Source organism: Ambystoma mexicanum, chromosome 12 (genome assembly GCF_040938575.1).
Source record: "Ambystoma mexicanum isolate Mex_15411 chromosome 12, UKY_AmexF1_1, whole genome shotgun sequence".
In the NCBI taxonomy this organism is placed as follows: domain Eukaryota; kingdom Metazoa; phylum Chordata; class Amphibia; order Caudata; family Ambystomatidae; genus Ambystoma; species Ambystoma mexicanum.
In genome coordinates, this window is record NC_090936.1 from 552,724,759 (window position 1) to 552,868,937 (window position 144,179).

The following is a 144,179-nucleotide window of genomic DNA, read 5'->3' on the forward strand; positions in this document are numbered from 1 at the left end:
AAATGTGCTGTGTGCACTTTCTTAGTCCTTAGGGTTTACTAGCACATACTACCTGTTGCACAAACTTATGTTACTTTTTATTTTAGCCCAAGCTTGTTAGTGTGTAATGCGATAGTCCATCTCTTCTTTTGTATACTTTCTAAAGAGTACAACTGCGCTTGAGACCAGCCTTTGGACATAGCTAAATTCTTTCAAGCTGAAACGACTGTATAATAGTCACATATCATCACACGTAGGTTCATAATACCCCTTAGCCAGCTGACGCAGCTGTACCTAAGCCTGCCTACCATTTCACCCCTAGGGGACCTCGTTTTCCAACAAGGATCATCAAGTGCGAGTGCTCTGTCTACCATGCACACGTGAGCAGCATTCCCAAACATATATGTGCTCAGGTACACTATGGTACTGAGAGACTTAGCTACACAGCGGATGGCAGCAGTCATACGTGCTTGGTTCAAGCGACATCTCTGATACTCACCTTTGGCATTTCTTTGTATAAACGACTGTCTGTATTTAAGCCAGTGCAATGATGCAACTGTACATTTCATGGAGCACGCGTCTGATGCACGACTATTGCTAAAACATGTTGGTTCAGTAGAAAAAAGAAAATTGCTGTACTGCAGGTATAATGCAGTATTTAAGGTAATTTAAACTTGGTGTAGCTACCTAAACTCTAGATCAGTCCACTCTTTTCAACCAATGTTGTTTTACCAGATGTTTACTTTGGGCTAATGGCAGTCGAAACAGTATTTTATATCAGTAAATACAGTCCACATAAAGAAACTCTTCTTTGTTTTCAAACAAAATGCTGCATATTGCATGTTTATGCGACAAATGGTAACACGATTATCGTCATTTACACAGAGAACATGTTTTAAGTGTGATTGTGACTTATGGCTTCCTCCCACACCTGAAGACAATTCCAGAAGCAAACTTGTGTAAATGACCTGCTTTGATCACACCCGGAGGATTACGTGGTTTGCAGGTGGCACTGTGCCTACACATGCATCCTGTTTTTGCAATGCACACGGATCCACCATTCTCAGGCACATATGCAGGGATTATAATCAGATCGCGAGAGCCATGAAATGTTGCTTCAAGTCTCATCACGGATGCTCTCCTTTAGCTTTTAAAAATTCCAATTTCATTGTTCGGCCATTGAAAGTGATGTAGTGATGGATTTAGGACAGGGAAAACATGTAGCCCTATATATGTAAAAAGACACTATCCCATAATATATAACCTAACCAGGCATGCTCAGGCTGCTATAGCATTTGCAGTGTAGGGTGTAGATCATTATCAGAAGTCTGAACTTATGCAGTGTACTCTGTCCATGACCTCTAGCCTCTGTGCCCATTTATAAAAAAGGTAGCACTATGGAACCTAACAACTATAGGCCTATTGCGCTTACTGATGCCTCATATAAGGTATTTACACAGCTAGTCCTCTTTGACTTACAGAAAATTCTAGCTGAAAATAACATTCTGCCCAAATCCCAAATTGGTTTTAGAAAATGTATGGGGTGCTCACTCAACGCCATGATTGTGTCTATTTTACAGCGTCAGACTAAAGAGGAACGCACAGGAGCAATCTATATGGCAGGCATTAGATCTGTGTGCAGCATTTGATACTGTTATCAGAGAAACACTTTGGAGTAAAATGACTCTTCTGAGCATTCCAATCCACCTCACTGCACTTATAGCACTCCTTCATAGTCAGACGAACTATAGGGTCCGAGTCAACAGCAGGGGTACCCTTTCTGATCCGATCACTACTGCAATTGGGCTCAATCAGGGTTGCTCGCTTGCAGCCGTTTTGTTTAATTTATATCTTATTGATCTAGAGTGGAATTGGAGAGATATAATTAAATATCCAGCAAGAATTAATCATCTAAAAATTAATGCGATCAGTTTCGCTGATGACAGACTCCTTATTGATAGAACCCCATTTGGCCTCCAGAACAAACTTATCAGTACCTATGAATATGCCCAAACTAATAACTTGAAGATAAATGAAACTAAATCACAGATCATTATCTTCACAGATGGGAAATTGAGGACCAACACATTTAACTGGTCGATTGGCTCAGTCAACCAACAAGAGGTAATGGAAATAAACTACTTAGGTTATTGCCTCACAGACCAACATTCTATTAAATGGTGGAAGGATATGCTAGAAGTAAAATGCAGACCACTCATGTCGCAGATGAGTCTTATCCATAAAAAATACTGCAACTTTTCTCTGATTCCGTTGGTTCAGTTTTATTTATTAAAAATCGAACCATTTATTCTTTACAGTCTTGATATCTGTACATTTGAGATCAATGATTTTCTTGACACTATGCAAGGTAAACTTTGGGAAAAAAAACATTGGGGCTAGCTTGGTCTATCCCCAATGATATTATTTGGCATGAATTTGGCCGTTTACCATTATCAGTAAAGAGAAATTGGAGAATGCTTAACAATTATACCAAAATGTTATCTCTGCCAAAAAACTCTTTATATGAGGATTTATCGATTATGATATCTGCTAGATCCTCCAAGGCCCTTAACGAATATGTCAAGAAAATGGAAACGATTCTAGATCTTATTAATGTTACCAAGGCTGAGCTTATAGCATGTCTTCCTTCCAACAAAAGAAAATGTCAACGTTTTTTCTGGTGCTTAAAGTCTGACAGGATTGGAAATTACAAATCGTATTATGAATATGCCTTATTCAGAAGGAAACTGGGTGATTTACCGAGTTATATCCTAAATTTTCCGGGTCTAAAAGAAAGAAATTTATATATACGATTTAGGCTCAACCAATTCACCACATTCGAACGTATTAAGTATTGGCCAATACATAAATCAAAACTTTTGGCATAAGCGGTTCAGTGTCGGTTTTGTAGTATTACTAACACTGAAGAGTCTTTAAAACATCTAGTAATCTTCTGCTTAAAATTTGAAGTACTTAGAATGCATGAATTTGGAAAGTATTGGTATTCTGGAACATATAATGCCAGAATGTTGTTATGGAATAGATGCATGTGGGGTAAGAGCATTGGTTTGATTTTAAGGTTAAGCAAATTCCTAGAGGTAATCAATAAGCATTTATTGGAATTCTGACCATAATGGATGCACGCCAAGATTGTAAATTTATAGCTAATACACACCTACAGCTGGGATGTTCTCTGGTTTGGTAATTATGTTAGCAGATGTCCCCAAATGTCTATTTTCTACTCTATGTATCAGTTCAAAGATGACTAAATGAGTATTGTTTTATATATCTTATAGGTTTTCTATCTGCAAGAATTTTTAGCGAGATAAATTGAACATTTTGATACAAATGTTTAGATGATTGTAAAAATATTTTATTTAAGAAATTAGTGAAAAATATGTATTGTTTAAATTGTAAAGGTTATTTGATTAACTAAAAACAATTAAAAAAACATTGTATTTGACTTTTGGTTTTGTACAACTCATCGCATCTGTTTGAAAATGCATTGGCACGTTGTTATCCATTGCTTTGGAAAACACCACTCCCCCATAGCCTAGCAAAATCATGAATTGCCATCTCTTTCAACAGGAAGTCACTGTTCAAAAGTGTGCAATAAGATGATTTATTGGCATGTTGCTTTTGAATATTGATTTTAATGACTTCCAATGCTATGGCGTAATACCAGTGCCCCCTTTCCTGTTTCTCTTATACTATGTATTTTTATATTATACATTTGTTGATGTGGCAATTAATCTGCCTGCATATGTTTCAATAGCTCTCTAGCAGCAACATGGCCAGACAGTGATCTGCTGCCCATAGCTCACAGTAGCATCCCAACTCTGAGCGCAGTCATCGAGCAAAGCCACCAAACAGTAGTTTCGTTAGCCATTGACCTCCCCCCAACCTGGATGTCACCCCCGAAAACAAATGCATGCAAGGTTATAATCTCGAGGTGGACTCTGCATGATTTCCACTGCTTATCACCTGCTCTGAAGGTCACTTTGGGGCTACCTGACAGCACAATACTGAGCCCCATATTTTGTGTTCTGAGAACAGCAGAAATACTGGGAGTTGTTTACCTGGAAGTTGTGAACACCTCCTTATGAAGGTGATAAATGGGTTCAAAGCTGGAATAACAGTGTGGGGAATTGTATTCTCATAGATAATACTCTGAGGTTTCTAACCGCGGACCCGGGGAATCAAACCTGCGTTGCTCTGCATCATCGTGCTTCCACGGCAAGCGTGTTGCCCCTGAGCTATCCTCCCGTAACATCCTATCCACCCACATGCCACTTTCTGGCATGTGGGCTCTTGTTCTGTGTCGGAGTGGGAGATCACATGATTATAATGGGTATTAATGCTCTTGGGTTATTCTGCTGTAATGCACAGACCATTTTATCATATTTAGCATTTCTTATTTCCAGTAATATTTTCATACATAATGGGCTCTTGAGTGTTGAAGAGGAGATACATTGGCAGTCACCACTGAAAGGCGCTGCAAAGCTCTGAACACGACCATTGAGCATGCGTGTTGCTAATGTTCGACTCTCAACTCGACAGGCTTGGTTCATCTGCAAGCTGCTAATCTTCAGATTCAGGCCACCATAGTACAATTCATGGACCCACATGTAGAATGATGCCATCTCAGAAGCATCCACAATGTGTGGGACATTGCAAAATGATGAGAATTAGAATGATAGACCTCACTTTCCATCAGTGCCTATTGTAGCATGTACTATTCCGACTCAAGCCTATGAGAACTGGCAATCGGATCATCAGATGGTCCCACCTCCTTTCTTAGTCCTGATTGAGTTTCTTCCCCCACAGACAACACAAGTTACTTTCCTTTCATTCTGTACAATCTTTGTAAAAAGACAAACAGTTTAACAAAATGTATGTATGAGGCTGAAGATTATAGTACCTCACTGCCTTAGAGGTACTAACACACCTTTCATGGATGCTCACTTTTCACATTTGTGGATCCACGCCTCTACACTGCCTTTGCACAGATTACTATGCACGTCTAAATGTATATAAAATGCAACAGAGTGGTGCATGTCAGTATGTGTCAAGCACCAGAATAGGGAGAGCGTTCTCTGCCTAAACTGAAGGACAGTGGATGAGGTGAGATGGTGGGCCTGATTAAACCTTCACCGTGAGCAGTGCAATTTGAGTCTAGCATCATATTGTGGAGATAGTGAAGATTTCCAGTTACATTTCTTTTATATTTATACTTAATAGGGAACAACAAATACATGTGAACGGGTGGCCTGCTGATGTGCAGGGTATCCTAGAGCATGAAATGGCACATTGCATCTCACAGTAGATTAAACATATACATGTCAAGCATCCCAACTCTTTGCTTGCTAAATATGTGCTTGCCTACATGATGTCAGTATGATGGCATCCCTGGTGGGTTTGGAAGATTAGAAAATCTGCTTAGTGTTTGAAGTAGAGTTTTATCGAATACAAGGCATGGAGCAATCATAAAAAGTATGCGCAAACAGTAAAGAGTTCAAACTTTGTTTTGGCAGAATATTTACATACAAGAAAACACACAGCATTTAAAGCAGATGACAATCTTCAAAGTTGGTTCGCTAGATCAGAAGAGTTTTTATGTTCCCTCTTTGTGCTTGAAGCACCCTTTGTGAATATATCGGATAGTCAGCCCTTCATGCAGTTGAATACCAGCACATTCTTCAGATATCTTGGGGGGTTAAGCAAACCTTCTCCTTCCCTGAGCAAACAACCAACCCTATCACCCTGGTTATGTTAACTCCCTCGGTTGTTTCCTTCTGGACAATTATGGTGTCAGCACCTGCCTGCACTGCTCCAACCTGGAAAAAGAAATAGGTATTTTTCATATATCTATTTGTATTTATTTATTTATTTGCATTTTTAAAGCGATCATGCAGCCCGAGGGAATTGAGGCACTGTTACAGGGCTATGTCTTAGTTGCATATTAATAACGTGCTTAATACCCAGAGGTTTCTAAGCGCGGACCTCAGGATCAAACCTGGGTTGCTTCATGTCGTCTTGTTTCCAAGGCGAGCACGTTGCCATTGAGCTATCTTCCCAGGATAGATGAGTGAGCAGCATGTGAAGGACATCCCCTGTGAGAAATGGAAACATACATTTACTGCTTTGGAAGATGAACCAACCTGCTCTACTGATATTTCATCTTTGTCTCTGTTTCCAGTGCTAGAGATCCCGCACTTAACTATTGAGTTTCTATTTTTAGCATTTGCAGGCCCACTTGTTCTGGAGGTAGAATTTATTTTTCTATTTTAAGGGTCATTGTTGATTGCATGCTCAAACATTCTTGCCCGAATTGAAGTGATTCAAGTTACCTTAAATTTAGATCGAGTATGGCAAACTCACTTTACTTCAGAGCTGTCATTTTGCAGCTGGTGAACTGTGAAACCACAGTAGTTTAGCACTGATGACCTCAATGAATCCCAGACTCTTGAACAAAGCCTTAGATGATGTGTTGTCTTCTTCCACATGGCAGTAAACAGGAAAGCCACCCTGTCTCAGTTCGTCTGACAAGGAAGAGATGATACACTTTGCGTAGCCCTTTCCTCTGTGTTGAGGCAGGGTGTATGCCATCCTTATCGCCCCGTACTGATCCGTCAAGGCCCAGGAAATGGGAGTTCTGCAATCATTGGTCATGAGGCAGCGGCTGGGCGAATTCTCGATGCAGGTTTTTACATATTGTTGGCTACTATCGCTACCGCCAAATGCCCACGTTTTGTCAACAAGCTCAGTGTGAGAGACAGAAAGCGATGGCATTTCTGCCATTTTGGGACCGCTGCAATGCAAAAAGTGACACTATTATTTACAATACTTTCGAGCGTACAATAATATTACAATGGCTAATGGTTACATAAAATGTGTATTCGAGATGCAATCTAATCTATTAAAAAGCATCTGGATTGCATTTACTCAAGCCTGAACAAATCAAACATGGTTGGTCGATTTATATTAAAATGTCAAGGATATTCAATCTAGGGAGAAGAGGACAACTCAAGTAAACAATATTTTAGTATTGGAAAAAAATGAGCTCCTGATTATCACATTGGTGGCATAACATCATATGAAACTGAGAACATCATATAATTGACCTGCGTGTAAACTTTGATTCAGTCACATTTTCTTTGCTGTGCTTCACTACTTCGTCTTTTCATTGGCTGGATGAATTGGTCATTAGTCTTCCATAATCATTACCAAGGACTTAAATACTGGAATTGTGTCTCACTCATGTTACTTTAATTAACTCCCTTGAGAGAGGGAAACTCAGTGCGAGTTTCGCTCTCTCAATCTTGGTAGGTGAGAGGTACAACATCTCATCTGCTTCTTACTTCACCATCTTCGTCCAATGCCAGGAATCGCCCTCAACCGCCAATGCTTCTTTTCATCTATGGTCTGTGGCATGTGCATGCTTCAGATTAACAGGTTGCATCATTACTCTCTTATTACAACATCTGTTTAACTGTACTCTACTCTAAAGCATGCAGAAACAAGTGCACAAGCATTCACCAAAACAAATTATATTCCCCATCTAATGGTGTGACCAGAGGGCGCAGGCTGCATATCACAGACAACGTCCACTCTTTAGCTTTGTCTCTAATTCAGCATTTCCAGTGAGCAGAGCATACACAGCCCATCTAAAATGATGCTTATAATCATGTACTCAGCCTTACAAATGCAAGTACTGAACATTCCAGAGTAGACAATAAAGACATGTTCTGGTTCTTATATTCTGATCCATGACACCTCTTTCCTCTAAATGTGTGCACTCCTTAAAAGCATGCTCATTTAAAGTCCAAGAACCTACATGTGAAAGATCTAGGTATCCATTTACTGTTACACTGGGTCACCATATACTAGATATCTATAACCCCACCCAGACAAAATTAATATTTCTGAATTATAATTATACAATGTCCTAATGTGTTTCTAGTCTTAGTGGGGAGCCACCCCCGGTAAGGATAAGGCGATGAGCCCACTCTGCAGGACCCTTCCAGGGGTCTGGGCAAGTCGGACCTCATTGGGAGTCAGTTCCCTCTCAGGGACCGGACTCCCAGTGCAGTGAGGAGCTAGTGGTTGCGTAGCCGGAGAGAGTCATCTAGCTGGAGGCTACAGAGTTGATATGCTGACCAAGAGGGAGGCTCTGAGCCTGAAAGGAGCCTAAATGGGAAGCAAACCGTCTTTTCTGGGGGTGTGACTAAGAAAGCTCCGTGATGGGCTGGAGACCCAGCTTCCAACGCCAAGGCCATAAACCAGCAAGTTGTCTGAGACTCCGAGCTCCATATGGCACCTGCCGGTCCAGGTGGGATGAGCATGCACGGGGAGGTGAATGCTCCTGCATTGAGAAAGCCAGTGAAGGCAACAAGCTGTGGGGTCTGAGACTGCCGAAACCATTCCGTGTGCGGAACACTGGGAAATTGAAATGAGCACAAGACCCAGGCAATCTGGAATAAGAGTGTTGCTAACTTTGCATATCAAGGCTGGAAAAGTCACTCTGAGCCTGAAAACTGGAAAGCATGGAACAGGCAAGCAGCCCCACGTAAAGAGAGTGAACGAGGTACAAGCAATATCTATAAAGGATGGGGAACGCCATGATCAGTTTCAGAAAGTGAGATATTTATATGAAAACACGTCTTGTGGACCAGGTAGTCAAAGGAATACATGTGATTTGTATCCAGGCTGGGGAAGCCAACAAACGTATCAAAGTGTTTGAATTAAGAGGTGGCAAACCTATCACAAAGCCAAAGGACTTTGGGGAGTCCCAGTAACACAAGAGGTGAAACAAAGAACAATACATGCAAAACTAATCATAGAGGGATTTTTACTACTGGTCAATGTTAAATGGATACTGGAGGAATTTAGCCAGTGGTAAATAACGCATGAGATAAAACAAGAGGAATGATTTTTGGTTCCCCAAAAAGGGGGAAAACAAGAACGGTATTCAAAATATAAATGTTCTAATTGACAAACTGTACATAAGGACTAGATAGCATGCAGGGACATCCTAAAAGAATAATTAAGATGGGGATAAGTGTGCACCAATAGCTGGGCCAGGCAGCAACACAAGGTAAGGTTGTTATGCAATCCTTCTTTTCTTTTTACAACGAGCACTCTTCATTTTATTTTATGAGGTAGGAGATTTCCCTCAAAGTGATAGGGCCAGTTAAACAAGTTTACTTTTATTTGAATAAAAATACAGATATCATGACCCATTGTTGTCCGAGTCCTCCTTCTGGTTCGCCACAAGATACGCCAGCACAACCTATGATAACCACAGTTCTCTGTGAAAGAATCAATGTCTCTCTAGAAGTGTACATTGACTCCTAATCATGATAGCCTTTAAAATTAATGAAGTACAGCAGAATCTTTCTCTAGTACATGGTTAATTAACAGTTGTCCATGGAGACTAGAGATCAAATCTAACAGAAAGAACTGAAGACACCTCATGGGAAGCAGCACAGAGCGTGTTGCGATCTTGGCGGGAGCTTTATGTGAGGAGCCATACCTTGTCATTGTGTGGCCTGGAATAACCTTAGATGATGTGTGATGTGGATGTGAGGAACACAGTCGATCACACAGCGTAAAGAACAGTATGAGGTGCTGCAAAGTGTTCCAGGTTTGCTGGACACGAGGAGTGTCTCCTCATCATTGTGTGGTATGAACTGCCCTAGAATGGCATAGGTGTGAGTTGAAAAATCACCTGCAAAGTGCTTTTCAAAGTGCTGCAAAGTGTTGTGTACATGGCATTCTGAGCTGGCAGGTGCAGTAGTGGGGATTAAAGAAAATAAGGGCCACTGTTCGCTTATATTTCAGACCTCACACTACAATGTGTTGGTTGCTTGGCACGATTGCTGATCGGATACAGGTTGAATATAATATGAGGATTAAAATGGGCTCCGCAACTAAGTCAGCGCACTTGAGATTATGTTCTAAAAAGGATCACCTAGTAAGGGCAGAGTTTTCATTCATTGTCCCTTCAGTCATAAGTTAGCACATACCCCTTCAGTCATACGTTTGAACATAATCACATCAGTGATGTAAAGTACTCTCTTCAAAAAAATGCAAGATATCTTCTTAGTACATCTAAAACAGAGTCCCTTGGGGCAGCAGACCTCAATGAGTCGACTATACCATCTCTGTTATTGCACTCACTGTGATCTCTCTTGCAACCTGTTGATTCATCTATACTGCAACTTGTTGAACTTTAGAAAGAGCGAGGAAAAGGGGGGCAAAAATTGTTCAATTGGATATGAATACCGATGAAGCATGGGCCATATACATCCCTGTTGTCTTTTCTGCTCCAGCTTGACATGACATGAAAGTAGTGTTCATAATCTTTTGTCTTTGAAATCCAGCCTGGAGGTCAGTATGCAGGTAAGTCGGGAACCAGGCAGAATACCGGTGTTGTAAAAAAAGGAGCCTATTTTAATTGCAGTATTTAAAGGTAAGAAGATACCATCAGGGGACTCCCTTACGACCAGTTCATCCATCTCTCTTGTTCTGACTGCCACTCTTGGAACACTCTCACCCACACAGCTGACATTACACACTCCAACCTTCAACATTTATTCAACTCACGCTAACATTCTGCATTCCCTCTGCAAATCAAGGCTAAAATATAACACATATCCCCAATTTTAATATGAACATCAAGGAAGTGCAGTTCCTCACCAAATCGAGTCATCTTCGCAACACCTAACTTCCAAACTCTTGCATCACCTCTAAGACTCCAACCAACTCCCGGGCAAAAGAAGCTAAGATACAAGAATCCCCAACCACTTTTAAAAGATCTGTTTAACACCTGATTAACACCTAACCACATATTGCTGATAATATTTTGAATGTAATAAAATCAGCAACATCAATGTAAGAAAATGTTTTTTTTAAATCACATAGACTCATCATCTGGATGTTGAGATTAAGCGACACACCTAGATAATCTGTTTATGTGATAGTTTAAGAAGGGTGAATGCCTTAGAAAAAAGGGATCATGACCGACAAACAAAATCTGCCTGATAGTGAATTTATCACACAACCATTTTATGTATGCACAGTTAATTTCCATGACAAATGCACGTGACACTGTGTCAGATGTCACAAGGAACAGCCAAAACCTAAAAACAAAGGGAGAGTGAAGAAGAAATCAAAAGAAGTTATCACCTCAAATGCATCAAATGCATCCGTGGTTTCCAATCATTTGCATTCTTATCAGTTTATTATTGAGGCAGGAAAGAAGGAATAATTAAAATATGTTAAATCGTGGTGGTGGTGGTGGGGTTGATTAATGCCCCAGGGGGAGAAAGCAGAAATGTTGTTTGTTCGGTTTTTACATCTATTATAGGTTCACCTTCCACATCGGCGAAAGAAGAGCAGATAAGAAATGTAGAGAAACTGTATGATGTGACACAATAAAGCTGACCCTGATAGTGACCCACAGAATGGAAGATACCTATTGCGTACAGGTTGGTGGGCTTCATAAGTTTGACTTTTTAACATTGTAATATCTTTATTTCATAGACTCTGTTCCATCCGGATACAAGTGCTTTTAGTGCAACTGGGGCTAAAATCATAATTCCTGTTCACCATGATAAAAAAAAAATGTTTATTATGCAAAAACAACATTTGCTGGACTTGACTGGATGTATGAAATATTTAACACGTTGTATAAATCTGGTCAGTGCTGCATTGGATTGTTCGAACATATATCATTTTAGAAGGCATTAACTTGTGGGAGCAAGGCACCAATTATGCACTTATTGGTGAATGAGTTAGAATGAGGGAGTATTTCAAAGTTTTGCTAGAATAAGGGGAATTACCAATCTATTGCTCAAAGTTTGTAAGTAAAAAATGGAGAGAGAAATTATGACATTTCATTTAATGCCCCTGAATGTAATAATGCAGGATAATTCCAAGATTCCATGCCATTGGCACATTGGTGGTTTTATATAAATTCCCCAATTAAAACATTGAGGCATCCGTTTTTTTAAAGCATGGCTCTAGATTACACGAGAGATGATCCCTTTTAATGAATGTGTTTATAAACCTGCCATACTTAAATCAGAGCAATTTTGAAAAAATCTCATGTTGAACAAACACGTATTTATCATCCGAACTACGTTGAACTTTTATGACAGATTGTGCACTGCAGAGTTATTTTTTATGGAGGAAAGTTTTATTTTAGATTACATTATGCTTTTCATTGTGTCTTGTGATTAGATGGATATGTAATGGTTTTATATGTCAAGGTATGTTTTACTGTATGTTTTAATTGCCTTCATGTACAAAGTTATCTAATGCGAGGTTGTATGTATACCCTAGCACTGTAAAATATAATGAAATACACATATCTGAAACAAAGGATTTTCACACCATTATTAAAGAAATTCTGAAACCTTAGAAGCTGCAACACTTTCAAGTTCTCAGAAATATGATAACAGCATTTACACAGGTGTTGATTAAACGCATGACAGAAGCAATAGTTTGGCCAACATTAACGTATGGTTCTTATTTTAACACATCCTCTGCCACGATTCTGCTAATAACAATATATAGACATTAACTGGTTGGAATATCTCACATATTAAAACAGGATACTTCTGCATTTACCTGTGTCTCTGTTTAATACTGAAATATACTTTCAGCACACCTTAATCTACCATCACCAATGTCTCAATCCAGTAGTGAATAAACACTAGTGAATAAACACTAATACTTTCAGTGTCCAACTTTTTAAATTCAACTTGGTGTGAAATGTCATGAAAGATCACCAGAAAAAACCTGAGACCACATTAAGTCACAAAGATTCTTCCCAGGAAATGTTAGAGATCCTACACTGAAATGCCTAAATGAGATATCAAGTGAGTTCAACCTATGACCTCAGATAAGTGTTGTCTGCTATGAATGGATACTTCTGCACTTGTCAGCAGAATTCTTCCCATTCATTCACAAAACCTTGCTTGAATTAACGAATATCATGGGAGGACCTCACCTCCAACAACTAGTTTTAAATTTCCCTTTGAAACACAAGCAATCATGTTTGGATAACCCATCTGCCATATACATTCTTCTCTCTAGCCCACAAGAACCAACAAGCTTTGCTTGTCAGAATGTGATGTGAAGTTTCACTTGTATGTCAAAAACACTGTGATGTGTGGATACATTTCTAAGAAAACTACTTAGCCAGTCTGACTCTAGACCCTAGATCCAAAAATCCTCACAACAGAAGAACAATACCAGACTTAGTGTACATACGAAAAGATAACAAAGGGGTGTGTGTACAAGGCTCTTAAAATATCATATTGTGAACCATCAAGCCATCTGTCAAAGGAAGATATCTTAAACAGTACCACAGAGTAGAATCCTTGTAATTTAATATTTCAGACATCATCTCACTTTCAGCTTCCATGTCAAACCATTCAAGAAAATCATGTTGGATATATCGTACGCCCATATTTCAACTCTTCTCAACCTTCTCAAACTAGTTATGTTGGCAAAGCTTATGCGTTTTCTCACTTGCACTATTGGAACATTTCCTATATAGGGCTATCTAAAAACAAAATCAAAAACCTCCAAATGGCTCAAACCTTTTCCACCTAAATAGAATATTGTCTTAATAATCTGATCACATTTGTACCACTTCTATTTTGGGCAAACGATACTGGATTGCTATTAGATTCAGTGGTATTTAATGCTTTAACTGTATTTATATCCATACATGTCTTCACAATGTCACTGATTGTGCCAAAGAGGTACACCACACAGTACAATCTTCTGGCTTGTTAGAAGTGTTTTATTCCATAAACCAGAAACACAAATAGTGAATCTGGTTCTGGGTGAATTAATGATGTAAGGGGTACATATGAGTGCTGTTGTGCACTGGAACAACTAAAAATGCTTCCATTCAGCAAAGGGACAATGTTCCTCCAGGCCTTCTCCACTCTTCTTCTAAGCGGGTCAAAATGGCACTGAATCATTGCAAGGTTGAGTCTCGCTGACATAATCAGTCAGCCAGTCAACAAGTTTATTCGGATTAAAAATAAATCCATCAAACACATAGCAAAAACAACACACAGAAGCAAATACAATCAATAGACCATATCAAGAAGTGGTACAACAAAGAGTCACTTAGGGGAAAAAAGGGGTGAAACAAAAGACCCCATCACCCTCTATATAACTCCCCTTGCCTGGGCCTGACCCCCTAAAAGCCTGTCAGATCGCAGCCCAGGGAAGTGAGGTTAGCTCCAGACAGGGAGTAGGTCCTCTGGATTAGCTTCAAGGGGTACTCAGTGCCTAAATGCAGAAGTGGACTGATTAGAATTCTGCTCCTAGGTGTCCCTTCCACCCCCACACCCCATTGTCCCAAGACCCAGTTCGCCAGTCTCCAGTCCCAGAAGGTCAATTCCACTATATCCCCCGAACTCTTGCCCCGACTGGCCAATCTTCGACATCCCGCCCAGGTTTCCCTGTCACAAAAGAACATCCTCTCACAGACCTTAGCCAATGTAGGCTTTTGTTTACAAGAGCTTCCCTGGACTCCTGCATGTTCCTTTCCATTTTTGGTATCGCGTGAAGGTACACAAAGGCTCGACCAGTCCGACCTTGGGCGGGGGGCTGGAGTGGACCGCCTCTGTGCCATGAACCACCGGGGCTCTTCCCCACAATTTTAGGGCAAATGGAACCCACTTGGCTAGGCCCATAGTCCGCCACCCCAATGTGCTGGCTGTGCTTATTGCCCCCTGCACTGGGATTTTTTCCAGGTGCCGGTTGTGCATACCCAGACATCAGGCTAGGGCTAGAAGGTATTGGGGCTACAAACTCGGGACTCAAAAGGGCTTGGATCTGAGGATGTGCCATAGGTATATCAATTTGATCCTTACAAGCAGCTGGAATATGAAAGGGCTCCGCCTCCCTCTGCTCCCTCGCCTGAAAGGCTATAAGGGCTGCAAGCAAGTTTCTAATGGCAACCAGCTCAGCCAAGACGTGGTTACACTTACACCCCCCAAGTGACAGATCAGCCTCCGGTGGGGGGTTAATAACCAACCCTACATCCGGGAGGGTTTCGGATTTATGGTGCTTAGACACACTAGGTGGAGATGGGATGGGCTAGCCAGTGGGCTCGCTGTAGACACCGGCTCACTCCCGCGGCTTCTGTTACACCAGGAAAGATTGCGCACAAGGACATCAGTAGATGGACTGCCCTCGGCAAACGAGCAGTCCAAGGCCAAGCTAGATGCGGTCTTTCCTGGACCAGCACCATTTATAGAGGCAGATGGAGAAGTGAGAACCGCAATGTTTCTTTCCGGGGTAGAGCTCGCTGAGGGGGCGCTGCTGACAAGTTCTCCCATTCCTGCAATGCCCCCCTCATGGCGCACCGGCATCTCCGTTCCAGGACAGAGAATTATATGGACGGGGAGCACCTTAGGGGGACTAAGACTCGGGGTTGAGACGGGAAGACAAAGTTCTTCTGAAAAGGGTGGGCGGAACCTTCCTCCTTTGGAGTCTGTGATGGCTTGGGCCACCTGGGTTTTTGCAATGTGGCCCTCTCCATTGCGCAGATCCTCTTTCAAACTGCCCCAGTTGGTGGATATTAAACCTTTCCTGGTCCCTTGTTCGTGAGCATGCTGCTCCCCCGTGGCAGTTGTGCCCAACAGCCCCCTTCTGTCCTCACTTGGGGGAGCAGGGGGAAACATGTAGAGGCCTCACCCCCAGGTACTAAGTCAGTGTTCTGGGCGTTCACGATGAGGGTTTCAACTGGCGCACCCTTTTGATCCTGGGGACGTATCCTCTTTACGACCAGTACCTTTCGCATGGGTTTGTGCCCACTCTCTTGGAGAGAAGGCTTGAAACACACCTTGGAACAAGGTGAAGGCAGGGGGAAAGGTGAACGTGCTGGTGACATGGGGGGGGTTCCTTGGTGGACTGTGGGCTTTCATAGTTTTCAGATTCTTTAGTAAAGGCATTATGGGCTCGACAGAGTCAACAGGGCCGAGAGCGGGAGCCCGGACAAACAGTCCCTCAAGCGAACCCTCGCCTGCACTTACTTCTCTTTTCCCGCTACTCCTCTCCTCTCTCTGGCGGATCCAGGACAGGCCTCCCACTACAGCGCCGAACACCTGCGGCGCCACACACTGCGCCCTTGCCCCGCCGTGGGCTTCACTGCTGCGGGGCTCCGGTTCTGCAGGTAAGTCCCAGGGGGCGTGGCCAAAGCAGGAAGCTGCTGGAGGGGTCTCTGTGGCGCCAAACACTGCGCCCTTGCCCTGCCGCGGGCTACACTGCTGCGGGGCTCCGGTGCTGCAGATAAGTTCCAGGGGGCGTGGCCAAAGCAGGAAGCTGCTGGAGGGGTCTGTGCAGCGCCAAACACTGCAGTCAATTGCAAAGTACAAACCAGATCAGTTTGGGATCTCAATGGCCATATCGCATTGCTGGTTAAACACCCTGCTCTTTATCTTCAGTTTGTGGGTTTGTTGGTTTACCAACGCCTCTCATGTAGGATCTGTGGCAAATTCCATCCATGTATAGGTTGACTCCATTCTCTAGGATCCTTTCATTAGCTTGAGAAATGTGGGTCTTGCCTAGCAGTTTACTTCCCTCTGGTACTAGGCTATTTGGGAGGCTCTGGAACCATAGACAGCCATCCTCTTCTCAGCCCCGGGATCCTTTGCCATCTGACTACTCCTTCTGTAGCCTCCCTGCCCTTAGTTAGGTTCCACTGTCTCATGCCTCCTCTCACCTATGATGTGTAGCCTTAACAGACCTGGCCTCCTTGTATTTCCCTAGTCTAGTCTCTATCTGGCAGGTGTGGTCAGTAGTTCTCCCATTTGGTAGGTGTTGTCACTTTATCCCCCCCTATAGCCTTCTTCTGATGCCTCCCCTCGGCACCATTCTTCCAACATCCAAATATGCCTCTCCAGATGGTTCCAGTGTAGACTTCCTACTCCTCGATACTCTCTCCTTCCAACTGCCAAGTCCATCCTCGATATGGGTCCTGGTCCTCCTCCTATCTACTCAATACAATTTCTCTCCAGCTTCTAAGTCTCTCATTTTGATGGCATGAACTGATTATACTCTCTCCTCAATACTCTCTCCCTTCAACCTCCAAGTCTCTCCTCCAGATGGTATTGTCTCCTCCACTTCCCCAAATAAACTTTCTATCCAACCTCCAAATCATTCCTCTCCCTGTCTCTCTCGTTACCTCTCCCTCTCTCTCTTCCTCCCTCTCTCTCTCTTTCTTTGCACTCTATCATTACTCCTGAAGTCATCCCAAGCATCCACTGGAAGCTGTGGTTAATTATGACCTTTTAATTGGGTACATGCGATGCTGAAATCAAAGTTAATTCAAAAATATCAAAAGCTCCAACATTTTTTTGCCGGGAGCAATGTTACACTTTGGCTCAAATTAAGTTTGGAAATGTGTCCACTAATTTACCTAGTCTGCCAGTGTTTATCTGATTAGAGAGCCAGTCCTACTCCGTGTCCAAATTCATGTCCAGATTATTGTTTCTCCTCTGCTTCCCATATCTGCCTCCTACCGAGTACAACAAAACTATAACTACTAATATGGATGCACACAGACTTTGGAGGTTAATGTTTTAGGAACACCCTCCCCCACTCTGTAATGGTATCGCTTGCAGGATGTTTGGCAATGGAACTGGGGTAATCATGGGAGCTACCACCTGCTTCTTGGTGAAGATGAGAAAGTATATATAGGACCCTCTGGTTACCTTCTCCATCACCAGTCTCTGTTTAAATAATTCCTCCAAGAACTGTTAAGACAGGTTTGGTCAGTTGGATCAGTGGGACTATGGCAGATCCAGTCTTAAGGGGACAATGTATGGGATAAACAGAAGGCCATCGGCCAGAATGTCAGAAAAGGGGGGAACAGTGCGTACCTAAATCTATGTAGAACTTAACAGACATTCCTTGCTACCTTAGATAGGAGCATGAGAATTCCATAGCCACTGTATATTAGAGAGGAAGTTACAACACTCCACTTGCATACATTAAACATCCATGGAGTTAAGGGATTACCTGACCGGTCAGGAGGAAGACCCATGATCTCAGAGAGGAAGTTACTGTTACACATGTTAAGAGACATGATTCTGATAGTGAGAGACTACACCCTGTTGGAGTGTTGGCAGAAATGATCTCTTTCAAATGAACAAGAAATCCTTTGAAGAACAAGGTATGTTTCCAAATTCATATACCTATTCGATTGCTGCTACAGATCTCTGCAAGCTAAACTATGTAAAATTGACCACATGGTTTCCGTAGAGAGAGTGTGCGCTAGATGTGCTGCTTCACATATCTACCTGTGAGCCGACACCTCGGGAGCATGCACAAGTTGATGAAGGTAACACTCACCCACATCATGGAACCAGGAATGTGAGGTTCTGCAGAGTAACCCTAACTGCAGTTTCCAACAAGATGAGTAAGAGATGGCAGCACCCCCTGATGCAGCCATGGGCTGTGACCCCCTATATAGCATGTGCACTAATCCAATACTGCTGAAGGCGTAGTTATGCAACGTGCAGATCAGTCACAGAGCTCACACACAACACAACCCTAGTTGAAGTACATTATACAATTACAGTGTTAGTGGGTGGACATGCTAGGAAATAAAAAAAGGGGCAAAGGTGTAGTAGACGTGTGAATCAGGAGTTGGAGTTATGAGGACATAGATAATGAGTGGCAGTGTGGATAGGAAACTACAGGCCATGGGTAAGTGGCAGGGAGTGTGAAGGGCAGGAAGGAGGTGCTGGAGAGAGAGCGGAGCAGGATGAAGGAGACAGAGAGTACACATTGCAGAAAGGTGGATAAGGATAAGGATGGAACAGTTATAAGGAAGAGGCAAAGTACCTTTGAGAATAAGGAGGGAGGGAAGAAAGAGAGGCAAGCTATACATTGGTAAGGACATCAGATAACAAGGAGGAAGATGCAGGTGAAGGATTTATAAGAGGATGCAGAGAGAATATCTAAGAAAGATGGAGGAGCAGAGGTGAATGAATGGAAGAATAATCACAAGGAGGGGGTAGCAAAAATGTTAAAGAGAATGAGAGGAGGGGAAAGGTGCTGACTGCAAGGAATAACAAGGTGAGTATAAGAGGAGAAACACCAGTGGACGAGGTGGATAACAACAGAGCTTGAAAAATCCTTGAGGATGATTATTTTTGGATGAAACAGGGGATGGAGAGAAGAAAAAGAACCGACATAAGGAATTTCAAAGATCTGAGAAGATGCCATAGACACGGGGAGGTTGTCTAAAGGGCTAGTTGAGACACTAGTGCTTGGATAGTCTGAGGCAGGGCCTGTAACTAGCATTAGAAGAGTTAAGCCTGAAAAATCAAGAGCCTACCAAAATAATTACTTGGTCCCTCAAGAGTCTGACACCTGGCCCACATTTCGATGGCATAAAGCTCCAAAGGAGGAGGCACTGGTGTGACTTCAAGAGAGGTGTGACATCATGAACATGTACAAACATACAGTTCTAACTTCAAGAACAAAGAAAGGAATGCTGGGACACATAACCTCAAAAGGTAGTGAGTGAATCTTTAGCTACAAGGTGTCAAGGTCTTAAAGTAAGAGGAAAGGACATTTGTTTTTGTTCTTTGAATTCCCACAAAATGTTCTCAGGTCAGCCTAATTCTTTACCACTTCCCTTAACTGAAAATGATGCTTGAACTTCAGACCTTGGCTTCAAGTTGTCCATGACATATGGTGTCAGAAGTGGAATCACAGAGATTGACCAAATAGTGGTTTACCCATTCCGTTGGCCTTTTAGATAGTATGGCTCTCGATCGGAGATCCTACACATTATTTCGATTTAATTGGGGATAATAAGGAAGGGGAACAATAGTGGTTCCAACCAGTCAGCAGCGATTGTCCCAAGTGTCTATCTTCATTCAAGTGGTTGGCCATGCTATTCACTGTGACTTCTGAGGAGGAGGAAGTCAAATTTCTGGAAAGTGAAGGGACTACCCCTGTAAGCCTTAACCACCAGCCTTCCACACAGACATTGAAGATGGTCCAGGGAGGGCTTTCAATTGAGCCACAGTCCCACTGGTCTGTGAGATACAACAGCTGGATAAAGCCAGCTCTACAAGGTCGAATACCTGCATGCTCCACAGGTGGCAAGCCCATGTGCAGCAACAGGAACCAGAAACACAGAAGTACCCAAATAGATGCCACCAAAGCCAACTTTGCCCCCGACAGATTCTGTGGATGCCATAGATGAAAGGTCTTTGGCAAGGCCGAGAGGTAGCAGATTTAGATACCAACCACTCCAGGAATAGAGCATGTAGTCCAATCCAATAATCTCACAGACAGTTCACCAGAACATGTGAAATGCAACCTATTATGACAACTCCCTCGAATGAGTGGTCAGGACCAAGTCAGAGTATGATACAAGACCCTTTAAATATGTCTTCACAGCAAATCTTGTGGAATCTGGTCTGAAGACAGCAAAACATAAATATGCAGCACAATGATACCTTCCGCCCAACACTCTTTTGCTGATAACCTCTAAAAGAGAAGACAGAGTGGCTTCCTTTTCAAACTTTCAATGACTTGCAGAGATTGCTAATGAGGGAGAAATAACACAGATGATGGTTTATCACCCTGCTAGTAACAGGAGAGTTAAAAGCCACCTATCAGCCTATGAATTGGGACATAGGAACCATGGGGAAGCCTTCTCTCAAAACTGAGTACCACCAACAGAGCATCCAGGGTCTCTGTGCTGTCTCCATGTCACCTTTAATACCAAATTCACAACACTCTTGGCAAGTTGATCAATTACCTAATGTTGGAGGAGCTTAAGGACTCTCTTGTCCAAAAGCAGTTTTGTAATCCATTGCCTCTTTCCCGTCAGAGGCCTGTCTGGAAGCTGCACCAGCTGAGCCTGGAGCAGGCAGTGCAAACTGACAACAGCTACCAGAGGTAGTACCAGTCCTGGCCAAGCCCCTTCAGAATCCTGGTGAAGAAAGGGGTTACCATCAACCTGAATAAAGAACACATTGCAGCTCCTCCATCAATGTAAGCTCTTGAACAACCAGCAGCTAGATGAGGTCTGCATCCATTTCATTTGTAAGGCCAGTGGAAGAAGCATTACAGCAACCCATACCGGGAGGCATGGCACATTGACAGAGCCTGTCTGTAAAAGCCTGTAAAGGAAGGTATTTTTATGTTGCTGTGCCCATGGAAGACAAATTCGACTTCTAGTCTGAACCCAAAGCCCTGGAGAATGAATCCATTGAGCAAGTTAATTTTCTCTCCATGATCCACAACTTTGCAATGCTGTGCCTTCTCCATTTGCTCAGCTCCCACTTCTTTTCAATGTTCTCTCTAAACTCATATACGCTCCTCCTCTTCGAATCAATGAGATAGTTACTTCGGGTTGCTTTCCTTTTTTCTTCTTATGTAAAGTTGTTCTTTTTTGTAACCTTTGTGCAACACTTAGGCATAAGCACTTTATAAATTTAAATAAATAAAATAATCTAGATCCTCAAGCAAGGGGCAGCAGAAAGAAGTACTTCGTCTTGTTAATGGTAGACGGATAAATAGTGATGGCACTTCAAGACTCAGGAAGCGGACACACCACAATCCAGAGAAGACCTATTCTTCCCTGATCAACTGTACACAGAAGCATGGTACCAATATTGCATGAGTGGAGACCCTGAACCATGAGTGATGGTTTACTTATTAGGTGTCTGAGGACTAGGTTCCTATATAGACGCTTTGATGTGTTCATGTTCTTTTATTTCCCATGAAACAGCCTCATCTTAACCGGATACCTGAGCTTTCCTGTTGTTTAATAAAGACACTTAAAAATCAAACTTTGACATTAAGTTGTCTGTTGATCCTACAGTTATGAAACCCATCTGTGATAAGATCACATTACATGGTCCCCCTTTGGAAGCAATAGGGACTATGGCGTCCATTGATATTCATCGACCTTGTGAAGACTTACGCAGAGTTTAAATGGTAGGGAATCCCCAGAGCCACTCTACATTCCGTAGACCACTTTCAAGGGATGCCTCCCAGCCTACTGACTGTTTGGGAAAGAGTGTCTGATCAGGGTTCCATTTGTGACACTACAAATGACATGATTTGTCCACTTTCCCTCAAACCAGATATCATCAGGGCTTAATACCGCATATCTGAACTACAGTTAGGTACACCTTCCCACAAAAACCATGTTTTGCGCAAATAGCCCTGTGCTCTGGTGTAATTCTCCAAGGACTTCCAAATAAAGACACCTGAGCAGCGAGTGATTGTACAAACAATCCCAGTTCCCCTCAGGGGGCTCACACTCACTGCAAAAATGACCAAGGAATAGAAAGAGCAAAGTGGGAGCAAACCAGACTGAAAAAAGTGAATGAATGCTAAGCTGCAGCGCTAGGCTCTTGATCAGAAATGTCTGCCTGATACCAGATATGATATTATATATGATATGATATGGCATTCATAACGCGCCTATATACAAGTGTTTCAAGGCGCGTCGAGCCAAGGGAGGGGGACAAAGGGAAGACAGAGACAACACTCTTACTAGGCCAAGTGAAATTGAGATTGCGCAAGTGCAGCAGAGAGGGGTGGGGAAAAGTGCAAGGGGAAAGGGGGGGGCAGTGAAGTCCATGGGATCAAACAATAACAAGACGTGCGGCCAACGGGTGGCAAGTGCAAGGGTAACTGCAGACAGATAGCAGATAGCAGATTCAAGTCAATCATAAAAGCATAATTAGTTTCTTTTGCAAACAGGAAATAATTGAGTAAAACTGAGGAAATAAATGAGGCAATGCCTAACAGTCAAGAGAACTAATAGGGAATAAAGGCAAACGCAATCACAGGTGTTGGTATCCTATGCAAAAGGGGAAGGGGGGCAACACATTTTTGGTAGGAGAAGCCCAAGAATCAAGGTGGAGAATATACTCCTGGGGCTGTGACAACAAGAAGAAAACTCGCCACTAACTACATGAGACTGCATTTTAAGCTAAGAAGCAACCGGGTGCTACATCCCGGAGACTGCCTTTAAGAATGGAGAAACCGAAAAGCACAGCATGTGTTTCATATGAGGTTGTTGTAATATTTTTAGTTAGCTGTCCTGATACCTTTAGTGTTATTGTATGCTTCAAAAGACTATTCCGGAACAGAGGGAAATATAAGGGACAGCCATATTTTGCTGGTAAGTTCCTACAGCACTTTGATTTCTCCATTCTAACAGCTTTAGTGTAAAAAGATTCCCCCTTGGCTATAGTTCATACACTAGGCTCTATAGGCTTTCACCCTACTCATCCTACTACTTCTGCATCAAGCTGGTAAACTACATTTCTGTCTCCTGTGTTCCATTGATCCTGCAACACACCTCTGACTCAAAAATCATGCTAGAATCAGCAGTTTTTCATTTCAATGGCCCAATCATTTGTATAGTGTTTTGTGTCAGCATGTAGCCCGTCTCCTTTCTTTTTTGCAATAATGAGATTGTTTAAAGAACCTATTCCAAATCATATATGCTACAATATTATCAATGTACAAACAATATGGGAATAAGAGTAAAATGACACAAGTGTAAAGGGGAAGAGCAGATAAAATTTGGTTGGTAAGTTATATATGTTTATTTTAAACGTATTTTGTATTCATGGTTGTACTGAGACAACCTTACACAATGTTAGAACAATAATTAGAGTGAATCCAATTAAAACAATACTTCATATGCAATAAAACTATAATAATTGATGGACAGCACATGTACTAGGTTCCCTGATCTTACGCATTCACTTCATATTTGAGCTTCTTTTAGCTAAGTTTAGAACCTTTGCTTCCTGTAAAAATGTGAAAACCGCAATTGTGCATAGAGTTTCCTCTCCACTCGAAATTCTGGTAAAGAAATGTTCAGTGTCCAGAACTGCTGAATTGTATATAGATAGATGGACAGTTCTAACTCTCGTAAGTGCTGTGCAAAAAAGAATAATATGTTTCCTAGTTTGGACTGCAAATGGATCCTGACTTAGATTACATGCTACAAATGCTTCATGTTTTTCTCTGACTTGGTGAATCTCTCCAGTCGGGAGGAGATTGAGGCGATATCACAGTAACTGGTCTGCATAAAATTAGTTTGGAAATTCCGTTAGATAATTTGGAAGTCGCCCTAGAGACTTACCAAGTGGACACGGACTGTAATATACTTGGAATTGTCGCATGGTTGACATTGTAGTTATCCCGTCTGCTTTGATCATGATCTTTTTCACATCACTGGTACAATTCATTAGATCATCTCTTGATAAATCCAAACTAGAAAGAATGTTTTTCACTCTTTGCTTTGATTTATTTGCTGCCTTATGTCCTCTAAGATAATCGTGTCATCGGTGTTTCCCAAAATAGTTTCTCACATCTCCAGTGTGGGTGGGGAAGAGATATTTCTATCATCAGCTACTGAGTCTGGTGCATTCCTCAATAAATCAAAAATGGAAGGATATGAGATTTTATTTCTGTCGACAATACTTCCTTTGTGTGGAGAACTATTTTTTGTTTTTCTTGTTTTGGCTTGGCTCATAGTAGGAATTACGGAATTCACTATACCCTTAACACAGCTATTTTCTGTTGCTTTGTTAATGCGAGGGCCGCAGCGGTGCTATTTTGGTTGTTTGGTTGCTTTCATGCTGATGGATATGTTAAGGTTACTAAAAGCTAGAGATCCTAGCAAATAAGTGCTCACACGCTGACACCACAGATAACTCCCAGCTAATTGGGACACATTTCCACAATCCCGCTTCACAGTAAAATATTAATAATTAATCAAAGTCGAAGGTCAACAAGGATTAGTACAGACCACAATGAACAAATGAGGGATTTACTGATTCTAAAAGCGTATTTTGAATTTGATATCGAGTCGCTTATCAGTGAACCACCATCCACAGACCCCGGGCCCCACAAGACCAGGATACCACGAGACCAGGGAACAGCAAACAGCGTTTCCACAAAGCACTTGACAAATGCATGCGCCCAGGTCTTTAAATACTTTCGGGTTTGTTTGGGGCGGAGCAACCTAATAAAATAAAACAAAATATTTAACAAATTGGCTAATGTATTAGGATATTTGCTTTCATTCAGTCATTAAAGTCATTATAGTCATGAAGGCACTGCTGGTTGTAAACGGAGACAGGGGAAGTGTAAAGTTCCTTAAGTACTTTCTAACGTGTGATTTCCTCAAAACGCCTTCCAACTTTAAGATGAAAGGGTGGGGGTTCCAGCTCCAGCTCCAGACGGCGAACAGCACTTCCACAAAGCACTTGACAAATGTGTGCTTCTCCCATATATAAGTTATATATGGGAGTAAGGTTTTGTTGTGTAGCCAAACCTCGATGTGGCAGAACTAAATGTACCCAAGTAAGCTTAGTCTGTTTCTGAGTGCATACACATTTGGAAGTTATGTAAAGGGAGACACAGACATCAATGGTAATGTGCCCATGACAAACAATGCCAATTAGGGAAGTTAAACTTAAAACCCAGGCACCCAGGTTCAATTCCTGATAACAGTGCTACTAGCTCAAACAGATATGACCCTATGCTGGATTTCGAATATTCTTCAATACTCAAGTCCACGATCCATACTGATTAAACAGCTGGCACATTAAATACAAACTATACAGTTTCTTATTCAAACAACATACCATTTGTGTGATACTGGTGACCCATGGCTCACCTTAGATTTGGTATGGACACACAAGTTTCTTTTTCCTGAATGAAGGTTATCAGTGTTGCCATCTCAGCCCTTGCCTGTCTAATCTGTGCAGCATTCACTAGCATGGCTTGCAACGAGCACTGCAGCCCTGAGGATTGGAGAAAAAGAGAGAAGAGAGACAGAAGATGCAGTTACGGCCTGGAAAAATATATACATACGGAGAAGGCTGTGGTAGGTAAGTATTACAAAGATGACCATTAGGAGGGGGAATGGATACACCCAGAAGTATAAACAAATGTTTTTTTTTCTTTAAGAAAGATGTGTGTGACTACAGAGAAATTGTGTAGACTTATTTTAGAAGTGGCTGACAAGAGTACAGAAGGGAATACGATGGTGGCCATTTTGAAGATGATTGTTAAAAGGAGGAATGGTCAAGATTATAAAAAGGTGCATTAGAAGCGGAGTTTGATACAGATTTCACAAAGAGATTTTTTTCATGAGCTGGTAGAAGTACAGATGATTATTTCCAGCCCAATCTCGACAATCCCAAACTTGTAAAAACACTAAATACTAATACCTTACTTCCCATTTACACATTATTTGAAAGATCATAGAAGCAGCATCAGATTTAAACTACATGAGGAGATCATCCAACACAATCTCCTACATGAGTAGAAGTGTGGTTTACGACCCTGACCTAGGACCATGACTGCCAACATTCAGGTCATTGACAATGCACAAAGGTGAACCCACACCCTTGTTATGGTATCACTCGCCAGTTCATTGTAGAGAGTCAACCCAAAAGCACTGCTCACACACTCTGGACTCACATGGGATTTATTTCTTAAACCATTCTCTGGTTTGCCTACTAGCTCACCAATCAACAAGAGCACATCCTGATGTGCGCCTGGAAATTCCAACAAACATGTTTAACATCTACAATGAGCCACTGTGGCACATTGTGCTGACCTCAAAATCAAAATCTATTAGAATTGGTATGACACACACGTCCTTTTGAAAATCTGAGTGTGTGAATGGTGCTGACAGTCAGAAAAACCACCCTCCATCATTGAAGCCTGTATGTTTTAAGTCTCTCTCAACTCAGTTCAACAAAGACAGTTTATCTTCCTTATGGTTACAGCCAAATGGTCCCAAGTCCAGACTGAATAGCAGAGATGGAACTTGTTGGCTTCTCCCCAAAACCCTCTCCAGTTCATAGCCCCTTTTCTTCAACAACAATAAAATTATCATCTGGTGCAACAGTTCCATATGTTGGCCCTTCTTTGGTTACCTCTGCAGGAGCACATGACCTTAAATATGGCATGCTTCACTTACGACGTATTGACGTCAAAGACAGCATGACGCTTATTCAGAAAACCGTTATATCCGGTGGAAAAAGCAACACCAACAGCCAGGACAACTAAAGATTGTAATGTAATAATAATAATTTGGCATTTTATATAGCGCTACTAACCCTCAGGTATCTGAGCGCTGCCTATTATTACCCACGGTGTGTGATGCTCATTTATCGACCTCAGAAGGATGAAAGGCTGAGTTTGGCCCTGCCGGGATTCAAACCTGCGTTAGCAAGCTCTGCACGGATGTCAAAGCGAGCGCTCTACTCGCTGTGCCACTTGACGGTAAGAAAAACAGTTTAGGCAAAACCAAAAATCAAGCAGTCTCCTGTTATACTCTGTGGTGAATCTGGACTATTCATCCCTTATCTCCAGATGGGGAGCTACCCCCTTTGAGGCTATGGAGGTGAGCCTGCTCAGTAAGCCCCCCTTGGCGTCTGGGCAAGTGGGACCTCACTGGGAGTGACTACCTTCTTAGGGACAAGGACTCCCATTCCTGTGCAGAACGCCCAGTCCATAACACATTTCCACCTACATGGGAATCTGAAAGACTGTTGTTAACCCTGTTTTGGATTCAATGAATAGTGACATTTCTTCAATCTCTTTGCTTTCAGGTAATGCTGGATTTTGCCTGAACTCCACAGTCAAAGCGGAAAGACACACCATTTTTGTATTTGATGACGTACATAGAAAACCACAAAGAACTTTCAATCAGGGAGCAAGAATCCTATGCAGAGGCAGGCCTCTGATGGAGAAACGTCCTGGAGGAGAAGAGCCATGCTAGGTTGCAAAGCCAGCAGTAGCATGGAAAGTGATTGAGATGCTCACAAGGTGTCAGAGGGCCGGCGTCTTGACTGGCAAAGAAGCCTGGGTCAAGAAGAAGTTGGGGACTGTAAAGCAACCTTCTCACCTGGTGGGGCAACCACCTTCAAACCGTGCTGGGCCTGGGGCCTACTAACCAATGCTTAGACCAGACTGCTTTGGAGAGCCCCAAAGCCCCAACTCTGCATGAGGACTTTAATAGCTTCCAAGCCAAGTAGTGGAAGGGAAGCAAATGCTCCCAAAGAGTTATCAGCATTGAGAGCGGTGAACCGAGACAAGTTTAAGCATGCCTATTAGAGAGCCAGAGGGCTTCAGAGAGCCACACACATCTGATAAACATTAACATTTGAGGATGTTTAAGCCACAAGGGTTGCGGGAATCAAGAAAACCCAAACAAGCAGATGCTCTACTGAGACAAAGATAAAGCAAACCTGTCAGGGGGCTAGGGGACATTGGTAAGTCCAAGAGCCACGAAATATAGTGAACAGAACTGGAGATTGAGAGAGTCTGGAGGGTTCCAGTGCTTACATATAAAACAAGAACATTGTACAAAACCAAGATGACATTGGTGTAATTATATTAGGAAAACCTGTACTTCTTGGAGAGAGAGAAAGTGTAAAGAACTGAAATATGACTTTCAGAACTCCTAGAGAGGTTGTGAACTTGTGTTTTGCGACATTGAGGAACTTTAAAACCTATGAAAAAGAGAACCAAGTTGGTGGGCCAGGCAGAAGCCAATGACATGGCTGTTGCTCCGGCCTCCTTCTTTTTGTTCAGTTTCCTAAGTGGTAGGGCCAGTTAGCTGTATAGGATTTGGACTCTGGGCTATTTCTTTGCACTTTGAAAAGCACCTTTATTTTTAGGTAGGGAAGAAGGCAGGGGGTCAGAAGGAGAAGCTGTAGGATAATTGTGAATTAAGAGAGCAGAATTAGCGAGGTCTGTGAGGGGAGAGAATGATGAAAAAGTGTAGGGTAATGGAAAAAGAGGGGCATATGAAGTATAGGAAGTGAAGCAAGATGAAGATTAGTTACTTTAGAGGTAAGGTAGTTTGCAAAGTCAGAAGACCAAAGAGACGAACATGCAAAAGGATATGGAGCTTTTGAAGAAAGAATATTGTGTAGAAGCTGATGAAGATGACAAGGGTGATGAGATAGAGAAATTGTAAGTTCAGAAAAATAGGATTTCTTAGCAGTGAGTAAGACATAGTCAAAAGAAGAATGCACCATTGAAAGCGTAGCAAGGTGGAAGGCAGAGTGAGTATTGTTCCAAAGCCGCTTAGCTTTGCGCAGATGACGAAGAAGGGATAACAATCTAGGAGTGAGCCAAGGCTCTGACATTTTATGAGTAGAAGAGAAGGAATGTAGAGGGAAAGTACAGTCAAGAACAGATTGTACAGAAGAATGTAAAGTAGTAGCAGCTGAGTCAGAGGGAAGACAGGAAAAAAGCAAAATGGGAGGCAGACAAGAACTTAACAATGAAAGAAAGGAAGAGGAATCAAAGGACGAAAGATTATGACATGAAAAAGTAGTCGGAGAGGGGACAGAATGGATAGAGATAGAAAGGGAAAAAGAGAGAAGTAAATGATCAGAAGCATACAAGGGAGAAGACGAGGCAGACGAAAGAGGATAAAAAGAAGAAAAGATTAAGTCAAGGCAAGAAGCATAAGGAAGTAAATGAAGATGATAACAATCAGCAAGAGAAAGCAGAAGAGGGAATGAAGAAGTAGTGGTGCGAAAATTAAAATCCCTGAGAAGGAAAAAAGTGGAAGAAGATCGGAGGAGATGTGATGTTCAAGAAAATCAGTAGGTGGGCCAGGGGTACGATAAACAACAAAAACAGAAACAGCAAAAGGATTAGAAAAGGAAGAGAAATGGTATTCAAAAGAGGGAAAACTCAGAAGATCAGTGCGGGAAGATATATGAGTCCATGAGAAATTGAAGAGGATTCTAGCACTACCCCATGACTAAAAGGGCATGCGGATGGGAAAAGGAAGCAGAAGCAGTATGAAGAAAAGCAGGAGTTGTTGGAATTGAAATAATATTATGCCTCCTATCGCAGTAATTGAATGTCTATTGGCCTACGCCAAGTTGTCTAAAATATCATGTGAATAGACTCCACAGCAAGGTCTTGACCTTAACGAAAAGTAATGTAAGTCGCCATCTTGGATTTAGCCGCCATTTTAGGTTCTCTTGTAATGTGGAAGTCACCCTGAACATCAAAATGGAGGCTGAATGACGGGGTCGCGAACTGAGACCTTGTCCTATTACTGACCTATGTGTAAATGAACAACTGTATCAGCGGAACTGATCAAAATGCATACATTATAGGATTGACCTGGCAAGGAACCTTAGGCCTGATCCCAAGAATGGTTAACCCGCGAGGGGGTTGGCCAAGGGCTGGATAAAGGATATAAAAACCCAAGTATTCCGAATGTACGGTCTCTCTACTATTGCATCGAACCTTCGTTGAAGTTCGTTACGTTACTCTGAGAGCCGAATAACTATCCGTTTGTCAATTGACTTTGGTAACTGTTCTAGCTTTTTAATAAAGCACTTGTATGTCCTTTGTAACCTGTGTTGGTGTGTTTCTTTTGGGCTTCCCAGCCTCATATCAATTTTTATGTTTTCACAGTTGGCGCCCGAATAGGGACCCTCAAGATTGATGCCGGATCATTGAAGGTTGACGCAGACTATCGAACCGGGATCGGACGGTGTGATTTTGCGGGCCCGACCAAAGAAGACGCGATACCTCCGCAGCGCTGCACCATCCGATCCTTGGACGATAGTCGTGTGGTCTGACACGGCATCTTGACGAGGGTCCATTTTTGAGGTGGGCCGATTTGTCGAAACCACCAAACACAAGGTAAAATTCGTTAGGTAAGTTCTTTGATAAACCGTACGGTCCTCCTTAGGTTTGGTCAGGTGCAGTCGTGACCCGGCTCTTAATTCACCCCTGACAATTTGAATTTGGCGTATTGTATCTGCAGACACAATTATTGACCAGGTAACACCAATTTTTTGTGAAATGCCTGGGAAATTGTCTAGCTGCTTTAGGGCTCTGTTCCGCAGCGATCGATAATCTTTGGAATTTAGCCGCCCGGCACCACAGGAGGGGTCGCCGGCATGTACTATGTACTGTAAGTATGGCATTGGTAGTATAGTATTTGATGATATTTGGCACAGACAGACCAGAATTTCAGTGGCCAATCAATGGCAGTTTTGAGATCTCCCGTATTGAATACCTAGAATCGGTCTTGCTAAAAAAGAAGGCTAGACCTGCAGCCTTTGATGTTTTACAGAATTGGAAAAAAGAAGCGTTACAGCAGCTTAAAAGTAGGGATAAACATGCACGCCGTCATAAAACAAATGCCGAAAAAGCGTTGTTAAATGATAAAGAAAAACATTCAGAATCAGTTAAAAATATGGATAGGGCTTTTTCACTTGGAATCCAGAAAATGTACCCCTCTAAAGATTTTCCTGTTTCCGAAGAATTTATTGAAAAATTGTTAAACGAACGCAGGCCTGGTGCCTCTGCGCCACCTCTGTATGATCCTTTCTTGGGCGCTCTGCCCATTCCTTCTGTTGTTCCTGCTGTTATTCCTGTTCTCCCTGTACAACCTATTGTTCCTATTCCTCTAGTTGTTGTTCCTCCACCTATCGCACCGCCCCTTCCTCCTGCGCCGATAGTTGCACCTTTATTAAATTTACCTGCACCTCCGCTCCCGAGTGGTCCCGTATTGACTGAAGTTGATCAAGGTGCAGGATCAAAGATCGTCACTCGTAATACTGTTTCTGCAGATAAGAAACAGGAATTGTTTGCATGGGCTAAGCACTGTATGGAGAAAGGTGATCAAGTTAATGTTTTTTCCACATTATCTAATTTGAACAGTTTTCCCGAGAAAAATGTTTTTATCGAAGGTTTGGGGACTCATTTATGTGTGATGTGGGGTAGATTACAAAATTCGGATCTTCCACAAGGGGTGAGAGATCTAAATGCTTTGGCACTTTCGAGGGACACAGAGCAGAAAGTATATGGTCATGTTGAAAAATTGTTTGAGTATAGGAAGGACTTTGAAAAGTCACGAGATGAGGATGACGAAGACGATAGTATGTATGTACAGAAACGGTTCCTTCCGTGTCGTAGATCGGCACCTGAGGAAGTACGAATTTGTACCAAAGATGCGATTCGATGGATCTCGGATTCATCGATTCCGCCAGATGAAGTATATGACACGTATACTCAGTATACAGTAGAAATGCAAAGAAAGGTAATTCAGGTAATGGTACAGTACCTGCAAGAAGAATGTGTAAGAAAGAAGGTTAGTTGCCCCATAGAATTGTTGGGGATTTGTAAAAGGGCTTTTTCGCCCGAACTTCTTCGGCCGCCTTAGCGCTCGACCTGGCTCTGTTGCTTAGTAAGCGGATGGCGGTACCTATATCTCAGTTGCCTATGAGAGAGGTTCCTCCGACCTTTGTCCCAAAAGTTGAGATTCCCGCCAACGCTGGGACTGGTGCCCCCGCTGTGGATATCCCTGCACATTATGTATCACAATTCATTCACGTCCCGTTTTCACGACAGGAAGTGAACACTATTAGACAATCAGTTCCCGATTTCAGGAAAAACCTGACGGGGTTTTACAAAGAGATAGAGTCCGTCTTGCAGTCCTCTGTGTTCACCTTAAGTGATATTGAATTGCTATTCCCTGTACTCCTACCCGTAGCTGTATGGAAGCAGGTTCGGACAATAGACGATGTGCCAGGGTTGGGAGATACGTGGGCTAATATGATTAGGATTGATGGGGAAAGACCAGCAGGTGAGAAACCACCACAGGTAATACTTACTTTGCCTGATAGAATTGTCACGAAATTAAAAACTATAATTCCAGAGAAAAGAATTATTTGGGACAAGCTTACGGCCTGTGTTCAAGGGAAGACTGAAGGCGCCACCAAATTCTTTAACAGATTCGAGCAGGTATTTTCTGACTTCAGTGGGCAGGATTTGGGTACAGAGTCTGGGAAAAGGTTGTTTGTGGACAAATTTGTACGTGGATTGTTGCCCGACATCCAGTCACAGATTATGTCCTCTGAGAGCGCTTGGCAGGCAAAATCTCAATCTGAGGTTTTGCACATGGCTCAGTATTATGAGAAACCGCGTTAATAATGAGAAGGAGAAAATAGAAAAGAGGAAAGGAGATTTGAAAACCAAAGTATTATTACAACAAATTGTTAGAAACCCCAGAGGAGGCACGACACAGACTAGAGGTCAGTATCTCCCAAAAGGAAATGCTCCTTTGGGTTCTGTGAATATTAATCAATGTGCTTATTGCCGCCAGGAAGGTCATTGGCGAGCACAGTGCCCCGTCCTTCGACAAAGATCAAACAGTGCATTTGGGAGTATGGGTAGACGACCCAGGGGCCGCCCTGGAGCAGGGGGCCCTGATAGAGGTCAGTTTTTGCAAGATCCTCAGCAACCTTTTTCACGGGAAAAGCAGACCTCGAGTGTGGACTCGAGGAACATATTTGATCACCCTTCTGCTGCCTACCTTTCTGAAGAGCTTCCTTCCGACGATACTCTATTTTATTAGGACTGCCCGAAGCAGGGTTTGGAACCTTCACCTATTCCCGTTAATCAGAAAGGCCCCTACGTTGAATTATTAGTAGGGAATAGGAAACACCAGTTTTTGATAGACACTGGAGCACAGAAGTGCTCCATTGATCATTCTCGGGTTCCAAACATTCCACTGTCAGGGCAAACAAATGTTTCCGTAGGGTTTTCTGGTATACCAATTGTCTGTCCAGTTTCTTCACCGGTGTCTGTTTCTTTGGGTCCCTTTACGGACCATTGCCCTTTTCTTCTCACTTCGAACTGTGGAGAGAATTTGCTGGGGTTGAATTTGTTAAAGAAATTGAATGCAGTAATTCATTGTTCCTCTGATGGAGTACGGCTGACGGTTTCACCACAGCAACTTCCTAATTCTCAGTTTCTGATTCGACCTTTACCTCCTGAGTTTAGCATTGTCCCGGAATGTTTATGGGCGGTTGACGACAATGATGTCGGGGTACTGCAGATTCAGCCCGTTAAAATAGTTTTGAAACATGGAGTTAAACTACAACGCATTCCGCAGTATAAAATATCAGTTGAGGGCGAGTGTGCTTTGAAATGCATTGTCTCCGATTTTGTGCATCGTGGGGTGATCGAGGAGATTACAGGTAGTTTGTGTAACAGTCCGATCTTGCCTGTATATAAGAAAGGCGACAATGCAATCCCATACCGGTTCATAATTGATCTTCGTGCTATTAACAGAGTTGTCGCCCCACAATTTCCAATCGTGCCTGATGTGACGACGATATTGACAATGATCCCTGCTACGGCTACGCACTTCAGCGTTGTGGATTTAAAAAATGCTTTCTTTAGCATTCCTATACATAAGGAAAGTAGATATTTGTTTGCGTTTACCTTGGGGGGACGCTCATTTACATTTACTAGGGCACCTCAAGGGTATACTCAAAGTCCAAGCATTTATAGTAGAGTTTTGAAAGAGCAGCTCGACGCCCTTGAATTGCCACCTACTTGTACACTGCTTCAATATGTTGATGATTTGCTTTTGGCTGCAGACTCTGAAAATGCTTGTAAAGAAGGCACTATACTGTTGCTTGTTCATCTAGCCAAAAATGGTCATAAAGCTTCGCTCAAAAAATTTCAATATTGTTGTCAGGAGGTCGCCTATTTAGGGTACCTCCTGTCAAAGGAGATTGAGAAGATTGACACCTGAAAGAATAAAACACATTTCTGGCATGTCTGTTCCAAATACACAGAAGGAAGTCAGAGCCTTAATAGGTATGGCTTCTTACTGTAGGTTGTGGATCCCAAACTTTTCGCTAGTGATAAAACCGATGTTGGCTTTGACGAAGAAGGGCATTTCTCTGCCAGTGCCATGGAAATCGGAACATCAACGATCATTTGAGCTTCTCAAAACCGCGTTATGCTCTGCACCGGTTCTGGGTACTCCAAATTATGACAAGGCCTTTGTGTTGTTTGTGCATGAATGTGATGGATGTGCTTTGGCTGTGTTAACACAGGAACACGGAGGGAAGAATAGGCCGTGCGGCTACTACTCCTCCGCCCTTGATCCTGTCGCATGTGCTTTGCCAAGATGTTTGCGAGCTGTCGCTGCTGCTGCCGCGTCTGTAAAACAGAGTGAGGGAATGGTCCTAGGCCATGATTTGATTTTGATGGTACCTCACTCTGTAGATATCCTATTGAACAAAACCCAAACGCAACACCTCACCTCTGCACGGTTAACAAGGTATGAATTAATTCTGTTTGCCCCGCACATTCAAATTAAGAGGTGTTGTGTTCTTAATCCGGCTGAACTCTTACCTTTCCCGCAAAACACTGTTTGCGGTGATGAAGAATTACATGACTGTCTGTATACCACTGAACAAGAAACAAAGGGAAGGATAGATCTTATAGATACTCCTTTGGACAATGCAGACGGGGAACTGTTTTGTGATGGCTCCTGCTTCAAACTTTCAGATGGTACATCTACAGCTGCTTAAGCAGTTACTACATTGAGTAAAGTTGTAGAAACTAAGAGAATTTTGCATAACTCCGCGCAGGCCGCAGAGATTATAGCATTGACCCGAGCTTGTGAACTCTCCGAAGGGCATATAGTAAATATATATACTGATAGCCAGTACGCCTTTGGGGTGGCTCACAACTTTGGGAGGCTCTGGTCGGAAAGAGGGTTCCTGACCTCACATGGGACCAAGATTCAGCATGGCCCCTTGATAGTGCAATTGCTCTCGGCACTCTCGCTCCCTAGGCAGTTAGCGATCATGAAATGTGCAGCACATCGTAAGGTCATAGATGATGTGGGAAAAGGGAACGCCTTTGCGGACCTGATAGCCAGGCAAACGGCCACAGACCTTAGCACAGACATGTACGCGCTAAGAAAAACAAAAGATGCCTATGTAATGGATGAAGGTATTGGGTCTGTGCGGGATATTCAAACTGATGCTACAGTAGAAGAATCTAAAAGGTGGGCCGAAGGAATGGGGAAACTAGATGATTATGGGTGTTGGGTGGATACATCTGAAGGAAAATGGTTGCTCCCTGATTCATATGTACTGGCAATGGTTACGATGGCACACGGTCCTACACATGTGTGTGCTCAGCAGATCACGAAAATGTTAGAACAAGTTTGGGTGAATAACAAGATTCTGGAGACTGCAAAACGTCATGTTCGGAACTGCATGATCTGCTTACAGCACAATGTGGGTAAGGGGACAGTAACTCCAAGGGGAAGCTTTGGGCCCCCTTCTGTTCCCTTCAAGGTCATTCACTTTGATTTTATTGAGATGGAACGGTGTAACAATCTAAAATATGTTCTTGTAATTATTTGTGCCTTTAGTAAATGGGTCGAGGCTTTCCCCATTAAAGATGCTACCGCCATGACCACTGCAAAGATTATGGTAAAATAATTCTTTCCTCGATTTGGGCTCCCAAGGGTAATTTGGTCGGACAATGGTCCTCATTTTGTTGCAGCAGTAATTTTGCAGATATGCATAGCATTACATATTGAGAAACGATTTCACTCAGCTAGACATCCTCAAAGTGCTGGGTTGGTGGAAAGACATAATGGTATCTTAAAGAATAAGCTTGCATAAACATGTGCCGATACCAAGCTGAAATGGACAGATGCCTTACCTATTGTATTATTGGCTATGCGCACCACACCTCAAACTAAGACTGGGCTTTCTCCATTTGAGGTAGTGATGGGGAGACCTGCTAATATTTGGGGTCTCCCATAACCTAAAGCCCTGAGAGAGGTGGAAAATGTATTGCTTGTAGACTACTGTAACCAGTTAACTTAAAACCTGTATTTCATTTATCACCAGGTCTATTCAGCTTTACCTGTACGGTCCACGGGCCCAGGACACGATATACAGCCTGGAAGTTGGGTCCTAGTGAAGGCCTACAAAAGGTCTTCCTGTCTCGCTCCTCGTTGGAAGGGACCCTACCAGGTGCTGCTGGTCACCCAGACAGCAGTGCGGGTGGCTGGGAAGAAACACTGGATCCACGCGACGCATGTCAAGAACCTTCCTCACCCGACGCCACACGTTACAGAAGAAGCAGATCCCCTCGCTGATGCTTCAGTCCCTGATCTTGGAGTAGCAAACAGCGCTGTGAGTGCGTCGGAGAATTTCTCTGAGCCCGTGGAGCTTGGGGAACAGTCCATTTCGTCTCCGCACTCTTTTGAAAAATCACTTCCGGAAAACACTGTTTCAAGTTCTGCGACTTCCGTCGCCTCCGATACGTCGCTTCCCTCAGGAAGTGACGACACCTTATTTTCGGATCAAACAATCTTGGGTACCACCAGGTACCACCTTCGACGAAGAAAATAGAACTACGGCACGGGTTTTTCCGTGCATTTGGGAAAGAGAAGTGATTGAAAGTTTTCTTTTGTATAAGAAAGTTTCTGTTGAACAACAGGAAGAAAAAGGGATTCTGCTGGCAAGGGTTGGGAAGGACTAAGAAATTGCGCGACCGTAGCGTCGCCAGCAACGAACATTGGGGTCATCGATTGAGGAACTACAATGCCTGCAACCTCCACTGCTGCTCCCCGCACTGGACTTGTGAATAAGGGGGTGACCAACTTGGACAATGAACAATGTGCCTGGGCCCCGAAAACGTATTACTGTGTTTTGATAATGATAATTGTTATTTTTGCAACTACTGCTGTAGGACTTTGGTACTTTGAAGAAATCTATCCTCTAAAACCTCTACTACCGACCGAGATTGTACCAACTGCTTTGACACCCTCTGTACTCCTCCACCCTCTGTCCCCTATAGACTCCCAACATAGACAAAAGTATCATAATAACACTCTAATGATAGTAATGAATGCAACGCATGCCATTTTTAATAAGAGTAATTGTTGGATTTGCACTCATTTACCGCAACATGGGAACAAGGGACTAGGATGGTATATTCACCCTTTACCTTTAACGACTGCTTGCTATGCCTCTCTTAGAGCACTATTCTTTGGCCGTTGGAATGACAGCATCTCAGCGAACTTTGATGGAACTAATTTGAATGATTTCGAGAAACGTGAATTAACTCCCCTGGGATGCTCGCTTTTTGCAAATAGAAGTAAACCTAATGTCGCTTCTATTAGGCCGTCTGATGAACTGTCTCTTCCTTTTCAAACTTTAATTTCCTTTAAAATGGCTCCGATAGGCAATAAGGACGCCGTGCCTCCTTCTTACTCTATAAATCATAGCCCTGATTCGGTCCCCTTTTGTGTACAAAGAAATGGCACTCGGCCAATGGGAGATTTTGAAGGTTGTATGAACACTGTACATTTGACTGGAGAAAACAGGCCTCTGTATGTAGGGGGGCCTATTTATTTTGTTTGTGGTAGTTTAGCATTTCCCTGGTTGCCCAAGGATTGGCAGGGAACCTGTTATTTAGGAATCCTGTTCCCCAGGGTATTTGTAGCTAGTACATTGGAGGTTTCTAAGGCTCGCCCACGGCGGGACAAGAATGGAGATACCCCTGGGCAAGTATTGGGAGATATAGCAAAATCAGTTGTGCCCTTTTGGGGACAAATAACAAACTCTGAGAACATTAGGGGATTAGCAAGGGTACTGGAGAGAACGATCAACCGGACCACGGACATACTCTACAATATGACACTAGAACAAAAAGCAATAAGATTGGTAGCACTCCAAAATCGGATGGCATTAGATGTAATTTTGGCAGAACGAGGTAGAGTATGCAAATTGGTGGGGTCCGCTTGCTGTGTTTTCGTACCAGATTCCTCGCCGACAATTTTTAAAGCAATACAGAACTTGCATATCCTTAGTTCTGAAGTACATATCCCTGTAGGAGATTGGAATCTTAGCACCTGGTTCTGGGATTCTTTACGATCTTGGGGTTGGAAGGTGCTTTCTGTTATTCTGGTTATTTCGGGGATCCTGCTATTTCTTTGTTGCTGTTTTCAATGTCTTCCGAGTATATGTGGAATGCTAGGGGGATGTTGTGCCCAAGCAGTGAGGACAATAGGGCATAGAATGTATGCCCCAGATACAGCATCCAAAGAGTTTGTGTTACAAGAGGTTCTGATGAATGACCTAATGGCTATAGATATTACAGACAATGATTCGGGATGTACGGATGACAATACATGGAGTTATTTGCAAAAGTATTAGAAATGATATTAGCACTTGGCATAGGCCAAAAGGAGGGTTTGTTGGAATTGAAATAATATTATGCCTCCTATCACAGTAATTGAATGTGCATTGGCCTACGCCAAGTTGTCTAAAATATCATGTCAATAGACTCCGCGGCAAGGTCTTGACCTTAACGAAAAGTAATGTAAGTCGCCATCTTGGATTTAGCCGCCATTTTAGGTTCTCTTGTAATGTGGAAGTCACCCTGAACATCAAAATGGAGGCTGAATGACATTCTGAGTGAGATTCTGGCCGTTGTGACCTCCGCACACACGAATAATTAATATACCTGCAGGCCACTTGTCGGGGTCACGAACTGAGACCTTGTCCTATTACTGACCTATGTGTAAATGAACAACTGTATCAGCGGAACTGATCAAAATGCATACATTATAGGATTGACCTGGCAAGGAACCCTAGGCCTGATCCCAAGAATGGTTAACCCGCAAGGGGGTTGGCCAAGGGCTGGATAAAGGATATAAAAACCCAAGTATTCCGAATGTACGGTCTCTCTACTAATGCATCGAACCTTCGTTGAAGTTCGTTACGTTACTCTGAGAGCCGAATAGCTATCCGTTTGTCAATTGACTTTGGTAACTGTTGTAGCTTTTTAATAAAGCACTTGTATGTCCTTTGTAACCTGTGTTGTTGTGTTTCTTTTGGGCTTCCCAGCCTCATATCAATTTTTATGTTTTCACAGAGTTACAGAATTATCAGGGGTGATCCAGGTTTCTGTTAAACAGAGAAAGTGAACATTGGAATGAAAAAAGAGATCAAGAATAGAATGTGATTTATTACCAATAGAATGAACATTTAGAAGACCAAAGTGGAATTGCAGAAGAGCATCAGGGGAAATGGGGGGAAGACAAATTAGATAGATTACATGGATCAGGAGGGGGCGACTCTGAAGAAGTTTAATTGGTTATCCTAGATGGGATAATGCAAGACATAAAAGCAAAAAGAAGAAAAGAAAGAAGAAAAGAAGGCAGGTAAATGACTGATCGGCACATGATTTGCCACAAACAGAAATAAATAATGTAAGCCAAAGTCTTTCAAAAAAAGGGGCTCCCATAAAAATAATGGGGTTTACCCTGGCTACGAATGTCCAAAGGGGGCTCCTTAGGTTAGCAGTCATGAAGGAAACGTGGCTGCACCAGTCACCAAACACAGGAAGTGGGATGGGATGTACAACCCGCTGCAATGGCAATAGGATGGCGATGAAATGTCCACACTGAAGTCAAATTCGAGGTCCAGTAATGATGATACAAAATCAGTGGTAAATGGTAATGAGAGGACAGCACAAATGTCAATACAAGGAGATAGTACAAAGTAAAAAGTCAAAAAGATGGAACCAAGAAGACAATTGCAGATGGTGATTCCAATGTCCTAGGCAATGTCCAAGCGCTGACAGCAAGGGTAGTGGGCACACTTTCACAAAGGTTGTAAAATTCTACAGGCCACAGCATGGAAGCTACCTCCAAAGCGGCAGGTGAAAGGGCTCAGACTACCACCCCCGTAGTTAACTCAATAAAGGAGGGGAGGGTCGTATCAACCAGGAAGCCTGGGTGTACGAGGAGGTCAAAATAAAGTGCTCACAGTCACCCCTGGTGACCCTCCTTGCTGGAAAAGCCTCAGCCAATACCCAAGCTAACATACGCATAGGGTCCCAAAAAGAGAATACATCTGTTTGAACCATGAATCACCTGAATTTTCACTATTTTCAGTGATTCATATTCTTCCGAATTCATAAGAGATTGGGGTGACAGATTCAGGTCAAGGTTAAGGTCATGGCAATTTTCTTCTCGTGAAATGTTATTGTAAAGAGTGGGTTGAAGAGGCAAGACCATTATCTGCCAGAACAGACGTATTGGAAAAGGTCAGATCCTTTTCTGCTTGGGATGTGTGGTAGGTCACAAGAAGGAGACAGAATCAATGTGTTCATGACAGGATTGTCAATGAACAAATAGACATCTTCCGCATAACTGAAACCTGGCTCAAGGACCCTATCGGCCCCACCTGCGACATCGCAGTCCCGGAAGGCTACTCCATCTTCTACTCAAACAGAGAAGAAGGCCAGGGGGGTGGTGTAGCAGCCATCGCAAGAGACTCTATACATATGTTTCCCAGCAGCATAGCATGTACAGGCTGTGAAATACTGCACCTCAAACACACCCCTACGGCTAACAGTAGTTTAAACTTGATTGTCCTATACAGGCCCCCAACGTCCACCCCAGAATTCAACGATGAAATAACGCATCAACTCAATATGCTTAAAGGACCCAACACAGCCACACTAGTCATGGGCGACTTTAACCGCTGGTTTGGCGATACAAAAGACAAAGAAGCTAGTAAACTTCAAAGATCCCTAAACAACATTGACTTTGAGATCAACAACCAAGAGCCCACAATGGACAACGGCCATCTTCTTGACTGGGTCGTCTCTAACAATCTCGAAACCCGAGAGTTTAAGACTGAACCCTGCATTTGGTCAGACCATCATAGCATATCCTTCCACATCACCCTGCCTCTTCCCAAACCCAAAACCCCTAACTGCCCGACCCTCTCGACACACCGTAACTACAAAAACATTGATAGGAACCACCTCATACAATGCCTAGCTGAGGTGGATAAAAACCAAACCGAGAATGACTGCTGCGAAACAACGTTAGCAAATCTACTTAGTCACCTCGAGAATCTCACGGACCAAATTGCCCCCCTTCAAACTAAATCAACTAGACCCACCCAAAAAAAACCACAATGGTTCTCCAAAGAACTTGCAGAACAAAAGAAGGACAAACGAAACAGAGAAAATGTATGGCTAAAAAATCCTTCATCAGCCAATAAAGCCCGCTGGAAGGAAAGCGAAATAATATATAAACATATGATAACCGAGGCCAAAAAAAACTTCTATAACGAATAGATTTCTACAGCCACCAATTCCACCAGCAAACTATTCAATATCCTTAAATCCATAGAAAAACCCAAAGCCATTACCCCTCCTTTCCTACCCTCTCAAGAAGAATGCGATGCCACCCAGATCGCCTTCTTCAACAAAATTTCAAAAGCCAGGGACGCCATCATGAATTCCCTGACCAACAAAAAAACGACAGTTACTCTGCCAGCTGAGACTGCAACAGCAGGTATTGGAACTTTCAAGTTCACAGAGATCAACAACAGCGAAATGATCAAAGTACTGGCGACCATGAAACCCACGACCTGTGCAGAGAATATCATTCCACCTAAGATAATATTGGACAACATAGACATTTTCGCCCCCATCCTGACAAAGATCATTAATGCCTCTTTTAGAGACCAGGAAGTCCCTAATGCCATCAAAAAAGTCACAGTAACCCCTCTGGTAAAAAAAACCAATCTCGACCAACGCGATCCGAATAATCTCAGACCCATAACAAACTGCAACTTCATCCTCAAAATCATGGATAAGATTGCCACCATGCAGCTCCAGGCACACGTAGAGGAACCTAATTCCCTCCACCCACAGCAGTCTGGTTTTCGCCCCGCACACAGTACCGAGACGGCCATGTTAGATCTGCAGACCAAAATGCTCGGTATTATTGACAAGGGTAAGACAGGCCTCCTCGTTCTACTCGACCTCAGCGCCGCATTTGATCTCCTCGACCATAACCTACTCCAGAATGCGCTAAAAAAGACCACCAACTGCTCTGATGAAGCCATCAGATGGATAATGTCCTTTCTAAAAAACAGAATATCCAGAGTGCACTGGGGGGACAAGTTCTCCCTCGAAAAAGAAATCCTCTGTGGAGTTCCCCAAGGGGGCAGTATGTCACCCCTACTGTTCAATCTTTACTTAAAATACCTATGCCTTGTTCTAGACCACATAAACACCTATTTCACTAACTATGCTGACGACACACAGCTTGTATTCGAACTAAGTGGCAATTATCAGAAAGATAGCGAGTAACTTACCACGATATACAACCACGTGGAGCAATGGATGGACTCCAATTGGATGTGCCTAAACGGAAAAAAAAACGGAACTCATGTTTTTCGGCTCATCCTCTGCTCGTGCTAAGCTACCCTCATCCTACACATCCTTCCACATTAAAGATACCCCCATTCCGGTCCTAAGCAAGGTTAAAACCCTAGGTATGCTGCTAGAAGCATCGTTGGGTGCGGACGCCCAAGTACAGTTCATCAAAAAAAACTGTGCCTACCACCTCCGTCTAATAAAAGCCATCTGACCTTTCATATCCGAGGAAAATTGTGCGACCATAGCAAGAGCCACCATCTTATCGCGCCTTGACTATGGCAACGCTCTAGTCCTGGGTGCCTCCAAGCAATGCCTACAAAGCTACCAAATTGTACAGAACAACGCGGTAAGAATTGTCAAGCTCAAAACTAAAACATAACATATCAGCAACTCCAGAAGGGAGCTTCATTGGCTGAAAATCGAAGATAGGGTGCATTTCAAAACCTTAACCATCGTTCACAGATGCATCTACGGAAAGGCACCAACCTACTTAAAAACTGGGATCAAACCATACGTTCCTAATAGAACACTGAGATCATCCCAACTTGTTAAAATTGCTACGTCACCTCACAAACTCAAAAGTGGCTTAGGTAGAGCCTTTCCAACCCTTGCAGCCAACCTTTGGAACAACCTACCAGACCACCTTAGACTGGAAACCAACTACTCGCGTTTTCACAAACAGGTAAAAACCCATATCTTCAAATAAATGGCCATCACGGCATATACCTCAGTTAGCTTAATTCTATGTGACTGTCCCGTCTGCTCTGTCTAATCACTATCTGTTCCGTCCATTCTCGTGTCCTTGTTTCTGCGCCCCGAGGCTCGTGAGCTACCGGCGCAATATAAATATTAAATAAAAATAAATAAAATAAAAAAAAATGCTGAAATTTATGCAATCAAATTTATATAAATAATAAAGGAAAATATCTATTTATTCCTAATAGTATGGTGTTTGACCTACCAAATGCAAATCTAACTAGGGCGGTCATCGTTAGTGAGATTGTCCAAAGTAAGAAACTGTCCTCTGTCCCAAACTACTGTATTATGTCCCTAAGACTGTTCAAAATGGCTCAAAGAAAAGAGTGGGCCAGGAGAATGACTCCCTCCTAATGGAGAGGCTTTTATAGGCTCAGCAAGTGTTTCCTTGGATGGCTTTTGGTGATTTTTTGAACAAGTTCCTTTAATTCTTCAAAGGGACTATTGCCCATCCTGAGCTTTCCCTGTGCTACTACTGGCACAGTTCCTTGTTCAAGTCTCAGATTTTGTAGCCAATAACCCTGGTCTTGGCTAACCTCCAAACCGATAAATGTCTCCCTGTTCCTTGTCATCTTATGAAAGTCTTCAGATCTTCCCCAATACTCTGGGTTTATTTCCACATAAAATTTCATCTGTGGACAAGTGACCCCTGTCCACTTCTCTCTCTCTCTCTCTCTCTCTCTCTCTCTCTCTCAGCGTTTCTTGTATTTTATACCTTGCAACACTGTACTCTTGATAATTTCCTTTTTCTTCCCAACATTAACTGGCACTGGAATGAGTTTGGTCACTCCCTTGGTAGCCTTGTTATCTTTACAACATTCACTTGTACTGGGATGAGTATGAGTGGTCCCTTTGTAAACTCTGTTATGTTCATACCATCCATGTGTACTGGGTCGGGTATGATTGGTTCCTTGAATCTCTGTTAAGCTCACAACATTCACAACATTCACTCGTACTCGGCCGAGCATGATTGGTGCCCTGGTATTCTTCATTAATCTTCCAACATTCATTGTTAGTGGACGAGTATGATTGGTCCCTTAGTGATCTTTATTCAATTTTTGCAACTTCTCCACCCGGGTCTCCTGCCATTCCCATTACCTCTGTCATACAGGATAGGCATCATGGGTTCTTCGCACAGGGACAGGTTTGCACGTCTGACATAAACTGCATGGACTTCCTATTCTTCCTTCTTCCTTACGTGACTCTGTGGAGCCATTCCTGGTACAGTATCTGTTTTGTTCACAGACCGCTCTGTCCATGATGTCTGGGTCACACAACCACCTCCAGGCCTTCCAAGGTTGTTCAGTTTTGGTTTGTGCTTCCCAAAGTCTTCTCTCTTCCTCTGTCTGGGCCGCCCACACCACAACAGGCAGCTTTGCGTTTGCCAACTGCCTCCTCAGCTCGGATTCGAACCTACTGGGCTCTGGAAACGAGATCTCTTTCCATTGGTCCTTCCTTCATTTTTATGAGGAAGTGTTGGTCCCGCCTCAGTGAAATCCCACTGTCCGTTGTCTCTTTCCATGGAGTATTTGTCACGCTTTGCCCTATCTTCGTCTCAGTGTGGTTGGTTTCCAACCACTGATTACTCTTCATCGTTCTCCCATTTTTCTTCTTCTTCAAAGCATGAATGGTTGGTGAAGGTTGATTGCTGATAACATTACAGTAGCAAATAGTGAATGGTTTGGAGGGAATGCTTTGATTCTTTGATGTTATAGTTACCTCCTCCGGGAGAGTTTATAGGGAGTTCCTGGATGGAACGGGAGTCCTTGTCCCCAAGAGGAGAGTCTTTCCCTGTAAGGTCCCGCTGACCACCACCCCTAGGGGGATTGTTGCATAGTGGGCTGACCTCCCTAGCCTCACAGGGAAGGGCTGCCCTGTGGGGAGAATTGACGAGATCCTTTGAATTGTCACAGGTGTCCAAAGAATTGAATAATGACTTGAATCACGATTTTGCTTTAATATAGAATCCAAAAGGTTCTCTTTATTTTCAGCTGACAAACATAATCTTTAAAAAAAAAAACACTTAGGGACTCATTACAAGCTTGTCAGTAATGGTAAAGCATGCAGTATTTTGAAACACTGCATGCTTTGCTGCCCTACCAAACTACACGTTTAATTACTGAAACTCGACATTTCTGCCTTCTTTTGTGCATAGTGTATTTCACCATACAGAATCTGATACTATGTTACTGTATGAGACATTAATGTTGCCATAAATGGGGAGTATCTGAAGGAAGTGCATGCATTAACAGTATTTGGGTGTTGCGGTATTTCAAAGAAAATACAGTGTCCTTTGCAATACAAAGCATGTACTTACAGCTGAGCTACAGTGTTTTCTGACCATATGCAGTAGGTTGCAGCTGGATCAGTGCAAGAATAGTTGTTGTCACTTATGCATTTTTGGGCACTGCCCTGCAATGCATTAGTCATTGATGCAGAGGTTTAGAAGGTTTTAACATAATTTTCATATTTAATGTGGCAGAATGCTAGAGTATGAAACCTCCTGCGCGTTTTGATGTTTGTAATGCATAGGGAAGGCCGTTTCTCTTCAGTAAAGTGTGCTCTAATAAACAGACACACTTTTCAGACGTCGTCTGTTGCTAAAAGGTAATGTTACTGCTTTCACCTGATCTGATACCAGGCTCGGTAAGCATTCAACATGATCACTGTCATTCTTATAGTATCTATGCGGCTGCTGTCCGAAGACAAACCAGCAGCGGTCAGCTTCATTTGCCACTTTTCAGTTAAAAAGTTAAGATGCAAATTCAAATGGGCAAACGAAAATTGAAAGCCATGTTTCAAGTTTACTCGCTTCATAAGCCTACATTCAGAACGGCTAATTACACAAATATATTGATGGCCACCTTTAACTATACCCCCGCTACAAGTTAGATTTTGAGAAATGTTGGATATTAATTCATTCATTTGGCGAAGGCCTACATTTTATTGGTGGTCATGTCGCTAGAAACTGGATGGTGGACTGGAATATATATGTAAAGCAATGTTCTGCCGAAGGATAATATTATCAAGTGTAGGAATTTGAATGTACAGCCAATTTAATTTTCATTTGTAAAAATGACCATTTTTACTTCTTCCACTCATTAGTTGGAGCAGATAAACGGGGAATCCACGTGAAAGCATTCCTCTGTTCTCAGGCAGAAAGAACATGGTTCATCACCACCCAGGAATCTTCTTTGTTAACTCAAGGGAGATTTTAACACTTCACCCACACGTGCGGAGGCTCACTTCTAAGAGCATGGCTGAACCATAGGCCTATGAATCGAAGACTGCTACCACGATGTGGGGTGGGGATTGGGGGTGGGAGGGACGGAAATGAATATGGTTTCTAGAAAATAAACCATTTGTTCTGCTTCCAATGAGATTATCCCACCCAACCGCTCGGGCACGGTAGTTTTTAAGGATTGGGCTGAACAATACACCGAGCATTGAAGTCAACTTTCCTCTTGGTGACCAAAACCCCTGGGGGCGATAGTCAAAATTAAATAACTAAAAACAGATATTCAGTGATTCCAGGAAGGAGGAAAAGGGTGAAACAAAGACAAGTAGGGAGAGATGACTTAGGAAAACTTGGGTCCATCATATTTATTTTACCGTTAATGCTTTTCTTTAAAATCATGTGACTCTGGCATCTGTATAATACAGTAAGAATGGGCTGGCATCTCCTTAATAAAAAGTCTGGATTGCATGAAAATACCCCAAAATCCTGCTAAGATGTCACTATAAATTGAATTGGATCACACAATGCTACTGATTCTCACTGTAGTCGCTTACATCTTAAATTTCCCATCAATAGTTGTGAAGATATTGTAACGCTCACCTGGTATCAATGGGGACGTCACTCAGCCTGTTCTGATCTCTTACGACCTCAAACCCTTCCCTGGAGTCTACTCGACTGGAGACTGTGCCTTGTTTTCTTGGAAAGTGTACTCTCCGTCCTGCTTTCAGTGCAAGGGTGCGTTGATTGATGCAGGCTCGTTGCTGCCTAGTTACTTCACTGGCAAGAGTCTGACAGGTAAGTATAATGAGTCTTTTGAACAGTTCCCTAACTTCGTTCCTTTCCTTCCTTAGGTGATGGCCGGCGTCCAGGGATGACGACATGCTGCTGAGATGAGTAGCGCTGTATGTGAGTGAGAGCGTGATGCACGATGCAACCTTTTCATATTTGTATTGAACTGAGTTCTTTTTCTGTGTCTTTTAGGTGCCGCAACGTTTTCAGCGTGGATTCCGGTTATGAAGAAGAAATGCGGTGAGTAAGTGCCGTATGCGGTGCCTCTAGATGTTTTCACACTAACCTGCAGTGTCTTTTCCCTCTTGCAGATGGATGAGAAGTTCCGGAGAGAGAGTTCCCCCAGAGCGGCTGGGATTCAGGTAAGCGTTTGAAGCTCGTACAGTCTTTGAAAATAAGCGAAGATTTTCTGAATGCTTACTAATGCCTTTTTTTCTGTTCTTTTCCCTTTTCCTTAGGAAGCGGTGTGCCGGGATGGGAATGACACAGCCGAAGATCCCCGCAGAACAGAAGGAGCGATGAATGATGGGCAGAAGCACCGCAAGGTAAGGCTGTTCCTAACGGTGTTCTTGTTCTTGCAGGAGCTGAGCGCAGAAGAAAGATGCAGGCCTACTGGAGCCCGATCCGAACACGGTCAGTGTCACGCTGCAGGTGCAGAAAACACAAAGCATTTTTCTCAGCCTGGGCGTGGCTTAAATAGTTTCTGGGTATCCCAGTTGTCTCTGGGCTGAACCACACCCAAAAGACTAGACTGCACATGCATTTCTGGGAAACGAAATATGTGGGAGCATCCATCTTGTCCCCATCAATGGACTAGAAGTCCAATCCCCAATGTTATCCTATGGAAGTGAGTGGGTCTGGTGCCACAAACGCCAAGTCTGACTCCAAGTGGGTCTTTGGAGGGTTAGAGAGGCTCTTGAGGGCCATGTAGGTCATTGTGGCCTTGCTCCAGACTGACATCTTGCAGGGCTGGGGACATGAGAGGCAGGAATCATGACAACACTCCCCCCAAGGCCCCTCTCAAAGTGGCTCTTCTGTCTGGTCCTGGTTTGTTTGGATGGTTTTGATGAAATCGTCTAAGCAAGCGAGGTGCATGGATGTTCTCACAAGGCTCCCATGTCATACCCCTTCCAGTCTACTAAGTAGTATAATTTGGATCTGACGTACTTTGAATCCAGGATTTCCTTGACTTTGAATTCTGGCTCCCTGGTGACTACTACTGGCTGCGGTGGCGTTGCTACCTGGGTCCCAGGTTGAAAAGGCTTAAGAAGAGACATGTGGAACACAAGATGAATCTGCATGTTTGACGGCAAAGCTAGTCTGACCGCCACAGGATTTATCAGGGAGGTGACAGTGAATGGACCCAGGTATCTTGGACGGAAAGTTCGGGTTCCTTTAATGGACAAATGTTTAGACGCCAGCCAGACTTTGTCTCCCACTTGGTAGTTGGGGGCCTTTGCTCTGTGTTGATCAGCAAACTTCTTTTGGCGATTCTTAGCTTGAAGTAGTTGTTCATCTTCCCTTTCAAAGGTCTGAGAAATGGTCGTGTGCAAGGTTTGGACTGCTGGCATTTCCAGGGTTGTAGGAACATGCAACTCAGAAGTACGTGGGTGCCTGCCATACATGTTATAAAAGGGTGTCTGCCCAGTGCTGGTGTGTAGGGAATTATTATAAGCATATTCAGCTATCCATAATAAGTCGAACCAGCTGTGTAACATGCAACGCATATACTGCTCGAGTGTCTGATTTGTCCTCTCAGTTTGACCATCCGTTTGGGGATGGTGACTGGTGGATAGCCAGATGTCGATCTGGGCCATAGAGCAGCATTTTCTCCAGAAGTTAGATACGAATTGAGTACCTCGGTCTGAGACCAAAACTGAAGGAAACCCATGGAGCCGTACGATGCCTTCAAGAAATACCTTTGCCAGAGTGGAAGCATTTGGGAGCCCCTTAAGAGGAATGAAATGTGCCATTTTTGAAAATAGGTCCATGACCACAAGAATAGTATTAAACCCTTGACTGGGTGGTAAGTCAGTAATAAAATCGAGGGACGTGTGCCAGGGTGCTGGTGGGATTTCCAGTGGTTGTAAAAGCCCAGCCGGTTTCTGCTTGGATGACTTGTTTTGAGCACACACTCCACAAGATAGGATGAATTGGATAATGTATTTACGCCACGAGGGCCACCAATACTTTTGTTTTACCTTGGCTAGGGTTTTAGCGATTCCGGGGTGGCCCTCGATCAAGGAATCATGATAACCGGACATGACTTGTTCTCGTAGTTCTTGGTTTGGTAAGAATAAACGATTCCTGAAGTAGGGCAACTGATCTTTTATCATGTAATGTTCTCCTTGTGCACTCCACGCTTGTAATTGCTCTGGACTCATCAGGTTTTGGATTTCTTCATGTAATTCTTTCTGAGTTATGGTTGCTGTGATTCCTAGGAGCTTGTCCTAGGATGATTTCTATTGGGTCAGGGGTCTGATACCCTTGCTCTTCCACCCCCATACGGGAAAGGGAATCGGCCTTCCTGTTTTTCACCCCTGGTCGAAATGTAATCACGTAGTCCTATTCAACAAAAAAAAGAGCCCAACGTAGTTGTCATGAGGATTGGGCCTTTGCCGTTTTTAGGTACTGGAGGTTCCGGTGGTCAGTTATTACGGTGATTGTGTGTCTGGCGCCCAAGAGGTAGTGCCGCCATGCCTTAAAGGCTGACTTAATGGCCAGGAGTTCTTTGTCTGTGATAGGGTAATTGAGTTCAGGGGGTGTGAATTTACGCGACCAGAAGGCAACAGGGTGTAACTGGCCCGTTTCAGGGGTCCTTTTGTGAGAGGACATCTCCCTTAGCCATGCTTGAGGAGTCCGTTTCCAACAGATATGGGAGATCAGGGCGCGGGTGGCATAAGATTGGGGCAGATGTGAATCTTGCTTTGAGTTCATGGAAAGCTTCCTCAGCTTCTGTTGTCTACTGGAACTTTTTGTTGCTTTTCCTTAGCAATGACGTGATGGGATGCACAATTTGCGAAAATCTTGGGATGAACCGGCGGTAGAAGTTTGCAAAAACCAGCATACTTTGAACCCCCTTGAATGAATTTGGGGATGGCCAGTTCAGGATAGCATCTACCTTATGTACATCCATTCGGATTCCATTTGGGCTGAGAATAAAGCCCAGCAATTCCACCTCGGAGATGTGGAATGAGCACTTTTCGAGCTTGGCGTAGAGCTGGTGTTGACGGAGTTTCTCCAGTACGGATCGGACGTGTTTAACGTGGTCCTGCTTTGATGCGGAATATACTAGAATATCATCGATGTACACTAGAACACAGACATCAATCAATTCCCGTAGGACATTATTCATGAAGTATTGAAATGCTGCAGGTGTGCTGCAAAGGCCAAAGGGCATTACTTGATATTCGTACAAGCCGTATTTGGTGCGAAAAGCAGTTTCCCATTTGTCCCCCTGTTTTATGCAAACAAGGTGATATGCCCCCCTCAGGTCTAGTTTTGTGTAGATTTGGGCATCTTTGACTTGATCAAGCAATTCAGGGATCAGTGGCAGGGGGCAGCGTTTTTTTACGGTAATCTGGTTCAGTGCACGATAGTCGATGCACGTTCTCAAGTCCCCCTCCTTTTTTGGTACGAAGAATAGAGGACTGGCTGCTGGAGACTTTGAGGGACGGATGAACCCGTTGGCCAGGGAAAAGTCAAGATAGGCCTTCAGGTGCTGGTTTTCTGGTTCCGTGAGTGCGTAAATTCGCCCACAAGGGATTTGTGCGCCGGGTATCAGGTCGATTTGGCAATCATCTATGCGGTGGCAGGGTATTAGCCTGTTATTTCTGAAAGACATCTTGAAAGTCCTTGTATTCACTTTGTAGGGTGCCGATTGTCACAGTCGCAAGCGTGGAGGTTCTGGTGTCTATTGGTTGTTTCTCTTGGCAATAACATGGGTGGGCGCAAGTCTCAGGAAAGGCCAATTCTTTTGCTCGCCAATCGATTTGAGGATTGTGAGCTACCAACCATGACATTCCCAAAATCAACCGGAACTGTGGTGCCTTAATGAAGTCGAAAACGATAGATTCTTGGTGTCCATCCTGGCACAGAAGGGTTAAAGCTGCAGTGCATTGGGATACTGGACCAGAAGCTATTTCTGTGCCGTTAATAGTGGTAACAGTGTCGGTGGTTGATTTAGGGCGTAACAGAAGCCCCATCTTTGCCGCAAGATCCTGGTTGATGTAATTCCCAACGGCTCCACTGTCAATGTACGCTCTTACTGCGTGCATTCAAAATGGTTGTTGGTGATTGATCAAGACCACAGATAGTGTAAAATGGGAGGTCTGTAGTTCACTTTCTTCGCTCGACAAGTGGACCCCTACACTTGCCGGGCTGGGGAGTTTTCCGATTCCTTGATGGTATCTTCCTTGTCTGTGGCTCCTACCGTCCTCCTCGGTGGCTTCACAGGGCACTCTTTAAGGAAATGACCTGACCTTCCACAGTACAGACATAACTGCTGCTGTCTCCTTTTATCCCTTTCCACTTTAGTCAAGGGGGATTTGACCCCCCCTCGATTTGCATTGGTTCTCCTGAACCTTCCGTTGTGCGGGCAATATTGTCCTTTGAATGCACATACATAGGGCGAGGGTCCGGTCTGGTTCGATCTGCTCTTCGGTCCTGCAACCTATGATCCAGTTGAACAACAAGGCCAATAAATTCTGAGCACTCATTCGGGGGGTTCACTACTTGTGCGAGAACATCCTTGAGCTCCCCCTGCAACTCCTGATGAATAACGTGGTTCTCTTCTCCACTGGCCATTCTGCTTCAACTACGAGTCTATTGAATGTGGCTATGTATGTTAATATGTCTTGATTCCCTTGGCGTAGGGACAGAAGTTCGTTGTCTAATGCCTGCTCATGAGTACGACGGGCGAACAGCTTTTCCATCTCCTGCTGAAAGCCCCTGAAGTCATGCGCAAAGGATCGTGTTGGGCCACAAAGGGTACAGACCAGTCTGTGGCGCTAACACTCAGGTAAAATAGCACAAAAGCAACCCGTGATTGGTAATTCGGAAAGGCCCCTGGTCTACAAAGGAAGTGCAGGCGGCACTGATTCCTGAACGTTGCAAACCTCTTGTGATCCCCCGTAAATCGTTCGGGCGGGGCCAAGGGAACTGCCCCAGGAAGGGTTATCTGAACGGGATTGGCTGATGGTGCTGGCATCAAGGGCACGCTTCCCGGCAATGGTGCATGCCCTGCTTGTGACTGGAGAAGTTGCTGGCTTAAATCATCAATGCGTTCTTTGGCTACTATCAGCTCTCTCCTCAGGGTGTTAGTCTCCTGCGTGGCTGCATGTACTTCGGAACGTAGCTGCCCCAACATGTGGGCTAACTGGTCAGTTTCTGACGTTCCCATGATGCCCAGGTGGATTTTGATGTGAGGCTTTGTGTTCTGTAACGCTCACCTGGTATCCACGGGGACATCACTCAGCCTGTTCTGATCTCTTATGACCTCAAACCCTTCCCTGGAGTCTACTCGACTGGAGACTGGGCCTTGTTCTTTTGGAAAGTGTGCTCTCTGTCCTGCTTTCAGCGCTGGGGCACGTTGATTGATGCGGGCTCGTTGCTGCCTAGTTACTTCATTGGCAAGAGTCCGACAGGTAAGTATAATGAGTCTTTTGAACAGTTCTCTAACTTCGTTTCTTTCCATCCTTAGATGATGGCCAGCGTCCGGGGATGGCGACGTGCTGCTGAGATGAGTAGGGCTGAAGGTGAGTGAGAGCGCGATGTGCGATGAGACCCTTTCGTATTTGTATTGAACTGAGCTCATTTTCTGTGTCTTTTAGGTGCCGCGACGTTTTCAGCGTGGATGCCGGTTATAAAGAAGAAATGCGGTGAGTAAGCGCGGTATGCGGCGCCTCTAGATGTTTCCACGCTAACCTGGAGTGTCTTTTCCCTTTTGCAGATGGATAAGAAGCTCCGGAGACAGAGTTCCCCCAGAGCGGCTGGGATTCAGGTAAGCGTTTGAAGCTCGTATCGTCTTTAAAAATAAGCAAAGATTTGCTGAATGCTTACTAATGCCTTTTTTCTGTTCTTTTCCCTTTTCCTTAGGAAGCGGCGTGCCAGGATGGGATTGACACTGCCGAAGATGCCCGCAGAACAGAAGGATTGATTAATGATGGGCAGAAGCGCCGCAAGGTAAGGCTGTTCCTAACGGTGTTCTTGTTCTTGCAGGAGCTGAGCGCAGAAGAAAGATGCAGGCCTACTGGAGACCGATCTGAACACAGTCAGTGTCGCGCTGCAGGTGCAGAAAACACAAAGCATGTTTCTCAGCCTGGGCGTGGCTTAAATCTCTACACCCGGCCGGATGTGCAGGGCGGCCGGGTGTAGAGATCGGCCTGGTGTGGAGGGCGGCCGGGTGTAGTGAGTGAAGACATGAGTGGAGAGAGGAGACGTGTGTGGAGAGAAGACGTGTGTGGAATGAAGACGTGTGTGGAATGAAGACGTGTATGGCGAGAGGACGTGTTGTGGCGAGAGGACGCGTTGTGACGAGAGGACGTGTGTGGCGAGAAGACGTGTGTGGCGAGAGGACGTGTGTGGCGAGAGGACGTGTGTGGCGAGAGGACGTGTGTGGCGACAGGACGTGTGTGGCAAGAGGACGTGTGTGGCGAGAGGACATGTGTGGCGAGAGGACATGTGTGGCGAGAGGACATGGGTGGCGAGAGGACGTGGGTGGCGAGAGGACGTGGGTGGCGAGAGGACGTGGGTGGCGAGAAGACATGTGGTGGCAAAAGGACGTGTTGTGGCGAGAGGACGTGTTGTGGCGAGAGGACGTATGTGGCGAGAGGACGTATGTGGCGAGAGGACGTGTGTGGCGTGAGGACGTGTGTGGCGAAACGACATGTGTAGCGAGAGGACTTGTATGGCGAGAGGACGGGTGGAGGGCCGACGAATGTGCATGGATCCTTTAAAAAGATCATACCTCATATCACACCCCACGCTTACTCTCTCCTTACACCACCACCCAACTAGAACACAGAGATACTATGACACCATTCGGTATAACTGTTCTCATATCAACATCTGACGCTGCTCACTCCTCATCACTCTATGTAAGCACTGCTGGTCTCGCACCCCCAGCCAGGCGTTCTCCTCAGGCCTTACGCTGCCACTCTCGGTCTGGATAATTTCCTGCCAGATTCGAACACATACTCCAGACCTCTCAGCCACCACACCTACCGCTATGAAGCAGCTTCCACAGGAATTCTCGCACCAGCTGCACACATACCAGATGCGCACTCGCACCTATTGGACCCTCTCTCCTCCCTCTACTGACAAGAACTTCGGTTCCCAAGGGCGTTCAACCTACCAGCGCCTTCAGACCATACCAATGGTATATAAGGCGCTATATAAATGCAAAATAACATAACATAACATAACATAACATTAAATAGTCTCTGGGTATCCCAGGTGTCTCTGGGCTGAACCACACACAAAAGACTAGACTGCACATGCAGTTCTGGGAACCGAAATATGTGGGGGCATCCATCTTGTCCACATCAATGCACTACAAGTCCACCCCCCAATGTTATCATATGGGAGTGAGTGAGTCTGGTGCCACAAGTGCCAAGTCTTACTCCAAGTGGATCTTTGGAGAGATGGAGAGCCCTTGAGGGCCATGTCGGTGATCGTGGCCTGGCTCCAGCCTGGCATCTTGCAGGGCTGGGGACATGAGGGGCAGGAATCATGACAGATATTGATTCAAGAAAGAAGAAAGAACATTTCCTTCAGTGGTCTATTGGGGGCAGAAAGTGTACCTATAGTGTGTTATTTGATTGAATGTAATGCTTTCCATTAAATGATATGAGGTTGTAATTATCCTTTGTGCTACAATAGCAAGTAGTTCATGTTAAGCAGACACAAAAAAGTAAAAAAACGAAATTCACCAGTCCCTGCTATTTAAGGAATACATCCTATGAAAAGCAACCACTACTGGTGACAAACAACGCTGTTATAAGATATGTATTACAATATTTGACTTCTATGCATGCAAGCAATATAAAGAGTGTCTTTGGGCCTCATTACGAGTCAGGCGTTAAGGGGTTAACGGCGCCGTAAACTCCGCCGACCCTTAACGCCTGATTCTGAGGTCCCTTTGCGCCATGGTGAGTTTAACGCCTGCTTTTTGCAGGCGTTAAAATCCATGGCGCTAAGGGACCATGGTGCTAATTACGCCACCGTAATTTACGGTGGCGTAATTAGCGCCTTCCCCACTCCCATTATGCCCTATGGGGCAAAAATGGGAATTGGGAAGGGTAAATGGGAAATGGGGATTTACCGCCCCACTCACCTTGGAATGGGGTGGTAAGGGTACGTCCCAGGCTGTAACTTACCGCCTGGGTCGTAATGAGGCCCTTTGTGTGTTATTATGCATGTACATAGGTGAATGTGTAACAGACCACTTCAGATACAGGCTTTGCAGTATGCAAATGTGTGTTTTTGGAATGGATATATTTTCAAGATTTCATTTCAGCTCTAAAGGCAGACCCGAGGTGTTCAGCTGAGGGACAATCATTTGCTGTAGATGGATTCCCAGAACACACATGTTAAAAATGAATTATGATGCTCTTTTTCTAAAAACCAAAAACAGACTGTTATAAATAGTTGTGCTTGGTGTCATGTTTAAAAATACACAAATTAGCTTAAAACAATGCATTGTTTTACATTGTCATCTACTTACTTGGGCTGTAAACTATAGAATTAATAGCTGACTATGGGCCTCATTTCAAGTCTGGGGGTCCGGAATAAAGGATGCCAGTAGCAATGTAGCAATGTAGGGGTAATGGTAGTCACAATTCACTGAAGCACCGGCACCGTTAGCAACAATGCCAGTACTTCCATCTCCCCACTCCCATAGAGTCCTATTAAATCCCAGGCTGCATGGCTTGTAATGTCGCGGTGGCTGCAGAAACAGTGTTACAGGTTTGGCGGAAACCGGACAGTGGCACCAGCGGGTTACCACCAACCTTGTACTGAGTCCCTATGTCTGAAAAACTTGGCCCAAAAATAATCTATTGTTTTTAGTTGACCAGAGGTCACAGAGTATAACAGGCCCAACATTTAAAAGCATTCCCTGAGTCCAAATGGCATTTAAAAGCAAGCCCTGACGGAACAGACAACCATTCATACCAGCACACAGAAGAGGTACAAAATAGGGAATTGTTTACAAATTGACAACAATAGGTTTTAAAGGGCATTTGAATTTGTTTAAAATGCAGAACCACATAAAATGCCGATCAATGTCCTCTTACAAAAATATATATTCTTTATTGTGCTGTATTACGACCTTATTTTTATGTATTATTAGCGTAATTTAGTTTACAAAAATAAACTTTAATACAGTTGAAGGGATGAATAAACATCAATTGACATTTAAAACATACATCATTTAACTAAAACACATTTCTATAAACTGCATATCAATGAATGAATTCCTGCATAAACTTATCAAGCTTTTAAAGATTTTAAAACATGCACACTTTTAAAATACTTAAGACCCCTTATTTTCCAATTTCTAAGTATTTTTTTCACCAATTCAAATTCCATATTTGATACAATAATTGATCTGCCAGCCAATATTTATGACCAAAATTCATTAGTTATGATATTATCTAAATAGTGAATACATTTGGTGTAATGCAACTTATACTAGTAATTAAGCAAAAGACATGAAGTAAATAAGTGACGTGTGGATACTAATGACTTAAAACAAATTCTGCAATACCTCTCCGTTCAGGGAATTCTCATCCATGCACAATTTATCAATAATTAAGGCAGGCAGTTTAATCTGAGCTGCATGACAAATTGGTACAGATTTATATTTTGGACAACATGTATGTAGTGTGCTGGGACAGTAGCTTAAAGAACTGTTTCCAATAGTCATGTAGAATTCTTGGAGAAGATAAATGGGTAACCTTCTTTGTCCAATCCCAATCCTATGCCTTTTTACAAAGTGTTTTTGTTGGTCCAATAGTTCCATGTATAGTCCAGTTTATTTGATTGTGAATATTTTTTACAATACTTCACATATTTAGATAACACCTTGGGTAAGCAGTACTCATCTTTAGATAGTAATGACTCAAAAACTCCTAAAATTGTGTTTTTACTGCTTGTCAACATTTTCATCAATCATAGACTACATTGAATTTGTTGGCTAGCAGGTAGGGACAGTAAACCGAATTTGAGCCTAATGGCCTCCATCAGTGTGTCTTTTATTTAAGCCTAAGACTCTACTCCACAAGTTTACCTCAAGGGTTTTTAACCACTCAATTTCCTTTCCATTAAATGTTTCTAAGCCGTAGGTTATGCAATGCACTACGCAGGTTCAATATAGTTTTATTAAGCCTTCCATAGAGGTTCATCCTACTGTTTAAATGAAATTCTTGTTTTGCATGAACATATTGCTTACCTTGTTATATGCATAATTTCTCAACATTGTGGCTCATTTGGCGACACTCAATTATGCACCCAAATAAACAAAGTAGTCCAGTTGTTGTATCATCTGCTCCTCAAATTTCAAGATGAATCAACGAGAGCAAACACTCATTGCGGTGCACTTACTTTTCATTTTGGTCAGATGTATTTGGAGATAGTTTGATTTAGAGTATTCTGCCAGCGCATTACGTTTCCTTTGGAGGCATGTAGGGGCTCTATCGAATAAACCAATATCATCTGCTTAACCGAGCCAAACTAAATGGTTAGCCTCAATTTTAGGGGGCTTAGTTAAAACACACTTCAAATTGTCCTGGTCTGAAATGTAGAGATTGAACGGTTGAGGTGCTAATACACACTCCTGCTGCAATCCATGATTTGTTCTTATGCAATCCTATAGTTTACCTGAGTTATTTTACCACATTCTTACATGAATAGTGCCATATAATTGCATATCAAATTATAGTAAGCTTTTGGCATTCCCCAAATATCACATTTTTTCCACAAGTGTTCCTCATTAATTGTATCAAAAGTGGCTTTATAATCAATGAAGCCAATTCTAACTTACCCTCCTTGCTATTCTTTAGATGATGTATTAAGTATTTTAGGGCCCAGATATTGTGAATTGCTCCATGACCTGATCAATATCCTGTTTGTTGTGGTGATAATATTTGTTTGTCCACCCATTTTATAATGTCACACAGGATGAGGCTACAGAAGATTTTACTAATTATGTCCATTGGAGCCAGCAGTCTATAACTACAGGGGTCAAATCTCAAACCTTTTGTGTAAATGTGGATTATGTTTGATAGCTTCTAGGCTTCCGGGATCATACCAGTTGTATGAACTTTCTCAAACTTGCATTGAATAAAATCAGCCCATTGCATCGGGTTACTCTTTTTAACTTTATTAGATAGCCTGTCAGGTTGTGGTGCTTCAGAAGTTCACAAATCTGTGATGCATTTCATTCACCTGATCAAATGCATAATGGCAGTTAATATCAACCCTAACTTCACAATGCTAATTCACTTTTTCCAGAACACAATAGACATCATCACTACGCTACTTTCACTGGGATTCCATTGTTGGATTAATTACGTGTTTATTGCAATGATTTTCATATGTATTTATTAAGCCCATAAATGTGAGGTTTTCATTACTGTGAAGAATAGTATACATTAGTTGTCATTGTACAGTATGTAATGAGCTTTTATGGCAACACAGCCAATTTTTGTATTTAGTTTTAAAATTGATTATGACTTGATACTCATCGTAATTATCCTCATTGAAATTGCAGGAAGTTGTGCATATATTTCTTCTGAGTTCAGTTTTATTATTAGCAATCAAATATTTCATTTTTTGCATTTGCACACCTAATTAACGCATTTGTACAATATTTTACTCAAGGCGTGTACTATGTGGGTTAATCTCACAATAATCATGTTTCAAATAATTTCCTTATAATAACTTATTATACGTAAGGGGTCAGATACAATGGGATTGTCGATTCTTCAGATACTACTGTGTGCTCATTTTATTATGTTGCCTACTAAGTTAAGGTTGGATTGACCTTCCAGATTTGTTTATGGTCTAGATGGATCATTTCTACACTGACTAGTCGCATTTTTCCATGTAAACATCCTATTTTTCTCTCACATGTATATATTATGCAACATAGAAAGTCCAAAATTATCAGCAAAGCTTAGCCACTAGGTTCCTTGCACCACCGTATTATTGAAATGATGGCCATTAGAGATATTCTTGAATTGTCTTATTTGTGGGTCCTGTGTAATATTGCAATATGCAGTGAAATCGGCACACAATACAAATATCCCCTTCAGCATTGTCCCACTGCCATTTATTAATGTTAGTCAAATTAGACATAATTCACTTGGTTCGCTTATCCGAAGATGGGTCATACATTTTAACAATAAGGAATTGTATTAATGAGTGGGGTTTTATCCCCTCTTCAGATTTAGCAGTTATTACCCTGCATAAAAAAGATGTCATGCTTACAATTAGTTGTATATTCTTATAGTGTGAAATGGGATTTGATGCCAATTAGTAATCCTCCCTGTTAGGAAAGATTTCTCTAAGTGTAATTTTCCCTTCATATTATGGACCCCCCAAACTTTTTGCTTTTGTTTCACTGACCTAACCTGACTGTTGCCAGTGGAGCACAGCCTATAGCTGCACTCCCCTGGGCTTTTGCTAATTTGTTATGGGGAAACGGACACGTCCTTCAGACTGTCAGTACTAGGAAACTATGTTTCCCTTAGTCTTTGACTATGTCGCCATTTCCTGGTATCTTTTTATCTGTGCACCAAGTATCTTACTGTACCGCACACAGGGGTCTTTTCATTTTATGTCCCTAGACACTCTCTAAGGATTTTGTGATGTGAGACAAGTATGCCTAAGAAGAACATTGGCATCAGTTTACTTTACTTGCATTTCTACTTCTTTTTATTGTACAATACCACATTTTTTGTACTATACCACATAACCCTCCACCTGAGCAGGAGCTCACTGGTGGTGTCTGCACTGCAGTAGCAGCACTGAGAGTGCTGTCCCCGTGAGGACGGAAAGGTAAGCTACTGGGCATAAATACAGAGTGCCAGTAACCCCTTTCCTATCACCCCCGATCCGCCAGCGGCACGATTCAATTTGGACCCGATTATTGGCAAAATATTCCTATGTGCATTTCTGTATGTGTTGTGATCCACAGACTCATTCATTTTGTGTTTGCAAGGCGATTCCATTTCTACAACAAAGCACGTGCCTGTTAGAAAATGGCCACCATTTTGCACCGTGTCTAGCCATTCAGCGTTTCTACCCCAGCCAACTGCCTGGAGTCCTGGGATTGGCTGTTTCTCAATTCTTTAGCCAATCAGCCTGCGCCGGCAGGCCAGTGCCGCCCTTCGAAGCAAGGCCCCGAAAAAAGGATCCTGTCCTGAGCCCTCATCCTCATCATAACCCTCCACCTGAGCCGGAACTCACTGGTGGCGTCTGTGCTGCAGGAGCAGCACCGAGAGCGCCGTCCCCATGAGGACGCAAAGGTAAGCTACTGGGCATAAATGCTGAGTGCCAGTAAGCCCTTTCCTTTCACCCCATGATCCGCCAGCGGGACGATTCAATTTGGACCCGATTATTGGCAAAATATTCTTATGTGCATTTCTGCACGTGTTGTGATCCACAGACTTATCCATTTTGTGTTTACAAGGCGATTCCATTTCTACAACAAAGCGCATGTCTGTTAGAAAATGACCACTGCTTTGCTCCGTGTATAGCCATTCAGAGGTACGACCCCAGCCAACTGCCTGGAGTGCTCGGATTGCCTGCTTCTCAATTCTTTAGCCAATCAGCCTGTGCCGGCAGGCAAGCGCTGACCCTTCAAAGCAAGGCCCTGAAAAAAGGCTCCTGTCCTGAGCCTGTCCAGAGTCGACAGAGGCCAGGGCCAGGAACTCTGCATGTTTACCCCCACACAGTTGTGGCTCCTACACTTGGTCATGGTTTACCCACTTACGCTGCTCCTACTACTTGGTAAGCGTCTTACATGTGCACGATCATATGCGTGATTATTATATGTGACTCTTATATGCCACTTACGTCATCTATGAAGACCTAGCACTTATGCCGACCTCTGCCCTCTGGTTTGCTAACCCTGTTCCTACCCTTCCTCTTCTGGACAGCATCCTCGCTGAGCAGCCTACTGTACACAGCGCGTTGTCACGGCATGGTCTCTTTTGTGTATAATCTACTTATGTCTACCGATGTTTGCTATGCTTGCTACCTTACGTAATGATATTTGCTCGATCCAATATTGTACTGCTCCTTTTTTACTGGCAAGCACTACTACTGCACAATTGTATGCGTTTCGCACTCACAGCCAGGTGTGTTCTGGTCCATTATGTGTAGTCTTATTGGCGACCTAATTGATCAGTATCCCGCGGCTCACGCTCCCTTTCCTCCATCTGTCTCGCACAACCTCGGAGCCTAAACACTGTTGAGTGCAGTCCCACTCTCCTCAGCACACATGTGGAATTTAGCATCCATTCTGAGCCTCCAAACTCTAATACTATGTGTATGCCAGACTACAACTACTGTTATGTATGCTGCTATGTATGCTAGATTATATATTCTGTTATGTATGCTACATGAACAAACCCAGCTGTCTACTGCTACCTTGCTGATACGTATGCCGGCCGATAACTACTATTATGTATGCTGTCTTGCATGCCAACCTATAACGACTTCTCAGGCCTACCAGCAAATTATTATCACACCTTTAGTCACTATCTCTCTATTTAGACCTGTTTTGCTCTTGTGCTTTAGTAGACACCCAAGCACCCTTGGTCTAACACAATTGCACTGACACTTTGTAATTGACGCAACTTGCATGAATTGCGTATCGCGCTTATTAGACACCAACTGTGCTGCCATACTGTATCGACGGCACCTCACTATGTTCATGCGCTACTTATTACACCACTCTCCCCTGCTATTCTACAAGATCATTTCCTTGGTCTGGACATTCACCTACAGCCACAGCAGCCCTCCATCCCAGCCCACCTCACTGGAGTTACTTAATCTCACTATGTCGAATCCAGCCAGCTACCCTACTTATTATTGGCCACTAGACCAGAGAGCACCCACTCCCTCTCCCGTCTTTACCCATGGTCAGCAACACAGCAGTAGCACCTCGCCGACATCCACATCACTATCCACCAACCCCTATTTGAACTCGCTCGCCCTATAACTAGAACATTTTGCCGCCAAACCTACCCCCAATCAACCCTGTGCTCTGCACCTAAGGAACCTTAGACTTGGCTCCAGATTCACTCACGCAGCTTGCTATTCACACAACTTCAACACCACATCGAAATCACCATTATCCAGTCAGCTATCCTCTGGTACCAAAGATACCTCCCCTTCAATCACTCCTAACCTCACTTCTCACATCCCCAAAGAAACCCTGATTAAGGGCGCTTTGGTCAAAGCTAGGTGCCTCTCTGCCCACGTGCTGGACATCACTGATTTTATCACAACTCAAGATCTAGACTTCCTTGCCATAACAGAGAATTGGTTACATGCAGCCTCTGGACCATTACTCTCCCTTGCCATTCCCATCGGCTATACTATCTTCAGATGTGACCACCACACTAATCATTCGAAAGGTGGAGGTGTTGCCTTTATTCTCAAAAGCTCCATTGGCCTTAGAATCATCGCTAATCAACAGATCACTTCAGCAGAGTTACTGTCAGTCAAACTACCCATCTCACCTAACCAAACTGCTACCCTGCATCTCATCTACAGGCCACCAGGACCTATCACCACCTTCGCCAATGACATAATGTCTATTTTAGTAGATAAAACTAAATCTAAATCTGAAATTATCCTACTAGGTGACCTCAACCTTGGTTTCCAAGAACCCAACGACCCTAAAGCACTAAACATTGCCAACACACTAACTGGCCTAGGCTTCTCCCATCACATTCAGGAACCTACACATATCAAGGGGAGAATACTTGATTGGTTGGTCGACTTAAACTGCAGCATTAATCTACAGTCTAACTTGCCCTGCGCTTGGTCAGACCACCATACAATCACCTTCAACATCAAAGCCAACGACTTATGCTCCAGACAGGACCTTGCTCCCTCAAATCCAAACCGCGTGGACACCTCAACTCGTGGTTCACACCACACCTGAGAGCACTACATAAAGAAGCTGGTTGGAAAGGTCATCCCTCTGACGCCACCAAGGACAGCCGTACCATAGCTTCCCTTAATTATAAAGATGTCATCTTCCAAGCAAAAAAGGATACCTATAAAAAGCATATTCTGCAAGCAGAATCCAATACCAGAGAGCTTTTCAAGATACTGAAAGAACTTGAATCTCCTGCAACCCTCCCTGACACCTGTAGCAAAGACAGCACATGGTGCTTGAATATAAAAAAAGCCCTCCTTGACAAAATCACTACACCCCAATCCAAAATCGATGCCAAAAAAAGCAGCCTACAGGTTGACTCACAGCTCATTTCCCCAACCGGCAAAACTATCCCCACCCTTCACACCCATACACCTTTCATATTCTCACCACTTACTATCTCTGAGGTTGAAACCATCATGAACAAGCTCAAACCCTCCAACTGCCAGGGTGACACGTGCCCAGTTCCCATTATCAAGGAGGCTACACAGGAATTAGCCCCGTTTATCACTGCCTTCATAAACTCCTCTTTCAAAGCAGGCATCATCCCAGATAATCTTAAGGATGCTTGGGTCATCCCCCTACTCAAAAAACCCCCCTTAGACCCGAGCATACCCACTAACTACAGGCCCATCACCACTGTTCCTTTTTTGCTTAATATACTGGACTGAGCTGCCTATCTGCAGATCCAGTACTACCTGTAATCTAAAAAACTCCTCGGCCAGAGACAATTGGGTTTACGGCCTAGGCACGAAACTGAAACTGCCCTTATCGATTTAAAAACCCAAATCGAGGATTTGAAAGACAACGGGAAGCTAGCCCTTCTACTCTCACTAGATTTATTGGCTGCTTTCAATTTGGTCAACCACCAAATCCTCTGCTGGCACCTCAAACCAGCTGCCCATTTCTCTGACTCTGCTACCTCCTGGAACAGATCCTTCCTGGATAACAGATCCTTGCAGGTCTTCTCCCCCTCTGCCTCCGCTGAACCTTCACTGGTCCTTTGCACTGTCCCTCAAGGATCCTGTGTTTCACTGACTCTCTACAACGTGTTTACGAAACTGCTCTTTGATATTCTTGACTATCTGTGTGTCCCCTACACTAACTATGCCGATGACACCCAGATACTCATCCCGATCACCGGAGACCACAGAGTTGACACAAAATCCTTAAATGATGTTTACCAGGTCATACAGGCGTGGATGGCACAACATGAGCTCTGTCTCAATGATGATAAGATGGAGCACCTCATCCTGGGTTCTCATCATCGAGTGAACAGACTAGATCCATCCTTCAAATCATTCACAATTGATGGTAATACCATCAAGGTATCCAATGATACTAAAATCTTTGGCATCTATCTTGACTCTACCTTATCACTCTCCAGACAAACTAATGCTGTAATCTCAGCATCCGTCTACATGTGCAAACTTATGACAGCCACCCGACCTTTCCTTACTACTGCTAACTGCACAATCCTTGCCAGAACACTTATTATGTCAAAACCTGACTACTGTAATGTCCTCTACCTAGGGATAAACCAACAAAATCTAAATAAGATACAGGTCACACAGAACAACACCATCAGAGCAGCTCTAAATATTCCCAGGAATCAGCACATCTCTGACACCAGGCGCAACCTATATTGGCTCTCAGTAACCCAAAGAGTTTCCCATAAAACACTCGCCCTTACCCACACATGCCTGGCCAATCAGGCTCCCATCTACTTGGCCAGCTGATTCACAACCCACACCTCAATGTGCCCAAGGAGAGAAGCCCAAGCTCATTGTCTCTCCCTTCCTAGGTTCAAGCTTCAGAAAGCAGGTAGGGCTAGTTTCCCGGTCCTAGCCACTGAACTGTAGAGCACACTGTGCAACTCCCTCAGATCGGAACCTTCCTTCCACTCCTTCAAGAGCAAAGCCAAAATGTGGCTCATTGCTCAAGACAAATGACCTTGCAGCTTTGCTGCTGCCATTGTCCGGCATGCACCCTGAATGTAAATATTATGTATATAGCATGTATGTAATTTTGATTGTATATATATCCTGTATTGTGTCACACTTTCTTTCATTGTATAATATGTCACTGTAACCGAAGATATGTGCCCAGATGCCTTCGGGCCAGGCGCGCTATACAAATAAACTAAATACAAAAAACAAAATACAAATGTATCGCATTTGGTACCTGACGGTGGCCAGTGCCGGAAATCGCCATGCCACAAAGTCTTTTGTTCTGTCCTTTGGCCATCTTATCCGCAGCCTTCACCCAGGTTGAGCTGACTCAGCACTTCATTATTTGGGCATGCAGCCTCCCGCGATAACTGCATTTTTTGCGGGCTCCTGCATGTCATGTGTCCTAGTGACCAGGAAGAGGACTAGGACTGTCCGGTCCCAGTCTACACTACTGGTGCTAGGATGTGTGGTATACCTGAATGACTGAGACTACCATGGACCATGATTGGATCACTCCTGGCATGCATGCAAGAGAGCAGACATTTCATTGGTTATCCCAGATTTAAGCGTGACCCTAATCTTGTATAAGAGAAGGGGCTCTGCATCCATTCCAGGTCGATCAACTGAAGTTCACGCCGAACTACAGAAGGAGCCAGGTATCATGAAATGCTGAAGCAGACCCGTGTAACCGCCGGAGGTGCACTGGAAGGTTTGGCTCCCTGAGGCCGTTGCTGTCCCATCGAACCCCTGCTTTTGTCATCAATCCTGAAGGCCTGCAAGGGGGCTTGAACCCTTTGGAGTAATGGGAGCAAGTAATGTCGGCACCTCTTGGCAACCTGCCAAAACAGCCTTCTTGGAAGTGTTCCTGGGCCATCCAGTAAACTGACAAGCTCTACCCTCGGGTATCACCTAAGAGTGCCGCCTTTCCCGATTTGCGACTTGAGACTTGAGGAATCGTTAGCCTTTGGTCTTCGGCCCTCTCCCGCCAAATTTTGTAGTCCTAGCTCCTCTTGGTCATGACCAAAGAGAGGGCGCCACGCTGCAAGCCTTTGGGATTCCTACGTCACTATGTTGTGGTGGCATTGCTGTAGGTGCATTGCCTAATTGCCCTCCTGTGTACTGAAACTTGCTGCATTGGACATTTCTTCCTCCCTTCTTCATGAGCTGAGAAAAGGCCACTGTCCCATCACAGACAATCGTCCTGTCCTGCAGCCACTGCAAGCTCGATCATCGAGAAACTGCAGAGCTCGAACCTACAAGTGACTCGACTATGCTGGCAAAGTTTGGTATGACCTGTGCCGAGGGGCGATGAGTACTTGCTTCTTTTAACAGTGGCCCCAGGCACAGCTGATATATTTTTACCCACGAGAATCCATTAAAAGATCCTCACTTTGCTGGGCTAGCCTGCGCTCCCTAGCTATTCCTGAATGTCAAAAATCGCTCTACCTGCAAGGGTAGATCCTACTCGAATAAAGGGACCTTATTCTTCATCACTTCAAGCCCCTTCCTGAACTGCTACAGCCCCATGAAAAGGTACCGTTTATTGTTCACGACTAAATGTTGTAAACGCACTACTGTACTTTTGCTTAAGTTAGTGTTTGGATTCTGAAGATCACCCAATGCAATATTTGTGTTAACCCTCCCTTCTCTTACAGGTTGTGGATGTGTTTTCCCCCATCTTGCAAATGGAACTGTATATATGTAATCTAGTGATACGCTTGTGTGGTAAATGTGTTCTTATTATTGTAGTTATTCGTGTTTGCTTGTAAGGCCTATAATAAAGTATATGTATTTTCGATATACACCTGTCTAAGAGTAATCTGTGTCTCATTACTGTGTGTGCTCCTTGTAGTCTTCCGATCACTCTCACCCCGTCTGAGACTTAGGGCCTCATTACACGGATGGCGGTAAGGATTTACCGGTACCAGTAAAATACTGGTACCGGTAAATCCTTACCACCTTACTACGAGGTCCCATTGCGGGTTGGAGGATTTAACGCCTGCTTTTTGCAGGCGTTAAAATCCAACCCGCTAAGGGACCTCAGAGCTAATTAAGGCACCGCAAAATTGCGGTGCCGTAATTAGCGCCTTCCCCATTCCCATAGAGCCCTATGGGGCAGAAATGGGAATGGGGAAGGGCAATGGCGGAAAGGGGCTTTACCACCCCTCCAACCTTGGAATGGGGCGGTAAATCCCCTTTCCGCTAAGGCGGTGCCTGTATTTTACCGGCATGAGCCATGGCGCTAATAGCGCCATGGCTCACCGCCTACCGTGTAATGAGGCCCTTAGTCTTGACTGCCAGCAAGCTACCTTGATTTGTCTGGCTTATCCAGAAGGGTCGCCTGTTCCACTAAACTAGGGTGGCCTCCTAAACCTCTGTCCACCAGGTCAGAGTTTAGAAATCCATCTTAACACCTTTGGATGGCCCCTGAAACCCTTTTTACCCACTCTTTTTATTATACCATAGCCATCCCAGGGAATATTATGCGTAGCCCATGTTTCCTGCAGGCATTAACATCATATTCTGCCAATAAAATGACCCTCTCTCTCCTTTCACTATAATAGAAATATCCTCTAGTATTCCAAGAGAGGAGGATAAACATTTCAGATTTACTGTTAGGAATGGACCTTGCTGTTAAACTGCCAGGCAGCTGGGAGCCAGTTCCACGTTGCTACAAAACCATCTTGGGAACACCTATCCTGGTTTTGACCACTTGGTATCATTTACTACCATTTGCATTGCATATCACTTGTATGGTGTTTTGAGAATCCTATTTTGATATGTTTATACGTTTTCTTGAATATTTAACCAGTTTCTAGGAAAGAGAGGTTATATGACATAATATAATCAGTAGAATATGAGGACCAGAAGAGTATATAAGACCAATTTTCCATCAAAGTCCTATTGTCTGGTAAAGTAACAACATCAATGTCCTTGGAAGACAACACATGTAGTTGCAGAATTGTATGGAGTATATTAATTATAAATGATCAATTTAAAGGATCTGTATTTAAATTAGGAAACAATTCGACAAGGCCCTGATTCACAGAGCGTTTTCCAATGGGGTTTTGCCATTATAAAACGCTTCTGTGAATAAGGCCCCAAGTGTTTGTAACAACGGATCACAATAAGAGGTACTAGACAAGCAAATTTGTCTATCCACATTTTGTTGGTCATTTGGGGATTACCTAACTCAAGATATTATAAGGGTTAGGACTTCATCTTGATTTCCTCCTGATAATGACGAGAGTCTTCCCCAGAGTAAAGAGAGAAATCCCCTTGGTCAAGTTCTACAAACAAGCCTTGTATTGTCAGTACCTCATGAGTCAGGGCTTGATGGGATTCGTCCATAGTATTCATGATCGGGGTAGGCCGACCAATCATTTGTCCAACATTGCAGTGGTCTTATTTGCTTTTCTTGACCTTTTTTATTTTCCTTTTGAGACATCTTGTTATGCAGTTTGAAATGTTCATCAGTCTCTACTAGAATAAGTTCATTACCTAACTTTTCACTGATTACTGATGTTGATATTTTACTGTTTTTTGTCACCTTATTATATTTCCCTGTTTTAGTTTTATTTCAATTTCTTGCACCGACAATCTGTCTTATCTCCCTTTTGGGTGTGAACAGGACTGCAGGCTGTAATTGCAGTGTGATTTAATTAGACATATTGTCCTCTACGTTACTCATTATTGGTGGGCACGTTGATTCATCAATAAAATTGTCTTGTTGATTTTGTTTTGTAGCAATCTGCATTATGGTTTTATTTAATGTTGACAGTGACTGAGCTTCTACAGCTATCATATGTGATTATAACATTGCTGAGTGGGAGTAATGTGTTCCCTGTAGACACATCAATATTCTCAAATATACATTCTAGTACAGTATAATGTTTTTTTGGGTTCTGTGTACAGCTGTACAGGTGACCAATATAGATTTCATACATATTTGAACATGGTTTAATTGACCATGTTGGTAGATGTAGGGGTGACTCTGGTATTATTACAAGAATTGTGTATTAAATGTTTTCCAGATTATGAGTTCCTGATAGATATGACTATAGTATTTTGGAAATATTTCCCAACTTTGTCCCTAATCATGGTGTTCCTGTCACTATTAACTTCTCTCTGGAAATCTATGACTTATTGCTTTTTGCTCCAAATGATCAGTCGTTAATGATGGTTTATACATGCAAGGTGCAATAAATGCTGTATTTTTGCCTTGTGTGCCAAGAGTCAGATTCCCTTTTTGTTTTTTCGATGGCATATCCAAGTTTAATGCTGAAACAGAGTCATAGCTGTTAGACTCATGAGGTTTCTCTAACCATGCTTCTTACTTTACTTTACTTTACTTTGTCTCTTATAATGCGCCAACACACCTGAAGGCCTCGGGGTACACACACAAAAAAAAAATGCAGACGGGATACAGATACAGCAGACAAATTATAGTCAAGGAAGTAGTTAATTTGACTAATCTACTCCTCTATTAAAGGACAATGTTTTAATCGAATTCCTAAAGATAACCAGGCATGGGATATCTCTATGAGAAAGAAGAAGCTCATTCCATATATGCGGGGCTCAGAAGTTAAACCTGATTCCACCATATTTCTTCAAATATGTCAGCCAGTTAGTTAAGTTCATTAGACTGAAGAGTCCTCTTAATTGGAGCGAGATTCAAGCACTTGGAAAGATAAGTGGGTGCCAGTCTGTCTATGCATTTATAAGTTAGGGTGCAGGCCTCATGAAATATTCTCTGTTTTACAGGCAGCCAGTGTAAATTATGCCAGGTTGCAGTGACATGCTGCTGTTTTCCAAGGCCCGCAACAGCACAAAATGCCTCAATCATGATAGTCTGCAATTTGTTATGTCAGTAGCAGTGGTGCCAAACAGCAGGATATTACAGTAATCACTTTTAGTATTGATTAAAGCTGATGTAATGAACGCTCTGTTCTCCATAGCGAGATAAAGGTGTACTTACAATAGCAGGTTATTTAGGTATGCACATGATGAGCAAAGATAATTGATATGCTTATTAAATGACAGTTTAGAATCAAAGTAAACTCCCAATGTCTTTACATGGAGAGATATTTTGACAGGGCATCCAGCTATAGAGAAAAACAAAACATATCATGGGTCAGGTTTCCCAAGCATGTGAGATGATTCTAAGATCAGTAGCTCCATTGTACCTACCATCATCAAGAGCAAGATAATCGCTAGCTATTCAATTCAAGATTGGATGGCAGAATAGATATTATTGATGGCAATAGAGACCTGGCTTTAGTCACCGGACAATTCCAACAATACCTGGGTGTCATCTTCATAGTTATTATAGGAGATCCCCATGCCATCAAGCAGATCAAACAACAGTTTGGTATATATATTAAAAAGCATAGGGGCAAGGCAGGAGCCTTGGGGGACACCACAGGTAACTTTGATAGAAGCAGCCTGAAATTCCCCAACTGCTACTTTAGCTTTCCGTGGAGCCAGGAAAGATGTACCCAGTCTGCAGCAGGTTTGGAGCATCTGCATTTGTCCATAGGTTTCTCAATAAGCAGGGAGTGGTCTACCGAATCAAATGCTGCAGACAAGTCCAACAGCATCACTAATGCAGTATGTCCCTGGTCAATGATATTTACAATGTTTGATTTCAAATTAAGAAGAACAGTTTCTATCCCATATCTGGCTGGAAAACTGCATTGACATGCCCCAATCAAATTGTGATATTCCAGAAAGTCTTTAAATTGAAGAAATGCTGCCCTGTGCAATATTTTCAACAAAAAAGGAACATCAGAAATTGCATGGTAGTTCCTTGCTATCAAAGGGTCCAAGTTATCTTTTTTTAAAAGCAGCGTAATCCACGCCTCCTTAATATAAGCATTGTCTAAGGATTCAGCAAAAAAAAAAATGTGATTCTTGTAATCCAGGGGATACAGAATAGAGTCCTCGATAATACAGACAGGACATGTATCCCCTAAGCACGAGGAAGTTTCATACCCCCAGGATCAGAAGCACTTCTTATTCCGTCACTTCATGAAAGGCAAATAAACCTTGCCCTAAAGAGGGCGATGGCACAGCAGTTGCACAAGAATAAGCAGGTTGCAAAGGAGTGAGATTGAGGAATGCTTGTCAGGATGTAATATTCTGCTGATGAACAGACATTTCACTAACAAAGTCATTTTCATTTTTCTGACACCAGGCCTTACTCATCTCAATCTCCGACCTGGTTTTCTTTCTCTCGAGTTCACAGAGACTTATAAAAAGCTCAGGTGAATTCGATTTGGCTTCACCAATTCTGCTATTATAGTTGGCTTGTTTAGCAGACAGAATGGCCACAGAATTGTAATAGTCCAGGAGTGAAACAGGGCACAAATTTGTTCTCCATGTATGTTCTTTTGCCCTTTTTATTTTCCTAATGGCAATCAAATCATTTTTAAACCATGTATTTTTTTTGTATCCCTATTCATACGTTTAAACTGTACCTGTCAAGGTTATCAATAGCTTCAGTAATTGCATGCTGATATGGAACAACCATCTCTTCAACATGCAATGTTGAATCTAAGGTCACAGGTGGAGGAGCGATAATATTTGGGTTAATGATCTCTGACCTTTCGTTTTCACTTCTTGCTTTTTAACATCTCTTTAGTGCTCACTTGAACAGCGATTACACATACTCTTGAAAAATACCACCCTCTGTGTTTTCCTCATCCTACTCATGCCATACTTGACTTCAAACAGCGGGGCAAGAAAAGATGCCAGCACCTACTGCATAGTCTGCTTTCTCATAACAATGCCTGGATCCCATTAGCAGACCAAGGGATGATTCATGGCCAGTTACCCTGCCTATGCATTTCCAGCCATTTCCTGTTCATGCCTTATGTTAAATAGTACTAATTCCAACATATACATCAGTGGCAGCAATTGACATAGTACACAGGCTAACCCACTTGGTGGTCTATTGAAAAGGCTACAGTAAAAAATAAGTATTGTCGAACATTTTCCATGGCATAGTTGTTAAATAGGCACCACCTCTCCCTCGTTTATTCAGTACACAGTCACTGTGTTATACCTTTACAGCAGAGAGTACAACTTTTTGTGGGTTAAACTTAACACAATGTACTTGGTACTTTGCCACTCCATCTAGTATATTTATCTATTGTGCCTAGACCTCCACCTTAATAATGCACATTTGCTTAACACAACCTAATTGCAGTTGTGTATATGTCTGCTTTGATGTTCTCCTCCACTTGCAGTAGTCTTGTGTCCCTAAGATTGCCTTGGCATATTCCTCTGTCTAATATACTTGTCCACCTATAAAATGCATGCTTGCCTAAGACTAATTAGTTTCACTGCCTCATCTGCAAAATTAACATTTTCCTAATACTGTTATGGCGTACCCTTCAACCTGCAAAAAAGACTGCTTTGGCATACTCCTCTATCTGCAAAATTCATGTGCTCCTTAGACTGCTAAGGCATACCCTCCCCCTACAAAAACCATGTTTGCCTAACACTGATTTGACATAATATTCCACCTACAAAATGTAGGTCTGACTATGACCGCTTTGGTGTATTCCCCTGCTTAGAAATGTCATGTGTGCCTAAGATTCCTTACTTGGATTACCTCACCTACAACATTCATGTGTGCCTAAGTCTGCTCTAACACACAGACCAACCTATATAATTGGTCACTGTCTCCAGAGCTCTTGTTCTCTCTAGGCTGGATTACTGAAACAGACTCTTTCTAAATCTGCCTACCTCTGCTCTACGCCCTCTGCAACTCATCCAAAACAGGACTGCAAGACTTGCCCTTGGCCTCAAGCCCAGGGATCGTATCTCTCCAGGACTTACATCTCTGCACTGGCTCCCAGTGGCTGCAGCGATTAAGTACAAAACTCTCTGCATTGTCCACAAGGCCTTCTGGTGCCTGGGGCCTCAATACCTTCAACTCTCTCTTCCTAAATATCTTCCTGCTTAAGATCTTTGCTCATCTGCCTCCAACTTTCCCAGGGTCAGTCGCTTCTCCAAACAACAAGTTGGTGGAAGATCTCTTTCTTTGGCTGGGGCCTCCCTCTGGAACAGCCTCCCTGCCGCTCTGAAAATTGAGGAGAACCATCTCTGGTTCCAGAGGCACCTCAAGACCTTCCTCTTTGATTCTGCTTTCTCTCCTCCTCTCCCCTGCTGAACTCCTGGCTGAAACTGAAACTGCACTGGTCACCTGGCTACCCTCTGTTCTTAGGCCCAGGCCCCCGCCCAGCCAGTTGCACACCTGCACTGCCCCCCTGGCAACCCTTGCACTCTGGGGCTGTTCTGTATCCCTTCAGCCGCCTAACAGCACTTGACACTTGAAGTCAGCACTTACCCTTGCTCCTGCCACCAGCTGGCTGCACCTCTTATTTATTGTTCTTATTTATTGTTTTTATTTATCTACTGTTTATCCTTTTTACTGAACATCCCCACCCCCTTTTCCCCTAGCACATTTCCCCCCCCACCCAGTGCACTTGTGCAATCTCAATTTCACCTGGCCTAGTAAGATCGATGTCTCTGTCTTCCCTCTGTTCTCTTCCCTTGCCTTGTCGCGCCTTGAAACACTTGTGTATAGGCGCATTGTATATGCCATATCATATCATATCATATCATATCATATCATATCATAATTCAGATGTACCTAAGATTGTTGTGGCTTACTCCTCCAGCCACAATACATGTGTCCAATACTTTCTTGGCATACTCCTGTATACAATTCATTTCTTCGTAAGACTGCTGTGGGGATACTCCCCAACGTACAAAATTACTGTGTGCATAAGACTGCATGAGCAACAACCCTCCTACAAAATGTATATCTGCCAAAGTCTACTATGGCCTACTCCTTCACCTGCAACATTCATGGGTGTCTAATACTGTTTTGCAGATTCTCATTCGACAAAATTCTTGTGTACCGCAGAGTGCTATGAAGAGTGTGGTAGCATACCATCACATACACAATTCATATCTTCATAACACTGCTGTGGCATGCACACCACCTACAATATTTACATCTGCCTAAGACTACTGTGGCCTACCCCCTCACCAGAAATATCCATGCAGATCCAAAGCTGCTGTTGCATACTCAGAAGACGCAAATGTATGCGCCTAAAACTGTTGTGGCATACTTCTCTGTCTACAAAGTACACATTGGCATATAATTAATTGTGTGTATCCTTTCACTTACTAAATTCATGTGTGCCTAAGACTGCTTTGGCATACTGCTCCACCTACAAAATTCAAGTGTGTATACACATTTCTTATTACACTATATCATCGATGAATTATACATGTGCAAAAGATTGCTTTGGTGTTCTCCGCCGCCAACAAAATGATCTTGTCCCTAAAACTGCTTTGGCAAACTCCTCCATCTAATACATTCATGTGTACATAAGAGTGTTTTACCATACTAATCTGACCACAAAATTCACGTGTTCCTTCTACTGCTGTAGCATACTGCTTCACCTACCAAATTTACATCTGCCTAATTTTACCTAAGAGTGGTACCGAAGACCTCTTTGTTATATGTCTCTACCTGTGAGATTAATGTTTTCTTAAGACTACTTTGGCATACATTTCTGCCTTGAAACTTAAAGTGTGCATAAACATCCTTTGATATTCTCCCAGCCTATACAATTCACCTATGTCTAAGAGTGTTCTGGTATACTACTGACTACTGAGCCTGCAACATTCTTGTGTGCACAGCATTGATTTGATGTACAATTCCACCTCTAAAATTCAAATGTGCCCAAGGCTTCTTTGGCATACTCCACTGCCTATAACATTCATTTCAGTGTCAGATTTCTTTGGCATACTGATCTGCCTATAAACTTCACATTTGCATAAGACTTCTTTACCATAATATCCACCTACAAGATTTGCATGTGCTTAAGTCTTCTTTGCCATATTAATCCTCTACAAAATCTAAGTCTGCCTAAGACTGCTTTGTCATACCCCACACCCAAACATTTCATATCTGCCTAAGACTGCTTTGCTGTGCTTTCCCACCTATAAATCTCTCATATCCCTAAGCTTGATGTGGTATGCCTAAGGCTACATTGGCTACTATCCCACCGATGAAATTCATGCATGTCTAAGACTGCTTTTGTGTACCCTCTATATGCACACTGTACATCTGCCTAAGTCTTCTTTGGAGTATTTTTCCACTGAAAATATTCACGTGTACGTAAGACTGCTTTTACATACACCGCCACCACCTACGAAAATCATGTCTGCCATAGACTGCCTTGGTGCATGCCCAGAACTAGACATTTCAAGTGCAATAAATACTGATTTTGCCTCCACCTCCAAAATTGCCATGTGTTTACGGTATTACCCAAATTGTTCGTTTATAATTGTTCGAATGAACAATTGACCGATTTTAAAGGGTCACAATTGACCTTTTCACAATTGACCGTGTAAATATATATATATAGGTTTTGGGGGGGTTTGCGTTGGATGGCGGGTTGCGGGGGGTTTTCCCCCCGCATATATGTTACAATTGACCTTCACAATTCGGTCAATTATGAAAAGGTCAATTGTAATTTGAGCAATTGTAAAACGAACAATTCGTATACAACCGTGTTTACCAATGCTCTGGTAGAATCCCTCCCTATTAAGTGTCATGTTGAGTTTGTGAATGCACTTACTGTGCAGAACCATTGAATGTGCCATCTTCTTTTGTGTGCTGTGGTGGAAATTGGGGTTAATGGGCATCTATGTACTTGTTGGGCCTGATTCACAGAAGAGTTGTATAATGGCAAAATCCCATTGGAAAATGTTCTGTGAATCAGGCCCACTGTGTCTCCTAATACTGTTGCTGTATGGACTCCCTGACCATGCCAGCTGACACCATGGATGCACTCTGTCTCGCTCATTGGGACTCTGATGCTAAATGGGGAGATTTCTCTCTTTGTCAGGGACAGCAGAGAGGGGTTAACGCATGATTTATGTAAATGTGCTATCTACAAAGACAGCTAACTTTCCCCACAAACTCTCGACATCTCCTACAAACTCTCTGAAAACAAGCAATCTCTCTTGATCTGCAGTGGTTTACAGCAGCCGGCTATTATGCTGCCATCTATGTGTGTGACTACTATAGATTGGCAGAACCATCCTTATCCTTGTTTAAATATATTGAAGTTTGCAGTTCCAAAATTACAATTAGCGAACAACAGAAATGAGAGATTATGCAAAGTATTCATGAAGTTCTCAGTTACACCACCAGTTGAAATGTACTTAGCACTTTGCACCAGTGGGCAAAGCTCTAATGCACCTTTGGACACTTTACAACAAAAGCCTCGTTTGATTCCTGCAAGCGTCATATAGTCGGTCTAGCATCACTTTAAACAATCGATACCCAAGGGGAAATCTTTTGAAGACTAAGGGCCTAATTTACAAAAGGAGTTACAATGGCGCGATACCATTGAAAAACACTTTGCAAATAAGGCCTTGTGTATTATGTTTATGTTTATGAATTTGTAATGAGCACCCAGTACCCAAAGGCTTAAGGGCGCAGGCAGAAAAGCAAACATGACGAAGAAAGACATAGCCTAAAAAACCTGAGGGCTAACGACAAAAAAACGCAGATAGAGTAGAAAGGTGCAGAAGAAACTAATGGAATAGTAGAGAGCCCTCAATTCTTTCTTGAAAATTTCTGTAGATTCAATAGTGTCACGTCTCCCAGTACACACCCTGCTAGGCATTCTACAGTTACACCAATCGGCCCGCACCTACCTGGCACAGCAGTCACCTTCCATCAGGGCGCTCGGAACTCACGAGCTCGCACACAGAAGCGGCAACATTCCGCCAGAAAAAGGAGAGCGCTGGTTGGCATTACGGGAGTTTTCCGACCCTCCCTTCATTGCCAGCTGCCATGGAAACTCCTGCATGTTCTACGCCGCCGCCTGGGTACACGGAGATTCAGGCGTCAAATGATGTGACTTTCACAACAGCCTCGTTCATCATCTTGTATCACGTGACTTTCCGCACGCTTCCGTGATGTGCATCACGTGACTGCATCTAGCAGTTAAAGGCATCGGAAGCCACGGAAGCAGTGCTACACAGCTGCTTCTCGTAAGGACTGTTTGGCGTTTTGTTTATCATTGGATTACTAGGTACTACGACCACTGACTGCTGCATGGATTGCTTCTTCTTCTCCCTGCATCTGTCACCATTGCTTTAGACCTTTGCTGTTGTTTCTACTGGCTTTCGACCTCAGATCTGCTAACCGGGCTGCATATCGGATCATCCTTTGCATGAAACTTTTGGCTCTTGAAATCCACTGGGTTTTTACCTTGTTTTGTACTCTGAACTGCTACGAATTACTTCTTGTGCAATTCATCTTGGCCCAGGTGTTAATCTGTTACCCAAGCCTCACTGGACACCCGGCTCACTGACTCTGCTGTTGGTCCCCTGCTGTTTATCATCCCATTAAGGCTCTTGATTACATTACACTTAGGTAAGCCTTGCTACGACTTGTTCATATATTGCATACTGTTCACATTGCACCTTGTTGAAGTATCACTCATTGCCTTACAGTGGTCAGGGGGTCCTTCCGGCGTTCCTGGTTCCAGATTGACGGCTCACTACACCTGTGGCCTCAAAGATTGCACAGGCAGTGATTGTTTTTTCTGCCTGTGTGGTACTTGGGGACAGAGGTATTTATTAATCTGCACGACCATCAAGATCAGAACAAATAGTTCTGATATCTGGTGACAGGGCATTCCAGGCTGCCGGGTCTGCAATATTAAACGCTCCATTGCGGGTTTTGGCTAGCTTGCATCGCGTAATATTAAAATGTTTGTGTTATTAGATCTTAAAGATCTAATATATTGTTTTGTTTCATTTGCTTCCATTAGAAAAGATGGCATTTGCCCTTTAAGGTACTATGGGTGATGAGAATCATCCTGAACGCACTCTTGCCTGCAATGGCAACCACAGTAGGCTCCGTCTTGCCTCTGAAATCTGGTCCCTGTGTCCAAGTCCTTTCACCGCTCTTACCGCTCTGTTTTGAATAACCTGGAGCTGGTGAAGGTCAGTTTGTGCAATGCCTTCAAAGAAGCAACAACCGTAGGGCCAATTTAGAGTCAATGATGGTTCTAGCTAAGGTCTCCGCATTCTTCTCAGATATAAATGGAGAAGATGCCTTAGCAGCTTAAAGAAATATGAAGAAGATGAGACCAGACTGTTTACCTGAGCCTTCATGGTCTGTTTTTTGTCCAGAGAGATGCCTACGGTCTTAACTTTCGTCTTGACCTCAATCAAACAATTATCTATACTAAACACTTTATATAATGGATCAAGTTTGGCCAACCTTGTGTCGGCACCAACCAGCAAAAGCTCAGTTTTTGCACAGTTCAGAGCCATGCCATTCATAACCATCCATCTTTGGATAGCTTGATATACCCTATTGATGTTTACTTCATCTTTGTTATGTGAGCCTTTGATAGAGATGACACATTGAGTGTCATCTGCATAATTAACAAAGAAAATCCCTTGTTGTTCAAGCATGTGAAAGAACAGAATCATGAAGATATTATACAAACAAGGAGACACACACGCTCCTTGTGGGACTCCGAATAACAGGGCGATGGGTTTAGCTTCTGTTGTCTCACTTGTTACTCTCATCTGTCTTCCGTTCAGAAAGGAGTTAACCCAAAGAGTGGCTTGGGCTGAAAAATTGGCATATTGTTTTAACCTGGTGGACAAACCAGGTCAAACGCTGCTGAAAGATCTAATATCATCAATAGGGCTATTTGATCTTCATCCATACTATGGAGCAGCTTTGATTTTAACAATACCAAGGCAGTCTCAGGACCATGGGCCTGCCGAAAACCTGACTGAAATTTGTGAAGCATCTGGGAGTTATTAAGGTGCTGTGAAATTTGATTGTACGCCACTCTATCCAGTATCTTCCGTAAAAAAGAAGTATTGGTAATCGGTCTATAATTAGTGGGAGTTATGGGGCAGAGATTTGCCTTTTTCAGTAACGGGGTAAGCCACACATTTTTGAAATTATTGGATACCCGATTCTGCTCAAAGAAGGTATTCACAAATTTTGGGGAACATTCCTTAATAATCACAGAAGAGCAAGGGTCCCCCTTGCAGTTTGTGACTTTAATTATTTTTGCTAATTCTGCCTCTGAAATGGGTAAAAAATTAAAAGTCTGAGGCTTATCGTCCTTAGTGGGTAACGAAGAAAGAGGGGCTTCATGGATCCTTATGTTCATGAGCAGTTTTTTCTCTTCTATTGACCTTTTTATCTTATCTAATTTACTGCACATGGCATCCTGGAATCTTGCACACCATATTTTGTCCCTAGGGATAGAATCTTGTATAGGGCCCATAGGGCATTCTTGCTCTTTTCATATTTTAAAGAGCTCTTTACTATTGGATGTTGCACTAGCAATTCCAAGATTTAGAGACTCTTTTTTAGCTTGAGTGGTTCATAGTTTATAAATCGTGGCTGCTTCTTTGTAGTCGTCCAGGCTGCCACGATCTCTACTCTGGCGCCAGGCATACAAAAGTTAAATTTGTCTTTCTTAAGTTCACATAGGGTATCATTAAACCATGGGTTGCTCAAATGTTTCTGCTGGTAGACCATCTTGAGGGGAACTAGCCTCTCAGTCACTGCACTAAATGATTTCATAAGATTTCATAAGCGTATCTGATATCTCAACCAACCCTACTGTACTGGAAATATCTAGGTTCAAGCACGAGGCCCCGTTGCTAAGATTCTCTGGAGTCAGTTTCTTAGAACTTCTTACCAGGACGAGAACTTTGGGCTCGACCCATGTTTTTGAGAAATAATTTATACAACTCTGAAAATAAACATAAAAATGGTCTGACCATGTACAAGGTATGACTGCCAGATCATATACGTTAAGATTGAGTGTCGCGACCCAATCCAGGGTATGTCCCTTTATATGTGTTGGTTCTTTTATGGAATGTGAAAAGCCCAAAGACCCAATGAAATCTGTAGGGACCCTGCCGTAGCATCCATGTCACTACCTAACCAAAAATTAAAATCTCTGAGAAGAACAAGTTTTGTTTTAGGCTTAAGGAAGGTTAAATGATCATTACAAAGCTGTGATGGAAACGTAGGTGCTGGTGATGGATCCCTATACAAAAGAAGGATATTAAGTGTTGTTTCTGTGCTTATACCCACTTTCACCAGCAAACATTTCACTCCTGGGAAATCCTCAGTTTGCTTTCCCAGACTTTGAGATTGGATTAAATAATCAGAGGCACTCCTCCCCCTCTATTGTCAACTCTATCCATTCTAATCATAAAATAACCCTCTGGTATGGCCAATGCTAATGAGGGACCTGCAGCCTCCTGTCCCCATGTCTCCGTGATGGCGCAAATGTCAAGATTGCGCTCTTCAATGTGAGTAGCTACTTTGGTAGCATGTTTTTAAAATGATCTAGTGTTAAGCAACATACATTTCAGGTTGCAGGAGAGGGGTGACCCTACTGAATATTCCTCTTGAGAAATCTGAATTATATCTGAAACCGGCACATCTTTCAAAGGAATTTGTCTCCTTGTGTTACTATTGTGCATATCGGCAGAATCTAAAGGGAGGAGTAGAGAAATTGAGCCTGTCAACAGGCTACGTAGTGATTTCCTAGCTTGAGACTCCACAATTCCGTGCCCTTTCTTGTGATTTTTAACCACTACCTCATGGGTGGGGGAGAGTATTTTGAGACTATCACTACCCTGATTAGCCATCACATTCGGGAAGGTGTTTCCTATTATAAGCACCTGGGAGTCAATCAAATCACTGTTCTCTGATTCATCCTCCCTGTGGCTCTCTAAAAAAGACTTATGAGGGCAGAGATTGGAAACCGCCGCGGGAGGGGGTGAATGAGAGACGTTTGTCATGGGATAAACTTCTCTCCGCATATATTGGGCTGCGAAGGCCAGACTATTGGCCATGGATCTATCCCGTGCAGTCTGAATTGCAGCTAAAACATCCTCAATACCCATAATATGTTCCTAGAAACTTACCAGGACCGGAGAAAAAGAATGGACCTGCTCCCTGCCCCCCTGAATGAACCACGCCTGGCGTGTAAATTAATACAGCCGGGAACTGCACGTTTGCTGGATACTGTAATTCCCAACGCTTAAGCAGCTAGTGCAATGCTGGAATACTTTTAAACATATAGGCATGTCAAATTGCTACAGTTAGCTACACATTCAATTTACTTGAAGGGGCGCTAATTACAGCGACCTCCTCAAGAGATCTAATGTAATTAGAAAAATTCAATGCGAGATAAAATGCAATTCTGAAAATGCTCCAATCTTAAATAATAATTTGAGCACAGTTCCAGAGGTACACAAATATATTTATCAAGTAGCAGTGCATTTCCAGGAATGAAAGAAACTCACTTGAAATAGGATACAACTCATTAAGTCAATTTCAATAATAAATGATCTTATGAGGCTTTTACATAATGTTGAAGTTGCTCACACAGAATTCTCAACATATCTAGGGGACAAATCTGGGAACTCAACCCAGAAACACCAAAATACACGCTTACACACACAGTGAATTGCCCTCCATACTTTGGAAGCATTCAAACTGTTTCCTATGTGAAAGAGAGACATTCTTACCTTGAACTTCAAAAGCCTGCGTCCAGTCAAATGCCTCCATAAATGATTCCGGAATGCTGCCTGGATCTTTGAAAAAATATACATAGGAGTTCCTGTATGTGTCAAAGTCACTTGACTGCCCCTGTTTGAAAATTAAAGAATGAAGGATATCTTATCATTCATTCATTCATTACTAGAAAAGTAAAATGTTTGACTCAATATAATAATAATAATGATAATAATAATGATAATAATAATAATAATAATAATAATAATAATAATAATAATAGTATATTTAATGTGGTACAGTTTAGTTAATAAACTTTACACATATCAGATTACATTTTTTACATAAAATAGAACTAAGATCAGATAATATAACATAGCATAATAAAATAGGCAAATAGCAAATAGCCAAATCACTTTCACTTTTAGCAAAATGGCAATTAAGAGTTAAACAATCAAACCTAACATATCCAAAATCAAAAAAGCGCTACCTTAGCTACAGAGGAGCAAAACATGAACATAAATTAGAGCATTGCGCAAAGGATCATAGCATTATAGTTCTCATATCTCCACAGCCTGCAACATCCCCAGGCATAGGCAGAGTCTAAGGATTGACATAATCACGGTGATCAGATCTTAATGCCCAATGTTTCCTCAATTCTAAGCCAGATGTTGTAAAAAGCAGTCAAGACTCGAATGCTTTCCGAATTTATGCAATGATGCCAAAATGTTAAATCAGAAATTGTTGCAAGGTCATGGGTGTACATCCCAATATAGCAACGGATAATGTCTATCATGCTTCCACATTGTGTCAATACATGTCGGGCTGACTCTAGTGTATTGGCTACTTTACATAGCTGACAGGTACGTTGTTCCATAGGCATCTGCTCTTTTCTGCCAGTCTGCACTAATGTCGGGAGCTGCTCCATCATTAGTAGAACTATAAAACTTCACAGTTTTTTGGAGGGGCAAAGTTGAGGTAGCCTTGTGGTTTCATAAATGAATATATCCTAAATTGGACAAATGTATAGCTTTTCATGGAATTGAGGTGGGCAAAGTTTTCCAGCCTATCCCACATTTCAACACGCTTGTCAAGGGCATTCTAGACCTGCTTAGAGTATCCACCTTCTCGCCAAGACCAACCTATATCCGCAAGGTATTTAGTCATCTTAGCAGCAGGTGACAGAAAATGTTGCTTCTTACATAATTCCTGATTCATTGTTTTCAGCAGAGTTAAATGTTTGACTCAACAATCAGATGACTAAGCAATTAAAAACTGTATTTTCAATCAAGATTTCCCAATGCAAAATTCACAGAAGGAATTCTAAACTCAACAATAATGATTACATACAGATCATTTCTTCTCAATTAAAGACCTTTGGCAAACCTCAGCTGTGCGGGTGAAAACTTACAATACCTATATATGTTGAATAAATGTGGCTCTTGGTTTTCACATTAAAATCAATAAAAATGGCAAAACCAACCTAGGACGTTGTTGAAATCCTTTTTGGGAACCAGTTTTTAGAATTTGTGTTAGAGTTTTTGCTCTACCCTTTCGGTCATTAATTAAGCCTTTCATAGATGAAGGTAGGGGTGCTTTCGAGGGATAATGATGTACCCTCGAGTTATTAGCCGGGGCAAGCCACGGACTATACATTTCTGTAAGGGTAATTATCCAAAGCAATAAGGGCCCTCCTAAGGTCTATAATGTTGTTGCCACATGGAGATGAAGTGTTTTTACTGGGGAGAAAATGATACACACATAACCAACTTGTAATATTAATTTGATGAATTTGAACCAGTAACAACAAAGTTCAGACATTTTGTATTTCATTGCTGTTTGTGAATTTGCAGATTTGAACTTCATATGCTCCTCTGTGCCATTACGAAGTTAAAGTTAATCCTCAATTAGCTTTTATCCCTATTTTTTGATAACAGGGGATCAATTCTCAAACAGGAGATTTCAGTAAAGAACGTACAAAACACAAAGAATTGATTACCCCTCTCTATGCTGACAGAGTTTCAGATTGGTGTTGTTTTTACACAATATTCATATTTTCATAAGAACTAGACAGTTTACATATACTACATTGTGGGGGAATCAAGCGTGAGTAGCTTGGAACACCGAAGCCTGGTGAATAAGAAGTTTTCTAAACAAAAGAAAGATCAAAGACCTGAAGAAAGGTGCTAGTGCTTTTTTTTCAGAATACTGTGAGGTAAAAATTATTTGATAAGTATAAACATAAAAACAGTTGTAAAAAGTTGTAAATGCATGTTTTTTTAAAACTAATTAATAGGTTGGAAGTGTGTGAAAAAGAAAACGTTTTTCGTGTGGCCAAAAGTGGTAGTTTAAATAAATAATCAATGCAGGTCAGCTCTCAAATCATTAACAGTGACAATGAATTGTAGTCATTGCTCGAGGAAAATAAAAAATAGGAGTAAAAGTTTTTTATCTTCAAGAATGAAGAATAGATCTAAGTGTTAATAAAAAGAATATTTAAGTGGGGAATAACTATGATTACTCATTTTTGTAGGAGAAAGAAGGGGAATCTCCCACCACGTTTCCAAGGGGTATTAAATATCCTTTTGCAATTTGAAAAAAGGCATCCCTTTACGAGAAATCTTTGCTGCCGGTTCAAGAACGTCGGGAGCATTTAGTCTGCATGCTGACAGTAGATCAAAGTAAGAGATTGGTGTTGTACATATCTAATTGACTGATGTATTTAGCTCACTGTGTGTAGGATTACCACAAAAGAGAAGTTTTCGAACATTGTTGGACCACTTTTTTATGTAATTCTTGTTTTTATGATGTTTTTATAGAAACATAGGGCCTCATTACGAGTTTGGAGGTAGCCATGCCCTTAATAAGGGCATGACTGCCTCCAAACTCGGGTCCGGGTTCCCTGAATGGAGAAATACCGAGCCATTCCGACTTTGGAGGGCCCGGTATTTTCCCCATTCAGAGAACCCAGACCCGGACCATCCCCATTCCCATTTGAGCCCCCATAAGGCTCAATGGGAATGGGGAGCATGCTAACAACGGGCCCGTTAATGATGGGCCCGTTGTTAGCATGCTGGCCCCCTTGTGGGACCCGCTAAGGACATCTGGTAAAACCAGAAGTCCAGAGCGGGTCCCACAAGGGGACCTCGTAATAGGGCGGTAAGGGGTTTTACCAGCGCCGTTAACCCCTTACCACCCACCACGTAATGAGGCCCATTGTCTTTGATCAGCAATCAAAGGGGTATACAAGAGTAAACCATTATATTGAAGAAATGTTCTCTCCTGAAGAAGGCCTGCATATCTATATGGAAAAGAAACTAGAGATAGTGTATAATGTAATCTAAGGCCGAAACATGTCGACGATCTGAATAAGACTGTAAATAAGAAGAGTCTTTTCTTTTGTGTAATGCTTGATTGTGTATATATGGACATATATCTAGTATTCTTTACCCCGGCACATTCTGTGTCCTTTGTAGGATCCTTTAGATTTAGCTTTTTAGTAATTGTTAACTTTTTTCAATTAAGACAATTTGACAATATGCAGTTTTTAGGATTGTGTAAACATTTAATAAATAAATACATTTTTTATATGATAACAATGTGGCTCCATGATGAAATGTTCAAAGTTTTGTTTGATTTGTAAACTGACTAGTTCTTATGCAAATCTGAATATTGTGTAAAAACACCAATCTAAAACTCTGTCATAGAGATGGGCAATCAATTCTTTGTGTTTTGTGCGTTTATTACGAATTTAAAGCCAGGTGTTTCTGTGCTGCTTGTTAGGCTGCTGCTCAAGACAGAATGTTCGAGATGAGGTCTATAGCAGACATGGTAGACTGCATTCCGAGAATTCTGATTGCCTGAGAGGAGTACTATAGTGCTATGATTGTTTGGCACTGTGAAGTTCCTGTAATGTTACTTGCAGAATTTAATTTAAATCGTAAATTGCATACAGGAGACTGTAAAGAAGGTGCTGATTGAGCACCAGGTGGGGGGGGGGCCAACCTACCAAATCAAGGGAATAAGCGTTATGGGTGGGAGCGCCACTCGAGGGGGAACAAGGGGACTCTGGGAGCAGTAGTCAACCATCTAATCAGGCCTGGAAGGGAACAAAGGGAGGTGGATACCCTGTTTATGACATTGACACCAGGAAATTAAATATGCAAGTATGAGAAAGGAGATAATCACAGGTAAGTGCACTCTATGCGAAAGCCACAGGTTGGGTTTCACCCTGAAGGCCCGCTCCAAACACATGGCCCCTGCACCACGGTTGAGGGAGGTAGGAAGCTGAACTCAAGCTGCTCGTCTCCAGCAGACCATAATCACTGAGACAGCACTGGGTGATGTATTGTCAGTCCCATGGCTCCTCATGGGAGCTGGAGAAGTCGACCTGATCCAGAGAAACACTCGGGAGGTGGAAGGGAGCCGCGCTCCAAGAAGAACCAATCAGATGGTAAGTTCTGGTGTCTTTGAGAGGTAACCAGCCTTCTGTGTGTCCACTACAATGTTTGTGAAGGTACCTATCATGCATATGCTGTGTGAATCTCTCCTTTCCCCCAAGTTCAGGGTGTCTCGTGTTCCTTCCGCTATGGTGCTGACCAATGGCAGGTTAATAAAGAACCAGAGGTCAGCAGTTTTTAGTAATTGCAAACTGTTTGCCCGAGGAGTGAGAATCAATGTGGTGCCACATGGGGGGGAGGTGAGCTAAGAGAGGGCAGATCTGTTTGTTCCAATCATGTTCTACCAACGTATGTCTAGCCATAAGGGTATGATGTATTTTAACCAATAAGCTTTGTGGGATCCACAAAGACGTGAAGTTTGAAGTGCAACTGTTTCCACTACTATGAACATTGTTTTAGCAGTATAAAAATGATGTTTGCTGTATTCCAGTTTGTCAGCTCTCATCAACCAGTTCTTGTCCACTGTTCTCTTTGATTGGTGCTTGCAGAGCTATAATAAACAGTGTTACTTCTTGCCTGGTGTGAGCTCCTTTTTGGACTACTTGTGTTACGAGCTTTGGGAGGACCCCTAATTCATTTTTGGAGGCCCCAGCAAGATCCTCAGTTCTCTCAGTCAAGTGAGGGTATTCCAGCCACCCCTCCCTGGAGGTGAGGGTCTGGCGACCGCAGTCCTGATCCACATGCATCACTGAGGAGGTCCTGCAGACGCCAAGTTCACAAAGGTCTGCCTGGTTCCCGAGCGCCACCAGCACTCAAGAGGAAGAGTGAGCCCACACGGGAAGCATGGTGACGAGGAGACTCGAAGATTTCTAGGACGTGAGTGTAACCGTGCAAGATAAAGCTGCATCATGGTTTCATTCCCACGGCGAGGGAGGGATTGTATTTTATTGTGTTTTGGATGCATCCTCACGGTGGGAGGACGATCGGCCGTAGTAGTATTAGATTTGAGCATGTACCACCCTATAGGGAGTGGATGTGGGTGTGGGCATGGCTGCAGTAGAGCAGGAGAGGTGAGTAGTAAGAGGCGGACCCCGTTAGATTGGAGCTGTGCATAGCACCTGTGATTGTATAGTTGAGTCATTTGTGGTAGATGAGTGTCATTTTTATTGTTGTTTCGGAGGTATAGAGAGTGATGCCTGTGTGGTAGTTAGTTTTGCTCGTATTACCATGAGGCGTTGACTCATGGTGGATGGATCAACATCGACAGGTACCTGGTGTATAATAGTGCGCTTGGAATTTTAGCGATAGGCGTGTGCGAGAGAAGGAGGGGTGATTTGGCGCTTATCTTCATTAACATAGGCAAAGGCGAGCCCGTGGAGAGGGCCATTGTTTACCAACACAGAGCAAGTGGTCAGGCCTGAGGAGAAGGCCAGTGTGATGGTTAAGAGTGAGTGGGTGGCCCTGTGGAGAAGGCCTGAGTGAAAGGATGGGAGGTGAGTGATTAAGGGTGAGTGTGGGTGCTGTGGAGGAAAAAAGCATACAGAGCAGAGTGGAAAGGGGAGCGTAGGGTAATTGGGGTATAGAGGAAGGCCACACAGAGGGTGGGACATAATGGCCTATTTAGATAGCCCAGTTGATCACATGTGCAAAGAATTGCCACAGTATCACAATAAAATATTAAATTATAATGTTCAGTGGGCCCAGGAGACTGCAGGTCAGTGTTTCCATGAGTGGCCAAGAGAAGGAACGTTCGATTGCCGAAAAAATAGTAAATATGTTCTCATATTTGTTAACAAAATACAAGGTCTCCAAATTGAAAAGCAGGCAGAACATATTCATGCTCTGGAAGTTGTACGAAGAAACAAAAGGGGAACAAACGAAAAAAGAGGGAGGGGGACAAAGGAATGGGACAGACCAAGCTCTCTGCCCCCGCCATATGGTGTTTACTCAATGTTACGGCCCACGGCGGGGTATAAAAACCCACATCAGGAAAGTGTTGAGGGGGATAAAGAGACAACAGACATCTCAAAGAACACAATCCCCGGAGCCTGTGGTCCTCCTCCTCCTCCCTTATGATACCCAGATTCACCAGACAAGGCGCAGGAAGAGCCAGCTTCACATTTATTGCTCCCACTCTTTGGAATACTCTCCATCCATCTATCAAAGATGAGCCTTCTTAGCTAATCATTCCTAAAAAAATACACCCGACTGTATCCTACTTACCATTACTGCTGCAACCCTACTAATTATGTAACTTAGCAACTGTTCTATTTTCAAGTGTCTTGTTCTTACCAATGTATAATGTAACCCAGCAACTGTTCTTCTTCAACAGCCTTTTTCCAAGCAATGTAACCTAGCGCCATGATACTTCTGGCTTCGGGAGCTATCAACAAATTAGATGAATAAATAAATAAATAAAATAAACAGAGAAAAAGAGGGACAGAGACACACATGAGGGAGGAGGGAGGAGGTACACAAGAGGGTGGAATGACAATTCTTAGAAGACATCAAAAAGAACGCACAACAACAGAGGGATGTATTGTTCAACGAGGCAAAGAGGGGGACAGAGGAGGAGGGGAGAAGGAAAAATAAAGGGGACAAGAGAGAATGGTTGTCCGGGAAAATAAAGTTCAGACTAGATGACGAGGAGGAAGAAGACAATAAGGAGGAGGTAGAAGGAGGAAACAAGGGTAGTGCGGCCTCAGATGAGGATGCAACAGGAGGCGAATGGAGCAATGGAGAGGGCGATGAATGGACACCTGACAAAGAGAGGAGAAGGAGTAGACAACAAAGAAGTCGACAAGACAGCGAAGAGATTGAAAGTCAACTTCCCTCTGCAGTAGGAAGGGAAAAATCAATGTTTGAGTGTTACAATAATTTGGCATAAGCAGGAGGGAACTGCCTTTGAACTCCCCTTTGTGGTTACTAGAAAATCAAAGTAGGTCTGGACCAGGCCACCAAAGGGGAGTGGCGACAGGGATAAGCACAAGACAAATGCCACTGCTACAAAAAAGAAAGGGGGATGCACATTATGTACCATGTCAGACCATGGACCGAAACAATCAAATATGCAGCCTGCCCTCCCTCGTGGCAGAAAATTGATACAGGCACTCAAGAAAAAGGCTGCAAGGTTGACATCGGCAATAGGGGATATGCAAAGTTTATTTGCAACTAAAATAGGAGAACAAGGGGACAAAATATGGAAAGAGATACCGAACTGTTTCTCAGAACTGTGAAAATACACTTTGCACAGTTCCATGAATCCGGGTTTGTGTTGGCAGTGCAAAGTCACTTTTCAGCAGTGCAAAGTCACTTTGAACTATGCAAAAGAATCCATGAATCGGGCCTTGTGTCATTACAAGTTGATGCTGTCACTCCGACTCCACTTTGTACAATACATTATATTGACATGCTGTGTAAGACTAGGCCCGTTTATTGTGGTGCTCTAAGCCCCTGGGCAAGAGTGCTTTGCAGGCCGTTTACAAAGAAGGCTGGCTGGGTAGCTCAAGCAGAAGAACAGCATTAAGACAGCGTGCTGCACCTTGTCTTTTCTCTGCTATACTCTATCGGTTGTCAAATCTAATCACAAGGCCAACGTGATAATGTACATTGCTGAGGAAGTGCCGGTGCTCAGCCCCAACTGCAAAATCAGTCCTGGGGCTGAACACCGGGAAACACTGGCACAAATTAAGCACTGCTTGTATCACAACATGGAGAGATTGGATCTGTGCAGCTGCTTTCTTTTAGGCATATGAACATTGATAAAAAGCAAGGCATCTCATCATGTCATAGAGCTCATTGAGGGCTGGCCCAGAATCCAAATGTCGATGACAAGTACCAGGCATCTATTTGTTAGGTAAAAGTGAATAGATCTCTCTATGATGAAAAAGGACCCTAGTTTACAATCTGGTTAGGATAGTCATGAAAAGCATCACGTCCCTTCGGAAAGGTGTGGCTTCCATTATGCCTATGAAATGATGGGAGCAAGTCGTCTTCATCATAAGATCATGTTGTTTGCGTTTTCCAATGTAAAGTCAGAATGTTTTAAAAATAAAATATTGTTGAGTGACAACAGTTTGGCAGGTGTGGATAGGAAATGTTTACTTTTAATTAACCAATGGAGCAAAGAAAATCTGTGGAAGGATGCACAGTGTAACAAGCTAAAGTAGGACCTCAAAGAAGTATGACTTGGAAAGTATTTGTTTTGCATTGTATTGTAAATATTTCGTTTTTATTTATCTGGTTAGCTTCATTTTTGCTCTTTTAAATCCCTAGTGGCAATGATGGCACTTCTATTTTCTTTTGGCATGTGATGCGTCAAACATCTCCTCCTATCAAATAATATGATTATTCCAGGTTATGTTCAACAGTTGTTCTAAAAGTTTCTATAAAATTTTGGACCAAATGTCATGCCCATGTCTCTATCCTTCCATCAATTTCTATTTTAAAATAATGTATGCAATGTTCACATTTTTTAGTTAAACGTTTTTACTGTGCAATTTGAAATGGAAAGAAAATCAAATGGAAAGGGTGATACAATTTGGTAGAGCCGAGTACACATAGGAAATCCATCCAAATTCACAAATTGCAAATCCAGCCGGAAGGAATCAAATACTTAGCAAGAAATCCAAGAACGCTATGCTGGCTAGAAGGAATATCTGCCAAATTACACAAATATTGTTCAACACATTTCTTTTTGCATAGGTTAAGACTCAGTATAATAATCAAATTTACCTCCCTTTGAGGCCGAACAAGAACAGCATTGAAATCTGGCCATGAATCCACTAAAACATCCTGAAGGAAGGGATTACCTTTTCGGATCTTTAATATTGATGCATAAACCTGTGTGTTGAAATCAGAACAAGGGTTTAGATTCGAAAAAAAAACAGTTTTACACTATTTTGAATTTGTCCACATTTATTTACTTGGAAGAGTATGTCTCTAAATTAGGTTGCATTATTAATAATAAAACACCCTTGAGCTCATTTGTCCTATCACCCCCCTCATGAGACACAACCATAGCAGAGAGTACATGCACATCAGAAGAGATTGTTCAACTAAGAATTTGAAGATGTAAATGCTCTAGAAAATACAAAACTGGAATAGCAATCCTTTATAGATTACACTACTGTGCCAACCTATCCCTCTAAGAAGAATAGCTAAATTATATCCATAGTGCTTTCGTTCATTGGAAAAGTTCCTCCATGATAGGTAGGTCACCACTGTTTCATGCACATCATCCATGGTCCATCATTTTATTTAGAATGTATCAATCATGCATAAATACTTTACAGAGCAACTGCTAATGCTCAAAGGATATTACAACAATATAACCCCAATCCTCTGAATATAATTATTGGGTTACTACTGACTTAAACAAAATAGTATGATTAGAGTCTAGTCCTTTATCACATACTTGCCAAGTTCCATCACAATCCAAACATATAACAATCAGAATCATTTGTATTTATTGTGTTTTGCATTTATTGAGTTAGCAATGAGGGTATTTACAAGACTCTCTACACACAAAGACGTATGGTGAACTGGCCATATCCGTAACAGAGGTCTTTACTATAGTACACATTTTGACAGTAGCTCATTCTTGTGTAGAGGGGAGGACACATAAGAGCAAGAGAGGACAATATGGATACAAATTAAGACATGCAGAGAACAATAATAACAATCTAGGATAAATGAAATTAACTACAGGATTCCACCCTTAATATATGCAGCTATGTACAGGAGATGAGTAGGAAGAGGATTTCAGGAAGGAAAATGGTGAATTTACTGCTTGCACACTCTTCAAGTTGCAGGATGTTCCTTTGAAGGACTGATTGGAATTCTGGAAATGTGGGACTGTTTTAGGACTGGGGGAAGAGAGTTCCAGTGATGGATGAGAGGCTAAGTAGGGTGAACAGACACATGTGAAAGGTCGTACAGGGACGCTGATGATCAGAGAGTTTGAGGAGAGATGGGAGGTTGACGAAGGTGCAGGTGGCACATTTGATTATCATGTATGGTGCAATAAATGAGTAAACTAATTTGTTAAGGATTTGAGCATCAAACTGTATTGGAAAATAGCTCTCAAGCAGTTACTGATGTGGGGAAAAACGTTGGCGTTAAATTGCGAAAGTAAAGGAAGATTTGAGTGTTGTTGGGAAAGAGCTGCTAAGAAAACCCAAAATTGAGCATGACCTAATAAAGTGTAGTGAAGTGTAAAAGGTGAATAGGAATGGAACAAGCATTGACCCTTGCTGGACCGCAATAAGTGGGGGTTGGAGAGGATGTCTCTTTATTTCAGGAAAGGGAAAACAATGAGTCATATAGGCAGGAAGCAATCCAGGTAGGAGCACTCACTCTTACAGTGACACAAATAGACCTAACAGCTCCTGAAATGTGCAAGAGCTTCCAGTTTGGAACTCAACCATGGGATAAGTGCAGATACATGTTGTTAACAATGCCTCAATGAAGCATGGCCATTTCATGGTGTCTCTGTGCAACTATCTCAGGTAGAAGATAGAAAATAAGGATTTCCCTGCAATTAAGTAAATGTGCATCATTAATTGAACTAAGCAGGTGATCCTGTTGTTCTCCAATCACAAACATGAGCAAAACTGTAAAATAATTAGCAAAATGTCCCGTGCAAAGCAGATATCATTGAACAGATTTCTAAAGTAAATAATGCTGATCATTTCAATAAATTATACAAAAGGTATGTCAAAATATACTTTGAAATTAAAATGCATAAAGTAATGAATATGTCACTTATTCCAATAGCCGCAATTCTCATACCTACATTCCATCTGCATCTCTCATAATCACTTAATTGGCAGACTTGCCTGCCTCACTATAAGGAAATACCTCTTAGAATGGTTGCAACACTGCACTCCCTCATTTCAGCATGTACACTGCACTTTTTTGACCCATGTAGCATCATCTTAAAAGTGTTCTTCCTCTGTGCAATTGACATGATTAGTGGTAATTCCTCAGAAGCTTTAGAAAACTGCACAAGAGGGTCCCCAGAAGACCAGAAGACATGATGACTGGTTTGCATGCCTTTCTCCATGCTACCCTGCCAGTGTCGTTCATTCACCAGTATTGATAAAGATAATTAATACTCCAGTGAGACCAGCATTGTCTTGTTCAAATGTGTATTAGCCACGTTTCTTATTGTCTCCTAAATAAACTAGACTTAATGCTGAACACATTGCTCCTTCAACACTTCCAGCATTGTCTCATTTTTCTTGTTGGCTTTTCATGTAGTCGTTTGTTGTTGCTACCATGATTTTTCCCAGACATACCCTTGGATTTAGTACTTCTAATTCCTAATTTTCTCTAGGAATTGTCTTTATGGTTTTATTTGGGCATGTTGCATGGGTTGCTGCTGTCTCATCCACATATTTTTCAAATGTTTGGCATATTTTATTTAATCAAGTTGGCACTCACTGTCCCTTGATATTTGGGCCAGATGCTGTGTCTTCCTTCACCAGAATGGAATTTATGTTTGAGACAGGACTCAGTATTCTTATTCTGGCAGGGTTCTCTTTAGTATCTTTCTCTGACATAACACCTGCTTTTGTCTTGGTGCGATAGCAATTCTGTATAATCTGCTTTCCTTTCAGCTCCTAATTCCATTTAAGCCTCACTCTTTTCCTTTCCAGGTTCCAGTAGTTATATCTATCTCACAATGTATGTAATGTTATTAACCTTTCAGGTTTTTCCCTTTAGAACATGGGAAGCCTTTTTGGTGTCCCGAGCAAATTTTACCTTGCCAATTGTCCCTGTAATTCTAATATTGCACATTTTGTAAGGGCAACATCAGTGTAATCATTAGCGACTGTCTATGTGGATAAGTGAACAGTGACACTAATAAACAAGTGGCCAATGGCACGTCTTTGAAGTGAATGAGTCCAAAAATGTGTTGTCCAGTCTACTGTGATGAAGTCACGTGGGAGGAGGAGGGATGGGAGTGATGTGAGGCTGAGGACTGGCGATCACAACCTACTCCTTGGTGAAAGCATCACAGGTGGTATATGAGAAATCCCCCAAGCCCCTAATTCCATCCCTAGCATTGTAGCTACAGGAAGTACTTGCTTCCAGATTAAAGAATGAACCTGAAAAAATAGTGGCTGATTTCTTTGCTAAAATAAAACCCAGGACCGAGCAGAAGAAAACCCAAAAAATATGGACAACCTAGGATGAAGTAACCACTGTCTAGAGGGAACATGTCATACCTGCTTTCAAGAGATGAAGACCAAACAAACACTTTTACTGCAAGGTCATTATTCTACAAAAATGATAATGAAGAATTAATAAAATAAAAGCTCACTTCCAGAACTGAGACTGAAAGGGAATTGTTTGTGCTTGTCATACCCACTCACCAAAATTGAATGGAACACGTCTGGGGGATGTAAGATGTCTTTCTTCATGGAATATAAATTACATTAAATTATATGAAATATACAAATATGTAAACATGTGGACATGCAAGTGCAAATCCTTTCCTTTACATATGAAGTGAACATAGGTTTATGTATGGTGAAAGTTTAAATAATTTACTTCCAATACATGTTTTAAAATATTCATAGCAAATTCAAATGTGTGCTAAATTTGAAAAACAGTATTCTGAAAATAAGCCTTTTTTCTCAACGAAATACCCTGTTTGTTCAGAAAACTGTGAGGAAGTAGATTCATTTACAAAGGAAACACTGTCTACTGAAACTCATTTTGCTATAGAATTATCTTGGTGACATGCAATTGAAAAACTCATTGTCTAACAGTAATCAAATACAAAACAGATGCTTTTATAAACACCTTGCGCCAAGGATTCAGGCTTACAATACATACATTTCTTGAAACCATGCAATGTTCCTAGATCATCATCTATTTACTTGACAGGTTAACATTGTAATTAATGATGTATCATTAGTGACAAAGCTGGCCAAACAGAAGTAATTATATTTGGTTAACTTCTAGATCACCAATTGTAGCAAAAGCTAATAGCATTACTCTTTGAAAATGGTTATTCAAAGATGATCCCTAACATATAAGATAGGTCTGTATGTTCCAAGTCCCATATGAGGCAGAAAATATTGGGTTTGAGAAAATGAACATGGACCTTATCTTATTTTGTTATTGATACGATTGAAGGTGGGCTTTTAAATCTGCTTGAAATGTAGAACCTAGAAAAAGGCCCTATGTTGGTCTCCCAATGGTGTCCAACAAAATCAAAGATATGTGCATTACCGTGAACTTATTCTGCATCCATACCTGTGAAGGTTACTAGCATTAAGTGAAGTTTTCCAATTAAAATATTTTGAGTTATGGAATGAATATGGTGTACTGTATGCAGCGAGCGACCCATGGAAATGTGATTTTGTAAACTGTGAGATACAGAGAACCATTTTTATAAAATTGTTATTCTGCCCAAATAATATAATTCAGTGATCTTAAATACCGAGAGTAGTGTATATTATGACAACAAACCAGAACATAACACAGAAACTCTGACATCCAGCCTTCTTATGTGAAATAGCTAACAGAAATAATAATAATAATAATAATAATAATAATAATAATAATAATAATAATAATAATAATAATAATAATAATAATGCATTTCTTACATAGTGCTAATAACCCTTAGGCCTCAGTGCATTGAAATAACAGAAGACACTGTTATCCCACAGAGTGGTACTCAATTTATCAATCTCAGAAGTATGAAAGGCTGAGTTCACCCTGGCGGGATTCAAACATGCCACAGCAGGCTGCACAAAGATATCATGGGCAAGCGCTTAGCTCGCTGTGCAATCTGATCAGAAAAGAAGTGGGTATGAGATTTGTCTTTTTCTGTTTGTTCTAGAGTCCAATAAATATCATTGACCAATAGGAATCATCAGTACTCACCTCTCCTTTATTGTTGGAGTTTGCTGGGTATTTAAACTCAAAAGCATAAGAAGAAAGGATTGTTTTGGGAAAACAGAGAATAGGAGGCACCATTCAACAGGGATTTTCAAGGAAAGAAGCAAGGTTGGATTCCAGCAGAGTCTAGCTGATGGACTGAATGCAGAGACCTTTCTCAATAGATGATTAGAATGCATGAGAGGAATTTTGGTGCAAGCGCCGAGACACAAGGGAGATCTTCCCTGACAGATCTGCCTGAGGCCAGTCAGTGCCCTTACTTATTAGTCATTTGAAAGGTAGACAAGTAAGTACCTATGCCCCAAAATAGTTTAGATATTTGAGAATTTATTAAATTCCAGATAGCATTTAAGAATATTTTGGTTCGATATTTAAAAGCTACATCACTAAAAAATGTAACATAGTGCACGATTTGTGTACTTTGTGACTTACAATTAACATTTAAACCGTAGGTAGCATTACTGTATTAGGAATTTCTCCTGCAATTTAAAACTTTGGAAAATTTAGAATCCAGAATTGAATGTGGAAGAACATGTTCAAGAAATGGTGTCTACCATAGTCAATACAATAATTTAAATCTATTTCTTAATTGACACATTGAACTGGAGTGGTATGAGAATCAACCTGATTCCTTTGAAATAGTTTGTGAGCTAGGCCCCACTGTCCCAGTATTGTACAAGCAACTGAAATCCTGAGAAATTCAAGTCTTTATAATGGTTTGCAACAAGTACAACATCATAGAAGATGCAGCCAAGTCTGTTGTAGATAGAGTGCAACATTTCAGATTAAAATCAGCCGAGAGTTGGTTTACCATATTTTATATGAGCTGTAACTTTCAGTTCAGGGTGGAGGTGAGTTTAAAGTAAGCATATTTCTCTGATGGCAATAGATGTTAAGGACTTTACAGAAAATCTATGTTAATTTGAGGGCATATATTTACAGTGATTTTAAACAGACTTTGTTTAGATTGAGGTAAAGGGGTAGTCCCATTGTAAATCAAGTGGGGAATCACCTGGTATATTGCGTTGGTGACATTTTACTTAATTAAATATATTTTGTATTAGAAACAAGCTTTTTTCTTGTCTCAGAGTGGCCTTGTTACATTCTAAAATCTTTAATCTTAGGGTTATCTAACACCAGAAATAGAAACTCAGTATGGGAATCTTGACTGTGCTAATCTTGTTCCAGGGTGGATTTTTAAGCTTCCTTTGATATGTAGTCGCCCAGTTGATGACTAATCTGACTATATGTTTGGGGAACAATTTACAGGAAGGAGAGTCCAGGCATGAAGGAGGATATGGACTGAAGGAATCCGCAATCAGCAGCAGAATGAAGTGGGGGTGTCAGGTATTTGGCATCAGGGACACTGAAATACAACCTTGACCACGTATTTTTTGTCAAGATTTTATTAAGGATTACATACAGAGGGCAAACTAAAAAGTAATGTAGAACTCCCTAACCATATAAAACACAATCAAAACCAACAAAACAATGAGCATAATCTTCTCTCAGTAGTTTTCTTTCAAACTCGTTTGGACTGCAATGTCCAATCAAAGCACTGGTGTCAATGTCCCCGTCCTTAGAGTACCCAGGAAGACATGTCACCTACCATGCTCCAGTGTTGCATGTTCATGTGGTTCCCAATCTCTCTCGTTCCTCTTCAGTTAAAGTCCCAGTGAGGTTGCAGTTGCACTGTAGCCTTTTTCTCAGTTTTAGTTGGCTCATGTCATTCCTGGACCTTCCTCTCACCTTATCTCTTTGTGAGGGCTTCTGGGGTCCCATATACCTGGGCTACTACAACAGTTCTTGAAACACCTAAGCATACAGCTTCTTGATATTAGCTGGCATGGAACATTAAAGAAGGGACACCTGGCCCTTCTGCTCTTTAAACTGGCTGTTTACTTCCTGATGCCATCTTCTTCCTTCTTCCACCATATGGGCATGCCAAGGGCTGCCCTGGCCCACCACATCATGCATAATCTGTCTGACTGCGTCCTGATCTTACTCTTGATTGCTGATGCTTCTAAGCTTCTCCCTTTACCATCCTTCCCACCTCCTCTGTACCACTCACGACTAATGTCTCCAGTGCTTCAGTATACTTCCTAGTATCTAATGTTATCACCATGATTTACCTCCTCCATCATTCCACTCAACTCCCCCGCCTTTCCTCTGATGTTATTTCCCACTTCCACTCTAGTTCAGCATGTACCTCTTCCATCTTTGTCTTTGATGTCAGTGTACTCTTCCACCCACTCCAGGTTTTGCCTCATCCCTCCTTTCCTCTTGATGTTGTTAACTCCTTCCACTGCAGTCCAGATTTGATCTCCTCCTTCCATTCCTTTAATAGCAATGCCCCTTTCTGATCCACTTGTGGGATTACCTCCCTACCTCCCCCTGCCTTTCCTCTGTGTTACCTGCTTCCAATCATCTCTATGTTTTTATCTACCTTCCTACTCTTTGCTCATTCAGCTTTCACCTCCCCCTGCACTTCTCTGCTGCCACTTCTAAAGTATCCTACATTTTTGCAAACACCCTGTCCTTCACTAAAATTAAGCATCCTGTTCTTGCAACCCACCTTGTAGGCTAGACTAGCTTGCTTATATGCTAAGGGCCTACAGCTGGGATTGTTCAGGGGGGGCTGTGAGTTCTATGCTTGGTTGTGTCCCTGTCTTCCAGTGGGCCAGTGAGGCTGCTAGGGCTGGCCAGAGTCTATATAGACCCAGGAGGCTATTTGGAAATGGTGTTCAGCAGTCTGAATACTGGGGGCCCAATAACAGTTGATCTATTTCGGGAGGGGGTATGTTATCCCCAAAGTAACTGTTTGCTACAAGGTCACCCAGACAGTGAGAGAGTGCGCCATGGTCCTCCTCATTCTGCACATGAGACATCTGTCCTCAAAGCTAGGGAGGGAGGTTTAAACAAAGAGGGGAGGGGCATGAAATGTAGCTCAGACCCATCACTGGGTCAGAGTAGGAGATGGTTAGTGAAGGGAGCCCAGAACCAGCCTAGGGTTTTATAGTGTAGGTGCTGAGGCATACAGGAGGTTCAGACAAAGTCTAAGGAGGGTGTGCTGTGGAGGCAGCCCAGAGCCAACTCGGGTGCAGGTCAGTTGGGGAGTGAAATGTGACCAAATGCAGCTCAAGAGCGGAAGGGGGGAACTCATTTGTTGAATGGGTAGTTACGTCACTGTTATCAAGCAAACTCTTTTCTTACAACCAGGTGGTTGGGGATACAGCAGCCCTATTTTAAAGGATACCGGTAGAGGGCATTAATGGTGAGCCTAGCTAATAAGGATCTCCAACTATTGACTATGTACCTTCCTTCTGAGTATGGCAAAATCTAAAAAGGTAATCCAAAATTATAAAAATAGGAAACAAAAATACCTCTCTATCCAGATTGCCTGTTCAGGAAAAATACTGCTTACCACAAACTAAATTAAAAACAAATATTACAAAGTATAAAATCCAAAATCATATGTATGGCTGATATGTACATAATTATGAGCACATCGCGACCACACATTGTTTGGGCATTGTTTGGCATCTATGTGTAAACATTGCATCTGAAATTCTGGTTATACCTCTGTATCGTTTATGGCAAACAGCTATGCATTTCATTAATTCCGACCTAGGTGTCTAATATTTGTTTGCTATTCATACTGCATGACTAACACAAACGTATTTCAATGCCTGTACATCCATATACTAACATGAATGTACTTGTAATAGCTAGACATGTAGTGAAGGTTGTTGAATATTGATTGCTGCTAGTGCAGAATTTTTTTTAAAAAAAATGAGATACTCTGTTCTCTGTGAGAACTATTAATGGTAACAAGAAGTATTGTAGAAATGAATGAATGTGTTTTACCTTTAGACAATGAACTTATTTATTGCCTTTGTTATAATTAATGCTGTGTATAATGTAAGTATTATGTTGAATTGTTAACTGTTGTTGTTGATAAAGTATGTGCCTATCTACACGTGAATGTATGAATTGTTGTAAAAGTTCTTTATGAACTATAGACAACACATTCATAAATAAATAAATAAATAGATAAATAAAATCATATAGCCACCGTTGAAAGATGTAACCTCCAAGTCTGAAATAAGGAAGGATTGAAATTGTTGCCAAGCGTAGAAATTATATAAGTGCACCAAAACTTGCTTTAGCGTATACGCATATTCCTGTGATGTCACCACACATGATTGCAAGATGACATCATCACATTTGTAAACACAGAAAGCTGCAACAACCTCATTTCTGTTCTATGTCATAACAAATACAAAAATGAATAAAAAATAAATATTGTATAAAATGTGAGTCCAACCAAATATCACAAAAACGTAGTAACATATCTATACAAATGTGCATGTGTATGATGTTGCAGTCTGATTGAAAACAAAAGGTACGATATCAAGCCTGGTAATTCTTGTGATATAAATATTGAAAAGTGTAAAAGTTTTGCATCAGGAACATTTTTTACAAACATTTGGGTAAATGAAACACATGCTTTGCTGGTATCAGAACCATAACCAAAGTGTCAGCAGGTAAAAGAACATAAATATATCCAAAATTATTTAAAAGCAATAGAGTTAACCAAAACAAGTCTCTCAAATATAGCATGTGTATCAACAAAAGTGTTGGCTAAAATAGCAACCATAATGTATCCTTCAAGATATGCCAAATGAATTGTGAGTGGACAAGGTTTAGAAACTAATGATGTCATGGCCCACTCCATAAAATGCAATGGTAGGACTAGTCGGCAAGTAGAGGGCAGATCAGGTGAGGGCAAGTAGGCTTAGTTCCCAGGGCAGATGTATGGCCAGTCACATCTGCTTCATCGTGTAAGTCATCTTTTAATGCTTCCTATACGCTGAGCCTTGTAGGGATTTCAAGCAATGACACAATGTATTACACAAACACTTTTATTAATGTTCACAATATAAGGTCATGTGTTTTAGGAACACTTGAAGATAAAAGGGAAACATTCTGAAAAGAATAGGGAAACCCATAATAACCTAGTGCCAAGAATGGGAGTTCCCTGTACTTCAGGGTGATGAAGTCTTTCAACATAAAATTACTTAGCATATTCCTGAACCTATTCTTATTAGTCTTTGTCCCTCCACGTTCCCCCTCTACTACCAACCAGGCCAAAGGTGACTGCCAAACATATTCTTTATATCATTTAGCCTCCAGGCTAATCCTAAGCAACAACAAAACAATTCTCCAGGTTTGGTCAACAATATGTTCAAAAACCTTTCCTCTTCAATTCCATCCGTATTCTAGAAAACAAACCGACACCATGTTCTTTCATAGGCACCTTCTTTCTAAGCGTACTCATAGTTCTGCCTTCTGTGGGATCTCTGGTCAGGAGAGATTCTTCAGTCCTTTCCAATGCCACTGGTCCCTTTAACACATCAATCTTCTCAGGCCCCTCCATGACTTCTGGTTGTATTCCCTAAGGCTTTTCTTAGGATTCCATGGCCTTTGACTCTCTTAGGTGCATGACCTTTGATAATATCCAGGTTCTCTTTAGCCTTAGCCTCTCCGTGCCTTTAGATTCTCACAGAGTTCTCTTAGTTCACTGCAGAGTCTTTGAATGTCTCATGTTTCTACTAGGTCCATCCATAACCTTTGCTTCTCTCAGGCTTCTCTTTGGTCTCTCCATAACATTTAATTCTCTCTGTAAAGCATTGTTGACAGCAATGGGTATTTCTCCACCCTCAACCAGAGTCCAGTTCGGGCAGACAATATTCTTAACCTCCTTCCGGGGTCCTTCTTCTCAGGATTCCTAAAGGAAGAACCCCACCTTCATGCCTTCTTTCTGCTATCAGTTTTGGTGGCTAGTGTCTGTCCAAAGGTCCTTGTTTCACTCCAGCACTATCCCTTGAGCTAGGACCTATGGCATACCTTTTCAAGAGCAGCTGCTGAATGGCTGCTAGTAAATGAACTACCTCTTCCAAGGTAGTCTTCCCCTTGTGCATCAAGGTGTTAATGAAATTTTGGCCACTTCATTGCAGGATGTTTTGTAGCCCATTGTATAGTGCTGGTCCAGTGGTTGCTTTTCTAATCTGGCCCAGGCTTGGTCCTTTTATTGAGCTGCTTGTTTTACATTCCCTTATTGGTTTGGCCTCCAATGACCTTTCATTTGAAACATGGTTTTACTATTACCTCTCTTTTGAGATGGGTCAAGCCTTAATGGATGTGCTGATTAAGTAGTGGCCCGACCTGAGCAATTAAACCTGGTTTAGGCCATCAGAAGAAATTTGGATCTGTATATGTGGCCGGACGCGGTTCCACAGTGTTCAGAATTCTTGTCAGAATCTATCATCTGACTCTGATATGATAGCTTTTTACCATGAAGGTACAATGTTTCCTTAGTATGTTTGCATATTGAATGCTGTCTGTGTTCATAATTTCTGCAAACTCATGCAATTCACTTTTCTTTGATATTAATAGGATATGATATGTTAATGTTTGTTAAATAAATATTTTTGGTATAAGCTATGACTGAATAAATGCATTTTTAAAATAAAGATTTTAGTATCAACGACAACATCACCTCTCTCGTCCTTGCTTTGGCTGACTTCTGTAACCACTCTTTCTGTAACCAATCATTTGCCACTGGCCCTTTCCCACTACCCCTCAAGCACCTTCTTGCGCACCCTCTCCTAAAAAAAAATCTGCTGACCCTTTCTGCCTAGCTAACTATCGCCCCACCGCCACCTTTCCTGGGCAAGCTCCTTGAGAAGTTGGTCATCCCCCAACTGACCCACCACACTGAATCTTCTGGCTGTCTCCACGACCACCAGTCTGGCTTCAGAGCATTCAGAGGCACGGAAACTGCACTCCTGAACACCTGTGATTCCAACTCTCCCTCCATTCTTATCCTTCTCGATCTTTCCTCTGCCTTTGACACAGTCAATCATGCGATCCTCATATATTGTCCCTGTGATACCATTGGAATCACGGACCGGGCACTGGCATGGCTGACCTCCTTCCTTTCTAATCTACCCTCCCAAGTGCAATTGGGCCCTTTCCTCTCTGCCACCTCACTCTCTACCTGTGGCATCCCTCAGGGCTCTATCCTAACCTTTCGCTGTGCCTTTTCAATATCTACCTTGCACCACTGGCCCACTTGATCTGCACCTTCTCTTCTCACTTCCAGTGTTATGCTGATGAGACTCAGATCTCCTTTAAGCTTCCCTCCACAACCTTCTCTTCTTCCTCTCTCATATCTGACTGCCTGACTGATATTCAGGCATGGTGCTCTGTTAATGATCCCTGCCTTAATGCCAGCAAGACCAAGATCCTTCTCAATGGGATTCCTTCTCCCTGCTTCCCTCCCACACTATGTCTGCCCTCCTTGGCCCCCCTCCCCTCACCCTCTTGTGAGGCAAAAAAACGTGGGGTTACCTTCAACTCCTCTCTCTCCTTCTCCCCTCACATCACGGACCTTGCCAAGAAGTCTAACTTTCAGCTCTACCTCCTCAAAGACATTCCCCCTTTCCTCACCTTTCCTCAGAAGCTCAATGTCTCCAGAGCTCTTGTTCTCTCTAGGCTGGACTACTGCAACAGCCTCTTCCTCAATCTTCCTCTTTCCTCTGTTCGCCCTCTTCCACTAATCCAGAATAGGGCTGCAAGACTTATCCCTGGCTTCAAGCCAAGGCACTGCATCTCTCATGCCCTTAATATCTCTCCACTGGCTCCAGGTGGCCGCAAGGATCACATTTAAGACCCTCTGCATCATCTTTGGCAGGAGCCTCTCTCTGGAACAGCCTTACTGCCCCTCTCAGACTAGAGACAGATCTCCCTAAGTTCCAGAAACTTCTCAAAACCTTCTTGTCTCCTTCCCTCTCCTCCTCTCTTGCTAGCGTCCCCCTGCTGCTGCGACTGATGGTTGGTCCCTTATGTGCCTTGCAGGGGCCAGGCCCTCCTTGTCCAGTCTACCTCAGCACCCCTTAACCAGCCCTTGCCCTCGGGCACCCTTCTCTGATTAGCCTAATCTGGCCCACCCTGTACTCACACTAGCTGACCCTTACCCCTTGATTTCCCCTTGCCCTTGCCTCCTGGGCTCCCCTTAGCACTAGCCCAGCCCCTGGGGCCCCCACCTTCCTGCACTTCTCCTCTCCCCCTTTTCCCTTATCCCAGCATGTCCACCCTGTGCTGCCCCCTCCCCCTGCACTTGTTGTTACTGCACTTGCATGGTCTGAATGTCACAAGGTCTAGTAGGACCATTTATTGTTGTTGTTTTCTCCTCTCCCTCTTTGTCTCGTGGCGCCTTGAAACACTTGTGTATAAGCACCTTACAAATGTCCAATTAATAAAATAAATAAATAACAGTTCAGTTTATTGAACATGTCTTAAATGAAGAACAGCAATGTTTGCTAAACTATTTGAACTGAATTGCGTGGATGTCATCAATGCAAATTTTGTTATTCAAGGAACAGTAACTATATACACTGCAACATGGTCACAATGTTTGCTGTACTTCAGTTGCTAATTCACAGACTGTCACAGGAACATCTTGCTGCAACCAATTATGTATGTGCCCATAAGTAAACTGTGCATCCGATAGACATACTAAATCATGACTTGATACAGAGTCCCACTATTGAATTGAATTGATATTTTATTTATAGCGCGCTCGTACACAAGTGCTTCAGAATGCGACAAGGCAAGCGAGGGGAAAAGGGGAGAACAAAACAGCGATCTTACTGGGCCCAGTAACATTGAGAAAGCGCAAGCGCATGGGAGAGGGAGAGGTGAAAAGTGCAAGGAAGGGCAGGGAAGTGGAAAGTGTGGAGCAAGGAGAAACAGATAAATAATAATAAATAAATAAATAATAAACGCAACAAACAATGGTAGTGCAGCCATCAAGTGGCAAGTGCTGGGTTTGAGGCAGCTTACAGGGTAGGTCTGATAAGTGCAGGAAGAAAAAGAGGGGTGTATTCTATGGGTGCAGATACAGATCCCAGGGCAGCAGGTGGCCTGGAGTCATTGCAGAAAGGTGGTAGGGTGAGCCTGGGCCTGGAGGACAGAGGGTGGCCAGGTGCACGGTGCCGAGAGATACTGATCAGCAGGGAAGAGGGGGGTGAAGGCAGAAGCTAAGAGGAAGGTCTTGAGGTGATTTTGGAACCGGAGATGGTTATCCTCATGTTTCAGAGTGGCAGGGAGGCTGTTCCAGAGGGTGGCCCAGCCAAAGACAGAGTTTTACATCCGCTTGTTTCTTTGAAAAACAACTAACCCTGAGGGAGTTAGAGGTAGAGGAGCAAAGAGTTCTAGAGGGGAGGTATTTGCGGAAAGATAGCTGAAGGTATTTTGTACCCAGGCCCCAGAAAGCCTTGTGGACAATGCAGAGGGATATGAATTTAATCCTTGCATGCAGAGGGAGCCAATGGAGAGATTTCAGAGCTGGAGAGATACGATCCCAGGGCTTGAGGCACAGCACAAGTCTTGCAGTTCTGTTCTGGATCACTTGCAGAGGACGTAGAATAGAGGCAGGTAGATTTAGAAAGAGGCTGTTACAATAGTCCAACCTAGAGAGAACCAGAGCTTGGGAGACAGTGAGTTTCTGGGGGAAGGAAAGGAAAGGCAGAGTACCTTTGAGGAGGTGCAGTAAGAGTTTTGACTTTTTAGAGATATCAGAGGTGTGGGTGGAGAAGGAAAGTGTTGAGTCAAAGATGACCCTGAGGTTCTTAACCTCACAGGTGGGGGTAGGAGGAGGGTCAAGGGAGGTCGGACAGATAGTGAGGGGAAAGGATGGTGTACGTGTGCAGATGAGGAGGATCTCTGTTTTGCTGGCATTTAGACAAAGATCTTTTGCGGCACACCAATCATGAATGGCAGTTAGACAATCAGAGATGAGAGAAGAAGAGGAGGTGGCCGAGTGCAGCCTGAAAATGAGTTGAGTGTCATCAGTGTAGCACTGGAAATTTGAGCAGAAAAAGGCAATGCAGTGGGACGAGAGTTTCCAGATAATGGTTGAAAAGCCAGCGAGAGAGGTTAGACCCCTGGGGAACACAGGGAGATAGAAGATAGGATGGACCCAAGTTGGACCTTGGAGGGACGATCAGAGATGAAAGAGGTCAGCCAGGCCAGAGCCTGATCAGTCATACCCAGGTTATCACAGAGATAGTTGAGTAGGATGGTATGGTTGACCGTGTCGAAGGCAGAAGAGAGATCAAGTAGGATGAAGACAGAGGGAATGTTACAGTCAAGGTTGAAGAGCAGATCTTCATGGATGTTCAGGTGAGCAGTTTCTGTGCTTCTGGCAGCTCTGAAGCAGAATGGTGACACATTTGTGTTGTTACTAGATCTTATATAGAGCAACCTCTGCCTTTATCAGTGCCTATTGGCACTCAGCATTGCAGTACCCGCAAGAGAGGTGGTTTGGTTGTAGTAGGTTGGTCTAGGAAGCTACTATTGGATACAGAGTGTCCAGCAGGACTGCATCGTCAACCCATGTATATGTGAATGAGGCAATTGTTGGACTATATATGAGGTGTACATGGGCAGGCAAAAGGAAGGCCCCAGCCAATTGTCTATAAGATTTGAAAACTTAGTTTGACTTAGGAGTAATTGCAATCATAAATCGTTTCCCAGTAGATATCACGCCAGTATTAAATAGTGTGCCAAGAGATTCAGTGCAAAGCGAAGTTAAATGTGTAGTAAAAGAAATCCATCCAAAAGTGGAAGAACGTAAATTATTATGAGAACTTAATCAAAGGGCACTGCCACCTCCTGGAAGTCTAATTCGAAAGTAAATCTGAGTGCTGCTCAAATTGTCCAGTATATTGGTAACATGCTATGGCATTGGTCCACATGTTCCAAGCAGCCACTATTGACTAGACATGCACCATTCCTGTCACCATCATCACCACAAAACACAGTTTTCTGTCACCCGCATGAGTTCAAGAGTGAGTGCCGCTAATGTCAGCTAGAATGCTGATAGTGTGAAAAGTTTAGGAACAATGAAATACAGAAGTTTTCATGAACTGCTGAACTTTAGGAACAATGAACGTAGAACTACGGCAGACCTACGGCGCAAAGAGCCATATGGCAGGGGTAACCATTGCAGACCGCGGTGCTTAAAAAAATTAAATCTGAAAAAGGTATATTGTATACTTGGTACATTGTCTACACAATGGAACCTACCCACATGCCAAATTTCAGGTTTGTAGCATGTTTGGAAGTATGCTGAAAAATTCGAACAGACACATACACATATCCAAGCATTGCAAAGCGCTTACAAAAACAAAAACTAAAAAATGTATATTTTGTACTTTTTACATTATCCCACCATGCAACCTACCCACAAGCCACATGTCAGGTTTGTAGCATGTTGGAAAGTAAGCTGAACATTTCATCCAAGCATTGCAGACGGCTTAAAAAACGCTTAAAACAAATAAAATCATAAACATTGTGATTTTATACTTTTTACATTGTCCACGCCATGGAAACTACAAACATGTCAAATTTCAGGTGTGTAGCATGTTGAGAAGTATGCTGAACATTTCGAACAGACACACACATCCCCACATTTTCCTTTTATATGTATAGAGATGAGCAAGACATCATTGGTGTGTTCAGCTTTGATCTTTGAGTGTGATATTCGACGGGCATTTGTGCAGTTGGGACATGGCCTTAAAAAAACCCTGCGCCATAAAGCCCTGAGTAAAAACGTCACAGTGGTGTTTCTTCTGCAACCAGAAAATGTGATGCACTGGAAACAGTAATCTGCCAATGAGGCTTCAGACAAATCAAGAGGCTGGTTTCGACAATAGTGTCCAGAAACTTGTGATACTAATGTCATCAATGTCAAATTAACTTAGCCTCAGTTAAACTATTGAGTTGGCGTCTACATTACTTGAAGAGAATTCTAATAACAATGCCAAAAATGATGTGTCATATTTGACTCAGATGTATTGTCATGTTGGTTACTGCATTGCCACCAAAACATTTTATTAAGTAATCTTGTCAATGGCACTAATGCAGATACATGTTTTCTACTCTTTGTGATCGATTTGTGAGAGTTACTATTCAAACTATCACTGCACATTAGGTGGAATTGCATTTGTAAAACACAAAGATTAGAAAAATGCCTTGCAGTACCTCTTAATCTATTGATAATAGATGATACTAAGTTTGCATGCATTATTAACCGTTATCTGATGCCATTTCAAACTTTCTTGGCTTGTCTAGCAAGTCTTCTGGTTTGGGATATATTCCTCTAATTGTGGGTCTGTCCAATTCCCTACATTATTTTGTTCACTACTTGCTTAAATGTTTCATTGTTCCCATTATTTGTTTGTTTTCCTACCCTGCCAGGTTTTGTCAGATGTCCCCATGTGTTCTCTCATACTGTTTCTACTGTCAATAATAATAAAAGAAATTCTAAAATTATAGGTCTAATATATATTTCACTTGTATGATTGATCAAGCCCTCTGAGAACTATTTGAGTACTAATGTTGTTTTTTTTTTAACTTTTATAGTTTTTGTTTAGTCTGTATTACTTGCTAAAATATAAATACTCTGGTTGGGGGGGTCATCACATATTTTGTCATTTATATTTGCAGTGTCTTAATAATCATTTCTCTGTTTTTTCTGTATTTCAAATTCTTTATGTTAATCACATGTATTCACTGTTGCATATTTTGTTGTCTCTATTTAAAACACAATAATAAAAGTGTTCATTAAAAAAAAAAAAATGGCTGGATATTCTTACCTTTAGGGAAAGTGGGATTAGGTTTTCCAGATCGTTCTGTAAGTGAAGAAGCTGGTCTTGACATTTCAGGAGTAACATGGAGTATCTGAAAACAAGCTGAAGGTGGAAATACAGATGCGGATTAGATTGTCTAGGGTAAGCATGTACACCATCAGAGAAACATGTCTTGCCATGGATACACATGCCTGCAACAGGTCGGAGCGACCTGTGCTTTATGTGATGCAGTTTGTGACACACATCCATAAAACTGTACACATTATTTCATACCCAATAATTCACATGTTCACCCTCCCACCCCCCTTTCGTGAAGCATAACACCATGGTAAACTATGCTAAATTCCTTCCTGTCAGTCCTACTAAAGAACGTGCCCTACAGCTACCAGAGAAACGATTCTATGTAGGACAAGCAATGCAGTTCAGTTGCAGTTTTCTGATGGATGGATGACCCACATTCCAGAAGGCCAAACCCACAGCCCTTCAATCAAAGATTACACATGCTTCAACATAGGAGCAACACATTCCACATGTCAACATTCCCGGCAACTCCATAAGTATGCATAAGAACAACATTCGTTTCATTTTTAAAAACTATTGCTGCTATTTAAAACCCAAACGAAGATTGTGGTGTGCCTACATACAATTATAGTAAACATCAACCCTTAAGATTTCAATGTGATTACCTATGTGCTGAGTATGCCATGTACTTCCGCCAGATAATGTCTCGCAAACAGAAGATGTCCATTTTAATTAGGTTTTGCAAAAGAGAGCCATATGGCTCTGGCAGATTTAAAGTCTTCATAATTAGTGCCTGGCTGTCAACCAGCTGCTCCCTGAAGCCGTCCATATCAGTAATCCATTGCACACGGTTATATTTTCTGATGGGCCCATTGCATCTTGTCTCTATGATTCATGGAGGATATCTGTGTGTCAACTTCACTTACTTGCGTCTCGCCTTGGATCAGGTCCACCAGCAGGTCCACACAGTCCAAGAATGTGCAGGTGAGCAATTTTAGTGGCACTTAACATTGTGTAAACTCCTTCCAAACGCGAATCTAGTAATGGATGAATTGTGATTAGTCTGCAAATTGGCTGTGAAGATACAGGGCCCGATTGATGGAATTATTTTCGTGGAAAATGGGGGGTTTCCACACCATTCTGTGTGCAAAAACATGGTTTGTTGATTCATGGAATCGACTGTGCGGTACTTTTTTGTAATATGCAGGGACTTTACGCATACTCGGCACGTCTCCGCGAGCAGTCAAGTGCCTTGCGCCAGACACCACGCAGACCGTGTGTGAGGCCTGCGCATAGGGCAGAGTAGGGGAAAAGGTTGGCGTTACGGGGGATGTGCTGCAGGCAGTCCATCGCAGGCCCTCAAATGCTCATGAAAAAGCACATTCACGGATGTGACCGCGCAACCTCTCGCCTGCAAAAGGCCCACGCAAATCCTTGGATCTCTCTGCCACCAGAAGACAGGCATAATAGGAATCCCAGTGCAGATTCAGGGGTGTGTGTATGCAGTCGGGGTTCCGATCGAACTTAGGGGTGCGCGTATGAAGTGCAGTGTGGTGCAGGAATGGTTTATGGGGGTTTGCACACAGATTTTCTGACTTTTACCTGAGTAATGACAAATCATGCGCATGTCGTCTGGGTGCTGATTACAGTTACGTGGACACCGTGCAGAGTCCCCGAGATGCAGGCCTGCTTGTGGGGGAACCCATGCACTGTCGGAAGGGTGCGTGCATTCACGCCCGGGGGAGCACGCAAAGGAAACTGTTCTGGCTGTTTTTGCTTTGTTTGGGGGCGTGTCAGGGGTGTTCCGGCCGTGACTTTCATGTAGAGTTACTTTGCACAGAAAATGACATGAATATGGGGGGTGCGCATTTTTTATCCTGCGTGTAGGCTTGCGCAGTGTCGTTTTAAGCGCTCGGCCTTTGCGGGATTAATGCACACTTTTCCATGAATCAGACTCACAGTGTATACTGCTGAGGTATGAATGCATTCTGGTGATCAGAGTTTTAAAATCCAGTGCCCTCATGGCCTTTAATCAGACCATAGATATAAAATGAGTGCAAGCAAATATATGTTATTAATAGCCAAATCTAAAGACTATTCCTAGCACGTGTTAATTGGTGGTATTCATGTGTGTAAGGATGTTGGAGTCAATACTGCACAATGCCTTTTAATTTTGTGACCTGCTTACAAAATGTCTATATACATTTATGAGAAAAAATTGTAAAGAGAAACGTGACCCAAAACCTTTCTAATAAAAATAAGAGATTACATGATCACTGCACCAGTTTGCAAGGGAAAACTAGGTTTATTACAAGCAAAAAGGTGTCAGACGGTCCCATATAACCGAACAAACACAGAGCTCCTCATGCCCTAAGAAGTTACAGGTTATATAATGGAAAACTGCAAATTAGCATACTTGGTTATAGGTTAGGCTTCCAGTTTTACGTTTTTACTGATGTTTACACATAAATACAGACTGAATTCAATCTGCTTTCTATCTGGTTCTCTATTATGTCACTCATAGATTGTAGGTCAATTGCATTGCAGATTGGCAGCATGGAGAGTGTAAACGTTGCATAAAAATAGCATCAAAGTTCTTTAAATTGCTGACAGCATTTATCTTAAGGCAGCAGCAGTTACAGGCGCAACCGTTTGTTGTTATGGAAAATATGGAGCTAGCATTTCTTTCCTATATGGCTGCATATGTGCTTTAAGAAATGCATTTTTTAAGACAGTAAATGCAGAACAATACTGGTTTCCAATTATCTTTTTATACGACCAAAAATAAATGTGGATAAATACAGAAAAAAAGGCCCAAAAATATATATGGATAAATACAGATGGAAAGGGTAGAAAAACAATTTTATCCCACCACCCTCATTGGCTGCCACCAATAGAACATGCTAATACCCCCCTATATTCCATGGACTGATTGGCGACTCCTTATCTAAACCCATTCCCCTATTCACATGACGCACTACATCATCACTATTAAATCCAGGTACAGGATTGGCTGATAAGTATATTGATACACAAATAAATTGTGACTGTAACGTTATATGCACCCCTCCGATTCAGATATGTTCAAAGTAAGACTGGAGAGGCCAACTCTGATTTGATAAGACCATAGGCATTATACAAGACGCAGTGGCACACACAAGCTGCACCCCCGACCTTGTACTAAATGTATTAGCATCACCTCTGTTCCTCCTATCCAAAATCATGGAATGTTCTAAAAACGGCTCCCCCCTTATCTCTTTCAAACCCCAGGTGCCTAGTAGTGATGTGACCAGGGCACCACTCTTGAATCTGAATTCCACCGAGCATAGTGAGGGAGCCCAAACCAGTCAAGGGGTGTTCGGGGGTTCTTCCCCTGGGATTTTATTTTAAACAATCGGTTAAAACACTGCATTTTAGAGCAGACTTTTTTATTGACCCTGTTTACCACTCTTAACTCCCATCCCCAAACTGCACAGATTATTAACAAGTCTTTCTAGAACAAGGGTCATCATGTGAGGCAGTAGAAGGAAAGAAGAAGCAACATGTGTACATATCTCTTTGTAGGTGTCACAGTGGATGTTTCCTTATTTAGGCTCACTTGTTTTGGACCTGCAATGTAGGTACTCTTTCAGTATCTGCACACTCACTGTTGTACTATCAAGCACCTAGCATTAGACAAATCGCTACTACTTCATAACGAAAGACTTCCTTCACTGTAGGGCTAATACAAATGTGTTCCCTGTGTCAAGCACACTTGTCTCACTCTTGCAATGACAGACATAGTTCAGTATTTTAGTGATGGTGCCCTGTCCTGAGTGAGGTGTTTTTTTCACACCATACCCAGAGCCATCATCACTATTATCTATTGCAGCAGTGGAATTCCTCTCTCATTTGATGGTACTTGTTTTAGTAATATTGCACTGGTCACCTTGCAGTAGTTGTTACACATAGGTTGCACTTGTGTCAGTCCTACTGAGGATTACCCTTCCGTATTCCAGTGGTGGTGTCCTATGTGAGGTGTGCTTGTGTCATTTGTGCACTGACGGACGCATTTCAATATTTTAATACAGGTGGTTTGTCCTGGTTGAGGTGTTTGTTTTAATCCTGTGGTGTGAGTCACCTTATTAATGCAGTGCTGTTGTCTATTCCTGTGTGATGTAGGCTTGTTTCAATACCACAGTGATGGTCGCAATTGAGTGTTTTATTGTTCTTGTCATGTTCCGGCTAAGGTATCTGTGGGCACTTTTACTTATGTCCTTGCCTGAATTGAGGTGGACTTGTTTTAGTCTTGCATCCATTGTCACCTTTCAATTTTGCAATGATGAGGTCCTGTGTGAGGTGAATTGATTGTAGTCATGTAGTTGGTGTCACCATCGAGCATTGCAGTGATGGTGTCATGTCTGGTACAAGGCCTATTATGGATACAAATCGTTTAGCTTGCTCAGCAAACACCCTATGTTTATGGTGCTCAAAAAATCGTCTGCATTTTAAATAACACACTTAACTACTGTCATGATTTAACAGAACATGCAAGATCCAATGGTGAATAGTGTAGAGAGCTACACTACTGTATGTTGTGGCCATTAGACTATATACTAAATCTGGTCTTCAGCATGCAATGAATATTGTGTGTAATGGTACCATTTGCCTGCATACGGCTATCATTGCACTCAATTTATTTCTGTCTAGAATCTTGACCAGATTTTTTTGTCTAGAATCTCGACTCCAGTCTAGATTCTATACTCCCCCCAAAAATTGCATTAAAGAAAAAGGTTTTTTTTTTCTTTTTTAATTCAGACTGGGTTTGCGAGCCCCTGGACATGATGCTGCGGCCCCCCAGGGGGTCGTGACCCACAGTTTGAATACCGCTGCCTTAACTTTTCCTTTCTGCAAGTCTGAATCTGCAAAGTATGCTAGTGTAATACATAAATGCAAACACTATCCTTGTGATTAAGTCACCTTCGGGTGTAGGAGAAGTGTATGAAGCATATCCAAAGATTATCCACTGGCTTGTTTGATTCTGAAAAGTAATTTCAAAGTTTATCCGTATTGTTACAATCTTTTACTTTTTTAAAGTATGCTCATTTAAACTGACGTTAAATAAATAAATAACTATTTATAACTGATCCCTTGAGTGTAAGTATTACTTGACTACTTGTATTTACGGAATTCAATTGTACAGCTCTACAGCTCAAATGTACCCCTTTTCAGATGGGACTTGTGTAGTCTCACACAGTGTGACTGCAACAATTCTTACCTAACACTGGGCAACCCTCCATACCATTGTTCTTCGCCTGCCAAGCCATTAGACAATGGGAAAGACAATGGGCCTCATTACGAGGTGGGCGGTAAGGGGTTACCGGTGCAGGTAAAGGTGCCGTAGCCGTTAACCCCATACCGCCCTATTACGAGCTCTGCTCGCGGTACCCGCTCTGGACATCTGGTTTTGCCAGACGTCCATAGCGGATCCCGCGAGTGGCCCAGCATGCTAACAATGGGCCCGTCATTAAGGGGCTCAAATGGGAAAGGGGATGGTCCAGGTCTGTGTTCCCTGAATGGGGAAATACCAGACCCTCCAAGGTCGGAATGGCCCGGTATTTCCCCATTCAGGGAACATGGACCCGGACCCGAGTTTGGAGGCAGCCCCCCAATATGCAAATCGGGGTTGGTCTGACCCTAAAAGGGGCTGTCCATCCCGAACTAACTGGTTACATCCCTTCTGCAAGAGACTGCAAGCATCCTCCATCAGGCGTGACTCTTCCCCTATACATAAACCATCCACCTATAATTCTTCCATCTCAGGAAACACCTGCTCTCCACATGAGTAACACCATTCCACTCCTAGACTTTCACCTCAAAATCAGTATACTCATCCCAAGATAAATCAACCTCCCCTTCCTCCTCCAAATCCCTGCCCCACTTCATCATTTCCTTTCCATTATTCGTGGGAAGGATTAACACACAAACACAATAAAAACAAGTGACTAACTAGGCCGGGCAGCGAAAAATATTCCCAAAATATTCTCAGACCATAAATGAAGATGACTAAAACAGGAAGGATTCTCTGCTTTACCAATGGGCAGGTGTTTGTGTTTTATATTTTGCAAAGTGGCCGGAATACAAAAGGGGTTTGAGGTTAATGGCAAAGTAACTGAAACAGATGAAAGAAGTCACGCATGGCTTTGCAGGATACGTTCAAATAGGAATGCAAAGGGGCACGGACCTCATTTCACCAAAAGGCCAGGGATAGCGGAAGTTACATCACACGACCCTTCATCTCTGACATGAAATGATGTTAACCCCACCCCGAAGTGACATTACGGATGGGATGGCACACGACCTTTCACCCCTTGACAAACAGGAACTGGCATCACATAGCATTGTTCCTAAGTACACTACGAAAAATATGGTTACTACATCACTGTAATGTGATATACATTTCATACAAGAATGGCTCACCATATGTATTGTTAATATCAGTGTGTATAGGCCCAAATGACCAAATGACTGTGAATGTAAGCAGACGTCCAAGGTCAAATGATGATGTGTTATTGTATAACACTTACACATAAGCACTTTATATAGAACAAATGTACATACACTATCACCCAACCTGTGTTGGTACTCATGTATTAACCTCAGAAGGATGAAAGGCTGAGTTGGCATTGCTAGGATTCGAACCTGCAACCTGTAAATCACACAAACATCACACCATTGATCGCTCAACCCACTGCCTCAATGTTCTCAAAGTCAGAAAGCAAATGACTCTCTGTAGTGGATACCTTTAAACTGGTAACTGAACAGCAGGCCAGTTCATCTGCAGGTCTGGTGCACATTTGGCCACGTGTCAAGCTTGTGTGGGTCTACTTTTTAGGCTTCATAGGTTGGCAAAATACATACCATTGGGAGGGTTCATAACTGTGTATAAAAGAATTCAGAGTAGCACAGGGAAAGCAGCACACTCACATGGCATCCCGTACTCAGGGCACTCGTTACCTCATGCATACAAAGGATCGTGAACAGCATGGCATGGAGATAGGCAAGATAGACACATTGCAACAAAGCATTTATTGTGGAACAATTAAATCAAGGGCCACTTTATGTGCTAGGGTCAAAAATGTCTACACTGTACACAGCTTTTAGGCGCAAGGATTTTTTTCCAGTGACCGTGGACACTGAGATGGAACGTCTTGTGATGATCGTAACAGAGACAACGGCAGAAAAAAAAATAGGCTATAAATGCACCCTCTGAAAAGCAAAATACATAGTCCGAAATGGCTGCTTATTTATTTATTTACATTTATATAGCATGCAAAAATCCTCACGCATCCGGGCGCTTGGTACTAGTTACATGTAGCCCGCAGGCAGTTCTGCTTACATCCTTAGTATCACATTGCTTACACAGATAGGAGAACGGTGAACACATACTGCAGGGAGGTTACAACACATTGTTTCGTTATTCTACTCCAAATGCTTTTTTGGAGGTTTTTGTCTGCATTGTGAATTTGAGGTGTTTAAGAACAGGCGGTGTGCCTAAAATAAACCCTTAATGAGTCTAGCCATTATTTTATGGAATTCCAGAAAGACAAATTATTAACTATTCCTATTCTTTCTTATTTAGGGTCACTGTTACATTTGTGGAACTCCTTGTTTTTTTAAGCGGCCTGGAGAAACCCAGTCACTCCAGAAACAAAGAGCCACATGGTGCTGGCCACACCCCAGGAGCTTCTGTTTGTAAAAAATATATATATACTTTTTAAAAAAAGATTTGTTTAGGGGTAGCAAAGGAGACCACAGGGGTAGCAAGGGAGACAACAAGGGTCGCAGTTGAGACCCCTGGTGATCCCCAAATGACTTCACTGCAAAGTGGAAGGGGCTTTTTTAACGCGCTTTACACTTTTTGGGGTGACACAAAGAGGAAAATGAACTGAGGAAAGAACAGGGAAAACCTTTTGGATTGAAGGAAAGTAAAAGTATAAAGAAAGGACAACAAAAGTGTGCTAATAAACATGAATAGACAGAATTGAACCGGTAGGCACCAAATAACTCAAAAGTAATGCACTGTCCAGAGAGATCACAAAATGACTCCATAATCTTTCTCAAATTCTCTAAAACAGCAGCTGTGGTATAGCTCTGTAACCTCCTGCTTCTTCAGACTACTAAAGCCCACAAAGAGAAAGTGAAAGTCAATTTGGCCCAACTCTGCAGAGCATTCAGAATTCTGCCCGTTGATTCGGTGACTCTTATTGGCCCACCAAACAGTATCCCTTTCTGACACCATTATTGGCTGCTAGCAGGGCTCACAAGATCCAGTGGAAACTTTGATTACTCATCACGAGTTTGGTGGTAACCCTTGAATCCGGCGGTCGCGCTATTACCGGGAAATCTGCCGGCAGTAAGAGCGTGAAAATTCCCCATTGAGCCCAAAGGGGGAATGGGGCATTCCCGAATGGGCTCAGTGGGGAATGGGGAATTCCATTACCGCCAAACCCGTGATCCAGCGCGAATAGCGCCGGGGTTTTTTTGGCATTAGGGCTAATACCGCCGGCAGTAATACCGCCGGTGTTACCGCCCAACTAGTGATGAGGCTTATAATCAGTAATTCAACCCCTGAAGTGTGCCTAAAATAAACCTTTAATGGGTCTAGCAATTATTGTATAGTATTCCAGAAAGACAAATGATTTACTATTCCTTTTCTTTCTTATTCAGGGTCACTGTTACGTTTGCGGAACTCCTTGTTTTTTTAAGCAGCCTGGAGAAAGCCAATCACTCCAGAAACAAAGAGCCACATGGTGCTGGACACACCCCAGGAGCTTCTGTTTGTAAAAAAAAAAAATATATATACACTTTTTAAAAAAAAAATATTTGTTTAGGGGTAGCAAAGGAGACCACAAGGGTAGCAAGGGAAACAACAGGGGTCGCAGTTGAGACCCCTGGTGATCCCCAAATGACTTCACTGCAAAGTGGAAAGGGCTTTTTTAATGCTTTTTACACTTTTTGGGGGTGACACAAAGAGGAAAATGAACTGAGGAAAGAACAGGGAAAACCTTTTGGATTGAAGGAAAGTCAAAGTATAAAGAAAAGACAACAAAAGTGTGCTAATATTCATGAATAGACAGAATTGAGCCAGTAGGCACCAAATTACTGAGAAGTAATGCACTGTCAAGAGAGATCACAAAATAACTCCATAATCTTTCTCAAATTCTCTAAAAGAGCAGCTGTGGTATTGCTCTGTAACCTCCTGCTTCTTCAGACTACTGAAGCCCACAAAGAGAAAGTGAAATCAATTTGGCCCAACTCTGCAGAGCATTCAAAATTCTGCCCGTTGATTCGGTGACTCTTATTGGCCCACCAAACAGTATCCCTTTCCGACACCATTATTGGCTGCTAGCAGGGCTCACAAGATCCAGTGGAAACTTTGATTACCAAACTTGGAATTGAGCCACAAGCAAACCTGTGCACTCATGTGCCAATCCTTTGTATTGGATGAACAAGTAATGTATCTCATTAAGTGAAATGTGCCTAAATGCATACACATGATTATGCAACCCTAAATCCATGCAGACAGTAACTGAGGCAACTTTTGGTGCTTGGGGGCAGCTAATAGGACACCAGTAGGACGCTGGGGTGTGCACTGGGCATCAGGGGGGGCAGGGGTAGCTGTCCCCCACTGCTCCTGCCACTGCATACAGACCTAAACAAGCCTGACATTCACTCAAATGGATTCTCACAGAGTGCGGAAAGTACACAAACCAGGTCAACACATGAAGTCAATGCTCTTTTTTACTCGCAGTCCAATTTCCTTTCTGCCCCATGATGAAATATTAGCCCCAATAAAGTACATTCTACTCTTCCTTTATCTATTAACTGACAACAAAGTGCAGAGCAGATTCAAAGAAAACTTGCATTTTAAAAACGATTAAGCACAGAGAATGTCCACAACTTGTGGACAAGTTTCAAATTGTTTTCTTCTATTCTCTTAGGACCCAGAGCATTATTTCTGGTTCCTTCAAATCGATCGCCATTACCCTGTGTCTTAAGCAGGGGGGGTGGGAGGATGTACAGCCATTTTAAGACATGACGGTATTACAGAAATGTGGAACAGGTGTGCAATTACCATTAGGGCAAACATTGTCCTAGTGCAAACAACTGATTATTCAAGGCATTTGTATATCCAGGGGAATGTCTGTACTACTTCGAGTCCTTGGCCCTGATGCAGACATACATTTAAATAATATATGTTCTGCAGTAGTGCTACTTGCACTTGCAAGGTTTCTGTAATGTGCACCAGGTTCGTCCCACTTTTGCAAACACTCAATAGTCCTATTTTGCGAGTCATTTAAACACATTTGTTTCTACAGGTTGAGAAATGCAGCCCATTGGACTGGGTGATCTCCCAGGCATGGGTACTTCTAGAATAAGGTACGTTATATCTAGTTGCCCAAACGGATTGTTTAATACTAACCACACCTCCTTGTCAGATGTTGTGGGTGTTTTCCTACACAACGTCTTGAGCACTCTATACTAATTAAACATGGTGGTAGTAGGGAACCCACTTAACCCATTTTCACGGATCATTGTAGCCCCATCATCAGCACTCAGACCAAGCCTACATCAGGGGCTTTCTTCAACCTTCTGCAGACCCGTAACTGGTCAATCAGTATTCACGCGCTGCTATGGCTATTAGAATCGGGAATCCTTGAAAATATCTCCAATTACCATAAGATCGTGCAGATGTTTTGCTCTAATTCCATCTTCACCGTGCCACCTGCCGAAAATGACTAACAGAAGGCAATATCCCCCTGCAGGCAATAGCACCGCTAAACATCATCACTCATACATGCTAATAAACACAGGGTCCCATGTTTGAAGCAACCAGTGGGAGAATGCTTTACATAGCAGACATTGACTGGCTAAAAACATTTAATATTTCTGATCAGTAGGGGTAAAAGTAAAGCAGCAAGAGAAAACATTTGCCAATTATTGACTGACCTGTGGGATCTTCCTTGACAAACAAGAGGGTGCACAAGGACTCTTGCTCTCCTTCTGTGTAGCCACTGATACCAGTCTCTCTCTCTCTCTCTTCCTTCCTATTATCTCTGCCCTTTGACTCCTCACAAGGGCCTATGCCAGTACTGTATCGTGGACACACCCACAACATGTTATCTGCTTAGTGCCAGAGGTAGAGGCGTGGCCAGGCTTCTCTAACAAGTGGGCACTGAAGCTAATGTAGTTGGGCCCATCGCAGCCACGCTAAAACAAAAATGAAAGGACATTCTTTACAAACTATTAAGGAGGTGGCAAAGTGGATCTAAAAGCCCGTAGCACCCTGGTGCAGAATTCACAGAACGGAGGAGGCAAGAAATAGTTGCCAGGGAAGCGAGCCAATGCTGAATGGTACAATCTTTCAGATATTGCACAGACAATTCCATTTTTTTTTTACTTGGGGAAAATACATTTAGTTTTCCGTTTCCTTTTTTGTCCTCGAATCTGTATACCTCAGCGATACGTAAACGGCTCTATGTAGTGTGGAGTGTTGTGTATTTCAATTAAACCAGTAACACCTACATTATGAGAAGTCCTAGGGCAATTTAGGGGGAACGAGGTGGGCAGTCCTTCATGTTGCGTTGTCCGTGGTTTTCTGTACATTGCCTATCTGTACCAGTCCACCAGATTATATTCCTTGTGTAGTGGAATGTCCCATTCCAAAGCTTTGCTTCCAAACACCCTTCCGGCGGTGAAGTAGCTTGTTTGCCCTATCATGGCATATTGTTGGAGTTGTAAAGTTGTGGGTTCTGTATGCATATGGTTTTCATCTTGGAGAAACTGTGGATTCTGGTCATGTTTCCGTAGAGAGCTTAGTCTTTGTCCCAAAATTCCTTGTGCATAGGATATCATTCAAACCTTATTCCTAATGTCACTGGGAGAGCTGGGGAATTCATGGGAAGGGCCGAGCCAGGGCTGAGCCTGGGGGTCTGGCGTGGCTCTTAGGGTCAAATTGAAGCCGAGCCAGGGAAATGGCCATGTGAAATGGGGGAGGAGCCTGTTTCAGCAACTTTGGGGCAACAAAAAGGGCTAAATGGGCAAGAAAATGGGTTCAGGGACAAGAACGGTGCTAAAGATGGCTGGAGGCAAGACGGGGCAACAAAAGGGGTTTAAAGTGTTGGGGCAACAAAAGGGGTTAAAGGGTGCAACAGCAAGAAAGGGGGCTAGCGAGCAACAAAAGGGGCTAAACAATCCTGGAGCATCAAAGGGGGCTGAAGGGGCTGGGTTCAACAAAAAGGGCTAAAGGGGCTAAAAGAAACTGAGGCAAGAAATGGGGCCTGTGGCAGTTAATGGGTCTGAGGGGCAACAAACAGGGCCACCTGGGACTGGGGGGGGGGTCAAGAAAACGGTCAATACACATATGGGGCAGCTAAATAGGTTAAGGGGCAACAAAAGGGCCTAAAGAAGAATGTGGTCAGGAAAAGGGGCACAACAGGACAGGGAGCAGCAAAAATGGTTAAGGGGCTAAATGGGACTGGGGACTCAAGAAAATGTTCAAAACGGTTCTGGTGCAGCTAAAGGGGTTAAGGGGCAACAAAAAGGACTGGGTGGGGTCAAGAAAAGGGGAAAATGGATCTGGGGCAGCTTAAAGGGTTAAGGGGCAACAAAGGGAGCTAAATGGGACTGGGGTCAAGGAAAAGGGTACAACTGGTCTGGGGCAGCTAAAAGGATTAAGGGGCAACAAAAAGGACTGGGCAATCAAGAAAAGGGGCAAAACAGGTTTGGTGGCAGAGAAAGGGTTAAGTGGCAACACAAAGGGCCGAACGACACTAGGGGCAGCTAAAAGGGTTAAGGGACAACAAACAAGGCTAAATGGGCCTCAGGGTCAATAAAGGGGGCTAAACGTATCTGGAACAGCTAAAAGGGTTAATGGGTACCAAAAGGGGCAAATGGGATGGGGTCAAGAAAAGTGGTAAAATGGGTCTGGGGCAGCTAAAGACGTTGGAGTAACAAAAGGGGATAAAGTGAACTGGGAGGAGCAAGAAAATGAGCTAGAGGTCAACAAAGGAATTCACTTTTTCGAATGTGCTGCTGCCTCACAGCACCACCAGCAAGTGTTTCAGTCCTGCCCCAGCCAATCAGCAGTGATCTTTCATTTTCCACAGCAGAGCCCGCTGCCCATGCCGGGTAAAACGGGTGCTGGAAAGAGGACTTTAGCTCGATTTTGCAATGATTTGGGCATGAGCCAATAATATACAGGGGTTTCACAGAAGCATATGTAAATTAATATGATACAAACTGCATGGAGAGTGACCGATGAAAAGATGATATTCATAATACAATGTCATTTTACATTGAGTAATGACATGTAATTTCACTGGTGCAGTATAATCAACAAATTAAGGGTTAATACAACTGAACCCTTCCAGGAAAGGAATGGATTTGAGCACCAGCATGAACTCTCGCGTGACAGCACCGCATGGCATTAGTCAGTCTTCAGCCTTCGACGCTTCGTCTATTTCCTACCATCCATTCCCTTTCAGATTTTCCTTCAGTGAGTGGTAGTCTGGAGCTGGGCGGAGAAAATGGGGGCTCTACTTACAGCGAGGGGCAGGGGAGCCGATTTATGAATTTCCCAGGGGGTGCCCAAATATAGAGAAGTAACATCACGGGCAGTTATATGACCACATTTGCACGTAGTCGCCAACTTGGTGCAAGGGCGTGGCACAGAACAGTGGAAGCATTGTCTAGCATGTACTGCATATACTAAAGTCAAGTAAGAAGGAGTTTTAAGCCTCCCAGTTGCATTTGAGTAAGCCACCACAGCCTCTACTCCACCCCTCTATAATCATCCACGTTGGAGCAGCCCTCAAAAGGCAGTGCAACACGACTAGGATGGGAGAAATGAAATGTTTGCTAAACAGAAGGTACAGTTGCAAGGTGGAGTACCACCACCAATAAAACGTTCCCAATTCAAGGGAAAACGAGAAGACGTTTCCTGATTAAAAAGGACAACAGTGATTTGTCCCAATCTACATCATACCCTTTATACCGCAGCATAACCATCACCCCAACGGTGGTCTAGATGCCCGCCGAACGCTATGGCAGGTTTTCCACTAGACTGTATTGCTGTACCAGAAGGACGCTCTTGAAGTTAGGTCACTGCACTCTGGTGCAAGAGAAACTACTACCCCTGAGAACCGGGCAGACTTACAATTGGGCAGCAATATTGTATTGGGTCCACCTCTGTGTGAATATATATATTATGCTTTTTACCCATTTGTTGTGTTGTTGATTAACATTAATAGAGCCACATGACAACGTGTAAATCCTTATAGCAACATGTTAAGCCAAATGAATATCATTGTGGCTTTAATTTTCCATCTCGAATGTGGTAAACTTTAAGTCTCAGAATGCAAGATTGTTAGGCAGAATTGCATTCAGTACCCTCTGGGACCACCACATACAATTAGGACTACAGGTGTAAGCAAAAAACAACCTTTGGTATAAGTCTGTACTACACAGTTTGTAGTAGCGAGCTGAGCAGCCAGGCTTATCTCAAGAGCTAATGTGAGCAGAACAAGGATGCTTCACAGAGGTCTTACAATCACAATGGTTCAAGTAGACACTTACACTCATGGTTTTTTGGTAAAACACATTCATTTATTACACAGTAATTTAGAAAACATTCACTAGAAGGAGGCAACTTAATATTATACACAAATATACTTCAATACCAAACCAATACGTTTCTGAGTAAATTAGGCTCCCCTGAACATGGCATTTCAGCTACTTAGAATGGGAGTAAAAAGGCACAAGTTAATAGAATAGATCCCAAATACTTTCTTAGGCAGTGCAAATAGATTCAGTTCACTAGAGGACTCGATTCAGTTCAATAGGCCTAGGTCAAAATCAATGGGCTAGTGTCTTGGATAGGAAAAAGCAGTTATTTTAGTAAACGGTAAAGTCTTTGCCTATGTTCTCAGAACTAGTTTGTACGACAAAGAATCATATGTTGGGTCACAAGCTGATTATGCCTGTAAGTATGGAAAGTTTCACAAACTTTCACAGCGAGAGGTAAGTTCTCTCAATCGGGTTGGCACAGTACCTTAGTATGAAGAAAAAAAGAAGAAGCTGAAGACGTTGGTTCCTGGCAGCTCCTGCAAATCTCACTGTTCCTAAGCCTCAGTTGTGGGGACAAGAGGGAGGACGTCAGGGGACTCCTGCACTGCACGGGGACGGGTCGAACAAGCTGGCAAAATGGGAGATCTTCGGTTCGAGTAGCTGTCATCAAGCACACAAGCTGGTGTCCTTCCCCCTGGTTAATCCTAACCAGCTCCAAGAATGGTATCCAGGTGGCTAACAAGTTGATTGGTCCCACCAACTCAAAGGAAGAAGTTGTCCTTGAAGGGCTTCTCTGTCGAGATGAACTTAGCGATTCGGACCTGCAGCAGGGCTTCACCGGCCAAACCAACAGTCCACAAGTTGAAGCAGCTGTCCTCTTCCAGCTCGTCTTCGGTTCTTTCGTTCCAGTTGTCAACTCTGCATTCCAGTCCAAGAGACTCGACTTTTAAACAGTTTTCTCCATTTCATTCCAGCCTAGCTGCACTCACCCAATCAACCAGCCAATCATGCCAGATTGCATTTAGGTCTCCTAGGAGACTTAGCACAGGGAGTGTCAGACACCTCCCTCACTTCCTGCCCACCCCAGACACTCTGCCGCCAGAGGCAGTCTTCAGTCCTGAAGACCGCCAAAGGCATAGAAACAAAGGGACCAAACCTAGTTTGTCATGCACAGACAAACACTAGCGGGACCTTTCCAAAAAGAAATAGCAAAAAAAGAAGACTAGGACCCATTTAAACAAAAGGTCTTAAGGTGCCATCTTGAAAAACATGGCTCCTGCGATTTCTAGCTACAGGTGTTCGCGCTCGGGAAAAATCATGGTATTTCGTTGTAAACCCACTGTCACCAGCCATTTAGATAGGAAAGGGTAGCATTTGACTGCTACATGACAAAGGTTTCTAGACAAAGGAGATACTAGGTGGCTCCTCCAGCACTCTATAGGAAGATACTGTGTGAGATGTCTAGGATTTTAAAAAGACTAGTAAAGTCAATTTAACCTTAGGTTCTCTGGGAAACAGTAGTTTATCCCAGAGAAGGTATTTAAACCTTTGGGGAGTCTCAAAGGACATCCCTATGTCAATGCTGTGTAACACAAATAAAAAGATGCCTATGGAGTTATCTTAAAACTCCATAACCAAAGAACACAAGAGTAAAACAAACATCAAAATACATGAAAGAGTGGGCAAAAAGGCTCACACTCTTTCCAGGTAAAAACATCAGGTCCTTAAAATCCAGCAAAGCTGCTGGGGGTCTCTAAGGTGAAGGGAATTAGCACATTTTTGAGAATTCTCCCTAACAAAGATAATGTCAACCTGAAAAATCTGTTTAAGCCCACTATACTTTCAGTGGTTTTAAGACATGCAATAAAAGAAGTTATGTAATAAATAAACATATATATGCAGATTCTTCCTCACAAACCTCCGACTCGTTGTTATTCATGATGTTGAAAACATTTTATTAGTGACATAAAGCGACTTTATTTTTTCGCATCCCAAGATAGTCTTTAAATGGATGCTTTGTGTTGCTCACTTTAACTATCACAGCTTTGCAAGGTAAGTGGTGCTCTGAGAGCTCTTAGAGTTGGAAACTGGAAATGTTCCATCATGCATATGAAAGGCAATGACGGCAACTGAAAAATGTGTTTACAATTGCAACCTGAGCACCTTCACGGCCTGCAGCATAGCCAGAAGAAATGGAAGAGACCCCACTGAACTTATTGACTGTGATGTGATGGACCCAGGAGTGATGATACCACCTGCACAAGGGACAACAAATTTATTGAAGCAAGCAGGAGGAGAAATGAGAGAGTCGAAAAGATAGGAAAAAGATGAAAGAGCAAGGGGGAGAGGCAGAGAGGGAGCTCCATGAAGGGGAACCCACAAGGATACCTGAAAGGAGCAGTGGTGGTAGTAACAAATGACCCTGCAGTTAGGTGAGGCTCCCAAGCAGGTTCAGAGAGACTAACTGAACTATATGACTTTGATGACAGTCTGCAAGAGGAGGAATGTGGTATACTGATCTTGCGGGAGATTAAGTGAGATCAGGAAATGAGAGAAGGTGCATGGGGGCACTAACGGAGATGAAGACCCTTGCTCTGGACCAGAGAAGTCATGCTCCATGCCATGTCATACTGCATTTAACTTTTCAGCTACTTGCACTTTGTTGAAACAAGAATAAATACCAACATTAAAAATCTGAAGATGTGACTCTTCATTATTCATCCTCTCAAGAACACAGCAATGGCCTTCTCATACATGGCAGGAGTAAACATGAATGCTACGGCTGCGAGTTGGAGAGGGTGCACTATGCCATTAAAGGATGACAAACAAACTACACGTTATCAAACTCATGGGATGCAGCTCCAAGATTGTCTCGGCTACGAGGTTAAAGAGTAGTTTTGGAAACCTTCCATCGTGCATATGTTTGGATAGGTAGGCCCTGGGCAATTGGCATGGGGTGGATTATCCAGATGTTATTGGACAGTGCCAGTCGCAGGTTTTGCACAGGGCCAAACAGCAGGGGCAGATATTCCCTGGTGCAATGAAGGGACAGGAGTTGCCTGGGGTCAGATTATAGCGGTAGGTAACTCCCTCTCGGGGTGGACTAGGACAAAGACACCCTTGACAGTTAGTATCACGGCAAGGATTTACAGGGCAGATAGCGATGCAGCAGATGTTCTCAGATGGAATATATTGAGCACAGGTATTCCCTGGGCAGATATTAAGAGGACAGGTACTCCAGCTGCAGCTACCACAGGGTCCTGCACAAGGAGGAACCATGCGAGCCTGTGTTCACCCCTGTGGCAGGAGCTGCAGTGTAATAGGAAACATGATGGAAGACGTGTACACCCAGAGGAGTGAAAGGGACACTGCTGAGAAAGTGATAAACTGAAAACAAGATGGGAAAAACTGTGTGCAAAAACAGCGAGCATGCGCATTTAGCAATAGAATATTGTGAGAAATTAAGATTGGGAGGTCAAATTAGACCACATTGGAAGAACAGCGAATATCAGACAATATTGAGATATATAAACCCGTCAATAAACGTACTGAGAAATGCACTGAAAATAGGTGAAAGGGTAGTATGAGCAATAAGGCTTATCGAAGGGCCAGAAATAAACACAGGAGTGAATGTAGGCGATGCAGGATACTTGTTATAAATGTATTGTGTGCCTAAGTGTGCAGATGGGAGTTGCACAGAAAAACAATCAACATGCACTGGTGAGTGCACTGAAAATGATAACTGGGCAAACTCTTGAAAGACAAAGGGATTCTAACTAAGCGAAAATAAACGTTCACTGTGGAGTGCATCTGTAAATGGAATTAAATAGTGGGAAAGGGGAATTATGAAAAAGACGGGGCATCACCTGAGAAGTAAGAGAAGCGCGGGCTATCATCGGTGAGAGTGATTATAAATGTGTGCCCACAAACACGTGCTCAGGATCTGCCTGACATAAAAGAAATGCATTTGCATTTCAATTGTAAATGCCACCTCAGCACCTTCACGACCTGCAGCATAGCTACCACGGACGCTAGAGTCTGTATGCATGGGGCGGAGCCAGCCTCAAAATTGAGGGGGGGCTGGAGGTCAGTTTTGAAAACTGTTAGTGAGATGGGACATTAAACATATTGCCCTACTGATTACACCCATAGCCCCCCTCCAACTGCCCCCTCCCAAGACCCAGGAGATTGAGTAGATATTATGCTTTCCTTTGGCCCATTACATCCATCTTTCACCCCAACTCACCAGAGGTGTAGCCATGGTTCTGTAACAAGTGGGGCCTGGAGGTAATCTAGTAGGGCCCACACCAAGAAGAGCCCGGAGAAGGAAGGTCACTTGTTCTGCCCCAGCCAAATGCACAGGAGTGACAGATTAGTGATAGTAGTGAGTGAGGGCTAACCAATCAAAGGGGGTTGTCCACTTGAGAAAAGTGTTTAAATAATAGGTAAAAATAGTGCATTTTTCAGTACACTTTCTGTGACACACTTTAGGTAAAAAGCCACATGGTTTACAATCGGTTTTGCAGGGTAATAAATGAAAAGTCCTTTAGATGCCAAGCCACCTACAATGCACAGCAGCATTTTCAAACACATTTTTATAATGCCTTTGCCCAATTTATGCCCGTACTCTGGCAGTGTAAAAAAACATGTTCTTATTGATTGTGCTCACACATGTCCATCCTGGTGCACCTATATATGACACTATTTCTCACATAGGAAAATACTCATGTTTGCTTTGGCCATAAGGCCAGCAACAATACTATAACAAAGCTTGTTATAGTATTGTTAGTTCTCCCAATAAAAGCCAGTATCCCCATGTAAGAACATACTCCTGTTGCCTTTGCCTTAATGCCAGTGAAGCAAAGCCGTGCCACAGTAAGAAAACATATCCTTGCTGACTACTCAAATCCCCCACTCCCCATATAGGAATGGTGTATTTGCTCCCTAACGGCAGTAAAAAATATCATGCCACAGCAAAGAAACATAGCCTTGCATGCTGCGCGAATGTCCCCACCCCAATGTAAGAATGCTTATGTTGCCTTTGTCCTTAACACCTTTAATAAACTGCAATAACATAGTAAGAAAACATGCTCTTGCTAGTTAGCAGGTAAGATAGCTCAGCAGGCTGAGCGCATGCTGTAATATTCTGAGTGTGATTCACAGGTTCAAATCCTGGCACGTTCCACTTAGCCTTTCATACTTCAAAGTTATCTCCCTGATCTCTACCCTCCTCTATGGACCGTGTACTATTATGTTGCTTTTGCACCTTGTTACCTCTCTCTTACTCTGTATTGTACTGTTCTCTCTGCTCACCAGGTTGTACCAGTGCCCTGATATTTGTGGGTTTGGGCACAGTCAATAAATGCAATAAATAAAGAAAGCTCATTAAATGAGTGCAAATTTCGGATGGGTGATACATTGTATGTAAATATGTTCTCTTTACAGCGCTTTGGCGAAAGCGCTATATAAATAACATATCATTACACAAATCTCCCCATATAAGAACGCTTATATTGCACTCATGTTATACTCTCCCAATGTAAGAATATTTATGTTGCCTTTGACCTTAACACCAGTAAAATAGAAAACCCAAGTCAAAATAAAGAAACATGCCCTCCCCATTTAAGAACACTCATTATGTTGCCTTTGACCTTAAGGCAAGTACAACATTCCATGCCACAGTAAGACCCAGCCAGGCCAGTCCCACTACAGTATTCCCCACCACCCTGTAATATGCAGGGACTTCACGCATGCTCGGCACATCTCTGCGAGCGGTCAAGTGCCTTGGGCGAGACACCATGCAGAGTGTGTGTGTGGCCTGCGCATAGGGCAGAGTAGGGGGCAGAACTCAGAAAATGAGGAAGATCAGGTGAAAAAGTTGGTATTATGAGGGATGTGCCATAGAAATCCATTGCAGGCCCTCAAATGCTCATGAAAAAGCACATTCATGGATTTGACAGCGCAACCTCTCTCCTGGAAAAGGCCCACGCAAATCACTCAATCTCTCTGCCACCCGAAGGCAGGCAGAATAGGAATCCCAGTGCAGAGGAGGGGTTGCATGTCAAATTCTGGGGTGTGTGTATGCAGTTGGTGTTCCGATCGAAGTTGGTGTTCCGATCGGACTTAGGGGTGTGTGTATGCAGTGCAGTGTGGTGCAGGAACAGTGTATGGGGGTTTGCACGCAGATTTTCTGACTTTTACTTGAGTTATGAAAAATGTCATCGGGGTGCTGTTTACAGTCAGGGTGGACACCGTGCAGAGTCCCCAAGATGCAGGCCTGCTTGTGGGGGACCCCATGCACTGTCTGAAAGGTGCGTGTATTCGTGCACGGGGGAGCAGCCAAAGGTAGCTGTTCTGTCTGTTTTTGCGGTGCGTGGGGGCTTGTCGGGGGTGTTCTTGCTGTGACTTGCGTATACGGTTACTATGCACAGAAAATTCCATGACTATGCAGGGCACGCATTTTTTATCCTGCGCGTAGGCTTGCGCAGTGTCGTTTTCAGCTCTTGGCCTTTCCGGGATAAATGCACCCTTTTCCATGAATCAGGCCCACAGTGTATACTACTGAGGTACGAGTGCATTCTGGTGGTCACAGTTTTAAAATCCAATGCCCTCATGGCCTTTAATCAGACCATATATATATATTTATTATATAAAATGAGTGCCAGTGAATATATGTTATTAATAGCCACATCTAAAGACTATTCCTAGCACTTGCTAATTGGTGGTATGCATGTGTGCAAGGATGTTGGAACAAATACTACACAATGCTTTTAATTTTGTGACCTGCTTACAAAATTTCTATATACATTCAAGAGAAAAAAGTGTAAAGAGAAACGTGACCCAAATCCTTTCTGATAAAAAATAATCCAAGAGATTACATGATCACTGCACCAGTTTACAAGGGAAAACTAGGTTTATTACATGCAAAAAGGTGTCAGACGGTCCCATAGAACCGAACAAACACAGAGCTCCTCATGCCCTAAGACGTTACAGGTTATACAGTGGAAAACTGCAAATCAGCATACATAAGTCATAGGTGAGGCTTCCAGGTTCACGTTTTTACTGATTTTTACACATAAATACAGACATCATCTGTTTTCTGTTTGTATTTATTCATACAAATGAAGAAAAAAAAACGGAAAAGCAAATCTTTCTGTCTGGTTCTCTATTATATCACTTATACATCGCAGGCCAATTGCATTGCAGATTGGCAGCATGGAGAGTGTAAACATTGCATACAAATAGCATTAAAGTTCTTCAAATTGCTGACAGCATTTATATTATGGCAGCAGCAGTCACAGGTGGAACATTTTGTTGTTATGGGAAATATGGAGCTAGCATTTCTTTCCTATATGGCTGCATGTGTGCTTTAAGAAATGTATTTTTTATTAGAATAAATGCAGATAAATACTGGTTGCCAATTATCTTTTTATATGACAAAAAATAATTGTAGATAAATACAGACCAAAAGGCCCAAAAATAAATATGGATACATACAGACAGAAACAGCAGAAAAATAAATACCATAAAACCTGAGGGCTTAGTCATAGGTTACAATATTATCCCACCACCCTCATTGGCTGCCACCAATAGAACATGCAAATACCCCCCTATATTCTTTGGACTGATTGGCCAGTCCTTATCTAAACCCATTCCCCTATTCACATTAACCACTACATCGCCACTATTAAATCCAGGTACAGGATTGGCTAAAAAGTATATATATGCACTAATAAATTGTGACTGTCACTTTATATGCACCCCTCCGATCCAGACATGTTCAAAGTAAGACTGGTGAGGCCAACTCTGATTTGATAAGACAATAGACATTCTCATTATACCAGATGCTGCGGCGCACACAAGCTGCACCCCCAACCTTGTACTAAGTGTATTAGCATCACCTCTGTTCCTCCTATCCAAAATCACGCAATGTTCCAGAAACGGCTCCCCTCTTATCTCTTTCAGACCTCAGGTCCCCAGTAGTGATGTGACCAGGGCACCACTCTTGAATTTGAATTCGACCGAGCATAGTGAGGGAGCCCAAACCAGTCAAGGGGTGTTTGGGGTTCTTCGCCCGCGATTTTATTTTAACTAATCGGTTAAAACGCTGCATTTTAGAGCAGACTTTTTTAATTGACTCTGTTTACCACTCTTACCTCCCATCCTCAAACTGCACAGTTTATTAACAAGTCTTCTTAGAACAAAGGACATCATGTAAGGCAGTAGAAGGAAAGAAAAAGCAACATGTGTACAAATCTCTGTGTAGGTGTCACAGTGGATGTTTCCTTATTTAGGCTCACTTGTTTTGGACCTGCCCTGTTGGTACTCTTTCAGTATCTGCACACTCACTGTTGTACTATCAAGCACCTAGCATTGGACAAGTCACTACCATTTCATAACAAAAGACTTCCTTCACTGTAGGGCTAATACAAATGTGTTGCCTGTGTCAAGCACACTTGTCTCACTTTTTCAATGACAGACATAGTTCAGTATTTTAGTGATGGTGCCCTGTCCTGAGTGAGGTGTTTTCTTTACACCATACCCAGATCCATCATCACCATTATCTATTGCAGCAATGGAATTCCTCTCTCATTTGATGGTACTTGTTTTAGTAATGTTGCACTGGTCACCTTGCAGTAGTTGTTATACATAGGTTGCACTTGTGTCAGTCCTACTGAGGATTACCTTTCCGTATTCCAGTGGTGGTGTCCTGTGTGAGGTGCGCTTGTGTCATTTGTGCACTGACGGACGCATTTCAATATTTTAATACAGGTGGTTTGTCCTGGTTGAGGTGTTTGTTTTAATCCTGTGGTGTGAGTCACCTTATTAATGCAGTGCTGTTGTCTATTCCTGTGTGATGTAGGCTTGTTTCAATACCACAGTGATGGTCGCAATTGAGTGTTTTATTGTTCTTGTCATGTTCCGGCTAAGGTATCTGTGGGCACTTTTACTTATGTCCTTGCCTGAATTGAGGTGGACTTGTTTTAGTCTTGCATCCATTGTCACCTTTCAATTTTGCAATGATGAGGTCCTGTGTGAGGTGAATTGATTGTAGTCATGTAGTTGGTGTCACCATCGAGCATTGCAGTGATGGTGTCATGTCTGGTACAAGGCCTATTATGGATACAAATCGTTTAGCTTGCTCAGCAAACACCCTATGTTTATGGTGCTCAAAAAATCGTCTGCATTTTAAATAACACACTTAACTACTGTCATGATTTAACAGAACATGCAAGATCCAATGGTGAATAGTGTAGAGAGCTACACTACTGTATGTTGTGGCCATTAGACTATATACTAAATCTGGTCTTCAGCATGCAATGAATATTGTGTGTAATGGTACCATTTGCCTGCATACGGCTATCATTGCACTCAATTTATTTCTGTCTAGAATCTTGACCAGATTTTTTTGTCTAGAATCTCGACTCCAGTCTAGATTCTATACTCCCCCCAAAAATTGCATTAAAGAAAAAGGTTTTTTTTTCTTTTTTAATTCAGACTGGGTTTGCGAGCCCCTGGACATGATGCTGCGGCCCCCCAGAGGGTCGTGACCCACAGTTTGAATACCGCTGCCTTAACTTTTCCTTTCTGCAAGTCTGAATCTGCAAAGTATGCTAGTGTAATACATAAATGCAAACACTATCCTTGTGATTAAGTCACCTTCGGGTGTAGGAGAAGTGTATGAAGCATATCCAAAGATTATCCACTGGCTTGTTTGATTCTGAAAAGTAATTTCAAAGTTTATCCGTATTGTTACAATCTTTTACTTTTTTAAAGTATGCTCATTTAAACTGACGTTAAATAAATAAATAACTATTTATAACTGATCCCTTGAGTGTAAGTATTACTTGACTACTTGTATTTACGGAATTCAATTGTACAGCTCTACAGCTCAAATGTACCCCTTTTCAGATGGGACTTGTGTAGTCTCACACAGTGTGACTGCAACAATTCTTACCTAACACTGGGCAACCCTCCATACCATTGTTCTTCGCCTGCAAAGCCATTCGAAAATGGGAACGACAATATGCAAATCAGGGTTGGTCTGCCCCTAAAAGGGGCCGTCCATCCCGAACTGCCTGGTTACATCCCTTCTGCAAGAGACTGCAAGCATCCTCCATCAGGCGTGACTCTTCCCCTATACATAAACCATCCACCTATAATTCTTCCATCTCAGGAAACACCTGCTCTCCACATGAGTAACACCATTCCACTCCTAGACTTTCACCTCACAATCAGTATACTCATCCCAAGATAAATCAACCTCCCCTTCCTCCTCCAAATCCCTGCCCCACTTCATCATTTCCTTTCCATTATTCGTGGGAAGGATTAACACACAAACACAATAAAAACAAGTGACTAACTACGCCGGGCAGCGAAAAATATTCCCAAAATATTCTCAGACCATAAATGAAGATGACTAAAACAGGAAGGATTCTCTGCTTTACCAATGGGCAGGTGTTTGTGTTTTATATTTTGCAAAGTGGCCGGAATACAAAAGGGGTTTGAGGTTAATGGCAAAGTAACTGAAACAGATGAAAGAAGTCACGCATGGCTTTGCAGGATACGTTCAAATAGGAATGCAAAGGGGCAGGGACCTCATTTCACCAAAAGGCCAGGGATAGCGGAAGTGATATCACACGACCCTTGACCTCTGATGACATCACATGAAATGATGTTAACCCCACCCCGAAGTGACATTACGGGATGGGATGGCACACAACCTTTCACCCCTTGACAAACAGGAACTGGCATCACATAGCATTGTTCCTAAGTACACTATGAAAAATATGGTTTTGATATCACTGTAATGTGATATACATTTCATACAAGAATGGCTCACCATATGTATCGTTAATATCAGTGTGTATAGGCCCATGTTACCAAATTACTGTGAATGCAAACAGACGTCCATGACCAAATGATAATGATGTGTTATTATATAGCACTTACGCTTCAGCGCTTTATATAGAACAAATATACATACAATATCCCCCAACCTGTGTTGTTACTCATTTATCAACCTCAGAAGGATGAAAGGCTGAGTTGGCCTTGCTAGGATTCGAACCTGCAACCTGCAAATCACACAAACATCGCATCATTGAGCGCTCAACTCACTGCCTACATGTTCTCAAAGTCAGAAAGCAAATGACACTCTGTAGTGGATACATTTAAACTGGTAACTGAACTGCAGGCCAGTTCATCTGCAGGTCTGGTGCACATTTGGCCACATGTCAAGCTTGTGTGGGTCTACTTTTTAGGCTTCATAGGGTGGCAAAATACATACCATTGGGAGGGTTCATAACTGTGTATGAAAGAATTCAGAGTAGCACAGGGAAAGCAGCGCACTCACATGGCATCCCGTACTCAGGGCACTTGTTACCTCATGCATGCAAAGGATCCTGAACAGCATGGCATGGAGATAGGCAAGATAGACACATTGCAACAAAGCATTTATTGTGGCACAATTAAATCAAGGGCCACTTTGTGTGCTATGGTCAAACATGTCTACACTGTACACAAGCTTTTAGGCACAAGGATTTTTTCCAGTGACCGTGGACACTGAGATGGAACGTCTTGTGATGATCGTAACAGAAACAACGGAAAATAGGCTATAAATGCAACCTCTGAAAAGCAAAATACATAGTCCGAAATTGGTACGTATTTATTTATTTACATTTATATAGCATGCAAAAATCCTCACGCATCCGGGCGCATGGTACTAGTTACATGTAGCCCGCAGGCAGTTGTGCTTACATCCTTAGTATCACATTGCTTACACAGATAGGAGAACGGTGAACACATAATGCAAGAGGTTACAACACATTGTTTTGTTATTCTACTCTGAATGCGTTTTGGAAGTTTTTGTCTGCATTGTGAATTTGAGGTGTTTAAGAACAGACTAAGGGCCTCATCACGGGTTTGGTGGCAACCCTTAAATCCGGCGGTCGCGCTATTACCGGGAAATCCGCCGGCACTAAGAGCGTGAAAATTCCCCATTGAGCCCAAAGGGGGAATGGGGCATTCCCGAATGGGTTCAGTGGGGAATGGGGAATTCCATTACCGCCAAACCCGTGATCCAGCGCGAATAGCGCCGGGGGGGTTTTGGCGTTAGGGCTAATACTGCCGGCGGTAATACCGCTGGTGTTACCGCCCAACTCGTGATGAGGCTTATAATCAGTAATTCAACCCCTGAAGTGTGCCTAAAATAAACCTTTAATGGGTCTAGCAATTATTGTATAGTATTCCAGAAAGACAAATTATTAACTATTCCTATTCTTTCTTATTTAGGGTCACTGTTACGTTTGCGAACTCCTTGTTTTTTTAAGCAGCCTGGAGAAAGCCAATCACTCCAGAAACAAAGAGTCACATGGTGCTGGACACACCCCAGGAGCTTCTGTTTGTAAAAAAAAAAATATATATATACACTTTTTAAAAAAAAAAGATTTGTTTAGTGGTAGCAAAGGAGACCACAAGGGTAGCAAGGGAAACAACAGGGGTCTCAGTTGAGACCCCTGGTGATCCCCAAATGACTTCACTGCAAAGTGGAAGGGGCTTTTTTAATGCTTTTTACACTTTTTGGGGGTGACACAAAGAGGAAAATGAACTGAGGAAAGAACAGGGAAAACCTTTTGGATTGACGGAAAGTCAAAGTATAAAGAAAAGACAACAAAAGTGTGCTAATAAACATGTATAGACAGAATTGAGCCAGTAGGCACCAAATAACTGAGAAGTAATGCACTGTCAAGAGAGATCACAAAATGACTCCATAATCTTTCTCAAATTCTCTAAAAGAGCAGCTGTGGTATTGCTCTGTAACCTCCTGCTTCTTCAGACTACTGAAGCCCACAAAGAGAAAGTGAAATCAATTTGGCCCAACTCTGCAGAGCATTCAAAATTCTGCCCGTTGATTCGGTGACTCTTATTGGCCCACCAAACAGTATCCCTTTCCGACGCCATTATTGGCTGATAGCAGGGCTCACAAGATCCAGTGGAAACTTTGATTACCAAACTTGGAATTGAGCCACAAGCAAACCTGTGCACTCATGTGCCAATCCTTTGTATTGGATGAACAAGTAATGTATCTCATTAAGTGAAATGTGCCTAAATGCATACACATGATTATGCAACCCTAGATCCATGCAGACAGTAGCTGAGGCAACTTTTGGTGCTTGGGGGCAGCTAATAGGACACCAGCGGCATGCTGAGGTGTGCACTGGGCATCAGGGGGGGGCGGGGGTAGCTGTCCCCCACTGCTCCTGCCACTGCATACAGACCTAAACAAGCCTGACATTCACTCAAATTGATTCACACAGTATTAGCCCCAATAAAGTACATTCTACGTGTGTATTGTCCTTTATCTATGAAGTGACAACAAAGTGCAAAATGATTAAGCACAGAGCATTTCCAGAAATTGTGTGGAAAAGTTTCAAACTGATATTCTTCTTATTCTCTTAGCACCTGGAGCATGCTTTCTGCTTCCGTGAAATCCATCTCCACTCCCCTGTGTCTTAAGCTGGGGGGGGGGGGGGGGGGGTCGGAGCATGCTTTCTGCTTCCGTGAAATCCATCTCCACTCCCCTGTGTCTTAAGCTGGGGGGCGGGGGGGGCGGAGCATGCTTTCTGCTTCCGTGAAATCCATCTCCACTCCCCTGTGTCTTAAGCTGGGGGGCGGGGGGCGGAGCATGCTTTCTGCTTCCGTGAAATCCATCTCCACTCCCCTGTGTCTTAAGCTGGGGGCGGGGGGGGGGGGGGGGTGAAAGGATGTACTGCCATTTTAAGACATGACGGTATTGCAGAAATATGGAACATGTGTGAAATTACCATTGGGGCAAACATTGTCCTAGTGCAAAAAACAGAATAATCAAGACATTTGTTTAACTAGGGCAATGTCTGTACTACTTTTGGTCCTTTGCCCTGGTGCAGACATGCATTTAAAGAATATATTTTCTGCACTGGTGCGATTTGCACTTGCAAGGTTTCTGAAATGTGCACCAGGTTCGTCCTTCTTTGGCAATGTGCAAACACTCAATAGTCCTATTTTGCGAGTCATTTAAACACATTCGTTTCTACAGGTTGAGAAATGCAGCCCATTGGACTGGGTGATCTCCCAGGCATGGGTACTTCTAGAATAAGGTAAGTTATAATTAGTTGCCCAAACTGATAGTTTAATTCTAACCACACCTCCTTGTCAGATGTTGTGGGTGTTTTCCTACACAACGTCTTGAGCACTCTATACTAATTAAACGTGTAAAAGTCTCTTTCTCTCTTCCTTCCTATTATCTCTGCCCTTTGACACCTCACAAGGGCCTCGTGCCAGTACGGTATCGTGGACACACCCAAAACATGTTATCTGCTTAGTGCCAGAGGTAGAGGCGTGGCCAGGCTTCTCTAACAAGTGGGCACTGAAGCTAATGTAGTTGGGCCCATCGCAGCCACGCTAAAAACAAAAATGAAAGGAAATTCTTTGAAAACTATTAAGGAGGTGGCAAAGTGGATCTAAAAGCCTGTAGCACCCTGGTACAGAATTCACAGAATGGAGGAGGCAAGACATAGTTGGCAGGGAAGCGAGCCAATGCTGAATGGTGCAATTTTACAGATATTGTATACAGACAATTCCATCTTTTTTTGACTTGGGGAAAATACATTTCCTTTCCTCCGTTTCCTTTTTGGTTCTCAAATCTGTATACCTCAGCGATATGTAAACGGCTCTATGTATTGTGGAGTTTTGTGTATTTCAATTAAACCAGTAACACATACATTATGAGAAGGCCTAAGGCGATTTGGGGGCAACAAGGTGGGCAGTCCTTCAGGTTGCGTTGTCCGTGGTTTTCTGTACATTGCCTATCTGTACCAGTCCACCAGATTATATTCCTTGTGTAGTGGAATGTCCCATTACAAAGCTTTGCTTCCAAACACCCTTCCGGCGGTGCAGTAGCTTGGTTGCCCTATCATGGCATATTGTTGGAGTTGTAAAGTTGTGGGTTCTGTATGCATATGGTTTTCATCTTGGAGAAACTGTGGATTCTGGTCATGTTTCTGTAGAGAGTTTAGTCTTTGTCCCAGAATGCCTTGTGCATAGGATATCATTCAAACCTTATTCCTAATGTCACTGGGAGAGCTGGGGAATTCATGGGAAGGGCAGAGCCAGGGCTGAGCCTTGGGGTCTGGCCTGGCTCTTAGGGTCAAATTGAAGCCGAGCCAGGGAAATGGCCATGTGAAATGGGGGAGGAGCCTGTTTCAGCGACTTGGGGGCAAAAAAAAGGGCTAAAGGGGAAATTGTTCTGCCCACAGCCAAATGCACAGGAGTGATAGAGTAGTGAGAGTAGTGAGGGAGGTCGAACCAATCAAGGGGGTGTTGTCCACTTGAGAAAAGTTTTTAAATAATAGGTTAAAATAGTGAATTTTCTGGTACGCTTTCTGTGACACATTTGGTAAAAAAGCCACATGGTTTACAATCGGTTTGTCAGGGTACCAACAATGCACAGCAGCATTTTCAAACACATTTTTATAATGCCTTTGCCCACTTTATGCCCATACTCTGGCAGTGTAAAAAAACATGTTCCTATTGATTGTGCTCACACATGTCCATCCTGGGGCACCTATATATGCCACTATTTCTCACATGGGAACATACTCATGTTTGCTTTGGCCATAAGGCCAGCAACAATACTATAACAAAGCATGTTTATGTTAGCTCTCCCAATAAATGCCAGTATCCCCATGTAAGAACATACTCCTGTTGCCTTTGCCTTAATGCCAGGGAAGCAACGCTGTGCCACAGTAAGAAAATATATCCTTGCTGACTACACAAATCCCCCACCCCCCATATAGGAATGCTGTATTTGCTCCCTAACGGCAGTAAAAAATATCATGCCACAGTGAAGAAACATAGCCTTGCATGCTGCATGAATGTCCCCACCCCAATGTAAGAATACTTATGTTGTCTTTGGTCTTAACACCAGTAATAAACTGCAATGCCATAGTAAGAAAACATGATCTTGCTAGTTAGCAGGTGAGATAGCTCAGCAGGCTGAGCGCATGCTGTAATATTCTGAGTGAGATTCGCATGTTTAAATCCTGGCACGTTCCACTTAGCCTTTCATATTTCAAAGTTACCTCCCTGATCCCTACCCTCCTCTATGGATCTTGCACTATTATGTTACTTTTGCACCTTGTTACCGCTCTCTGCCTCTGTACTGTACTGTTTTCTCTGTTCACCAAGTTGTACCAGTGCCGTGACACTTATGGGTTTGGGCACAGTCAATAAATGCAATACATAAATAAAGCTCATTAAATGAGTGCAAACACATGCTATGTAAATATGTTCTCTGTAGAGCACTTTGGCAAAAGTGCTATATAAATAGCATATCATTACACAAATCTCCCCATAAAAGAACACTTATGTGAACTCATGTAATACTCCCCCGATGTAAGAATATTTATGTTGCCTTTGACCTTAACACCAGTAAAATAAAAACCCAAGTCAAAACAAGGGTATTACCCAAATTGTTTGTTTACAATTGTTCGAATGAACAATTGACCGAATTTAAAGGGTCACAATTGACCTTTTCTGTTTGGTAATATATATTTATTTATATATATAGGGGTTTTGGGGGGTTTGGCGTTAGGTGGGGGGTTGTGGGGGGTTTCCCCCACATATATGTTACAATTGACCTTCACAATTCGGTCAATTGTGAAAAGGTCAATTGTAATTCGAACAGTTGTAAAACGAACAATTCGTACACAACCAAAACAAGGAAACATGCCCTCCCCATGTAAGAACACTCATTATCTTGCCTTTGACCTTAATGCAAGTACAACATTGAATGCCACAGTAAGACCCAGCCAGGCCAGCCCCACTACAATATTCCCACCACCCCCACTCCAACCCCACCATCACATAAAAACACTCAAGTTGACTTTCCTTTGCCCGAAAATGGCAGTAAAACATGCCATGCTCTTTTCATGCACCAATGCCCTTCCCCAGGCCCCAGTGTGCATACACACAGATACACCGATATGGACACATTCAGACACATGCACCCACACAGCTGATCTGTCATTCACACAGTGCCCAGAATCTTTAAAATGTGCACTCATTAAAACACACAGTCACACCCATGTACACCATTCACACTGCATTCATTCATAGGTGTGCACTTGCAAGCACATCCTAGCATTCAAGCATACAACCACCAACACCCCCTTGCATGCATGCACGCATACATTCATACATGCATGTATACATACAATCCCTGCATGCACACACATACACTTTAATGCTGATGATTGGCAGCATGGGCCATGTAAAAGCTGAGCCAGTAGTTAAACCTTCATCTGCAACATAGGGGGATGGGGGACTACTGGTATCCCCCTTGGCAGGCTTTTGTCCTCTGCCTTCACTTCAATGCCTGTTTTGTCACATCAGAGAGCAGTGTATTTGCATAAGTAAATACACCTCTCTCCGAGGTGAGACATGTGACAGGTTCTTGCTGGCCTAGTGCGGCTGGCTGGGCATAACAGCAGACACTTCCAGTGCCGCGGACTGGGCCCGCTGGAGCGGGACACGTGTGTCTTCTCTCCGTCCCCGCCCAGAGGGGGCTGAGCCCCGAACTCATTCTCCTGGTGGGTTCCTGCGCCCCTGAAGCACGCGCGTACTCCGCGCCCCTGATGAGGGGCATTGTTGGAAGTAGTTAAGCCACTGTTAAGGCCTCACAGGTTTCTGTGGGATATCTTTGGGTCTTCTTTAGTCCGCGGCTGTGTGGGTGCGGTTTTCTGTGCACAGCCCCGTTGCATGGACTTGGAAGTGCGCCTACGTGTCTGCAAACGTTGTGAAAACTGTACACAACACTTATATTGCATGTTCACACGCAGTCCTGGTGTTTGCTTCTCATTGCTACCTCTTATGGTCTATTTCAGAAGCATTCTGCCTCTGTCTCGCTCACCTATCTTTTAATGGAGGCTGGGGTGCCAGACTCACCTGCTGAGGTATCCTGAAGCATAGTAGGGCACTGCACAATGATCTGGAAAATAAAAACTCCTGACCCATGAACACATCAGATCACCCACTGGCAAATATGCCTTCCTCAGGATTGCCTGGGGCTGTAGCCATTCACCCGAGAGATCCCCATCAATGCTCCAAGTGGCGCAGCAGAGCAATATGGGAAGAAACCCCTTCTGCTCGACCCAAGATGTCACGATTTTCAAGCAAAGGCAGAGCCGGACAGTAGGTGTAGGAAAGCAATGCTTCAGAGTGTGAAAGACAAAGGCTTATTACAAGTTTGCCAGTATCCCGCTGATCATTCCGGTGGGATATCGGCAAACGGTAATACCGTTACTGGCACTTGTCTGTGGTATTACTGGAAGATTCAAGTGACGGTTTAAATGGTAAATCCCCATTCCATGGAGTCTCAGAGGACAAAATGGGCAGATTTTGCTGCTATTACCGGCCAACGGTATTACTGTGCAGGTAATACCAGCAGTTCTTTGCTTTTAGGGGTCAGATTTACCGCCAGCTCTGAGCTGGAGGTAAATCCTCTATCTCTACCAGCAAAGTTGTAGCTGGCCAGTCCCGTAAAAGTGCCAGCACTTTTACCTGGTAGCTAACAATTTATAATGAGGGTCAAAATCTGGAATGCAGTGGAGGTTGGCCCTTTGCAATGGGCAACTGACCGTTGCAAAGAGTGCATTCACTCATGGGCCCAATGTCTGGCTATAGCGACCACATTCGCATTCACTCATATGTTTAATGTCTGGCTATTGTGGCTATATCCACCCACTCAGCTATCTTCCCTCACTACAGAATCAGAACATGGGTTGGTGAGGACAAATTGAGTGTAGGAGGGGCAGACACTTAAATGAAATGATGCATTGTAGGTCCTTCTTCATATCCCAGTGGTGGCACATCAATTGTAAAAACAGAGTTTAAACAGATGTATGCTTGATTTTACTACTTTTTCACCTGGGCAGATTTTGCAGTTTTTGGCAGGTGGCGCTGAGGTATGGAGTGAATAGTACATTTCTGCATAAACGATCGGCATCAATAATGCCATCATCTTTTTTATTTATTTTTTTATTTTATTTTACATTTATAAAGCGCTCACACAGCCCGTAGGCATCGAGGCGCTGTTACAGGAATTGTTTGTTTTTCTTAGTTGCGTATTTTTTTTGTCTTAGTTACGTATTTATAACGCGCTTAAACACCCAGAGGTTTCTATGCGCGGACCCGGGGATCGAACCTGTTGTTGCTTCGTGTCGTCTTGCTTCCAAGACACGCACGCTGCCGCTGAGCTATCCTCCTGATTATCCCCATCTGATTTTGACACATTGGTTAATGCCGAGGATCCCTGCAATAGGGTGGCGGGTCCCCTAAGAATCCATCCACATATATGTCTACCACTGTGCATACATGACTGGAGGCATTTAAACCTATTTCGCTCACCAACAGCAAACAATGCATGTAAATGAGGTCCCCCCAGATTTATATGGAAAGCGAGGAATGCAGTGCATCTAGGTGCACACATTACTGGTCTCCATGCAATATGCACTTGCTGTGAAATTACCCCAATGAGATTTATTTTTCAATAGAATATAGTATGTGCTTGTTTCTCTCCCATACTGTTAAAGCTTGACTCACTTTGCAATAAATCATGCACCACCACCTTTGATATGCCCATGCAATATCATTCAAAGTTTGAGGTATGCTTATCGTGTTGGGCGGTGATTTTAATTGTGTGCGGGACTGTAAAATGGATCGTTCTGAACAGTGTAGATTCACTGGTGTGGGAGTGAGTAGGGAGTTTGGATATTTCCTCCAGAAATATGATTTAGTGGATATTTTTGGCGGTGATGCACGCAAACAAA

The 144,179-nt window shown here is 42.8% G+C and overlaps 1 protein-coding gene across 1 annotated transcript; it reads right to left on the reverse strand.

The window, feature by feature from the left end:
- Window positions 1-3,309: 3,309 nt before the first annotated feature.
- On the reverse strand, window positions 3,310-120,787 carry LOC138513764 (glycine N-acyltransferase-like protein 3). The gene is made up of 6 exons (XM_069628852.1): window positions 120,697-120,787; window positions 109,690-109,774; window positions 91,775-91,882; window positions 82,655-82,775; window positions 25,700-25,826; window positions 3,310-6,790 (listed from the first exon to the last, which is right to left on the reverse strand). Exons 2-6 carry the CDS (start codon window positions 109,765-109,767, stop codon window positions 6,376-6,378), a joined length of 849 nt encoding a protein of 282 aa, XP_069484953.1. The 5' UTR covers window positions 109,768-109,774; window positions 120,697-120,787; the 3' UTR covers window positions 3,310-6,375.
- Between the last annotated feature and the right edge of the window lie 23,392 nt (window positions 120,788-144,179).

Coding starts and splice junctions, on each gene's coding strand:
- LOC138513764 (XM_069628852.1), bottom strand. CDS start 109,767: ATGTTACTCCTGAAATGTCAAGACCAGCTTCTTCACTTACAGAACGAT. Junction 91,883..109,689: donor TAATCCCACTTTCCCTAAAG/GTAAGAATATCC, acceptor TTCAACACACAG/GTTTATGCATCAATATTAAA. Junction 25,827..82,654: donor GCAGGCTTTTGAAGTTCAAG/GTAAGAATGTCT, acceptor TCCAATCCTCAG/GGCTGCAGTGCTCGTTGCAA.